Raw genomic sequence first — 140060 nt, 5'->3', positions numbered from 1 at the left:
CGAAAAGAGGTATTGAGTGTTAGGTCAATTTTTCGGGATGTTTTAGTTATTCTACATTTAGAATAAGACACATGGCAGAGTGATCCCTGTATAGGAAACGAAATAAGAAATATGGGAGTTTATAGAGACACAACACCTCGTACACTACTACAGCTCATCTTCAACGACCCTAGACTTGTATCACATTTTAACATGTCGACATGCTGCATGCCACTTCTAATTTTGTTGGTCAATAAATGGTACGTGATTCTATTGAATGATTAGCTTCTTATTGTAAAAAAAAGGCGCAAAAAATATTTAACACTATCCAAAAAAGATTAGTGGCAGGCTGCCATGCATATCATATGCTTAAAGCATTCTTGTCTTATACAAATTCAGTCACTTTCCTTAATCATTCACCAATCTAATTTCATCCTTAAGTGCTATTCTAACAACCCTATCTTATCTTAAATTTAAAGACATTTATATAATTTGAAAATTTAAAAAGACTTATCTTGATTTTATGGATATTTATATAATTTTAAAAAATTGAGAGAAAACAAATGAAATATTTTGGTCTTTACTATCTTTATTTATTTCCCATATTATCAAAAACTAAAAAATTAAAATAGAGAAAATAAAAGCAAAAAGTCTCCAAAGAACTTACATATAAAAATTTAGAAAACAGTACTTTGTTATACCATTTAAAGGTAAGCGTGTAACCTTGAATATTTACGATCCATCTTTTATATATATATATATATATATCAATTAAAATTCCAAATATAATTTAGGTGGTGATAAATTTTATTTCAAAATTTAAAAATTAGGAATATTTACAAGTTCATAATAAAATAAAAGGAAAATAAAGAGGCATGATAGAGAAGGGAAAAAAAATTATGGAAAATAATAATAATTATAAGTTTATTAAATAGACATAGGAAAAGATTTCTTAGAGTTTTAGTTTAAATAAATAATTGAAAAAAAGGGATTATGAATATAATTGATAATAAGAGTTTTATATAAATTGGCAATTGCCTACAATGAAAATAATATTACTTATAGAAAATTAGGAATTAGAGTATTAATAAATACATCAAAGAGAAAAATATTAATGCAAATAGTATTAAGAATGTCAAATAATAATTTTTGATAAATAGCCAATTGAAATAATTATTTTTGGAACTATGTTATTCTATGTTATGTTACATTAAGTTCTTTATGATCAAACCCTATTGAAATTTGAGTGACTTCTTTTAGGTAAGGGTTAATTAATAGTGCAATAAGTCATTTTATAAATCCTTATCTATTTTAATTTGTTTTTAAAGTATCAAAATATTTAAATCTCTAAAGTGGATCAAGTAATGTTTTTATGAAATGTGCTATGGTTTATTCCTTAGTTTGCGAAATAAGTTGGGAATATCATATGATTTATTGATAATTGTGCAAGTGGATTTTAGTTTTTAATTTATTATAATGACTTTGAAACTCAATAGGGGATAAATTATTAACTTTTGTTACCCTTGATAGTGATGCTAAGTAATCTTAACCAATAAGATGATATTAACCTTTAGTATACTATTGATTGAATGTTGGTGGGGAAACAAAATGAAGCTACTCATCTAGTACAAATCCCATTATTTGGTTGCAGTGTTATTATTGGCGAATTAGAGTAAAATATTTATTTAGAAAATTCTTTTGAACGTGAACTTATCCTAACAAGTGTATTATATTGTTTTATATTTTTTAAAGTGCCAAATTTTTTGAAAAAAGTAAACTTAAATATTAAATTAAATGAGTATATTTTTCTTATTGACTTATTTTTTCTTATCAAGTTATTGAGCTCACCCTTCTTTATTATTTTACTTTTCAATTACAAGTGACATCGATGAAGAGAGTTCCTAACATGAAGAGTGTTTTTATTACAAACAACTTTGAAATTGATTGTTTATGATTGTTAACTTAAGACTAATTTCGGTTATAACGTCTAATTTTTATTTTATTTTACTATTTGGGAGAATCATTGAATTTATTGTTGAGATATTTTAATTATTTTTGGATTTTCTAGTCAACCTAATTTATGTACTAAGTTATTGGATTTGACATGTGAAATGGCTGTGATGCTCATAGCCTTCGGATTCGAGGTATCAGAGCCATGTTCATCACTTCACGGCCTTCGAACTGGGAAGGCTTTCTCGAAGTCACACCCTCAAATCACTAGCATGAAAGCTAGCTTTTACCTTGTTAGGTAAACCGGCTCAGGAAACTGTAAACTGAGATCCAATCAATAAGCAAGAAGTTCAATTATTGAAGTTCTTATTCATTCGAGTGTTCTTCAACTACTTTATGTAAAAAATTTCATGAAAGGGCCGAGAGGATATACATATGATCAGGCATGGATGATGCTTGGTGATCCCATACAGTACTCTCACGTGATATACGGGGCAAGGATTAACGAGTATTCTTGTAGTAATAACGTTAAGATATGAACCCTAATGAAAAGGCTAACTAGAACACGAAAGTATTAAGCTATGTTATCCATTAGCATTGGCCATTAGTTGAAGCTAGGTTGCGGTCCTCTATAGATCTCCATTAATGATTCTTTTGTGTTAAATTTATAAATGTTTTCTCCATATTTTTGTGTCATATTGGTGGACCCTGGAAGATCCATCCTTACAACCAGCCATATCAGTAAGACAATTTTATTGGGTTTCTGGTGAATAAATATTAGCATAAATTGGAAGCTGGTGGCTGTCCATTTCTGCAGTGGTACACCATTGTTTTTTTAATCTTTTAGTATTTAATAAACAATTTAAGCTTTTGTAAATGGTTGAATAATACTATCAACATGTGATCACATGGGTTTAATATGTGATTTCAACCAGCTTATTCGCCTATAAGTAGTCCCCCATTCCTCAAACTTTCACCACCCACCCACCACCACCAATGGAGGCTCCTTCTTGGGTTGTTTTGGCCCTGGCATGGCTAGCTGCAGCGGCCCTTCTCTCAAAACTTTTCAGTTTCCGGCACCCCCACAAACAAAACCGTCCATCAGGCCCCAAACCATGGCCAATCATCGGCAACCTAAACCTCATTGGCCATCTCCCCCACCAGTCCCTCCACAAACTGTCCCAAAAATATGGACAAATAATGGAGCTTCGATTCGGGTCTTTCCCAGTTGTAGTGGCCTCATCTTCAGAAATGGCAAAGCAGTTCTTAAAGACAAATGATCACCTCTTTGCCTCTAGGCCTCAGACTGCTGCTGGCAAGTACACTACTTATAACTACTCCAACATCACCTGGGCTCCTTACGGTCCATACTGGCGCCAGGGACGTAAAATCTACCTCACAGAGCTGTTCAGCTCGAAAAGGCTCGCGTCTTATGAGTACATTCGGGTTGAAGAAAGGCAGGCTTTCATCTCCCGCCTCTACGCATTGTCAGGAAAGCCAGTCATGCTTAAAGAACATCTCTCTCGCGTTACTCTCAGCATTATAAGCAGAATTGTGCTGGGGGAGAAGTACTTCAGTGAGTCCCAATCCGGGAGTTCAATAGTGACATTGGAAGAGTTTCAGGAGATGTTGGATGAGTTGTTCTTGCTTAATGGTGTGTTGAATATTGGGGATTGGATACCGTGGATTGCGTTCTTGGACTTGCAGGGGTATGTGAAGAGGATGAAGGTTTTGCGTGATAAATTTGACCGGTTTCATGATCATGTGCTTGAGAAACACAGGGCCAGGAGAGAAGCAGGGGACTTTGTGGCTAAGGATATGGTGGATATGCTTCTGAGATTGGCTGATGATCCCGATCTTCAAGTTAAGCTCACTACTGATGGGGTCAAAGGGTTTACACAGGTTAGTGTTATACGAGTTATGAACATATCCTGCCATTGAAATTAGGCCTGTTCTATTGAAATCTCATGATAATTTTGCTTGTTTTGTTGTTTCATGGTCAGGACCTAATAGCTGGTGGTACAGATACCTCAGCTACTACCGTGGAATGGGCGATGTCTGAGATCTTGAGGCAGCCAAGCATAGCTAAGAAGGCAACTGAAGAGCTGGATAGAGTCATAGGGAGAGATAGATGGGTGGACGAGAAAGACATTCCCCAACTTCCTTACATAGATGCAATTGTGAAGGAGACAATGAGGCTACACCCTGTTGCTGTCCTGCTTGCCCCTCACCTGGCTCTTCATGACTGCAATGTAGCTGGCTATGATATTCGCAAAGGAACCCGAGTCCTAATAAACACATGGAGCATAGGGCGGGACCCCAATCTATGGGATGCACCTCAGGAATTTCGACCAGAGAGGTTCCTAGGGAAGGCAATTGATGTGAAGGGGCAAAACTTCGAGCTGCTGCCATTTGGTTCAGGGCGGAGGATGTGTCCTGGCTACAGCCTTGGCCTAAAGATGATTCGATCCAGCTTGGCTAACATGTTGCATGGATTCCACTGGAAATTGCCTGGGGATATGAAGGCAGAAGAGCTGAACATGGAGGAAGTTTTTGGACTGGCAACTCCAAGGAAGGTCCCACTTGTTGCTGTCATGGAGCCTAGACTCCCAAGTCATCTTTACTAGTCGTGCCTTAGACCTATGTTTTCTTAATATTATTCAGTTGTGTGCAATGGTTTTAGTCTGTTAATTCTATTTCTCCTGTTCTCTATCCATGAATGCATTAGTGGCTTGCTCAATTGATAACAAACCTTACAAAAATGAGGTTACTGATGTTAATAAAAGATACAACTAATGCCAAACTTTTCAATTGTGTTGACGGTGTATATGTCACTAATGATCTCATTTCTTAGGACTTCATTTTCATTTCTCATGTGGGGGAGGCAGCCATGAATCATTCAGTTGCTTCATTGTTAATCAAAGAAAAATGAGGCGAATTTGAAAGAATTGATTCAGATAATTGAAATGTTCTTCTCATAAGTATTCATACACTTTATGACTAAAATGTGACCCACTATGAAATACAAGACAACCCTCAGCAAATCTCTACTCATAATATGATCTACAGCTCTACCCACTTTTCTACCTTTTCCTGCTCCTGGGATGTAAGGAGAGTTTGGATTGTTTCTGAGGTTCTGGCGTAGAGTGGTCGGGGATTTTGGTGATATGATCCTATGCCTATGGCCTCAATGGGAACTTTCTTTTTTTGGGTTTCTTCTGTGCTTCTCCTTCTTCCTTTGTCTCCTCCTTAAGCAAGTCATTTTTGCTTGGGGCGGTGTACACAAAGAGCTCAACAGGAATATCATGTGGGTCCAAGTGACTTGAGTCCAAATTGAGTTTGGGTCATTTAGTCCAACCCACTTAGGTCCTAATTAATTAATTAGTTCTAATGGGCTCAAATAAATTAATTAACCTAATTCAGAGAGTCAATTTATAAGATTTAGTGTAATATTACATTTTTAGTAAAATACCTTTATTGTACACTTATGAATTATATACCCAAAATATCCTTAAAGCATGTGCCACCATGAAATAGGGCTTTAGTGAGAGCCACTTCTGAAGTTGACTCAACTACACTCAAAATCTAATTTTGGCTCCTATATTCAACAACTTTCAAAATGTTGGCTTTTCAAAATCCAATTCTAAAGTTAACTTAATATTCCATTTCATTAAAGAGGGTTAACTTCACTTTAGTATCCTATGAAATTATAACGAGACAAAGCTTGAATTTGTAACCTACTATTCATTGCATGCAGATTCCTCATGAAATAGTGTTCGTAATATAACAAAGTAATACTATCACTTATCAAGATTATCTCTCCAATATTTAAATTAGAGATCTCATTTATTATGTAATCAACTGATACACTCTAACTCTAAGGAGTATATGCCAAATTTCACTAAAGGAATTATTGCGGCCACATATTTCATGATCACATGTCATTTGAATTACCCAAGATGATATATTGTCTTAATTCGATGAGATATCATGGTGCATCTATTAAGAATACTTATTGTCACTAGCCTCCATCAATAGTGACTCAATCCTTAGAGATATATGACTACTTTAGCGTCTCATCTATTAGTCAAAACCTCCTATTGATTTCAATACAAACTCAATATTCCTTCAAGATTGAAAGTCCATGCAATATAGTAGCTTATTGAATCATGACAATTGATAACCTTATGTCATGATTCATAGTATGTTTAGTCTAGTGTACATTGCATACACTAATGTGCTTATTATGAGAAATTCGTTCTGACAATCAAGACACGTCATCCCTCCAATTAAGAGGTAGTACATTACAGTTTTTATTGGATTACCCAAACCCATGAATTAACTATAGATAACTTATCTATTTACAAGAAACCTATAATTTGTATCCTTTGTACAACTCTTAATGCACCAAAGTCATGTGCAATATAAGAGCTATAAGTTGAATGTTCAAATTAATATTAATACATGAAACGGATAGCAAAATGACAATTAAGTGTGACTTTAATACATCATGTCTTACTTTTAGGAGTTCAATCCCAACACAAACTATGGAGTGCGGGTGACCGTTATTACTCTCAAGCTTTCATTTTCCTATCAAAGGACTTCCGTAGCTATAAAAGTGTCACGATATACTTTCAATGCTCCACTTCCTGTTCATCCTACTTTTTTCAAGTTATGTCAATCCGTCTTCTAGTCACCATACATCACATGATTTTTCTTCTGAAATCATGGCAAATAATGGGTTTTTTCTATCCCAATTCCATAGACAACGCCAAGCGTTGTTACCACTCAACTATACAATTTAGAGAGAATCTTAACGACAATTTTTGTTTTTAGGGACAGTTTCTGAAGTGAAAGATACACCATTGTTTTTTAAGCTTTAAGCGTTTAGGTTATGGTTGAACAGTACTATCAAATATGATTCACATGAGAGTTGAGACTAATATGTGATTTCCACAAGCTTATTTGCTTATAAATAGTCTCCCATTCCTCAAACTTCCACCACCACCAATGGAGGCTCCTTCTTGGGTTGTTTTGGCCATGGTGTGGCTAGCTGCTGCAGTCCTTCTCTCAAAACTTTTCAGTTTCTGGCCACCCCACAAGCAAAACCTTCCACCAGGACCCAAACCAGGGCTGATCATCAGCAACCTAAACCTCATTGGCCATCTCCCCCACCGGTCCCTCCACAAAGTGTCCCAAAAATATGGACAAATAATGCAAGCTTCAATTCGGGTCTATCCCAATGGTAGTGGCCTTGTCTTCAGAAATGGCAAGGCAGTTCTTAAAGACAAATTATCACCTCTTTGCCTCTAGGCCTCAGACTGGTGCTGGCAAGTACACTGCTTATAACTATTCCAACATCATCTGGGCACCTTTCGGTCCATATTGGCGTCAGGAGAGTAAAATCTACCACACAGAGCTGTTCAACTGGAAAAAGCTCGAGTCTTATGTATATATTGGGGTCGAAGGAAGGTGGGCTTTCATCTCTCACCTCTATGCGTTGTCAGGAAAGCCAGTCATGCTTAAAGACCATCTCTCTCGCGTTACTCTCGGCGTTATAAGCAGAATTGTACTGCGGGAGAAGTATTCAATGAGTCTGAATCCGGGAGGTCAATAGTGACGGTGGAAGAGTTCCAAGAGATGCTGGATGGGTTGTTCTTGCTTAATGGTGTGTTGAATATTGGGGATTGGATACCGCGGATTGCATTCTTGGACTTGCAGGGGTATGTGAAGAGGATGAAGGCTTTGCGCCATAAATTTGATAGGTTTTATGATCATGTGCTTGAGAAACACAGGGCCAGTTGAGAAGCAGAGGACCTTGTGGCTAAGGATATGGTGGATATGCTTCTGAGATTGGTCGATGATCCTGATCTTGAGGTTAAGCTCGGTACTGATGGGGTCAAAGGGCTTACCCTGGTTAGTGTTATATGAGTTATGAACATATCCAGCCATTCAAATTAGGCCTATTCTATTGAAATCTCATGATAATTTTGCTTGTTTTGTTGTTTCATGGTCAGGACCTGATTGCTGGTGGTACAGATAGCTCAGCTACTACTATGGAATGGGCGATGTCTGAGATCTTGAGGTAGCCAAGCACAGCTAAGAAGGCAACTGAAGAGCTGGATAGAGTCACAGGGAGAGATAGATGGGGGGAAGAGAAAGACATCCCCCAACTTCCTTAACATAGATGCAATTGTGAAGGAGACAATGAGGCTACACCCTGTCACTAACTGTCCTGGTAGCACCTCACCTGGCTCTTCATGATTGCAATGTAGCTGGCTGTGATATTCGCAGAGGAACCCAAGTCCTTGTAAACGCATGGAGCATAGGACCCCAACATATGGGATGCACCGGAGGAATTTCGACCAGAGAGGTTCCTAGGGAAGGCAATTGATGTGAAGGGGCAAAACTTGAGCTGCTGCCATTTGGTTCAAGGCGGAGGATGTGTGCTGGATACAGGCTTGGCCTAAAGATGATTCGATCAAGCTTGGCTAACATGCTGCATGGATTCCACTGGAAATTGCCTTGGGATATGAAGACAGAAGAACTGAACATGGAGGAAGGTCCCGCTTGTTGCTGTCATGGAGCCTAGACTTCCAAGTCATCTTTAGTAGTCGTGCCTTAGACCTATGTTTTCTTAATCTTATTCAAGTTTGTGCAGTGGTTTTACTGAGGTTCTGGCGTAAAGCGGTTTCTGAATAAATGGTTTGGGATTTTGGTGACCTGATCTGAAGCCTATGGCCTTGATGGGAACTTTCTTTTTTCGGTTCCTTCTGTGCTTCTCCTCCTTCCTTCATCTCCTCCTTATGCAAGTCATTTTCACTTTGGACTGTGTACATAAAGGGCCCAATAGGAATATCTTGGTAGTCCTGGAGAGGCTCCAGGGTCTTAACCACAGTGCTCATTGTTGGTCTATGCTTTGGCATGTAGCTCATGCACTAGTAAGCCAATGCAGCAGCCTTTTGAGCCCCTGCTTCTGAGTATTGGCCTTCAACTCTTGGATCCATTATTCTGGTGAGCTTCCTGGAATCGTTCAGTTGAGGCCTAGCCCATTCTGCTAGGTTCTTCTCCCTGTTAGGCCTGGTCTTGTCCATTGATCTTCTCCCAGTTAGTAGCTTCAAGAGCACCACTCCAAAGCTGTAAACATCGCTCATTGCTGTCAAATGCCCTGCAAACAAGCAAACTTCTTATTTGTACTCCAAAGGAATATGCCCTTAACATTCAATCTAGATTGGATTAAACCTTACTGAATTTCCTGTGATAATGTACTCTGGAGCAGCTTACCCTTGTGTCCCCATGACTCGGGTTGAAACATGCGTGTCATCGCCTTCAGGGCCGTCTTTTGCTAAACCAAAATCTTATAATTTGGGAGTATAATCCTGAAAAAGGTATCGACAAAAGGTCAGCGATCATAAACAAAGCCAACAATAATGCTGAAGTGGATGAATTAGAACTCGCCACAGGTAACAGTATCATCCCCATTTTATAGTCAGCATGATACCCATTTTATAGCTAACATGGGAATTCGTGTTGTTAGGAATTAGAAGGAACACGAAAGAAAATCATCATTAACAAGATTCCTTCTATTATTAGCCTATCAATGAAACTAATACATGATATAAGATCATAGATTGTTAGCCACAGAAGGGTTTTCTAAATATGTTTTGATGATAACAAAATAAGATGAAGTGTACTAAGGTTTGAATTAAGAAAAGTTTCAAGTTTTATTGAAAATTTCAAAAGAAAGATAAAGATTGTCTAAAAAAAGATTTGAAGGACACGAAAAGATGAATCCTTAAAGATTATAAGGTTTAAGAAATTTTGTAAGATGAATCTCTTGCATGTATTTAGGATTAAACTGACTTTCAAACACTTTCAATCCATTCATTTAGATTTAGGTGACATTTGTTTTTTTAACTTTTTACTGAAAGCAAATTGCTTTCAGATTTCAAATTGTTTATTTCTTCACTTTTTGTTAACTTATTATTTATTTCTTAAATTTTTTTATTGAATAGAAAATAATAAAATATTTGATTTTTTCTGAAAGTTAAAAATAACATATTAGTTTTTATTCACTTTTTAATACTTAATAGAAATGAAATATTAAAAAACAAATAACTTTAGTGCAATTCAAATCCCGTATCAATATTAAGATCAATTTTAATGTCATTTATAATGTCCATATAATTTTAAAACATATTTATACAATAAAAAATGACATACTATTTATAATATGTTAGGAAGATAAAATTTCTCTCCATAGAAGTTGAGTTTCACAAAATCCTACCACAAGTAAATAAAAAAAGAAAAATGTTTGACATAAGTTGGGATTAGATTTTGAAATTATAAGTGATACAAGTGTAAAGTTTTCATTATGCATGTTTGTGCAATTTTCCTTAAATCTTGAAAGTTACAGATAACAAAATATGACCATAAGCCAACAATTCATGCACTAAAAAATATCTTCTATAGAGGGAATAGTTTTGAACCATAAAAAATATAGAGACAGGGCGGATATGGGTTGGGCTCAATTATTATTGAGATGGCACATGGGATGAAGCAGTTTTATTCTATGCAACTTGATTATTGAGATGGTGATGAGGATAAAAGAAGGTCCACCTTAATGTCAGGACAAAGAAGCACGTTGCTCTTGATTTTCTGAAAAGCTAAACATATTCCAAACAGTACTTCTTGCAAGCCTAAAGACACGAAAGTAGTGCATTAGAAGAGCTTGGCAAGAGTTGTTGGGTGCTGGGTCAATTTTTCGAATAGATCAAAAGAAACCTAAAGATTGTCTAAAAAAGATTTGAAGGACACCAAAGGATGAATCCTTAAAGATTTATAAGGTCTAAGAAATTTTGTAAGATGAATCTCTTGCGTGTATTTAAGATTAAATTGATTTTCATACACTTTTAATGCATTCATTTAGACTTAGTTGACGCTTGTTTTTTTAACTTTTTGTTGAAAGCAAATTGCTTTTAGATTTTAAATTATTTATTTCTTAAATTTTTTTATTGAATATAAAATAATAAAATATTTGATTTTTTTTTTAAAGTTAAAAATAACATATTAGTTTTTATTCACTTTTTAATACTTAATAGAAATGAAATATTAAAAAACAAATAACTTGAGTGCAATTGAAATCCCGTATCAATATTAAGATCAATTTTAATGTCATTTATAATGTCCATATAATTCTAAAACATATTTATACAATAAAAAATGGCATACTATTTATAATATGTTAGGAAGATAAAATTTTTCTCCATAGAAGTCGAGTTTCACAAAATCCTACCACAAGTCAATAAAAAAAGAAAAATGTTTGACATAAGTTGGGATTAGAGTTTGAAATTATAAGTGATGCAAGTGTAAAGTTTTCATTATGCATGTTTGTGCAATTTTCCTTAAATCTTGAAAGTTACGAATAACAAAATATGACCATAAGCCAACAATTCATGCACTAAAAAATATCTTCTATAGAGGGAATAGTCTTGAACCATGAAAAATATAGAGACAGGGCGGATATGGGTTAGGCTCAATTATTATTGAGATGGCACATGGGATGAAGCAGTTTTATTCTATGCAACTTGATTATTGAGATGGTGATGGAGATAAAAGAATGTCCACCTTAATGTCAGGACAAAGAAGCACGTTGCTCATGATTTTCTGAAAAGCTAAACATATTCCAAACAGTACTTCTTGCAAGCCTAAAGACCCCAAAGTAGTGCATTAGAAGAGCTTGGCAAGAGTTGTTGGGTGCTGGGTCAATTTTTCGAATAGATCAAAAGAAAGCTAAAGATTGTCAAAAAAAAGATTTGAAGGACACCAAAGGATGAATCCTTAAAGATTTATAAGGTTTAAGAAATTTTGTAAGATGAATCTCTTGCGTGTATTTAAGATTAAATTGATTTTCATACACTTTTAATGCATTCATTTAGACTTAGTTGACGCTTGTTTTTTTAACTTTTTGTTGAAAGCAAATTGCTTTTAGATTTTAAATTATTTATTTCTTAAATTTTTTTATTGAATATAAAATAATAACATATTTGATTTTTTCTGAAAGTTAAAAATAACAAATTAGTTTTTATTCACTTTTTAATACTTAATAGAAATGAAATATTAAAAAACAAATAACTTTAGTGCAATTGAAATCCCGTATCAATATTAAGATCAATTTTAATGTCATTTATAATGTCCATATAATTTTAAAACATATTTATACAATAAAAAATGGCATACTATTTATAATATGTTAGGAAGATAAAAATTTTCTCCATAGAAGTTGAGTTTCACAAAATCCTACCACAAGTCAATAAAAAAAGAAAAATGTTTGACATAAGTTGGGATTAGAGTTTGAAATTATAAGTGATGCAAGTGTAAAGTTTTCATTATGCATGTTTGTGCAATTTTCCTTAAATCTTGAAAGTTACGAATAACAAAATATGACCATAAGCCAACAATTCATGCACTAAAAAATATCTTCTATAGAGGGAATAGTCTTGAACCAGAAAAAATATAGAGATAGGGCGGACAGGGGCTGGGTTCAATTATTATTGAGATGACACATGGATGAAGCAGTTTTATTCTATGCAACTTGATTATTGAGATGGTGATGGGGATAAAAGAAGGTCCACCCTTAATGTCAGACAAAGAAGCACGTTGCCAATGATTTTCTTAAAAGCTAAACATATTCCAAACAATACTTCTTGCAAGCCCAAATACACCAAAGTAGTGCATCAGAAGAGCTTGGAAAGAGGTGTTGGGTGCTGGGTCAATTTTTCGAATAGATCAAAAGAAACCTAAAGATTGTCTAAAAAAAGATTTGAAGGACACCAAAGGATGAATCCTTAAAGATTTATAAGGTCTAAGAAATTTTGTAAGATGAATCTCTTGCGTGTATTTAAGATTAAATTGATTTTCATACACTTTTAATGCATTCATTTAGACTTACTTGACGCTTGTTTTTTTAACTTTTTGTTGAAAGCAAATTGCTTTTAGATTTTAAATTATTTATTTCTTAAATTTTTTTATTGAATATAAAATAATAAAATATTTGATTTTTTTTTTAAAGTTAAAAATAACATATTAGTTTTTATTCACTTTTTAATACTTAATAGAAATGAAATATTAAAAAACAAATAACTTTAGTGCAATTGAAATCCCGTATCAATATTAAGATCAATTTTAATGTCATTTATAATGTCCATATAATTCTAAAACATATTTATACAATAAAAAATGGCATACTATTTATAATATGTTAGGAAGATAAAATTTTTCTCCATAGAAGTTGAGTTTCACAAAATCCTACCACAAGTCAATAAAAAAAGAAAAATGTTTGACATAAGTTGGGATTAGAGTTTGAAATTATAAGTGATGCAAGTGTAAAGTTTTCATTATGCATGTTTGTGCAATTTTCCTTAAATCTTGAAAGTTACGAATAACAAAATATGACCATAAGCCAACAATTCATGCACTAAAAAATATCTTCTATAGAGGGAATAGTCTTGAACCAGAAAAAATATAGAGACAGGGCGGACATGGGCTGGGTTCAATTATTATTGAGATGGCACATGGGATGAAACAGTTTTATCCTATGAAACTTGATTATTGACATGGTGATGGGGATAAAAGAAGGTCCACCCTTAATGTCAGACAAAGAAGCACGTTGCCCAAGATTTTCTGAAAAGCTAAACATATTCCAAACAATACTTCTTGCAAGCCCAAATACACCAAAGTAGTGCATCAGAAGAGCTTGGAAAGAGGTGTTGGGTGCTGGGTCAATTTTTCGAATAGATCAAAAGAAAGCTAAAGAATGTCTAAAAAACGATTTGATGGACACCGAAGGATGAATCCTTAAAGATTTATAAGGTCTAAGAAATTTTGTAAGATGAATCTCTTTCGTGTATTTAAGATTCAATTGATTTTCATACATTTTTAATGCATTCATTTAGACTTAGTTGAGGCTTGTTTTTTTAACTTTTTGTTGAAAGCAAATTGCTTTTAGATTTTAAATTATTTATTTCTTAAATTTTTTTATTGAATATAAAATAATAAAATATTTGATTTTTTCTGAAAGTTAACAATAACAAATTAGTTTTTATTCACTTTTTAATACTTAATAGAAATGAAATATTAAAAAACAAACAACTTGAGTGCAATTGAAATCCCGTATCAATATTAAGATCAATTTTAATGTCATTTATAATGTCCATATCATTTTAAAACATACTTATACAATAAAAAATGGCATACTATTTATAATATGTTAGGAAGATAAAAATTTTCTCCATAGAAGTTGAGTTTCACAAAATCCTACCACAAGTCAATAAAAAAAGAAAAATGTCTAACATAAGTTGGGATTAGAGTTTGAAATTACAAGTGATGCAAGTGTAAAGTTTTCATTATGCATGTTTGTGCAATTTTCCTTAAATCTTGAAAGTTGCGAATAACAAAATATGACCATAAGCCAACAATTCATGCACTAAAAAATATCTTCTATAGAGGGAATAGTCTTGAACCAGAAAAAATATAGAGACAGGGCGGACATGGGCTGGGTTCAATTATTATTGAGATGGCACATGGGATGAAGCAGTTTTATTCTATGCAACTTGATTATTGAGATGGTGATGGGGATAAAAGAAGGTCCACCCTTAATGTCTGGACAAAGAAGCATGTTGCCCATGATTTTCTGAAAAGCTAAACATATTCCAAACAGTACTTCTTGCAAGCCCAAATACACCAAAGTAGTGCATCAGAAGAGCTTGGAAAGAGGTGTTGGGTGTTGGGTCAATTTTTCGAATAGATCAAAAGAAAGCTAAAGATTGTCTAAAAAGAGATTTGAAGGACACCAAAGGATGAATCCTTAAAGATTTATAAGGTTTAAGAAATTTTGTAAGATGAATCTCTTGCGTGTATTTAAGATTAAATTGATTTTCATACACTTTTAATGCATTCATTTAGACTTACTTGACGCTTGTTTTTTTAACTTTTTGTTGAAAGCAAATTGCTTTTAGATTTTAAATTATTTATTTCTTAAATTTTTTTATTGAATATAAAATAATAAAATATTTGATTTTTTCTGAAAGTTAAAAATAACAAATTAGTTTTTATTCACTTTTTAATACTTAATAGAAATGAAATATTAAAAAACAAATAACTTGAGTGCAATTGAAATCCCGTATCAATATTAAGATCAATTTTAATGTCATTTATAATGTCCATATAATTTTAAAACATATTTATACAATAAAAAATGGCATACTATTTATAATATGTTAGGAAGATAAAATTTTTCTCCATAGAAGTTGAGTTTCACAAAATCCTACCACAAGTCAATAAAAAAGAAAAATGTTTGACATAAGTTGGAATTAGAGTTTGAAATTATAAGTGATGCAAGTGTAAAGTTTTCATTATGCATGTTTGTGCAATTTTCCTTAAATCTTGAAAGTTACGAATAACAAAATATGACCATAAGCCAACAATTCATGCACTAAAAAATATCTTCTATAGAGGGAATAGTCTTGAACCAGAAAAAATATAGAGATAGGGCGGACATGGGCTGGGTTCAATTATTATTGAGATGGCACATGGGATGAAGCAGTTTTATTCTATGCAACTTGATTATTGAGATGGTGATGGGGATAAAAGAAGGTCCACCCTTAATGTCAGACAAAGAAGCACGTTGCCCATGATTTTCTGAAAAGCTAAACATATTCCAAACAATACTTCTTGCAAGCCCAAATACACCAAAGTAGTGCATCAGAAGAGCTTGGAAAGAGGTGTTGGGTGCTGGGTCAATTTTTCGAATAGATCAAAAGAAAGCTAAAGAATGTCTAAAAAAAGATTTGATGGACACCGAAGGATGAATCCTTAAAGATTTATAAGGTCTAAGAAATTTTGTAAGATGAATCTCTTGCGTGTATTTAAGATTCAATTGATTTTCATACATTTTTAATGCATTCATTTAGACTTAGTTGAGGCTTGTTTTTTTAACTTTTTGTTGAAAGCAAATTGCTTTTAGATTTTAAATTATTTATTTCTTAAATTTTTTTATTGAAAATAAAATAATAAAATATTTGATTTTTTCTGAAAGTTAAAAATAACAAATTAGTTTTTATTCACTTTTTAATACTTAATAGAAATGAAATATTAAAAAACAAACAACTTGAGTGCAATTGAAATCCCGTATCAATATTAAGATCAATTTTAATGTCATTTATAATGTCCATATAATACTAAAACATATTTATACAATAAAAAATGGCATACTATTTATAATATGTTAGGAAGATAAAATTTTTCTCCATAGAAGTTGAGTTTCACAAAATCCTACCACAAGTCAATAAAAAAAGAAAAATGTTTGACATAAGTTGGGATTAGAGTTTGAAATTATAAGTGATGCAAGTGTAAAGTTTTCATTATGCATGTTTGTGCAATTTTCCTTAAATCTTGAAAGTTACGAATAACAAAATATGACCATAAGCCAACAATTCATGCACTAAAAAATATCTTCTATAGAGGGAATAGTCTTGAACCAGAAAAAATATAGAGATAGGGCGGACAGGGGCTGGGTTCAATTATTATTGAGATGGCACATGGGATGAAGCAGTTTTATTCTATGCAACTTGATTATTGAGATGGTGATGGGGATAAAAGAAGGTCCACCCTTAATGTCAGACAAAGAAGCACGTTGCCCATGATTTTCTGAAAAGCTAAACATATTCCAAACAATACTTCTTGCAAGCCCAAATACACCAAAGTAGTGCATCAGAAAAGCTTGGAAAGAGGTGTTGGGTGCTGGGTCAATTTTTCGAATAGATCAAAAGAAAGCTAAAGATTGTCTAAAAAGATATTTGAAGGACACCAAAGGATGAATCCTTAATGATTTATAAGGTCTAACAAATTTTGTAAGATGAATCTCTTGCGTGTATTTAAGATTCAATTGATTTTCATACACTTTTAATGCATTCATTTAGACTTAGTTGACGCTTGTTTTTTAAAATTTTTGTTGAAAGCAAATTGCTTTTAGATTTTAAATTATTTATTTCTTAAATTTTTTTATTGAATATGAAATAATAAAATATTTGATTTTTTCTGAAAGTTAAAAATAACAAATTAGTTTTTATTCACTTTTTAATACTTAATAGAAATGAAATATTAAACAACAAATAACTTGAGTGCAATTGAAATCCCGTATCAATATTAAGATCAATTTTAATGTCATTTATAATGTCCATATAATACTAAAACATATTTATACAATAAAAAATGGCATACTATTTATAATATGTTAGGAAGATAAAATTTTTCTCCATAGAAGTTGAGTTTCACAAAATCTTACCACAAGTCAATAAAAAAAGAAAAATGTTTGACATAAGTTGGGATTAGAGTTTGATATTATAAGTGATGCAAGTGTAAAGTTTTCATTATGCATGTTTGTGCAATTTTCCTTAAATCTTGAAAGTTACGAATAACAAAATATGACCATAAGCCAACAATTCATGCACTAAAAAATATCTTCTATAGAGGGAATAGTCTTGAACCAGAAAAAATATAGAGACAGGGCGGACATGGGCTGGGTTCAATTATTATTGAGATGGCACATGGGATGAAACAGTTTTATCCTATGAAACTTGATTATTGAGATGGTGATGGGGATAAAAGAAGGTCCACCCTTAATGTCAGACAAAGAAGCACGTTGCCCATGATTTTCTGAAAAGCTAAACATATTCCAAACAATACTTCTTGCAAGCCCAAATACACCAAAGTAGTGCATCAGAAGAGCTTGGAAAGAGGTGTTGGGTGCTGGGTCAATTTTGCGAATAGATCAAAAGAAAGCTAAAGATTGTCTAAAAAGAGATTTGAAGGACACCAAAGGATGAATCCTTAAAGATTTATAAGGTCTAACAAATTTTGTAAGATGAATCTCTTGCGTGTATTTAAGATTAAATTGATTTTTATACACTTTTAATGCATTCATTTAGACTTAGTTGACGCTTGTTTTTTTAAATTTTTGTTGAAAGCAAATTGCTTTTAGATTTTAAATTATTTATTTCTTAAATTTTTTTATTGAATATAAAATAATAAAATATTTGATTTTTTCTGAAAGTTAAAAATAACAAATTAGTGTTTATTCACTTTTTAATACTTAATAGAAATGAAATATTAAAAAACAAATAACTTGAGTGCAATTGAAATCCCGTATCAATATTAAGATCAATTTTAATGTCATTTATAATGTCCATATAATTTTAAAACATATTTATACAATAAAAAATGGCATACTATTTATAATATGTTAGGAAGATAAAAATTTTCTCCATAGAAGTTGAGTTTCACAAAATCCTACCACAAGTCAATAAAAAAAGAAAAATGTTTGACATAAGTTGGGATTAGAGTTTGAAATTATAAGTGATGCAAGTGTAAAGTTTTCATTATGCATGTTTGTGCAATTTTCCTTAAATCTTGAAAGTTACGAATAACAAAATATGACCATAAGCCAACAATTCATGCACTAAAAAATATCTTCTATAGAGGGAATAGTCTTGAACCAGAAAAAATATAGAGACAGGGCGGACATGGGCTGGGTTCAATTATTATTGAGATGGCACATGGGAGGAAGCAGTTTTATTCTATGGAACTTGATTATTGAGATGGTGATGGAGATAAAAGAATGTCCACCCTTAATGTCTGGACAAAGAAGCGCGTTGCCCATGATTTTCCGAAAAGCTGAACATATTCCAAACAGTACTTCTTGCAAGCCCAAAGACACCAAAGTTGTGCATCAGAAGAGCTTGGAAAGAGGTGTTGGGTGCTGGGTCAATTTTTCGAATAGATCAAAAGAAAGCTAAAGATTGTCTAAAAAAAGATTTGAAGGACACCAAAGGATGAATCCTTAAAGATTTATAAGGTCTAAGAAATTTTGTAAGATGAATCTCTTGCGTGTATTTAAGATTACATTGATTTTCATACACTTTTAATGCATTCATTTATACTTAGTTGACGCTTGTTTTTTTAACTTTTTGTTGAAAGCAAATTGCTTTTAGATTTTAAATTATTTATTTCTTAAACTTTTTTATTGCAGAGAAAATAATAAAATATTTGATTTTTTTCTGAAAGTTAAAAATAGTATATTAGTTGTTATTTACTTTTTAATACTTAATAGAAATGAAATATTAAAAAACAAACAACTTGAGTGCAATTGAAATCCCGTATCAATATTAAGATCAGTTTTAATGTCATTTATAATGTCCATATAATTTTAAAACATATTTATACAATAAAAAATGGCATACTATTTATAATATGTTAGGAAGATAAAATTTTTCTCCATAGAAGTTGAGTTTCACAAAATCCTACCACAAGTCAATAAAAAAAGAAAATTGTTTGACATAAGGTTGGATTAGAGTTTGAAATTATAAGTGATGCAAGTGTAAAGTTTTCATTATGCATGTTTGTGCAATTTTCCTTAAATCTTGAAAGTTACGGATAACAAAATATGACCATAAGCCAACAATTCATGCACTAAAAAATATCTTCTATAGAGGGAATAATCTTGAACCATAAAAAATATAGAGACAGGGCCGACATGGGCTGGGTTCAATTATTATTGAGATGACACATGGGATGAAGCAGTTTTATTCTATGCAACTTGATTATTGAGATGGTGATGAGGATAAAAGAAGATCCACCATTAATGTGAGGACAAAGAAGCACGTTGCCCATGATTTTCTGAAAAGCTAAACATATTCCAAACAGTACATCTTGCAAGCCCAAAGACACCAAAGTAGTGCATCAGAAGAGCTTGGAAAGAGGTTTTAGGTGTTAGGTCAATTTTTCGAATAGATCAAAAGAAAGCTAAAGATTGTCTAAAAAAAGATTTGTAGGACACCAAAGGATGAATCCTTAAAGGTTTATAAGGTCTAAGAAATTTTGTAAGATGAATCTCTTGCGTGTATTTAAGATTAAATTGATTTTCATACACTTTTAATGCATTCATTTTTACTTAGTTGACGCTTGTTTTTTAACTTTTTGTTGAAAGCAAATTGCTTTTAGATTTTAAATTATTTATTTCTTAAATTTTTTTATTGAATAGAAAATAATAAAATATTTGATTTTTTCTGAAAGTTAAAAATAACATATTAGTTTTTATTTACTTTTTAATACTTAATAGAAATGAAATATTAAAAAACAAACAACTTGAGTGCAATTGAAATCCCGTATCAATATTAAGATCAATTTTAATGGCATTTATAATGTCCATATAATTTTAAAACATATTTATACAATAAAAAATGGCATACTATTTATAATATGTTAGGAAGATAAAAATTTTCTCCATAGAAGTTGAGTTTCACAAAATCCTACCACAAGTCAATAAAAAAAGAAAAATGTTTGACATAAGTTGGGATTAGAGTTTGAAATTATAAGTGATGCAAGTGTAAAGTTTTCATTATGCATGTTTGTGCAATTTTCCTTAAATCTTGAAAGTTACGAATAACAAAATATGACCATAAGCCAACAATTCATGCACTAAAACATATCTTCTATAGAGGGAATAGTCTTGAACCAGAAAAAATATAGACACAGGGCGGACATGGGCTGGGTTCAATTATTATTGAGATGGCACATGGGATGAAACAGTTTTATTCTATGCAACTTGATTATTGAGATGGTGATGGAGATAAAAGAAGGTCCACCCTTAATGTCAGGACAAAGAAGCGCGTTGCCCATGATTTTCCGAAAAGCTGAACATATTCCAAACAGTACTTCTTGCAAGCCCAAAGACACCAAAGTTGTGCATCAGAAGAGCTTGGAAAGAGGTGTTGGGTGCTGGGTCAATTTTTCGAATAGATCAAAAGAAAGCTAAAGATTGTCTAAAAAGAGATTTGAAGGACACCAAAGGATGAATCCTTAAAGATTTATAAGGTCTAAGAAATTTTGTAAGATGAATCTCTTGCGTGTATTTAAGATTAAATTGATTTTCATACACTTTTAATGCATTCATTTAGACTTAGTTGACGCTTGTTTTTTTAACTTTTTGTTGAAAGCAAATTGCTTTTAGATTTTAAATTATTTATTTCTTAAACTTTTTTATTGCATAGAAAATAATAAAATATTTGATTTTTCTGAAAGTTAAAAATAACATATTAGTTTTTATTTACTTTTTAATACTTAATAGAAATGAAATATTAAAAAACAAACAACTTGAGTGCAATTGAAATCTCGTATCAATATTAAGATCAATTTTAATGTCATTTATAATGTCCATATAATTTTAAAACATATTTATACAATAAAAAATGGCATACTATTTATAATATGTTAGGAAGATAAAATTTTGTCTCCATTGAAGTTGAGTTTCACAAAATCCTACCACAAGTCAATAAAAAAAGAAAAATGTTTGACATAAGTTGGGATTAGAGTTTGAAATTATAAGTGATGCAAGTGTAAAGTTTTCATTATGCATGTTTGTGCAATTTTCCTTAAATATTGAAAGTTACGGATAACAAAATATGACCATAAGCCAACAATTCATGCACTAAAAAATATCTTCTATAGAGGGAATAGTCTTGAACCATAAAAAATATAGAGACAAGGCGGACATGGGCTGGGTTCAATTATTATTGAGATTGCACATGAGATGAAGCAGTTTTATTTTATGCAACTTGATTATTGAGATGGTGATGAGGATAAAAGAAGGTCCACCCTTAATGTGAGGACAAAGAAGCACGTTGCCCATGATTTTCTGAAAAGCTAAACATATTCCAAACAGTACTTCTTGCAAGCCCAAAGACACCAAAGTAGTGCATCAGAAGAGCTTGGAAAGAGGTGTTGGGTGCTAGGTCAATTTTTTCCAATAGATTGAAGTAAAATGTTTGTTTATGAAAATTTTTTAAATACGAATCGATAATGTGAAAGGTATAATATTGTTTTATATTTAAATTGAAAGTGTCAATTTTTTGTTTTTTCCGATCTCTATGTATTACATAACTCCATCGGAAATTCCCTCTACCCCTATCATACTTCAATTTGGTAGTTTCCATCGTCCATCCAGGGGTGAGTTATAGGATTTGACGGTAGATTTAAAAAGCCATCTATAGACACTTTATACCTAATCATTCCTGATAACACTTGTATTCTCTGTATTACCTGGTATAAAGTTAATAGATGCTCATTCCTATATATATAATGATATCTCAAAAGATTTAATTTTTTATTATACTTAATTCTCTTTATTTTTCTTTATTGAGTTATCAAAATGACCTTATTTATTATTCCAAGAACAAGTGATATTGATGTAAAAGGATCGGGATAGAAATGATATTTTGATTAGAAGCAACTGTGGAATTGATTATTTAGGATTATTGACTTAAAGACTAATGTCATTTATAACTTCTACAATTTTTTATTTAAATGTTATTGTTGAGCTATTTTAATTAGTTTTGAATTTATTGGTCAAGATAATTCATGTATTAAGCTCAGACATGTGAAATGAGTCTGGTACCTTTAGCTTTTGCGTTGGAGACTTTCTATTGGGTGGGCTTGGCCGAAGTCCCACTCTCAAATCACTGCCACAAAAGTTGTTTCCTTGTTAGGAGATATGTCCAAGAAAATTGCAGACTGAGGCCCCATGAATGAGCAAGTAGCTCAATTATTGAAGCACTCAATTCATTTAGGTGTTGTGCAACTTCTGTTTATGCATCATCTTTATATAAAAAGTTTCATGGGAGGGCCAAGAGGAGATACATATGATCAGGCATGGATAAAAGCATGGTGTTCCCATGCACTTTCACATGATAAACAGGGCAAGGATTAATGAGCATTCTTGTAGTAATAACATCAAGAAATATCCCCCAATTGAAGGAGACTAAGGTAGTATTTAGTTTTTTAACTTAATACCCAATGTAATTTACTTTCAAATTTTTTATGATTTGTTTTTAGATTTTTTTTATTGAATAGAAAAAACAAAAATATTTAATAATAAAAAAATAATAAATAATAAATAATTTAATATTTAATAGTATTAAGTTAAATAAAATTCCATTTAAATTTAAGTAAAAAAGCCAAACACGAAAGTATTAAACTATAATATCCAATATTAGCCTTGGCCATTAGTTGAGAAGGTTGCAGTTCTCCTCCATGGATCCAATGACAGATTCTTCTGTGTTAAATTTATAAATGTTTTCTCTCTGCTTTTGTGTCATCTTGGTGGACATTGGAAGATCCAGCCATTTAAGTAAGACATTTTTATTGGGTTTTGGTGAGTGAATGATATCTTAAATTGGAAGGTGCTTGCCTTTTCTGAGTGATACACCTTTTTTATTTTTATTTTTAGCTTTTACCTTATGCTTATTTCCTCGAAACAAAGAAGGAAAGCAATTTTTTATTTTTTAAAAAATTATCTTCTCATATTAATTATTCTATATAAAATAGGAAAAAAATCAAATATAATTAAAAAAGTATATATTTTCAAATTATTTAATCTTATTAGAAAAAAAAAATTTAAATTAAAATAACGTATAAAAATAATTTATTAATATTAAACATATTTTTATTTTTTATTTCCTTCCATTTTTTTTCTTTACTTTCTTTTTCCCTTCCAATCAAACATGATGTTTTAAGTGTTTAATAAAATATTTAAACTCTTGTAAATGGTTGAATAGTACTACCAAAATGTGATTCACATGAGTTTTATATATGCTTTCCACCAGTTTATTTGCATATAGATAGTCCCCCGTTCCTCAAACTTTCACCACCATTAATGGAGGCTCCTTCTTGGGTTGTTTTGGCCCTAGCATGGCTAGCCTCAGTAGCCCTTCTCTCAAAAGTTTTCAGTTTCCGGCCACCCCACAAGCAAAACCTTCCACCTGGTCCCACACCATGGCCGATCATCGGCAACCTAAACCTCATTGGCCATCTCCCCCACCGGTCCCTCCACAAACTGTCCCAAAAATATGGACAAATAATGGAGCTTCGATTTGGGTCTTTCCCAGTTGTAGTGGCCTCATCTTCAGAAATGGCAAAGCAGTTCTTAAAGACAAACGATCACCTCTTTGCCTCCAGGCCTCACACTGCTGCCGGCAAGTACATTACTTATAACTACTCCAACATCACCTGGGCTCCTTACGGTCCATACTGGCGCCAAGGGCGTAAAATCTTCCTCACAGAGCTGTTCAGCTCGAAAAGGCTCGCGTCTTATGAGTACATTCGGGTTGAAGAAAGGCAGGCTTTCATCTCCCGCCTCTACGCATTGTCAGGAAAGCCAGTCATGCTTAAAGAACATCTCTCTCGCGTTACTCTCAGCGTTATAAGCAGAATTGTACTGGGGGAGAAGTACTTCAGTGAGTTCGAATCCGGGAGGTCGATGTTGACGGTGGAAGAGTGTCAGAAGATGCTGGGTGAGTTGTTCTTGCTTAATGGTGTGTTGAATATTGGGGATTGGATACCGTGGATTGCATTCTTGGACTTGCAGGGGTATGTAAAGAGGATGAAGGCTTTGCGCGATAAATTTGATAGGTTTTATGATCATGTGCTTGAGAAACACAGGGCCAGAAGAGAAGCAGAGGACTTTGTGGCTAAGGACATGGTGGATACGCTTCTGAGATTGGCTGATGATCCTGATGTTGAGGTTAAGCTCACTACTGATGGGATCAAAGGGCTTACACAGGTTAGTGTTATATGAGTTCATGAACATATCCAACCATTCAAATTAGGCCTGTTCTATTGAAACCTCATGATAATTTTGCTTGTTTTGTTGTTTCATGGTCAGGACCTAATAGCTGGTGGTACAGATACCTCAGCTACTACTCTGGAATGGGCGATGTCCGAGGTCTTGAGGCAGCCAAACATAGCTAAAAAGGCAACTGAAGAGCTGGATAGAGTTATAGGGAGAGATAGATGGGTGGAGGAGAAAGACATTCCCCAACTTCCTTACATAGATGCAATTGTGAAGGAGACAATGAGGCTACACCCTATTGTTGTCCTGCTGGCACCTCACCTGGCTCTTCAAGATTGCAATGTAGCTGGCTATGATATTCGCAGAGGAACCCGAGTCCTAGTAAACACATGGAGCATAGGGAGGGACCCCAACATATGGGATGCACCCGAGGAATTTCGACCAGAGAGGTTCCTAGGGAAGGCAATTGATGTGAAGGGACAAAGCTTTGAGCTGCTGCCATTTGGTTCAGGGCGGAGGATGTGCCCTGGATACAGCCTTGGCCTAAAGATGATTCAATCGAGCTTGGCTAACATGTTGCATGGATTCCACTGGAAATTGCCTTGGGATATGAAGACAGAAGAGCTGAACATGGAGGAAGTTTTTGGACTGACGACTCCAAGGAAGGTCCCGCTTGTTGCTGTCATGGAGCCTAGACTCCCAAACCATCTTTACTAGTCGTGCCTTAGACCTATGTTTTCGTAATATTATTCAGTTGTGTGAAATGGTTTTAGTCTGTTAATTCTATTTCTCCTGTTCTCTATCCATGAATGCATTAGTGGCTTGCTCAATTGATAACAAACCTTACAAAAATGAGGTTACGGATGTTAACAAAAGAAAGATACACCTAATGCCAAACTTTTCAATTGTGTCGATGGTGTATATGTCACTAATGATCTCATTTCTTAGGACTTCATTTTCTTTTCTCATGTGGGGGAGGCAGCCATGAATCAGTCAGTTGCTTCATTGTTAATCAAAGAAAATGAGGCGAATTTGAAAGAATTGATTCAGATAGCTAAAATGTTCTCCTCATAAGTATTCATACACTTTATGCCTAAAATGTGACCCACTATGAAATACAAGACAACCCTCAGCAAATCTCTATTCATAATATGATCTATAGTTCTACCCACTTTTCTACCCTTCCCTGCTTCTGGGATGTAGGGAGAGTTTGGATTGTTTATGAGGTTCTGGTGTAGAGTGGTTTTGAATAAGTGGTTGGGGATTTTGGTGATCTCATCCTATGCCTATGGCCTCGACGGGAACTTTCTTTTTTTGGGTTTCTTCTGTGCTTCTCCTTCTTCCTTTGTCTCCTCCTTATGCAAGTCATTTTTGCTTGGGACCGTGCACGCAAAGACCCCAACAAGAATGTCATGTGGGCCGAAGTGACTTGAGACTAAATTGAGTTTGGTCACTTGGTCCAACCCACTTAAGATCCTAATTAATTAATTAACTCTAATATGCTTAAATAAATTAATTAACCTAATTCAGAAAGTAAGTTTATAAGATTTAGTATAATATTACATTTTTACCATAATACATTTATTGTACACTTATGACTTATCTACCCACAATATCCTTAAAGCAAGTGTCACCATGAAACAGGAGCTCAAGTGAGGGCCACTTCTAAAGTTGACTCAACTACACTCAAAACTCAATTCTGGCTTCCTACACTCAACTACTTTCAAAATACTGGCTTTTCAAAATCCAATTCTGAAGTTAAACTCAACATTCTATTCCATTAAAAAGAGTTAACTACACTCTAGTATCCTATGAAATTACAATGATACAAAGCTTGAGTATATGACCTACTATCCATTACATGCAGACTCCTCATAAATTGATATTTGTAATATAACAAAGAATTTAGGTAAAGTCTCTAGAAAACTTTGAATGGAAGAGTTTAGGTGTTGATAAATTTTATTTAAAATCGAAAAATTAGGGATATGTATAAATGTTTAGACGATGTTTATATTTAATCAAAAATAATAAATAAAAGCCTTTAAAGAATTTTGGTACGAAAAGTTTAGGTGTTTATAGATTTTATTTCAAATAAAAAAAATTAGGAATATGTACAAATATTTAGACGAGATTCGTATTGAATTGAAAAGAGTACATAAAAGCGGCAATTAGCTAAATGGTTAATATGGCTTGTTGCGTGTTTGGGTGTTGAATGGTTGAAACGACAGACAAATAAAAGGAAAATAAAGAGGCATGGTGGAGAGGAGGAATAAATTTTGGGGATAATAATATAATTAAATATACACACAATTAGATTTTTGAGAGTTTTAGTTTAGGTAAATAATTGAAAAAGGTATATTATTAACATATTTGGTAATGGAGTTGTATACAAATTGGGAATTGCCTCCATATTAAAATAACATTACTTGTACAAAAATTTAGGATTCAAAGTATTAACAAGAATATTAGGGCCAATAATATTAATGCAAGAGTATTAAGAATGCTGAATAATAATTTTAGATAAATAGCGCATCAAAATTTTTTGAACTATGTTATGCTAGGTGTGAACTAAGTTCACCGTGGTCACGTGCTTTAAAAATTCGAGTGACTTTTATTATATAAGAGTTAATAGTGCAATAAGTCATTTTGTAATTTCTTATCAATTTGTAATTAAAGTATTAAAAAATTTAAATTTTCTAAAGTGGATCAATTAATAATATTCTTCTAAAATGTGATATGATTTGTTCTTTGGTTTTTGAAATAAATTAAAAATATCATATGATTTATTGATTATTATGTGAGTGGATTTTAGTTCTCAATTTATTATATATAATGACTTTGAAACTTTGGTTATTGGTGGCGGATAAATTGTTGATCTTCACTACCTTTGATGAGGGTAGTAATGTAGTATAACCCTAACCAGTAAGGATGTTATTAGCCTTGGTACACCATATATTAAAAATGTTCCCTCCATCATTAAAAGGAATAAATTGAGGCTAATTACCTTATGTAAGTCTCACTATTTGGATAGAGTGTTATTATAAATGAATCAAAGTAAAATATTTATTTATAAAATTATTTTGAATGCCAACCAATAATGCAAGTGTATTATATTATTTTATATTTAAATTGAAAGTGCCAATTTTTAAAAAAAAATATATATATATCTCTCAAAAGATTTAATGTTATATTATATTTTAGCCTCCTTGTTGAACTCTCCTAGAAAACTGTAGACTGAGATCGAATCAAACGAGCAAGAATTCAATTATTAAAATACTTATTCATATGGCTGTTCTGCAACTTCTTTATACAAAAATTTCTTGGAAGGGCAAACAAGATGTAGATATGATCAGGCATGGATGATGGTGTTCCCATACAGTACTCTCACGTGATAAACGGGGCAAGGATTAACTAGAACACGAAAGTATTAAACTATATATACAAGATCCGTTAGGGTTTTGGCCATTGGCTGAAGATTGCAGTCCTGTATAGATCTCCATTGATTCTTTTGTGATAAATTTACAAACGTTTTCTCCATGCTTTTGTGTCATTTTGGTGGACCCTGGAAGATCCATTATTAAAACCAGTCGTATCAGTAAAGAATGATAATATATTTTGGAAGGTGGTGGGTGTACGTCTATTTCTGAAGTGAAAAAGGCACCATTGTTTTTTAATCTTTAAGCGTTTAAGTTATGGTCGATTAATATTAACAAATACGATTTACATGAGAGTTGGGACTAATATGTGATTTCCACCATCTTATTTGCTTATAAATAGTCCCCCCTTCCTCAAACTTACACCACCACCATCACCACCAATGGAGGCTCCTTCTTGTGTAGTTTTGGCCCTGGTGTGGCTAGCTGCAGCAGCCCTTCTCTCAAAACTTTTCAGTTTCCGGCCAGCCCACAAGCAAAACCTTCCACCAGGCCCCAAACCATGGCGGATCATCGGCAACCTAAACCTCGTTGGCCATCTCCCCCACCTGTCCCTCCACAAACTGTCCCAAAAATATGGACAAATAATGCAGCTTCAATTCGGGTCCTTCCCAGTTGTAGTGGCCTCGTCTCCAGAAATGGCAAGGCAGTTCTTAAAGACAAATGATCACCTCTTTGCCTCTAGGCCTCAGACTGCTGCTGGCAAGTACACTGCTTATAACTACTCCAACATCACCTGGGCACCTTACGGTCCATGCTGGCGCCAGGGGCGTAAAATCTACCACACAGAGCTGTTCAGCTGGAAAAGGCTCGAGTCTTGTGAATATATTCGGGTCGAAGAAAGGCGGGCTTTCGTCTCCCGCCTCTATGCGTTGTCAGGAAAGCCAGTCATGCTTAAAGACCATCTCTCTCGCGTTACTCTCAGCGTTATAAGCAGAATTGTACTGGGGGAGAAGTACTTCAATGAGTCTGAATCCGGGAGGTCAATAGTGACGGTGGAAGAGTTCCAGGAGATGCTGGATGAGTTGTTCTTGCTTAATGGTGTGTTGAATATTGGGGATTGGATACCTTGGATTGCATTCTTGGACTTGCAAGGGTATGTGAAGAGGATGAAGGCCTTGCGTGATAAATTTGATAGGCTTTTTGATCATGTGATTGAGAAACACAGGGCCAGAAGAGAAGCAGAGGACTTTGTGGCTAAGGATATGCTGGATATGCTTCTGAGATTGGCTGATGATCCTGATCTTGAGGTTAAGCTCGGTACTGATGGGGTCAAAGGGCTTACCCTGGTTAGTGTTATATGAGTTATGAACATATCCAGCCATTCAAATTAGTATATTCTATTGAAATCTCATGATAATTTTGCTTGTTTTGTTGTTTCATGGTCAGGACCTGCTTGCTGGTGGTACAGATACCTCAGCTACTACTATGGAATGGGCAATGTCTGAGATCTTGAGGCAGCCAAGCATAGCTAAGAAGGCAACTGAAGAGCTGGATAGAGTCATAGGGAGAGACAGATGGGTGGAAGAGAAAGACATCCCCCAACTTCCTTACATAGATGCAATTGTGAAGGAGACAATGAGGCTACACCCTGTCGCTGTCCTGCTAGCACCTCACCTGGCTCTTCATGATTGCAATGTAGCTGGCTATGATATTCGCAGAGGAACCCAAGTCCTAGTAAACGCATGGAGCATAGGGAGGAACCCCAACATATGGGATGCACCGGAGGAATTTCGCCCAGAGAGGTTCCTAGGGAAGGCAATTGATGTGAACGGGCAAAACTTTGAGCTACTGCCATTTGGTTCAGGGCGGAGGATGTGTGCTGGATACAGGCTTGGCCTAAAGATGATTCAATCAAGCTTGTCTAACATGTTGCATGGATTCCACTGGAAATTGCCTGGGGATATGAAGACAGAAGAGCTGAACATGGAGGAAGTGTTTGGCCTTACAACTCCAAGGAAGGTCCCACTTGTTGCTGTCATGGAGCCTAGACTCCCAAGTCATCTGTATTAGTTGTGCCTTTCGACCTATGTTTTCTTGATAGTTTTCAGTTGTGTGGGATGTTTTTAAACTGTTAATTGTATTTCTCCTGTTCTATATCCATGAATGCAGTGGCTTCCTCCATTGATAACAGACCTTTGAAAAATGAGGTTACTGATGTTGTGAAAGGATACACATAATGCCAAACTTTCAATTATGACAATGGTGTATATGTCACTAATGATCTCATTTTATAGGACTTCATCTTCTTTTCTCATTTGGGGCAGGCAGCCATGAGTCAGTCAGATGCCTCATCGTTAATCAAAGAAAAATGAGGCGAATTTGAAAGAATTGATTCGAATTACCAACGTGTTCTTCTCATAAATATTCATACACTTCATGCCTAATATGTGACACTATGAAATCAAGATAAATCCTCAACAAATCTCTATTTACAGTATGATCTACAGTTCTACCAGTCAGTCTAACTTCCCCTGTTCCTGGGATGCAGGGGAGAGTTTGGACTGTTTCTGAGGTTCTGGCGTAGAGCGGTTTCTGAATAAATGGTTGGGGATTTTGGCGATCTGATCCTATGCCTATGGCCTTGATGGGAACTTTCTTTTTTGGGTTCCTTCTGTGCTTCTCCTCCTTCCTTGGTCTCCTCCTTAGGCAAGTCATTTTCGCTTGGGACAGTGTAAACAAAGGTCCCAACTGGAATTTCATTGTAGTCCTGGAGAGGCTCCAGGGTCTTAACCACAGTGCTCATTGTTGGCCTATGCTTTGGCCTGTGGCTCAGGCACTGGTAAGCCAATGCAGCAGCGCTCTGAGCCCCTGCTTCTGAGTATTGACCTTCAAGTCTTGGATCCATTATGCGGGCAAGCTTCCTGGAATCGTTCAGTTGTGGCCTAGCCCACTCTGCTAGGTTCTGCTCCCTGTTAGGCCGGGTCTTGTCCACTGATCTTCTCCCAGTTAGTAGCTCTAAGAGCACCACTCCAAAGCTGTAAACATCGCTCATTGCTGTCAAATGCCCTGAAAACAAGCAAACTTATTAGTACTCCAAAGTAATATGCCCTTTTACATTCAATCTAGATTGGATTAAACCTTACTGAATTACCTGTCATAATGTACTCTGGAGCAGCATACCCTTGTGTCCCCATTACTCGGGTTGAAACATGTGTGTCATCACCTTCAGGGCCGTCCTTGGCTAGACCAAAATCTGATAATTTGGGAGTATGATCCTGAAAATAGTATCACCATAAGGTCATTGATCACAAAGAAAGCCAACAACAATGCTGAAAGTACTCTCAAACAAGGGGGGAGCAGAAGCTTACAGAGTCCAACAAGATGTTTGAAGCCTTAAAATCTCGATATATAACAGGTTTCTCCGCTTCATGGAGGAAAGCTAAACCCTTTGCAGCCCCAAGTGCAATTTTCATTCTTGTGGACCATGGAAGAGAAACAGAGTACCCTGCAGCAGATGAGCGTTCACATTTATTCCTCCATTTGAGTGTTTGAAAAAGGAGAAAACGATTTCCCAACGGAAGAAATTAAGACAAAAAGCAAAGAATTCTTCTTCCCCAACCACGCATACCAAACCCCCCATTTGAGCAAGAAAAATTCAACAGCTAAGATTATTTCTACTGTTATACACTTTCATATGCAATGAGAACTAAATAAATATCAAAGACTATGACATTTTGGAAACCAGATATAGAATTTTCCAATCTAGAAAAACGAAAATGGTGGTGGAAAAATGGAGAGCATACTTCTGAAGAGCTGATTCTCCAAGCTTCCTCGCGGCATGTATTCGTATACCAGGAGCCTGTGCTCGTCCTCGCAACAATACCCGATCAGCTTGACAAGATGCGGGTGCCTCAGTTGCCCGAGAAAAATCACTTCTGTCTGCAATCAAAGGAAGGAAAAAACACCATTTCATCACCAACCCATTAAGGAAAATTCAGTACTGGAAAAGAAAAAGAACGAACTTGAACTCACCAGCCATTCTCGATGGCCCTGCAAGCCTTCCAAATCCAAAAGCTTGACAGCCACGGGCTGAGCCTTCAAACCAGGGCGGAGCTTGTCATCAATGAAGCCCTTGTGGACGGGGCCGAACCCGCCTTCTCCGATGAAGTTGTTGGAGGAGAAGTTCTGGCAGATCACCTTCAGCTCAGCCAGCGTGAACACATGAAGGTTTGACCCCATCAGAGAGGTGGACAGATCCTCAGACAGCGTCGACCCCGGATTACTCAAATCCGATATCGAAATCCTCTGAAACGAGGTCTGCTTCGCCGCCACTGCCGCCTTCCTCCGCTTGGACGCCATCTTTTCCGACCCGTAACATGCCGGGAAAACCGATCTCCACGTGATCTTCTTCACTGCCATCTCTCTCCTGTATATTTTCTATACCACCACCCAACCTCCTCTCGCCTTTTTCTCAATCAAAAACTATCTCAGGAACAAAGAAAATGGGCTGATGGAAATGGGAATGGGTTCAATGATCTAAATATGGAGAAGGGGTGGGGGAATATTCAAATCACCACCTGCTCTCTAGACTCTATACAAGGCGCACACTGAGAAGAGGTTTCCAACTCGTTTCTTTTATTTTTTGTATTTATTTATTTATTTTAATTTCTTCCTCCACGCAGCATGAAATCTTCAACATTTCTATTTACATGATGATAATGAAAGTGGTGCGTAGATTTTCTTTTTCTCTCTTTCCTTTTTTTGGTTTTTAAAATGACGTTATTGACCTTGAGAGTCTTTGACTTTTTGTTGGTAGACAAATAGAGACCTGGTTTTTGGGTGTGTTTGGAAACTTTCCAAAGGGCCTTTTATATTCAACACGCTTTGAAGGATTCGATTGGAGATGAACAAAAAGTCTTTATCGAATAATAATTATTAATTATTATTGTTGGCCTTTTATTTTCTTTATACCATAAGGGAACAAGTGTGTGTGTGTGCGCCCTTTATAAGTAGTAATAACCAAAAGTCAAGACAATGTATTTTGATTCATGACCCTTCAATTATGATGAGATAAAAATAAAAAAATAAAATTAAAATGTAGAATAATGAAACTTGAATACAATTTATAAAAATATTTGTAAGTTATAAAATAACGAGACTTTTTAACATAACATTTCACAATTCTTTAATGTATTTCGATATGATACATTGTTGACATGATATCAAAAATCATCTTTTCATTATTATATTAAAAAAATCATCGCCTAATAATCTAAAAACATGACATATCTTAACTTTCTTTGTATCCAATTCTTTGAAATTTTGAATTTACTTTTTATTTTTATTTTATAAAATAAGAAATTAGATTTGTTGGTCAAAAGCCAATGGGACAAATTAAAAATAAATTATTTTATATATATGGAAAAGCACTTTTTCATATTATATTAAATATTTTTATCAGTTTTATTTGTATAATAAGATATGAAAACCATTGTTATAATATAATATACCAAGAATATAATTAGATTATAGAAAAATAATAATACAAATAATATGATATGAATATGAGCGGGTGTGAGATTTCAGTATCTTGCCCCACCTTCTGAATTTTTCCTAGTACGATAATGCTTTAAAAAATGAAAAAGATATTTATTTTCAGACATATTTTGATGGTAATAAAAAATGAAAATAATAATAATAATCGGAGAAAAATAGAGAGGGATAAGAAATCCAGCTGTTGAGAGAGCTAAGGGCAATTCCGTCAACAAGGAATGGGTTGTACTGGCATGGTTCCGTATCTTCTAGAAAAACTTCTCCAATATAAAACCACACAATCCAGTAAAATTACACAACCACCCTCCAAGGTTCACTAGAATTCCGAAACTGATCACAGCCGTCCCTTCCACTGACTCCACCAATCAAGCACAATTTAGACGATCCCCGTTCTCCCATCTCCTTGACCTCAATATCACGGTGGGGTCCACAAAGTGGTAGGTGAAGCGTCACCCAAACACCTCGTCATTATTGCGTCCATGTCAGCAAAGAAACTTGGGTACCTGTCCCCAATCGAGGGGTATTTTCGTCAAAGTTGGAGTTGGTAGGGTGGGGCCCATGGCCCTCTTCGTCATTTCAATATGAAAATAGCGGCGACGGCATCCACATTGAAGTGTAATGTTAAGTCTTAATACGACCCGATCATTCACCATTACAGTCGTCTGTAATTCGTTATGAAATGATAGTTTATTTTTTTATTTAAATTAAATGCTTTTTTCACATGAATTTACTATTTCCATTTTTTACTTTATGATTAAAATAGTTAAAACTGTCTCCTTTCCTTTGCTTTAAATATTTAAAAATAAATAAATTACACCATGTGGGTTTAAAAGCTAAAGCATTTTTCTCAACTCAATAGGAGTTCTTTTATCAACTTGATAAATAATTTTCGACATGTGAAAAAAAATTATAGAAAACAACTTAAAGTTTAAAAAAAAAACGGTTTGACAAACTCCTATAGGAGTTTACAATCTTATTATAATTATTTTTTATAATTTTTTAAAACATTTTGAACATGTTTAAAAAATTATTAATAAAAGAAGCGGTTTCAAAACTCGTTATCAGTAAATCACGAGCAACATAAACTTCCGTGTTGACCCTAACACAAGTCAAATGCGGGTCACTCCTATTGAAGACAGCACGAGGTGTTGCATTAACATTTACACGAAAAAATTTGTCTTCAACAAAAGATCTTTTCAATTATAGAAATAATTTATATGTAAAATCTGTAAATTAAAAAAATTCCTGAGATGAGAAGATTTTTTTCATAGCACAATAATCGACATTTTATATTTAATTAAATTATTGTCATCTTAAGATTGTAATTTTAAATTTATTTTCATATTTAGTTTGAACTTAACTAAAAGTAAGCATTTTAAACGAGGCCATTACTGTATTTTTTGCATTATTAGCTCAAAAAAATGATGATACCACAAACATATTATATTGATTTTTTATGAAATCAATTTGAGTAACACCAAAATAATGATGACTGATTAAGGTTACCAAGACATGGTCAAGTCATAGAACATGATTGCTAATAGGGAAGAAGGATTAAATTACTAAAATTCACTTAATAGCATCCACTAATCCTTTAGTGGTGGGCTAAGCCTGGTGAACTCATGGTCTTAAGGCAGTCAAGAGAATCCAACCAATCAATACAAGGTAGCCAAGTTAGTGGTTAATTTTCAAAATAATCCAATCCTAACTCAAACCCCATCTTATAATGAAACCCAACTACTCACTATTTAATGATTAAGTCCATTTCCATTCACCCTCGGTTCAAATTGGGTTGGCCAACAATAATGTTTACCATTTCTATAACAACGCACTATGCACTTTGGCTCCAAGTCATTCTTGAGTTAGTTTTGAAATCTTTTCAAATGAGTTTTCTAACTTTTTAATTGAAAATGATTTTTTGATGGTTTATTTTGGAAGCATATTATTTTTCCAAACAAATTTAAAATGTTTTGAAGTTTTTTCTTTTTAGAGTGTTCTAAAAAACCAATTAAAATATAAAAAATGCTTCGAAAACGTTTACATTATCTATGAATACAGAGCATCTTCATGAATAATAAATTTAGAAAACTCTTTTTCTTATATATTTGGAGTTTTAAACAGAATTTCATATTTTATAACAAATGAGAAATGATTTTAAATTCGTCCAAAACATTTTTCAAAAATCGGATTTTCAAATGTCATCAAACATATCCCAATTATTTTCTTCACTTTTATAACATTTCTTACTAGACTTTCACAAGCAACAATGGCCGAACGTGTTAAAAATGATTAATTAATCGTAAATATAAAAGTTTTGCTAGGGTTTATCCATTGATTTTGTACCAATCACACATGGATTTGACAACTTAATCCTCATTCTCCAAAGGTCAAAACAATTAGGAGCAAATTTGAACAGATCACAACCAACCTCACCTTCCCTATGGAAATTTACCAAACATTCAAAGAATCAAAGTTTTTGAAAAAAAAAATCAAAAAAGGTTTTCTTAGCTTGGTTGACTCTACTTCTTGATCAACAAATGGGGATAACATGGAAGAAAAGTCTTGTGCAAGTGTGAAAGACAGCTCAATTCCATGTCAACGTTACCAGATACTTCTAATGTTAAACTTGGTGTCTTCAACTACTTGATTGGAAGATCTGCATGTGGTTCATATACTCAGTGGTATTTTTCAACTCTCTCAATAAGTCTCTTGGGCTGAAAAAATCTAAAAATGTAGGCATGGATGCAAGGAACATAGTATGTTGAATCAGCCCCTTAATTCGCTGTGTATGGGTCATTGGTCAATTTTCCTTTACGCGTACTAGCTCCTTCTATAGACGGGTCTTATCTACACGTACAAGTGTATTTCAAGTCATGCATGGGAGTCACGTGAGACCCACGTCATATCCAATACCCTTTTCATCAACTACACTATATGTGGAATATATACCATCATTTTGTATGTGTTTATTCAAATAATGTTTCCTTTGAGTAGTATATATGTAAAACCAAGAGCATCTTAGTAGTAGCTTACGGAAATTATAGAGATATCAATGGTTAGATTTTATGAAAATGAGGATGAAATTTTGGGAAAAAAAAAAGGATAAAATAAAAATTAATCAGAACTCATAAAAATGTTAAAAAAATTTTCAAGAAATGATAAAATAAATAATAATATGTATATTTAGGTTGTTTTATTAAAAAAAAAATAATAATAATAACAGTATATGCATGTATGATCAAAATCGTGAGATTAGATAATAATTTGCAGAATTTAAAAAATACATTTAATTCTTAATTTTAATGTATTTAAGGATATAAAAGAAATTATGATAATATATACATCTATATATTTCTTTTGTATTTAATTACAATATAAAAAATACAAAGAAAATTTTGTTACTATTCATGTTGAAGATTTGTGTCCCAACTTTTCATTTTAATTTTAAAAAGCGTTCGACCGGTTATCGAATTGGAAAAGTTACTAGTTCACGGTTCATTAGTTAAATTGACGGTCGAATCGGGGTCAAATTAGTGACGTCATAAATATATATTTTTTTATATATTATTAAAATTTAAAACTTTAATAAATAAAAATAACTTTTCTCTTCCTTTTTCAAATTTGTGGTCCCTATATCCCAATATTTTCCAGGTGAAATTTTAATCCATCATAAATATTAGGTTTTCTTATTAATGATAGTTTTAAAATTGAATTTTTAAGTTCTCATTGCAATTTTCTTAGAAGTTAATTTAAATTTGTCCTTAAAAATGAGAAGGAAAAAAAAAGTTCACATTACCTTTATATCATCTATTTTGGTCCACTAACCATAATGACTTTAAAATTGGTCTTATCAAATTCCCAAGGGGTGTGTGGAATATGACAATCACCGATATGTTACAACCTTTCAGAACTTCATGTGAATAAATAGTCCATTATCAACATCGCATTCATACATCCTCATGATCCATAGGTTCATAGATGTGTAAATTCTACATGTTTTCTTGCAATATGGTAAGTTCTCATAAAGATATTGTTTACTTTATATTTATCAATCTTAAATCCGTTTACACACTAGTCTTTTTTTAGTGTTGGAAACTTTCTCCCTCAAGTGATATAAATTTATATTGGAATACTATTCTACATAGACATTATTTGTTTAAGCTCATCAACCACTTTTTTCTCTAGGAAACATAGACTATCATATTCAACCTCCCATATAAAAATAACTTCTTCAAAACATGAAGTTAATAGGTAATGTTTTACATACATTCTCACTTGGGGATTGACTTTTAGTATCAATGTGATGATCCTTATTAATATTGTCGATTTTGAGTTCCTTTGTATCTAAATCAAATAATATCTATACAAAGTCTAGTAGATTTTATTTTTAACCAAAAATGTCATATGCCATGACAAGGATATTGCCTCTATATGGGATATTGAATGTGATATCAAGTGCCACTCTATAAGATATATAGAGCCATTTTAATGGAACACTTAGGTTTAGTGGGTCTAGGCCCATGGGAATGATATTAATTTGGGGTTTTGGATTGGATGACCTTGAGTTGGGTTGAGTTTTAAAAGCAACAAACTAGGCCCATGGGCTCCATAAGCCTGGTGTGACCATATGATTGGGCCCAATCAGATTGGAATCTTGGCCATCACACTCATTGGCCCCACACCAGATCCCAAAACCCTCATCTTTATTAAAATGTGACAAGGACCCATTTGACATTAATGTCATACATAGCCCCACACCATTGCAAATGAGGATTGAACATTGACACATATTAGAATAGAACACCACAAAAATCAAATGGCTTTAGGCCATTCAACCAAATCTAATTCTTCAAGGAAAACTACGTATGGGGTCATTACATTGCTTGGTCTCCATATAAAGAAAATGAAAAAAAAAAAAGTGATAACCAATCAAACGAATCCACTTGGACTCTCACTTTTTTATTTGAATTTTTTTATACTTTTATTTAATTATTTGAATTTACGGTTCAAATTTGAAGTTTGATCAATACCTAATCGATACATATTCAATACTTTTAATATTTTCTATGTACTTGATGTGAGAGTTTTTGTATGTTATCTATCCGGCCAATCTAGATTTTTCCTCCCTTAGAATTTGACATGATATTAACCAACCACACACCAAGTCCTACAACAATCCAAAATCATTTTGTTTTACATCAAGATATTAACCACACACTTTTGAAATACAAAATCATTTTGCTTTCTACCATGAAAAAAGGTTGGCCAATAATTATCAAGAAAGCGCAATACAAATAAATACCCTTTTGTCACCCCTTCCATCATATGGTTTGTCCTTTACCTAATAATAACAATAATGGAGGCAGAACTAGTATGACTGTCCTCTTCCAAATCACATAGGGACAGAATCATATAATAGTTAGGAACACATGGCTGTTGAAGAGCCCCACCCCTTTTTATCATCAAATGTGTCCACTCAATTTATGTATCATCATATCTTTTTCTTGTATTTCTAGAAATAATTATTCATTGGCTCAACTTTTGCAAGTCTTTTTCTTTTGGGGTTATGGGTCTAGTCTATCTTGTCATCGAGAGTATCTTATATTCATTATTATTCATTGAAAAAAAAAAAAAAAAAACCTTCCCAATAGAAACGGATCCAAATAAGACCCGAGACACCTAATTTCTACTTCTTATAAGGGAAATCGAACTCTTCTACCAATCGGGTTAAAACATACGTCAATTGTAGTTGGCAAATTTTACATATCCTTTAAAAGTTGCCCCTTAAACTAAAATTCTGGTTTTGTCACTGTTGCTCATAAAATAATAATAATAATAATAATAATTGTTAAGTTTTGTTTTACCCTATTTTTATTTTTTGCTTGGAGATTGAATGCAAATAAGAAAAATTGATAAGGATTTATTTGAAATTCTTATCAAATTTAACTCAAAAATTAAATGATTAGGAAATAAATTATTTATATGACAAGGAGAGTAAGGGATAACAATATTCTTAAAATGTATCTATCATATAAGTAAAATAGTCTAAAAAGAAAAAATAATGAAAGATTTTGATGACTTACTTTATTGATTTATTTATTAATATTTTTGTTTTATTTTTGTCACCTTTTAAGAAATTTGTTTATAATGACTTTTTTTTTTATTGAATAATTCCCACCAAAATCAAAAATCAAATAAGCAATTTCCCTTTTTTTTATTAATATCTTGGTATAATAAAAGGCTGTATTTTGTTTTTAACAAAAAAAAAAAAAGTTTTATTGCTTTTTTTTTCCTTCTAAAAAACAAGAGAGTGAGGTGTACCTGTACCGGCACCAACCGTTATAACAGTCCAGTGCCGTGGTCGTTACAAACTGAGAATTCCACGTCATCAGCTACGTAAGCAAGAAACAATGGCATAGGCCCACTAGCAGCCAATAAAAGAAAGGTAACGCTGTCGATTCGATAGTTCACGAACCAATCTCCTCCTTTAAAGCCCAATCCAATCCCCCGACGGCCCAAAAACTCCGGAAGTAAGAAAAATGGCTCGGCTCTCCGTCGTCGCCGCCGTCCTGATCCTGCTCTGCGCCGTCGCTGCCGGGGAGGCTGACCATCATTTCCGATCAAGCTTCGATGAAGAGAACCCAATTAGACTGGTATCGGACAGCATACGCGACTTGGAATCGTCCGTCCTCCGGCTGATCGGCGACACGCGTCACGCTCACTCCTTCGCGAGCTTCGCTCACAGGTTGGTTTTCTCTGTTCTCGGCGGCCGATCCTTGTGAATCAGACTTTTGTAGATAGGATCTCTCAGTTTTGGTTTTTTAGTTCAACTGACAAAGTGACCGGGGGTGCACTTTCAGGTATGGGAAGAGTTACAAGACGGTGGACGAGATTAAGCTGAGATTCGAGATTTTCTCGGAGAATTTGAAACTCATCAGATCCACTAACAGAAAGGGCTTGCCTTATACTCTAGCTGTTAATCGTAAGTTTCTTCCTTTTCTTTCTTTTTTCTTAAGCTGGATTCAGCCGTCCGATCGGACGGTTCCGCTGACCTCCGGGCGGTGGGTAGATGCGATTGTAGAGGATATTGTATATTGCTGACCTTTTAGAGCGGTTGGGTTATATCCAATCATAGCCTGACATGTTAGCAAAATTCCTAGGGAAATTCGCTTTCGATGGTTACTTTTGTAGATCAATTTGATGTTTGGTTGGTGGAATTTAATGTTTGCTTTGTGGGAAAAAGAAAAGTCGATGAAAAATTCTGACAGGTGTTGGTTGTTGTTTTGGTGTCCAAAACACGGTCTTTGGCTCTATTATCAATTGACTGTACTGTTTCCTGGAATTCAAAATAATGCAAAACATGAGATGCGAGTAGCATTTTCCATAGCAAAAAGTAGCTTTGTACGATTCCAAATGGACTGGTTGAATAAGTTCACTCAATCATGTGGATTTTGTTCAGAAGAATTTTTTACTTTTGAATCAAACAGAAAGTAGTGTAAGTAGGAAGATGAAATGAATACCCTGAGGTTGAGAGAGTAGCCCACCATCAATTTACTTTTCTGCAAAGAAGTAACCCAATTCTTCTGGTAATTGTTTGATACACAGAGTTCGCTGATTGGACCTGGGAAGAGTTCCGCAGACACAGGTTGGGAGCTGCTCAGAACTGCTCTGCCACCTTGAAGGGCAATCACAAGCTAACTGATGTTATCCTTCCTGAGACGGTAATAGTAGTGAGAAATTAATTAGTGTTTGGCATTTGATTTTTGAGTTTTAGCAAAAATTTCTGTTCGGATGCTCTAGTCCATGCAATCAAATGATTGATCAACATACTCTAGTTGGAGGTGAAAGACCATTTTAATATTACAATTTTCTGAAGTTACAAACCCTCAAGGGCAAGCATAATAGTACCTTGAATGTATAGAACATCTATCCCTATCTGTGATAGGTTTTAACTTCTGAATTTAATGAAGATTTGTGATTCAATTTTATGTTTGGGAATGGTGTTAAATGTAAAGGATAATTATCATATTTTTGAAAATTTTAATTAAATAAATAATTTTCCCATGTCGATTTTAGTATTCCTTATTCTTCAGAAGACAGATAAGTTATGTTGATATTCAAATACTCTTAAAAGTTGCATTTGACGTTTGAATCCTGTTTTTAGTATTTGAGAAGGTCTTCTAAACAGGGCTTATATCTTCTGTTTAGCTGATATAACTTAGGGAAATTTTTTATGTGAGTACAATCTCATAATAGTGTTTCTGTGTTGACATCTGCAGAAAGATTGGAGAGAAGATGGCATAGTCAGCCCGATCAAAGATCAAGGTCACTGTGGATCTTGCTGGACTTTCAGGTGAGCTTGAGTTAAGATTAGAATATGCAATTTACTGAGATAAGGCACTAAACCATTACTCTGATCATGATCTAAATCTTGAATGCTTGTCTACTGCAGCACCACTGGAGCTCTAGAGGCAGCTTACGCTCAGGCATTTGGGAAGGGGATCTCTCTGTCTGAGCAGCAGCTTGTGGACTGTGCCGGAGCTTTCAATAACTTTGGATGCCACGGGGGATTGCCATCCCAAGCTTTTGAGTACATCAAATACAATGGTGGCCTTGATACTGAGGAAGCATATCCTTACACTGGACTAGATGGCACCTGCAAATTTTCTTCAGAAAATATTGGTGTTCAAGTTCTCGACTCTGTGAATATTACCCTGGTAAGTTTCATGAACAATTTTCTTCTACTTCTCTTATTGCATGTACTTGATACAATAAAATAAGAGAAATACTCCTGTCTATGTAGAGCTAGCAGAACTGGATCCTGATTTTCCAACATATCCGAATTTCCCATTTTTTTTCAGGGTTGGATTTGCCACTATCACCTTAATAGATTCAATCTACCTGATCAAATTTAACCTGAAACCCAAACCATTGCTTACTCCCAATGCTTCCATCTTCTTTGTACTGTTCATTCCTAACTCAGTCTAATATAAAACAAGTAGTTTTGCTGATCAAATTTCATCAATTTCATTTTTTGCATTTGTTAACTAGATCATCTCAATTTCCCACTCCACCCCAATATTGGAATAGGGTGCAGTCTCATTTACATTTACACTAGAAACACAACAGCACTTAACTAATAGGCCCATTATGCAGGAGTTAAAAGTTTTCTTCAGATGCTCTACCCTTCTGTCTTCTAATTTAAAAGATGAATGCAGGGTGCTGAAGATGAGTTAAAGCATGCAGTTGCATTTGTTCGTCCAGTGAGTGTGGCATTTGAGGTGGTCCATGATTTCCGATTTTACAAGAAAGGAGTTTACACAAGTGGAACTTGTGGCAGCACTCCCATGGTGAGTTTTTCTCATTGGAAATATGATATTTTCTATACCCTATCGGGTGAACATCCCCAAAACATTGTGTTTATCAAATAGGAAAAGTTTGGTAGATTTTAATTGAGATTCATGAAGCATTCATTTCTAATGCAAGAACAATACTAAGAGCCTTATATAGATTTCTAGAAAGTAAGTAATTCAAAGTAGTTGTAGGTTTGAGCGGCATCTCATGGTCACCTCATTTTTTCGATCTGTTTGTTTTGTGTTGTATCAAAATGTATGCACATGAAGACATATTACCCAATCATGGGTACTTATACATGTTCTTTGACATCAGACCCTCTGTGCCCTATAGAGAGAGATGATGTGGTATCGTTCTTTCAGACATTAATGAATTTTATTTGGCAGGATGTGAACCATGCTGTTCTTGCAGTCGGGTATGGAGTTGAAGATGGTGTAGCATACTGGCTCATCAAGAACTCATGGGGAGAAAACTGGGGCGACAATGGCTACTTCAAAATGGAGTTGGGCAAGAATATGTGTGGTAAGTTTCCACGCGTAGACTAGACTGTTTAATGCTTTCAAATGATTGCTTCTTAGCATCCTTGAAGGTTAATTAAGCCATCCATAAAGTTAGAACCTGAAACTGAAACTGATGATTTCGTTGCAGGTGTGGCAACTTGCTCATCATATCCCGTTGTTGCTTAAGCTGGTGGGCTCTTTCGAGGTTGTAGATTTGAATTGTTATTGTTCATATCTGAGGTGAGGAGGGGAAGGGTCAGTACACTGATGAAGATGCAAGCTTTTATGTACAAAATAAAGCCAAAGCATTTGCCCTCTATAAATGGTGGCTATGATGTACTCAACAAACACCCTTGTAATTTTCTATCTATGGTGGTGTGTTAGTTATCAATACATTTCCTTTGGTATTTAGTTTTTACTCCATTCTCTCCTTCCCTTCGCACTAAAAACCTATGCTGTGCATTGTTGAAATTGGCTTATAAATGTCAATCTTTAATTATACGGTTAAAAAAATGTCATATGGCCCTAACAGTTACTCCCATCCACGGATGTCCTCAAAAGAACCTGGTACATTTGTTTCTTGTTATCACCTCAGTTAGCAGGACTTTATTACCACCATAAAGATCAAGTCGTGGCCTATGAAGCAACAGCTGTCTTATTTTGTCGGGACTGACTATAATACAAAGTGTACTTTTCAGTAGGATTTAGCACCCATTAGGTGATGGTGATGTTATTAAGCATATATTTTCAAGTTCATTATTTACACCCAACACCTTGATTCCAGTTGCCTAAATCTTACCATACACATTCAACTTAAATCTCTTGTTAAATAGATACTACTATCCTATCTTGGCATTTTGCTTACCATACACATTCAACTTAATCTTTTGTTCAATAGATACTACTATTGAAACACTAGTTTGGAGCTTCTGGGTCAAGCAAGCAAATTTAAACCTAAAACCTGTATCATAGCCTCCATAAGGAACCTTTATTTTCACCTGTATCATAGCCTACAAAAGGAACCTGTTTTTTCTTTTTATTTTCCCGCTTCTTTCCAAAATTACAAATGATTCTCAGCATTTATAGGAAAGAGGTATCAGCATGAATTACATGTTGAATGGGGTGAATGAAGCAAAGAAGCTGTATCGCTTTATTGATCCATGTATATGACTTCAATTTTGAAAATCCAAGTTACATGGAACATCGCCCTGTCTGCATAATGACCTCTAGCCATCATCTGAGTTTCTTTCCTACAATCAAACCAGAAAACAGCTTTCCCTTGAGTTTTTTCCATGGCCTCCAGACCTGTGAACTCGAGCATTTATGATGTTCCCATGACAAGATCAGATCAGATCAGACAAACATGCCTTCAATCTTGGATCATACCCTAAACCAGGGATGGTGGGCAAGGACTGAATACCGTTCAGGGGGGCTCCAATATCTGGAATGCATTAGCTCCAACCTGCAAATCCAAATGAAGGGAACAAAGCCATTAAAATGCAGAATTGAAAAGGAAACAGTACGATTCTAATTCAACCTTATAGGTAAGGGAGTTAAAAGTGGGATGTCATCTACAGATATGGTCATGTTCTTTGATGCTCCAACATGCACCCATCTAAGCCTGATCAGTACCTTCAGTCATAATTTTTTCTGCACAAGTTCAAATAATAAAATGGAGATGGGCCTTGGTTTCAGTTCAATATTTTAATACAAAATTAAGAAAGTTGAGGTAAATGCATAGATTTTCTTCAGTTTTGGCATGTTTTCATTTTCGTTTTCTTTCCCCTTTCCTTGCTTCCCAGACCCATCCAGGTTGATTTATTACATCCCTGAACCTGAACACGGTGAAACACATATCTGATGCTTCCCATGGGTGCGCTGCTTTTATACAGTGCTTGTCCTGAACATGATTTCTTGTTATAATTTATACAGAGTTAAATGTAACTTTTACATGCATTTTTCCAGCAGTATATTGTAGAGAGATTGACCCTCATTGCAAGTGGCAAGTGGCAAACTGGCAAGACCGGGAAAGTGATTTGTCAGTCCATCAACAGTGGACATAAACTGTTTTCGCAGAAACAAATCAATGAACCAAAATCACAAACGGAAACCTATAGATTTAGAGAGCAAACATTGCCAGTTTGTGAATTTTGGCAACTAGACAATCTGTATAAGTGGCAGTGAATCGGGTAATATGTCATCACAAAGCAAGCACTCATTCTAGATGCTTTTAAGATATATAATTGTTTTTTCATCTCCCCCATTACAATTTGAATGTAATCAGATCCTAATGTTGGTTCCAGAACAGTACTACGGAAAGAGCAAAATAACTTTCTCATGGTTGGTTTTATTACAAAAGATATAGAAAGAAAATCTAATATAATTAAAATAGTTAAAAAGTTATGCATTTTCAAATTATTTAATCCCAATATAGAAGAGATAAAATAAATTAGAGTTTGAAGTAGCATATAAAAATGATTTATTGACTTTAAATCTATTTTTTATTTCTCTTCATTTTTTATTTTCTTCTATTTTTCCTCTCTATTTTCTTTCCCTTGCATTTTCCCTCTAATTTTCCTGTAACCAAACATAGCCTTAAAGAAGGTGTATGTATTTTCAATATAATGTCCCAAAATACATACGCATCATAATAGAAATTGCCAACACGCGCAAGATGAGCACAGTGCATTCAACAATTGATTAGTTACAAATAAATGCCTAATTAAGAAATAGAATTACTTAAAAATTTCAGAAGAAATTAAAGGTTAATACTAGGAAACTTGCAGCAGAAAGAAACATGAATACAAGGTCAAGAAAATCAGCATTAATTTGGAAGAATGTTAAATTCAAAAGCTAGTGTAGATTTATGGACAAAGTACTTACCGGTTACTAACTGATTTCCACCATGGCTGAATATGTTTTATTTCATATTTGCACATGACGGAGAAGGACCTCTTGCACCAGGTCCATGACACTACGTGTCCTTCCTTAGCAGCCCATTTGTTAAACAGCCACTGGAATATCTGTGTTTGTCCTTAATGGAACATTCCTTTTCAAAGACTTCAAACCCAAGTTGAAATCCTCTGATGCTATTTGCATAATCCTATAGGCTTCATTAGGCATTCCAGCCTTCAAAAGACAAGATATTAAAGATGTCATTGTAATGGAATCCGGAGCACAACCAGTTCCCAACATCCGATTAAAAATGCTGATTGCTTCTGACAATCTCCCTTTCATGCAATGCCCAATAATTAGAATAGTAAATGTTATTTTATCAGGTTTACATCTCTTCTCCTCCATCTCTGCCAGAATCACATTCGCCTCATCTACATTCCCAGCCTTGCAAAACCCATCAATCACAGGGTTGTACATAAACGGTTGAGCAACAATATGCCTCCACTTCAAGTCCCTCAAGAAGCCACGAGCCTCATGCAATCTGTTCTCCTTGCACAAGGCATTGATAAGAATAGCGAAAGTATACTCATTTGGAGACAAATTTCTGGCATTCAGTTCATGCCAGAGCTTCAAACTCCGCTCCACTTTCCCTGTTCGACAATGACCATCAATCAGGGAAGTGAAAGTGATAATATCCGGAGGGCAACCAAGAAGAAGCATCTCCTCATACATATTCTCAGCTGAAACCATGTCTCCAACCTTGCCGAAACCATTGATAAGAATGTTAAAAGTAAATGCATTGGGCTTGATACCAGAGCTAATCATGTTATTAAAAAGAATAGAAGCTTTCTCCATCTTACCCAACTTGCAATAACCTGATATAATTGATGTATAGGTTACAACATCGGGTGACAAATCATTCTTCGATAACAATTCCTTCAATAAATCATGCCCTCTATCCACCTCATTAACCCTACAAAATCCATTTATAAGAGTATTATAGGTAATAACATCAGGAGAACAACCAAAACCTCCCATTTCATTGAATAACTCAAAAGCCTTATCAACCTTCCCAATTCTACACAAACCTCGAATTAAAATATTAAAACTGCAAGAATCAAAAGGACCATGTAAACCCATTTGCTCTCTAAAGAAGCAAACAGCCTCATCCACTTGATTCCCTCTAACTAACTGATTCAATAACTTATTATACACAACCAAACTGAACTCAACTCCATCAACCCATGTCCTGGCAATGTTGAACTTGCCCGCATCAGTTGCCGAGGACACCAAAAACCCTAAAACCGAAGCATCAGGTGAATGCCCATCAATGTTCATACAATCATAAACAGCTTTCGCAGATTCATGGAGACCCATTTCAGAAAGAGACCTCAATAGAAAACTATAAGTCCTGAAAGAATGACAGAGATTCAAATTCACCCTACTGAGCTGGAAAAACTTCAAGGCTAATTCTGGATTGTTCAGACCTCGAACAACCTCAAAAGCAATAGACGGGGTCAATGTCTTACTGAAATAATCCAAACAAGCATCAAGCGAGTGTGTACGGACGCATAGCGTGCATATAACCTTAACAATCCAATTCTCTGGGTTTTGAATTACCTCGGGCCGATTGCGAGAGATTCCAACGGCGTGCTCGTGGAACTGGGCTATGGCGATCTTGGAGGCCCGAACCCTCGAGGGACGAGTAATGAAGAGGAGGAGGGTCATCTGCAACGCCACGCCATCACAGGGCTGAGTCTGGTGGGCACAAAGAAGACATAAAGATATGTTATTTGCTCCGCGATTTTCAGATTGTTTCTTCATGGAAAGAGCAGTGGCGTGGACGAAGCTGATATAGAAAAACCCATATGCAGATTGTGCCGAGGAGCGATCGAGATGAAGGGTTTCGTGGCGAGGGTCAGCATCAGCATCTATGAATGCGCTAGGGTTTTCCCACCCTCTGCAAGGCTTCTTCGTTTGTTATACTTCTGGGCTCTGATTTTCTGGTTCTTGGGCTTCTGGCCCATTTAAATAATCACATTCAAATGGCCTCCTTCGGCACCTACAGGCCCGATTCCTCAATGTGGCCGGCCCAACTTGGTAGAATATAACAAAAAAAATAAAGAATTAATTGTTAAAAATCAACGAAAACTAACCCATTTTTACATAAATACCATTTTTCATTTCAAGTATTTAGATATAACTTTTATAAAATAAAATTATTTTTACAAGAAAAAAATAAGGATATTTTCGTTAAAAGGAGGATAAAAAAAAAAGATGCAAGGTTAAATTTTTTAATTTGGATTTTTAATCAAATAACTCAAAAATAAAAATTAACACTTTTAAACTTTTACCTTTTAAGTCTTAAAGCAAATTAAAGATTGAAAAATATATATACATTTAATTTTTTTATTAAAATATAATTGCCTTCAAAAAATTAAGTTAAAAAGCAAACAATTTAAATTGCTTTAAGATTTATGGTAGTAATTTTTTTTTTAAATATCTCAATTCTTTTAAACAATTTTAAAAAATCATACTTTTTTAATACAAGCCTTTAAGAGTTTTAATATTTTATATAAAAATTAGAATTAATTGTTAAAAGACATGAAACAATCTCTAAAATTTATAAATCTAACATCTCTCATGCTTTTATTTGAAAATTAGTTTATTTTTTACATAAATGTCTTTCACCATTTCAAATATTTATATATAGGTTTTAGAAAAAAAAATTATTTTTTAAAGAAAAAATGATGTCATTTTTGTCAAAAATATGGCAAAAATTGAAGGAGAGTTAGATTTCCAAATTCAGATTCAATAACCCTTTTAATCAAATAACCCTAACCATTGCTATTATTATTATTATTATTATTATTATTATTATTTTAAAAAACAACAGTTTTTTATTTTTAAAAATAGAAGATAATAATAGCCTTTACATAAAATATAATAACTCTAATTAAAAACTAAATTTAAAAATTTAAATATGAGGTAGTAAAAAAAATTAATATATTAATTTCTTAAACCGTTTTTAAAAATCATTTTTTATATATAAGTTTGAAAGAATTTTTATATTTTAGATAAGAGTTATTATAATTTTTTATTTTTAAAAGCATAAAAGAAAAGTGTGTCCAGAGGACACCTAGTGGTTGAGGTTAAATTTGCAAATTTTCAAACATTCTCCATAATTTTCAATCTTCTTTCATTTATTAGTCATTGAAAAAACAAAGTCATATTGAATGAATATGTTGCTAAGGAAGAAACCTTGTCTTTTATGAAAACAAACTTCAATTAAAGCATGTAGCTTATTTAATTTGTAGATTTTGCCTTACTGCAATATTTTATCCCACCATCTCTCTCCTTGATCAATCCCGGAAACTGCTAATCTTTATTAATGTAATAAATTAAGATGTAACATTACATAAACACTCTTAATTTTTTTTTTTTAGAATTTAGATAATCGGATTAAATACCGGATAAACAGGTTGCTTATTAGGATAGAAGAGTCCAAAATTTTGCTCCGTGGCAGCACCGGGCTTTAGATTCTCATTGAACATCGCAAAAATATATCCATCTATCTTAGCATCAGGCCTCTTTGGTGTCCCATTGGCGTTGAGATGTGCCAAGAAATTCCTGTTATAAGTCCCTGCAATCTCTGGGGTGGTAACGTTCCCTTTCCCAGCAGACGGCCAACCACTCTCAGTCACTACAACACCCACCGTACTCCCGCCCGCTTTCTCCATTGCCGAGTAAAAGGCATCCACCATCGCATCAAACAGGTTAGAATACCCCAGTGGCCCATCTTGAACCACCGTGCCATTGGCCCTAAACACTGCATAATCCAAGAGTACGTTTGCTGGGTCTCCTACATATCCATAGTAAGGATACACATTGATCATTAGGGGTGAGCCCTGCGCTGATAAAACCCCCAGAATGGCCCTCATCACACCATCAACCTCCTTTGAAAACTGCCCTGCTGAAGGGGGGAATGAGGTTCCCAATACGGTCAGTGGCACCGCAGTACTAACCTTGATACCACCTACATTTTTGCTACTTAGAATTGTTTGTATATTCTTCATTGCTCCAGCAATTGTGCTTCCATCCCCTCCTGGTATCACCTCATTGCCGACGGCAATATACAAGAAGTTAACATCATTCAGATATGGTGCCAGATTGGTGTCAAACCATTGCTGGGCAGCAGCTTGGCTTGATGCAATGTTGGGTATGTCTGTATTCGGAACGCCCAGTATGACTCCAATACCGGACCCTTTAAGAGCTTCAAGGGCTGAGGGATTAGGGTCAAATAGCCTCATGCTTTGAATCCCGTAATGTTTGTAGAGTGCCACCACCTCTTTTGGTGGTGGGAGGTTGTCTCCATGGAGGCCATAGCAAACACCTACATCTGCCGCTGCTCTACTGCAAATTATGCTGCACACAGCCAATGCAATCCATAAGGGAGCCATCTCTTTCAACTGTAATCAATACTTACAAAACCAATTTATCTGGATGAGAATGGATATCTATTTGGTGTTCAATACTTCAATCTTGTCTCCTAATAATTTTTTTCCATGAATATTAAAATATAATGGGAAAATATTGATTTATTTTACCATTTTGTCGACATTGTCCTTTGTGATATTGGAAATAGTTTTAAAGTGCATCCACTAGATTTGGAAACTATTGTGAAAAGGGAAAAAAAAAAGTATAAAAAATGTAAGGAAAAATATTAAAGAAAGTAAGAGAATATATATATTCCATTTTCCTTAGAAAAAATTGAGGAAAGTTTGAAAAAAAAAAGTATTTTCCAATATTTTAATTTTCTTTCCTTTTATTTTCTATTAAATAAATAAATAAAAGAAAGAGAAAATTAAAAAAAAAAAAAACTTTTTATCTTATTTTTTTTGCTTAAAATTTTCAGGAGCTAAAGGTATGATATTTTATTACAATGGATATTGAGAGACCTAATCACATGTGATATAAAAATTAATGGAACTTGATAAATATAGATTTTAAAAGGCTTGAGAGATAAGCATAAAAACACTAAGTATGACTACACTCTTGCAGGATTTTAGAGTCTAACTCAAGAAAACATTTGTCTAGTTCATCTAGAAAGAAATATTTGTGTTAATGAATAAGAGAATCCCACAATGGAAAGAACTTAGTATATATAACTCATGTAGGTATCATCGTCTTTTATTCAAAAGACTTTTATGACTTTAAAAATTATATACATGATTAAGAGAAGTTTACATATATATATATATATATATTATATGTATATGAGATGATTATAATATACTATATCAAGTAAGAAAAAAAATCATAGTACTATAAATATATGAGTTTTTATAGAGCAAATAATTTTATATATTATCATGTTTTTAAAAAATAAAAAATAGTAATAACTTCTATATTAATTTTCATATTTCTAAAAATGGATTAATTTTCATATTTAAAAATAATAATAATAATATATAAGCCTTTGCATCTTATGCATTAAAAGAAGAGCTTACCATGGAAGTCATGAAGACACAATTTAAATTGTTTTTTAAGAAGTTAAAAGCGATTTTGCTTAATTATGTCTACCTCTTTGAATTGAAGTTTTGCTTAAATATGTCTACTTTTTGGATTGATGTTTTTAAACAATAGAAGCTTCATTTTAGCTTATGGAAGAAGCTATTAACTATGACTTTAGCTCGAGGATAAAGCCAAAAACAAAAAAAATATTACTTTTTTAGAAGTCATATTTTACCATGGGCCGGACCGGCCCAAACTTACAGCCATTGGGACACGTCCACCGCAGTTAAATGAAGACCAAGGGGGGCCCAATGAGAGTGAACTCCATATACATAGATTCAAGTTTCAACACCTCCGGCGAATGAGCTCAACCCAAATCGCTCTGAATGTCAACGGAGCGGCACTCGTCGGCGACCTCCACGTCGCCGGAGGAGAACACCTTGTGAGTTTTCCTGCTCCATAAAATGTTTCTCTTCTCTCTCAATGCTTTCAATTCATTAACTTGTGTTGCAAGAAACAGATCTCTACTTGATTCGTGTTTTCAGTGTTTGTAATTGTGTTCGTCTGCTGAAGTTTCTGCTGAATTCCGAGAATCCACTTGTTCTGTTTGAAATTTTTGGTGATTCACACTCCTAATTAGCTTGCCGTTGAGTTTTGCATTTGCTAGATTGATTTCTGTGGGTTGAGTTTTGGAATTGTTCTAGTTTTTTGTGAATTTGTCTCATTTTCAACTCCGGATTTGCATTAGAAAGTTCCAAAGATTCCGAATTCAGGTTGATTTTAAATGTTAGAACTCATTTTCACTGGCTGTTCATAAGCGAAGCCTTAAATCCCAACTGGTTAGGGTTGGCTACATGAAAACCACCGTTTGTTATAGAATTTTTTTAGTGACACGTTCTATGTTTGATGACAATCATGTTCACTGTTCCTATTACTCTGTTCAACTGCTAAATTAGAATGATTCCATTACTTTTATTTTTATTGTTTTCTTTCGCATTTATGAAGGGGTTTTTATTTATTTATTTATTTATTTATTATTATTATTTTTATTTTTGCGTTTGATTTATTAATGTTGTGTTAAAAGAACTTTCACTAGTCTGTCCCGGGAAAAAAACTCAATCATATTTTTGTTGTTAGGCAATTTTTCCACTCGGCTTAGTTTAATATGATGTTTGAGCATAGAGCATTTTTTTTCTCTTAAGAAAGGTATTTTTCTCTGCCATGTCCATGTCACATTGGATTTTTGCTGGTATTTCTGATGGAAATTCATCTATGCTACTCTAGGTTTCTTGATGTACTGCATGAGGCTCCTTTATTTGGTCATCGAAAGCCTACGAGCATCATCGGGAGTGTTTTCTACTGTTTTTTATTGGCAAGTATAACTTACCTGTTGTCATATGTTGCCTGATTGGGTAAAATATGATATTTTCAGTTTGTTGGAGGGCAAGGTTCTTCCCATACTTGGATAAAATGTCAATTGCCTGATTGTTGTTCCATTGTAGGCAGGTTATGCTATTTTGGCTGTGGCAGCTCCATGGATGTTTCATCCGATAAAGAGTTTGGGCCCCTCATTGCTTTGCAGTTGTGATGTTGCTTTTTTGATGATCACAGGTTTTTCACTGAAGCTTTGCCTTTTTAAGCCTACTTATTTCTACATGTGCTTGTTTTCTTTCCACTGGTTTTATGGTTTGTGTTTGAATTAACTTCTCCATGTGATATGTTTGTTCTGTGGTTTTTCTAACAACACATTATATATTTAAACATAGGTCTAGTGACCTGTATTAGTTTCATCCTAATTTCTTATAATTTTCATTTTCGTGTGACTAAAGTCTACTCGTTGAGCATTGTTAACTTCTCTTTGTGAAAACTATGTTGCTAAAGTGTGAGTATCGAGGACCGGATCTGTACTAGTAGATGGACCATCTTACACTTAACATATAAGCTATCACTTCTCTCTTTCCATAAATTTTTTTGAGCCTCTCCAATCTATTAGCAACCCAACAGTGATAGCGAATCAGTGTTAAAAGGAAGTGATAAGGTTACCCATGCTGCCCCTAGTAAGGGTATTACTCTTCTGCAGAGAGATGTTTCTGTGTTTTATCACTGACGACATGCCAAATACTTTATTATGGTTACTATCCAAATAAGGAACTATTCCAAACACATTTTTAGAATTACAGCAAGCACCATGTATTGTTGGGAAGAGATTAATTAAAATCTCCTGCAATTGAATCAATATTCCTCATGTTCTTTCACTGAAGATAGCCCCCTTAATCAGAAATAACTAAAGATCTAATGGAAGCCTTTCAAGTCACAAAAAGAAAATTCTTGAACTTCAAAAGATATTTATCAAATGGTTCCAGGAGTCCTATGTTCCTGTTCTTGTTTTGTTTTTTGTTTTTTGTTTTTGTGTGTGTGTGTGTTTAATTCCAACTGCCATTGAAGCAAACCTCCTGAGACATTAGGCTGCTTTTTTACCCTACACCACTTAAATATCACAAGTCTCAAACTCTGGACCTTTGGTTCCAGTGTTCCACTGAGCTACATCCCAGGGGGCATCTTGTGTTCAGTTTTATTGCCACTGTTGTGTAATTCTATGGCATTTGTTGACTTATGTAAAATTAATAATATTGTTCCATTGGTAGACAGAATCATGAAGCATTTGTGTGCAATGCAATTTAGTTAATGTATCTGAATTATGAGAATGCGTTTTCTTAGCTTGTGTAATCTTCCGATGATTTTTTTCTTGTTGTTGGGTGATTGACTGCCATATACTCTTGCTCAAGACTTCAAAGGCCATCTCAACCATTGGTTCTCATGTTCCTTGTTTCTTAGCTTTTTGAATGGGTATTCTTCTGCTTAGGAAGATGAGTTTTAATGTCATACTCATTATGTTTTCAGGTGCCTTTCAACAGTATCTAGTCTACCAAGTCCAAAAGATCCGCTTGCAGGTAACATTTATTCACTTCAGAGTTAACTGTCCATTTTCCTTTTTATTTTTATTTTTATTTTTTATAATTGTGCGTTAGAAGAACATATGCATGTAGATCTCATTTTGTAACATATGGAAACTTTGGAGGCTTAGAGATGTGAAATTTGTATTATTCATGAAATTGCATACATTTCTATGTTATTTACCATATACCAGACCTTTCTTTTTTTATTTAGGCTCCATTTGGATGATGAAAGTACTAGGAAATAATCTCGAATCTCCTATTTGGTTTATCATAAAAAATACAAAGGAAAATGAAATATAATGAGAATTGTTCAAAAACTAAGACATTTTTAAATTTTTTATCCTCTATATAAAGGAGATAACAATGGAGGAGCATGATAGGAAAAGAATTAATTGAGTTTAAATTTATCCTTCCCTTTTTCCTCTTTATTTTCTTTCCCTTTTAATTTTCGTTATTCTTTCCATGATGCAAATGAGCCTTTAGTTGTTTTTTTTGGTGGCATAGAAATTGATTGGTGGTGGTCTATGCACCTATTTTAAGATACTTGAAATCAGTCTTTAACATTGTTGTGAGGATTTTATACTTTAAGCTTACTTTATCATATTGTTGTACAGTTATCTACCCATGGCAATAAACTGAAAAACACCAGAGCATAAATTATATGAGGGCAACATCAATAGAAAACAAAGAATTATAATGCATTAAACCTTTTGGGAAGTTTTGCCTATATAGTAACCGCTGTACTTAACCTGTGTCATGATAATTCTAGAAAACTTGTCACCGCTTTTTTAACCAAAAGCATGGGTTCGATTTGCAAAAACAGAGGGGCCCACCCAAATGCACACACAAAACCACTATTCTGCAAAATCACACTTGTGATAGTTGGAGTGATAAACTTATCTCTTATCAGATGAATTTGGTTAGTGTGATCCATCAATGCTTCTTCTGTACTTGTTGCTTGATCTCAAATCATATGGTTCCATGATTGATGATTTATCTAGTTGGGAAACCATGAAACCTACGTTGATTTTGTAGGGTTACTATATGTTCAGCCAGAAGTTGAAGCATATTGTTCGCCTACCTTTTGCTACTACTGCATATGGTATGTGCATACATATCCTCCTGGTGCTTTTTTTACCAAAGTCTTTTTTATGTCTGTTAGCTTTACCTTTGTTCTCATGTCTGTATGTATCTCCCAATAGAAATTCATTTTAGTTGTTTATTTGCCTTCTTGTCTTTGAGAGTAATATTCATCATTATAACTTTTTAAGTACTTTGGTAACAGGAACTGCTGCAATGCTACTTGTCATGGTGTGGAAACCACACATCAGTATTCTTTCCATCTCTACCATACTGAGGTACATATTCCACATACTTTTGTTGCTGAGCACCTTAATTCTTTGGCTAGATTGTACCTCCTCCACCAGTTCACAACTCTTTGTTGCCTTGTTTGCATTCTGGTTAACTGGTCTTGAAACTCTTTGACATTAGGCTTATTTGGTCTGATATTATAAGTAAAAGCACAGAGAAAGAAATATATTAGAAAAAGGGCACCTTAAGGCTGACCCAAAAGCATACAAGAGATGCCATAAGGCACAAACAAAAGAAGAGGGGATACAAAAATCACCAGCCCTCATCTAGAGCCCAACCAATAAAAAAAACTGAATAAAGGAAGAGGACCTTCATTTACAACCGACTTAATCCAAAGCCAAAGATTACATACAAAAGAATTTTTCAACTTATGAATCGAGAGCTCCTCATTCTCAAAAGCAATCCTATTTCTTTCCTTCCAAATCGCCCATAAAAGACACAAAGGGGCAGTCTTTCACACCTTTCTACGCTTCTTGCCCATATTAAACCCCCGCCAACCAAGAAGGGCATCTCTAACCGAAAGAGGAAGAATCCAATTTACTCCAAAAATAGCAAGTAATAACTCCCATAAAACTTTTGCCTTAGTGCAATGAATAAGGATATGATCAATAGACTTTTCTTCCACACAACAAAGAAAGCATCTGTTAGCTAAGATCCACCCCCTCTTTTTAAGTTGATCCAAAGTTAACACCTTACCCCAAGGGGCTTCCCAAGCAAAAAAAACCCACTTTGGTAGGGACACAATGACTCCAAATAATGCTACTAGGAAATTGAACAACACTTCTGGAAATTAGAGCACCATAAAGAGATTTAACTGAGAAAATCTCATCCTTAGTCTCTTTCCACAGCATTTTATCTTCCAAAAGAGGGTTAAGCCTCCTTCCACGGATTGTCAAAAGTAACCTTTCCACCTCTTCCACCTCCCAGTCATTGAAGGACCTAGAGAACCTAAGACTCCAAACCCCTTCCTCTCCCGAAGAGTCCCACAACTCCATTAACCAAGCCTCTTTGTAAGCTGCAAATGCATACAAAGAAGGAAAAGAATTACAAAGAGCAAAGTTCCTACACCAATTATCTTTCCAAAATTTCACCTTTCTACCATTCCCCATAGAAAAAACAACTTTATTTTGCAGAAAAGACCCTTCCTTCCTTATTTCCTTCCATAAACGAACTCCAAAACCCTCCCTAGCTTCTCTAGTATACCAACCTCATTCTTCCACCCCATACTTCCTACTAATGACATTCCTCCGAAGAGTCTCCCTTTCACTCGCAAAGCGCCAGTTCCACTTACATAACAGGGCCTTGTTGAGAGTAGAAAGACGTCTAACTCCCAAACCAACCTTCCTTTTGTCCAAACATATTGTATCTCACTTTACTAGATGAGGTTTCCTCTCCAAAGCACCCCCTCCCCACAAAAAAATCCCTTTGAATCTTTTCCAATCTTAAACTAACCACTCTTGGGATCCGCAATAGGGACATCAAATAGATAGGCATACTAGACAATGTGTTTCGGATTAAGGTGATCCTCCCTCCTTTAGAGATAAATTGTCTTTTCCACATGGCAAGCCTTCTCCGAAATCTCTCTTCCACCCCATCCCAAACAACAACAGACTTATGATGCGCACCCAAAGAAAGTCCCAAGTAAGAAGATGGCAACCTTCCCACTTTACAACTAGCCTCAAGAGCCAAAACTTCCAAATTCTCAACTCTCCCCACCGGCAAAATTTCACTCTTATCCAAATTGATTATCAAACCTGAAATGACTTCAAACCACATCAACAACCAGCTTAAGTAAACCATCTGATCTTGGGAAGCATCACAAAAGACTAAAGTGTCATCAGCAAACAACAAGTGAGAGACCAAAACCCCATCACCACTTCTTCCCTTTATCTTGCAGCCTGAAAGATAAACCCCCCCCCCCCTCACTGCTCTAAAGATGAGCCTACTAAGAGCCCCCATCCCTATCACAAATAAGTAGGGAGAAAGTGGATCCCCCTAACGTAGCCCCCTTGAACTGTTGAAGAATCCCGCCGGGGTGCCATTGATCAAAACAGAAAACGTTGCTGTGGAAATGCACCAAGAAATCCAACCAATCCACTTCTCTCCAAAACCCATTCTTTGCATCACAAACAACAAAAAATTCCAGTTCAAGTGATCATATGTCTTCTCTATATCCAACTTGCACAATACCCCACTCTCATTCCGTTTCAACAAAGAGTCTATTGCCTCATTGGCAATTAAGGCAGCATCAAGAATTTGTCTTCCTTCAACGAAAGCATTTTGAGCTGAAGACACCACATTTCCCACTACCTTCTTAAGTCTATTGGCTAACACTTTTGCCAACAGTTTATACAAGCCTCCCACCAAACTAATCGGTCTGAAATCTCTAAGGTCCTCTACGCTTGGATTTTTTGGGATTAGAACTAGGAAAGTGGAATTCAAACTCCTTACAAATCTGCCATGCTCATGGAACTCTTTCAAAAAGCCCATCATCTCTTCTTTCACAAAGTCCCAGCTGAATTGCCAGAAACTTAGAGAGAATCCATTTGGACCAGGAGCCTTATCCCCATTCAAATCAAAGAGAGCTGAAAAAACCTCTTCCTCTATAAATACCTCCTCCAATCTAGCTATTTCCTCAACGTCAATTCTATCAAAATTCAAACCTTCCAAAGTTGGATGCCAATCACCCGAATCTATCAACAGATCCTTGAAAGCGCTGACCACACCCCCCTTAATATCCTGCTCTTCTGTTAACCAAATTCCATTTATTTTGATCTTAGACAAACAATTTCTCCTTCTATGGGAATTGGTCATCCTGTGAAAAAAGCCCGTGTTTCTGTCACCCTCCCTCAACCACACTTCTCTTGTTTTTTGTCTCTGTTGAGAGAGAGAGAAAGAAGAAAGACTTTAATTCTCATTCATGTAATATCTACTTACAATTGAGAAATATATATATATACAAGGCTAGGAGTCCTAACTACCATACATGTGACCTATATTAACAAGGAAAGATTATACACTATAAATACATTATATTCAACACTCCCCCTCAAGCTGGAGCATATACGTCATATGCACCAAGTTTGTTACAAATATATTTAATCCTAGGACCTCTGAGAGATTTAGTGAAGATGTCAGCTAGTTGATCATTTGAATTAACAAAACTTGTAACAGCACATCCTGATGCGATCTTCTCTCTAATGAAATGATAGTCAACTTCAATATGTTTGATCCTTTCATGAAAGACTGGATTGGATGCAATATGTAATGCGGCCTGGTTATCACAGATGAGTTTCATCTGTTCATCCTTTCCAAATCTCAACTCTCGAAGAAGATGTCTCAACCATATGAGTTCATATGTTGCCAAAGCCATAGCTCGATACTCGGCTTCAGCGCTAGATCTGGCTACTACATCTTGTTTCTTACTCTTCCAAGATATTAGATTACCTCCAATAAAAACACAGTACCCTGAAGTGGAACGTCTATCTGTGGGTGAGCCAGCCCAATCTGCATCTGTGTAACCAACAACCTGAGTATGACCTCTGTTCTCGTACAACACACCTTAGCCTGGTGTACTTTTGATATATCGAAGAATGCGGATTACGGCATCCCAATGGCTATCATATGGTGACTGTAGGAATTGACTAACAACACTCACAGGAAAAGAAATGTCTGGATGAGTAATGGTGAGATAGTTCAATTTACCTACGAGCCGTCGATATCTCCCGGGGTCTCCTAAAGGCTCCCCCTGTCCTGGTACAAGTTTGACATTCGGATCCATAGGTGTGTCTACCGGTTTACAGTCTAACATACCGGTTTCTTCCAGAATGTCTAAAGCATACTTCCTTTGGGAAAGGACCATAGCAGAACTGGATTGAGCTATCTCAATTCCCAAGAAATACTTGAGTTTCCCCAAGTCTTTGGTCTGAAAGTGGGTAAAAAGATGTTGCTTTAGTTTCTGAATACCATCCTGATCACTGCTTGTAATGACGATGTCGTCCACATAAACAACCATATAAATACACTGCCCCAAAGAGTTATGATGATAGAAAACTGAATGGTCTGTTGTACTGCGAAGCATGCCAAACTCTTGAACAACAGAACTAAAACGGCCAAACCATGCTCGAGGAGATTGTTTCAAGCCATATAGAGAACGGCGTAACCTGCATACTAAACCAGACTCCCCCTAAGCAACAAAACCAGGAGGTTGCTCCATATAAACTTCCTCGGCAAGATCACCATGAAGGAAGACATTTTTAATATCCAACTGATAAAGAGGCCAAGAACACATAGCAGCCATGGAGAGAAGCAGACAGACAGAAACAATCTTGGCAACAGGAGAGAATGTGTCACCATAATCAGAACCATAAACCTGAGTATAGCCTTTAGCAACTAAGCGGGCCTTAAGGTGATCAACCTGACCATCAGGACCAACCTTAACTGCGTAGACCCAACGACAGCCAACGGTAGATTTACCAGAGGGTAAAACAACAAGATCCCAAGTGCCATTAGAGTGCAGAGCAGCCATTTCATCCACCATTGCCTGTCGCCAGCCTAGATGGGAAAGAGCTTCATGGGTGCTCTTTGGAAGAGAAACAAAGGATATAGCAGAAACAAAAGCAGAATAGGGTGAAGATAATCGGTGATAACTCAAAAAATTGTAAATAGGATGAGGATTACGAGTAGAGTGAGTACCTTTCCGAACAGCAATGGGTAAGTCATTAGGAGAAGGCAGAGCCGGGGCAGGTGAAGCCGAAGGGATAGGAATCAACAGTCTCTAAGAAATCTCCTCCATAAGAGCCCATTTCTTATAATCCCCCTTCGCTACCTTTCTGGCTTCCAGCTCCTCCATAGATAAAGAACACAATTTTTCCTGAGCATCCCAGAGAGCCACTTTGTCCAAGGCCAATCTCTTGTTCACCTCCACTTTCACAAAACATATATCACTATCTACTGGTGGGATTCCATAACATATATTTGGTATTGAGTGCATTAGTGTCATTCTATGCTGCTTTCCCAAATATATGCAATAATTACTTATAGAAATTATAATCATTCATTGAGATGGTCTTGCAAGCACTTGAACAAGCTTTTATCCAACAATTTCGCTCAACCTCTAAGATATGACATGGATTACCTCTCAACTCTTGTGAGATTATAATACTAGGTGAGTTCAAAAGAAAGAGAAGTATGCTCTTTTCTTGTGTTGGCAATCTTTGTATTAATGTTTATGCCCAGCTTTCTGTCAAATGATTCAACCTGGGAGTAGTATTGACGGTGCTTTGACATTGTTTCTCCTTTTTCCAGCCTATATTCCTCCAAAATTGAATTTTGCCTAAATATATTCCATTCTAATTTGTTCATCTAATATAATATGTGGTTCCCTTCTTCTAGATATATTCCATTCATAAAATAAAGTTAAGTTTAAAAGATAAAATCAGTTCCATTATTTTTCCAGAGTTTTGAATTATGACCTCTCAAATTTAAGATGAAGGATAATAACATTTCATTCTACTAAGAGTACATCAGTGATGATAAGGTAAAGTTTAATGAATCAACATAGTCTGGAATTCCGTACAAATTATCGGTTGATGCATAATACCATACCAATCTAGTCTTGTGTCAAAACTTGTAGAAAATGGTATTCTATTAAGAAATAAATTGACCCAAATAGTAAATTTTGATTGTTTCATTTTGATACAAATCATTGTTAACTCACAATCAAAACATAAATTATTCCTGTGTATGCACCTCCATCTGTTCCATGGTTAAATTTTGAATGTCACTTTGCCAGAATATGCATAACTGATGGTTTCCTTGCTTATCTGTCAAATCTGCAGGATTATTATGTTGGTTGAAGCAGTATGTGCAGCATCTTTTATGAGTGTTTATATTGGTAAGTTTAGGTACATACCTTGGAGATCATTAGATGGACTGGTGTGATGTCTGAGTTGGGGAATTATTACACTTTACATAAGGCATTAAACTGAATATTGCTGGAATTGGATTGTAAAGATCTATTTTGGATCTCACATTCAGTTGAAAGTATGCTTTTAATCCCATTGTCGTAATTCACCATTGATTCATGGATGAACAATGGTGTTGCCGTGTTGTGACCCTCTAGTTGCATGTGATTAGAGATCTTTTCTTTTTCTGATATATTTATTTGAATCTACACCCACAACAGCCCTTTTTTTCATGGTTGTTGATTGTATGACACTTCCAGTGACCATAGATTTGTCCAGGTTGCCTCAATAATTAGTTTTCTCATTTCAATTTTCTAATGGAGGTCATTAGTCAATAGGGTAGCTAAGCCTCCATATTGGAACATCATTCCTCCATGATAATCCGAGCTGTGCTATGGTGGATGAATTTCGTGATTGGGGTAAAAAACTCTTTGGAGATTTTTCCAGTTTGTTGCAGTACAAAATGTGACAGGCAGGATCCATTTTGAATACAATTAGGTTATGATGCAGCTAAATAATGCCTGTTCACAAGAAATATGCTGCATAAGATGCCTCAAACAATATCGAAAAATCTTGCTTCTGTGATACTAATAAGGCCAGTCTTGAGAATATTGGTGTATTACTCAAAACTAAAGCCCTAATATACTGAACATGAGCTCTAAATTTCATGTATATGGGATAGAATATAGGCTTATTGTTACTTTTTTTTGTGTCAAATCATTTGTATCTGCATCTTGGTGTTTGCAGGTTATGTGTACCAGTACAATTCCTTGAATTCTCAGCCTGATGTTTTGAAGTCATTATATTCTCCACTTCAACCATCTAGTTCTTTGGAAGGTTTGAGGTAATCATACATCCATCAATTCCTTTTTCATGCAGTCTATGTTTCAAGTTTTCTGTGGAAGGGAAATGGTTTCATGTTGCTGAAGATCACCTGTCACTCTGTGCTTCTATCAGTAACTGAGAAGAATGATTATAATGTTGAAAATCATAGTTCATTTTGTTCTGTTATAGTGTCCATTTGTGCAGGTGGCTAGTATTGAACCCATTATCTTTAAAGGCCCCACTTTTGTATTCCATCATTAGATGTTTTTTTTGTTCTTCATTATTTTTTTTAGGCAAATAAAGTGTTGTATTAATCAAGTGCAAGTGCTTAGCAAAAAATGGGGCACAACCCATGTATACAGGAAGTACAGAAAAAGCTCCTCATTGAGAAGAGATCAAACAGAAAAAACAATAAAACAACCTTAACTGATAATAATTACTGTATACAGGGGGTGCAATCCACCTCATTAGATGTTTTATTTAATCACTTTCTCTAAAAATCAGGCGTTTTTGCTTTACTGAAAATGAAAATTCTTTGCATGCATTAAGAATGCAGGAAAACTCTTCTTTCTCCTTTACATGATAGTACCATTGATTGCTGCAGGTGCAGTTTTCCATGTCTGAATGGACACAACTGCAATAGCAAAAGTCATGGTAGCAATATAAATATCCACTTGAGCCTTTGAGGAGAGCTCAAGTGGCAAGGGGTTGGGATAGGATTGTGGGACTTACAAAAGAATGAATAAATATCCACTTGAACTTTAGCTATGAGTTAGTTATCAATTTAAATTAGTGCAATATGTGATGATATATTGAGGGTTTTTTGGTGCAACAGGTATTACGAGGGTGGTCGGCTCTCTGACCAGCAAATGGCTTTGTTGCAATACCAGCGGGAAAATCTTCATTTTTTGAGTGAGGAGGTATATGATGATCAAAACATGATCAGTGGTGATTGTATAGCAATTGCATTTGATATAGCCTGTAGTTGCTTCTGGTTCTGGCTGATGCATGGAGTAGTTGCACAAAAACTGTAGCAAATGTGCTGCTCCAACTTTGTATTAAAGTAGTCCATGTAGATAAAAATTGAATGATAATATCCTTCGTAAATAATTTCAGAACCTCATCTATTCACTGCAGATTCTCCGGTTGCAAGAATGCTTAAGTAAATATGAACGGTCAAATGATGGGAGCACACCTCAGGTGATAACCAAACTGACTTTACATATATCCATTTTTAGACCTTAAGTTTTAAAACATAATGAAATCCAGTTGCATTCTGAGTAAATCCCTCAACGATTGCTCTGACATTCTGCTTGGGGAGATGTGGAAATATGTCACCAGTTCGATAAGATTTTCCCTTCAAATGTGACCAAAAAAGTACTTTTTTCCTTGGGCATTCAGAATCTTTTATTTCTAGATGAGAAGTGCTAGGGAATGTAAGCACCACAAGCACATATGTTTTTCTGTCTTGCAAGTTCCAAACTGGTGCAGTCTCTGTAGCACCATAGCCTGAAGACTAAAATTATACACCCTGTGTCTGAATTACAACTTATTTCACATATTGTTCGATCTTGTAACATAATTAGCCTTAAGTTGGTGTGGTTCTCTCTTATTAGAGAAGTTAATTAGTTATATGTGGAATAGTCAGAATAAAGGCTGCTACTGGCTCTTTTGGCAGGTTGATCTTGCCCATCTTTTAGCAGCTCGTGATCAGGAATTGCGAACAGTTTCTGCTGAGGTAAACTTGATTAAGATTGCACCATTTAGCTCATGAACCTGCTTCATGTTGACAATAAAATGCTGTTCGATTTATTCTCTTACATAATTTATTATATTTCTTTTGATTTAAATGTGTGCAATGGTCTATGGTGTTCTGAGGGAAAATTGTTCTGTGATAAAACTCCATGATCAAATAACATCGACATAAAGACCATGAGATTCAAGAACAAAGAAACCGCAAGTTGATAAATCTTTTTCTTTTTAGTGAAATGATCAAGGTATAAGATGACTAGGGTTTGTTCCGACTGCTTAATGATTGTTTTCGGACATCAAAAGATGTAATTGTATTTCTGGCTAAGCTTGATAATTACAGGTACCCAAACCTATTTCCTTTAATACAGCTTTATAAGTGTCAAGTATGTTAATAGTTGCCATCTAATGGTTAAAGCTGGTCTGAGAAAAATGATTGAATCCTATCAAGGATAGCTAGAAATCAGCATGCTGTCTTTAGGCATTAAAGTTTTAGAAGAAACTACTATTATAGCATTATACATTGTCTAATTCATATCCTTAAGTGTTGTGGTAAATTCTGAAAAATGTTTTCCATGTCGCAGATGAATCAAATACAGTCTGAGCTCAGTCTTGCTCGATCCTTGATTGCCGAGAGGGACTCTGAGATCCAGCAAGTCCGCACCACCAACAATCAGGTACCCGTATAAATTCTTAAGATCTCGACCTGTGGCACATAATCAAAGCAGCTAAAATTTGACCTCGATAAAGAAGACACCAAAGGGCTAAAAAAAAGCCTAAAAAAGGATAATGCAATTTGATTTATCTATGGCTAAACTGAAGAGGTTTTAATCCATGGGTCATGTCTACACTGATCCAAAAGTACTTAGATATACGATTCTCATCCTTGTTTGCGTGAGACCTCTTGGATAAATTTACTGTTCTTAATCTTTTTTGTACCTTTTTTTTGGTGATGATACTTGATAGTATATTGAAGAGAATGAAAGGCTGAGAGCTATACTAGGAGAATGGAGCAACCGAGCAGCCAAGGTACTAACCAACTCCAATTCTAGTTTTTTAATTGGTCACTCTTGGATTCATTTTTGCTTGTTATAAACTCATACAACCTTCATAAATGGATGGATAAAAGCTTGAGCGAGCATTGGAGGTTGAGCGGATGTCAAATCTTGAATTACAAAAGAAGATAACAACCCTGAGAAATCAACAAAATCTCTCAGGCGAACCTAGCTAGCAGCATGAAGCCTCCTGTCACAGCTTCCTAAACAAATGTATTCACTGATTCCACTGACCCCTCCGTATTGTACCTTGTCCTATTTCCTTTTCTTTTCTTGCTTGAGATGACTTAGAGGAAAAAAAGGCCACTGCCATGGGTGTAGACGGCAGTTCAATGTACATATCAGTTTATGAAGTAGCTTTCATTGTGATGAGTTTTTTTTATTAGGGTTGATCAGTGTGGCCGTCTCTATTCTTCTATTTGAACCAAGGTCTATGGAAATGAGATACAAATGGCTCAAGGTAAAGAAAAACATTTCATTTTGGCTCGTATACTTCTCTAGTGTAAGAATCCTTGCAGTCATTTGACAAAGTAAATCTCCATTCAGAATAACAAATAAGAGGCAAGCCCTGTGATGGAAAGTTTCTGGTTTGCTATAAGATCACCTACAACATGCACTTTCCTTGGAGCCTCCGGTTATAATTTGGTGACATATGCTGTTTCATTTAAAAAGAGGCAACCAAACACATGATTGAAGAAGTCCTGAGCTCTGAGTGGCTCTCCACCACGAAATATAGCTTCTGTGTCATACTTGCAGGCTCTAGTGCAATCAGGACAGTAGGTTACCTACACTCGCAAACAACACGATTATTTTCGAACGGCATCAGCAGAAAGGACTTTACAAAGAAGCATAGGAGGGCGGAAATATTGGTTTAGTTACATACCTCCAATAACTTCGGCTGGAAAGAGCAATCAAGCATGACATCTAAGCCATACATGGCCCTGGACATAGGACTATGCATCTCTGGATGAACGACTGCAGCTGACTCAAAGACGGACCGGATCATAGTTTTTATTCTTTCATGGATATCCAACCATTTAACTGGCATCAAAGACAGGAGTCTATGTTAGGAATTAACTTAAAAGCATCCCAAGGTACTAGAAAATTATGAACACCCCATTTTCTATGAAGGCCTTTATACCTTGATGTTCCTGTTCAAACTGCCTCACAAATTCCGGTGTGTGCATGTGATTCAATCTTCCACGGTAGTTCTGAAATCCATAGAAGTGATTAAGGGTAAATACTGAATTCAAATCAAAACATGGAAACCATGATTCCTAGTGAAAATAAATGGGAAGCTTTAATCAGGTTTTCTTTTAACTAGAGTTTCTCTCAACTTCTCCATCAAACAGGAGGGATCAAATACACTTGCTTGGTTCTGAACCTGGGTCCATCCTGAAAATGAATATATGGTCATCTGCTAAAACAAGGTGCTCAGGAGTTACCATAACAGTAAAATGAGTCTCATACTCGAACAGACTCTGTTTGTCCAAGGTATATGCATTGTTTGCCAATCGAACCTGAAAAGGTAATATTGCAGCTTATTTGAATATGAATATTACCGAGACTAGTACAGGAATGGTTCTCAGAATTTACGGTACAGGCAAGAAGTGCATACCCAGAAAACGTCAGCAAGGAATATTTCCAAAGGTTTCATACTGCCGACCAGTACTATGTAACGGAGATCAAACTTCCTGCCTTGGAACAAAGCAGGGTGCTCAATATACTTCTGGCATATTTTTGGACCAGTCTCCATAAGTCGGATAATAGCAGATAAATCACTAGTAACAGTTGTATCAATAGTCCGTGCCATGTTCCATGGCTTTAAGATCCACAGATTGTCAAGCCCATCTCTCTTGCGTACATAATAGTCACCAATGAGTTGAGGTAGGTGTGTTTCAAGATTATATGTAGGCTGAAACCATTCAGGAGATCCATGTGCCTGTTGTAGAAAGAAATTCAAAACATGCGTTTTGATTATTGATATTTCAAAAATCCATATGGTGCCTATATTAAGTAGTAGAATAATGAACTCTTGGAAACAAACTTCATAGAGGATTTTTTTTTTTTTTTGGGTGGGGGGTGTTAGAGATCTTAACCTTCTGAACAGTCTCTGCCAAATGATGCTTCATGACAAGACAAGCCTCAAACGGAAATTGATTTATGTACTGCTGATCAGTTATTCCAGCAGCTTTTCTGGTGTCCTCGTCTATTTGCATGCTTGTCCATATAATGTCTGCATCTTTTGGGTCAGTTGCTGCAAAAAAATAAAATAAATTGTGAATCACAGCACAAACTTAGAAGAGCAAAGATGAAGGGCAAGGAACGAAATCAGCAACCTACAAACAATTAAAATTAACTAGGATTAGATAACTTTTTCTCAACAGATACGAGCAAAAAAAAATCTACCTTTCAACTAATTTGAGCCCAACAACCTATAGATGAAAATCCAGACAACTAGAAGGAAGCTTGAAAATAAAGAGGGGTTAGCTTACCAGAGGAGAGAGCACTCTATAGACTAAGTGAAATATTTGAAAGTGGAATGAATATTCAAATCAGAAAATAGCGAATTGCTACAACATGCGCACACTAAACATTAAACACAACTAGGAGAGAAAATAATCATATTAAAAGGAGACCAAAAAATTATTAAAAAAAAGGAGGTATACATTGAACTGTTAACACATACTGATTAAAAATTCAGGACGTGTCAATAATTCTTCTACTTGAGGTATATCTGTGTAAACGTGTAAAGCATGTCCACCACTAGAAATTGAACATCTGTCCATAGAGGGCTTAATGGAAGGAGAAAAGCAACACTTTGACTGCAATTTCTGGCAGTGTTTCTCATACTCCTGAAGAGTTAAGCGCAAATTAGTTCCCATCTTAGCAGCAGATAACTTCAGTTTAGAAGTTAGTAATAAGCACTGGTTCAATTTAGTGATAGAAGATGACACAAACTCACATGAATGAAATAATTTTGTGGTGTATGGAACCAAGCTGTAAGTCTGGCAGAACGTTGTTTGTCCTCTCCAATACCATATAGAAAATCACGAGTGCACTCATCACCTTTTTGAACATTCTGGGTTGGCCATAAAATAGAGAAACTGGAAAAAATGTATTCAAGTTAACAACTTTGCAAGTACTCTGTTGTTGGAAAGAAATTTTGCAAAAACACAAAATGCAAGGGACATCTCCACATGCCTTTATACCCTGAGCAACAGGATTATATAGGCATTAGAATTAATCATACATATGAATTCAGGCTCAGAAGCACATGTTACAAGTTTCAGTACGTGATACAATATGAATTATATTCTCATATGCGGTCCCTCTAGAGAAAACAAGAAATACAAGGCGTAAACCGGTTCAAAGCAAGAAAGCATAAAAAAGGTCAAAAGAGAACCTCACCTCACTGCTGATGCCAGTTTTCCCTCTGGCATGTAGAGAAAAGGAGATACCCTGAAACTTGGTTCATCACTATGACGCAAAGCTGAACCAAGTTCGTCCATCACATAGCTATAATGTAGTCCAAAACAAAAACACTCATCATGTAGATGTATAACTGACTAGCAAAATTAATATTCATGTAATGCATTTATTTATTTCAGACTGGTCACTTCTTACTTATAGAAAAAAAAAATATTTTTAATAAAAGACAACATCAAAAGATCACAATTCAAAGATCCAACAAAATCAATTCATAAATTTCTATATTATACAACTTAAGGAGGATGCTCCATAACAGTTTCACACTCTTTTAAGTAGGCTAATTGACCATCTGCATTTTGAACACTTGTGAAATCCTAACACAAACTGATTTGTGGATATAAACTGAAGTTAATATTTTCCATTTTCCTTTATTATTTTGGGAAACAAACCTTTATAAGAAGAAAAAAATGGAGAATGTAAATGGAGGAAATCTCCTATAAAACAAGGAAAAAAAAAACATGCCAAAGTAGAAACAAGAAAATATATAAGTCTTCTAAATTGAAGAACCAAAATTACTTTCACATAAATTTAAAAGCTTATATTGTTTATAGAAAACTAACTGGGACAAAGAAGTAAGAATCAAATAAATTAGGCCATATATACATACCATACAGAGGTTTCATCAATCTTTTCCTCATCTGCAAGTCTATATGTCATCAAATATAACCACATTGCACTAAGGACACGGTCAGAAAGAGGTTCCTCAGGACTCCATTCAGGAAGACGTGGTTGAAGCATTGAATCAATCACATGCTTTCCAGTCTCTAAAATTTTGGATGCATTGACACCATTCAGTTGAGAAAGGCTAGGAAGAGATTCAAGAATTTCTACAGCACTTTCTCCAAGTGGGCCAGGAATATCCACCTGTGAATCATTTAAAAATCTAAAGACATGAAATTCCTTTTTGGTTCCCTTATTTTTTTCTTACATGCTTATTACTGCTAAAAAGAGAGGTAGTGTCAGAAATGAACTTTTTTAATATATTTCTTTCTTGCCTATCAAGAGGGAGAGAGAGTGTGCGTGTGTTAGAAATGATACCTCTAACGCATTTAGGCAAGCAAATCCTTTTAGGATCTGCAGCAAATCACTAACTGAATTCTGTTCCAATGGATTTCCTCGAAGGTTCAAATATGAAAGAGTTGGCATTTCAACAGGTGAAAATGCCTGGGCAGAAGTGTAACAAAAGAGAATCAGCATTGAGATAGCTACAAGAATTACCAACGAAAACAACCAATACTACCAACTAGAAATTTTTGGTGCAAAAATGCTATATGGCAATAGGCCAGTTGCAGGAAAAAAAAATTGGGTCCAAATAATTCTTTGTAAGAAATAAAACAGGTCAGATAAAAATAGATAATTCACAAAAGGAACATTCCAACCTTACTGATTAGATTGTGAATACATCTATTTGAAAGGTCAAGAGAAGTCACACTCTGCAATGGATGGTCATTCTGATGAATATATCCTGGATTTTCCTTTCCATATACATCTGCACAAAATCCCAATGCCCATTCACCAAAATTATGAGTGAAACATGAATTGTAGATTTCCAAACTTGGGGATCCTTGAAGAATTCTTTCTGCCATGTGACCATCACTGAAAATTGAATAACTCAATTCACTCTTATTGTTGAGCCACCAACAGTAATTTCAAAAGTAAAATAACAAGGATTTTCAACATATCGACAAACATACCAGTTTTGCAGGAGTGAATTGTCATTCAGCCAGAGAGCTCTTAGGTGTTTGAATTTGGTAACTTCTTGTATAACTATTTCAACATTTTCCAGCTTGTTTCCACACAGACTAAGCGCAAGTAAATTCTAATGCAACAAGAAAGAGCATCATATCAACAGAGTTTCAAAAAATAAGTAATATACTCACAAATAGCTAACAAAATACGATACTGGACCAAATAGAGATGTTGTATACCAAGCCCAGCATGATGAGTAGGCACAATACTGCCTCATCTCCAACCTTTTATTTTAAAAAACTTCTTGGTGACAAGAATGCTGCATCTCCTATTGATGTGACAATGTCTCAACTAAACCATGGAGTGCTATAATTCTATATCTTGAAATATTGGGACTCACTCGGTTACGCACAAGAATGGTCAAGTACTTAAGACTAAAGAGCACATTTGGTTATCCCACAAAAATCAAACCGCTCAGTTGCATTTTCATAGCATTTGAAGGCACAAATCCATCACCCAACATGAGTCTACTAAAAAATCTTGAGAAATCCTATTATTTCAATCTTTCACTATTATTAATGTTGATGGCTTCTGTTTCGGGGTTTCCTGTTATGGCCCCTAAAATGAAGGATTTGTGCAGACAATTCATAGATCTCTTTTAGGGTTCCAGAGATGCTCTGGGACAACGGGAGAAGTTGTACACCTACATCAATTTATACAGAATGCAAATGCAGATGCCCTATTGCTTCAGTCCTTCTACATGCCTAAGCAACCATAATAAGTTACTCTGAAACCAAATTCATACCAATGGGAGTGAAAGATAGAGTTCTTGAGTGTCAATTTCTCATGGTGTCTTTAGAACCTAAAACTAACATACAACACGGACAAATGCCATTCAATAAAACAAGGGTTACACACCGGAAATTTGCTGGATAAATCAAGAGACAACAGCATATCATCATCTATGCCAAGCTCATCTAGCTCCAACCACCTAACTATGCCATCTCCTTTCTCTTCTGCTTCACTAATTTCTCTCCCCAGCATTCTCATAACATCCAATTTTGTATCCTTCTCATCTGAGCCTCCATTTACAGCATCTGTCTCTTCAGAATTGGAATCCATATCAATATCTACACTCATCAATAAAGCCATCCTCTCAGCCAAACCCGGAACCTCCTGCAGCTGCAATCACTCAAAGTGGCCAAAAGCTCAATCATTTTGGTTTCGAAGAGCTCAATTGATTAAATTAAAGGCACAAAGACTAAAATTCAGTATCTTCTCAGAAACCCAATTGAGCTTTAACACGAACCCTCCATTTGGCTACCGAGAAGATGTAGAAAAAGAAAAAGGGTATCAAATCTTTACATCATAATTACTTAGAACTGAACCAGCAGAACTATTTAACTCAGTTAAAGTTTTTCTCCTAAAGGGCTTAGCTTTTAACTTCTTTCCTGCTTTTTCTCAGCATCCAAACGGACTAAACACCAAAACCCTAGAAATGGGAAATGGCCGTGGTTTTATCAGAATTGGAACCTGTTTGGGAGCATCGGAGAGCCGAAAAGTCCAGGCGTGGTCAATGAGGAACACGTGAGACTCCTTCTCCATGGAGTCGGAGGTGAGCACAAGCCGCCTCTGCCGTCCGTTCTCGCATGGCTGCACCTGGAAGAAATCGCCGCTGTCGAATGTTTCCGAGTAGAGCTTCTGGAAGAGTTGGCGGTGCAGAGACGGTGGCAATCCTGAAGCTTGGAGGAGCAGAGCATGGACTTTTACGAAATCTTCGAAGTTTTCGATTCTATCGGCGGCCATTGTGGGCGGAGCTGAGACCGAAACAACGGCGTTGCGGCGGTGGTTCTGTAATTGGAGTTTTCGGCAGTGGAGGTTATGCCTGCGGCGTGCGGATATTATAGACGCATCCAATGGTATACTATCATTGCCCAAAATAACTAGTAGATATTATATGCGTCAGGTTTTCTAGACCGTAAAGGTTTAAAATCGGCCTATCATTCATGTTACAAATTCATACGTTGTTGATGGGATACGAGTCAATAACAAGTCCGGATTTATATATTAGAAGCAACCTTTAATCAAAATACGTGGGTTCGACAACAACAGTTTGAATGAACCAAAGCCCATCTAGGCCCCTATCCAACAACATTGAGTCATCATTTTGGATCGAGCTCCTCGTTCAGCCAAGGCAAGCTAGAGTCCTATCAAGATGCTTATCGAAATAAGCTTATAATCACTTCCTTTGACCAAATCATCTAGAAGGTTACGGCCACCCAACTCGATCATTAGCCTTAGTAGTCACATGGACAACGTACCTTTTGCCCATGCCTCAAAGACGGCCTTGGTCTAATATGATAGATAATAACCCTAATTGCCCTCCAAGTAGAAAGTAATTTGCCTCCTTAACCATAGTTGTTGGCAAGTTATGATTATAACAATCCAATTACAATAAATCAGCCCAATTCAAGCGCTAACTACTTATTTGCAATTCTAACCACCTAATTGTAGGCTTAGATGTCAAACCATGAATCTAACACTGTAGTCATAAATAGAGTATATAATCATGGTCATGTACAACCTATAAAAAAGATAATTAGATTAAGTCAAAAGAAAACGAACATACTCATTATCATCTCTATTCTCTCTTTCTTTTTATTCCTATACTCTCTACTCTCTACTTTGTGTCACTATCTGACGGGGATATATTAAAATTTTGAGCACATAATGTGTGTTCATCCCAACAACCCCTTCCCCAATATGAGGCTCCCATGGTTTGAACTCACGACTTTATCTCTAATACCAATTATTGGATTGAGTTTTGACTGTCTCATATAAAAATTAATTAATATCCAATGAAGGTAGATTAAACCTTTTATGATATTTAATAATTATCATTTAAGTGACACATTTACTAAGTTTAAAAGCAACATCATTGAACCCTAATAAGAAAAAAGTTTCAAGTTATTATGCTTCTGAAATACAACTGGGATTTGTTGCTTAGTAATATTACTACTGCTTTGAAATCTTACCTGCATCGATAAAACATTAAGCTACTTTAGGGTGTCATGGCTTTAAAACAATGATGTTATTGTTTTAGAATAATGTTGTATTCTAACCTTCAAATGAACATTAAAGCACCTAAGATGTGCACTATTGATGTTGATGATATCACTAATGTTGCTATTCTAACATTTACTAGAACATTGAAGCACCATGTATTTACCCCATGGATCAACCAATGATATCACCAAGGTTGTTAAGGTAACACCTTATTGATAACATGCTGGACATTTGATCATTGTTGTGGATAACCAACCTCCCAATTTGTAAAATACTAGAAGAAAAGCTAGTCATTCCCTTTATTAGGCTATGGAAGTATTTGAACATTAAAGTGGTACCATGTTGGATAATAGAACAGTATCCTTTTTTTTATTGGTTCTTTCACTAGGAGTTCACATGAGTTTGGATTCCTAACAAATTCTTATTAATTAGTAGCATTGATATTGTGACATAACATACTAATAATGGTGTGGAATAAGGAATTAGCGGTATGAGTAATAATATTAGAGGAATAACTCAACCATTATCCATTTCCTAATGATTCTAAAATATCATAATATATTGATCGGAAACCTTGCTTTATTTTAAGGAAAGCACATAACTAGTGATAGTAAATTTGTCTCCTTATAATTTCAGGAGGATTTGATACTATATTAGAGTGACTCATCATTTGAAGGAAGACAATAGGAATGAATAATTTGGTATCCTCTTATTGATGACTTGTGTCCTACGTCTAAAGGATAAGGAAGCTTGTCATCTTTGGGAGCGAAAAGAATATACAATTGCAAAGTTGATTAGGTTTCTTGTATGTATTATATGTGTGGCATGGAACATTTCTCCTTATTTGTAGTATGTTATATTTCATTATGTTATTGATTTTAATTGTGAGATCATTCCTTAATATCGATCGTGATCTTAGTGCTCTCATCTTGGTTGTTGCTCACTTCCTGAATCATTCAAGTTCTCTTTAATTGAAAATCTTCTTCCTTTTGAACCTAGATTTTGTTGGAAGTGATAATCACTTAATACCATTTTTATGGATTTATCATTAATTTCAAATTCAAACCTTCATCACTAGGACAGTTTTCAAGCTTAACTTTCTTAATTTCTTGAACTTAATTACCCATTAAGTCTTATGTTCCAATTAATTCTCATGTTGTAGTTGAGCGACTTTTATATTCTTTTTTCTCTTTTTCTTTCATTTTGTTATTATCACAACCCATTTGAATTGTGCCATGTGGGTGGCACATTTAATGCCCAAACCCTTGGTAATAACTTAATCCAATGAATTAGATACTACTTGTACTATTCTCACTTCTACAAATCAAAATTTTATCTTGAATTATGATTTTTAATATTAATGATAATATAGATAGAATAGATTCTCAAACAAATAAGGCAATGATGCCAATATGGGACCAAGAAAATTTAGTGCATTAAACTTATTGCCTTACAACAATATAATAGCTCTAAAGAAAATTTTTAGTGCTTCAAGTGTCTCTTCAAAATATAAATCAACTAAATCAAATCCACTAGCATAATTATGAGCACCACTATTATTTTTGAGTTTTTTTTCATAGCAAAATTGTCAAAAAGCTTCAAGATATAAATAAAGTTACATATCATGGTAGGAATATTGTCAAGAATTGTTTTGAAGAAAAATATTTATTAACTTTTTTTTTAAATGCCTTATGATTATTGAAGAAGATAAAATTCTTCTGGAATAACTAAAATTTTATTTTGTCTCTTGTTGCATATAGAGAGAAATTTCCTACAAAGAGGAGGACATTTATGATGAATTTTGAGTGGTTTCAAAAACTATCCAATGCATCCCCCAATTGCTTTATGGTGAGGGTTTTATACAAGTTATTGTTCTATTGTTGCTGCAAGCACGGTAAGTTTTTTGTACACTTTGTTGACTTTTGGGCATATAAAAATAAGAGTAATTAAGTTATACTTCTTAGGTGGAGATCGATTGGTCAAATCAAGGTTGGCAGTTGTATCTTTTTATGATTCTTATTTTTTACTCAAATGAATTTATGTACTCTCAAGTTTTTAGGTAAACTATTCTCACAATTCTATTTCGTGTAGCTCCCATTAGTAATTTTTTATGAAGAAATTACAACTTATGATAAGTAAAAGAAGCTATAATTAAGCATCTAATGGGTGATAGAATGGAGGGGTTTTTCCGAGCATTGAATGTTGGTTGGTCTTGTGGGTGGCCCATTTGATGGTGATCTCCACTTCTGTATTGAAGTGGATTTTTCACCATTTTAGGTATTTGTTGGAATGAAGATAAACATGGTGCCATGTGTAAGTGGTGTTGGGGAAGGATGAAACATGGATATTTTTGTAAATTTTTATTTTTATTATGATTAGAAAAAAATTGTGAAAATCAATTTTTTAATTCTAAATTTCCAATTTATGGAGGTTCATTATAATAAATCAAATTTACATTTTAAAAGTAAGGATGTTGGAATTTTTTTTAAGTAGTTTTATTAATTTCATTGGTTATCAATAGAAAAGCAGAGCAATCCAATAAAAGATTTAGTGGGAAGAGATATTTTCAGACAGTGATATTTGATTTGTGAGCGTGTCAAGGGACAGGGATTATCCCAAACGGCGTCGTTTCGTATACAGACACGCCGCCCGATGACTCATCCACAGGAGACAACTATCTAGACTCGTGGGACCCACCCAGAAACAACATCGGAATTTGAAGTTTGGAGCTACGTAGACACGTCACCCGCTTATCATGCGGCGCGAATATTAATGCACACGTGTCATGTCACAGTCACTCCGTTACACGTGGCACGATCTTTGCCTTCGCCCTCGACAAACCCTGAAACACGTAACGCCTCAATGGGGTTGTACCGGAAGTCCACTCCAGTTGGTCCCCTAACTGTCAGACTCCTTTTTCCTTCTTCCACTCCTATCCAGCCCTTCCTGCAATCAACTCCTCGAACTTATATTGGACACAGCAAAACATGATCCACAGTCACTATAGACAAACGACACTAAGTGGAAGACCATGATCGAATCATACCGAGCCGTCCAAATTGCATACCGAAGAACGACACCAGAAATCTATCTCAACCGTTGATTTTATTGCAAACCGCGGTGTAGCGGATAATTACTCTTTTTTTAATTTAAGGATAAGGATAGATAATATTCTTTATTTCCCATTTCCATTTTTTTTAAAATATAAATTTTATTTTATAAAAGCGTGCCAATGCCAAGATGAGGATAAGGTCCTTCCTCGTCTCTTTTGATTCTCTTTCTCTCTCTAAAGCTCTTACTTTCTCTCTCTGCAAATTCTCCATAGCTCCACAAGTGCCAGCCACGTGCGGGCTTCTTCTTCTTCGAATCACCTATTAATTCCACTGCATCGATGCTACTGTTGATTTCGTGCTGAATTTGAGCTTTTTAAATTTTTTTTTTTATAATTTGAGTATTTTGGACGATGTCGATTGCGTTTGAGAGCGGTGGAGGTAGTGGGATCGAACGGTCAGGGTTTGTCCACGGGATGTCGTGTATTTCGATCTTCGATTCGCCGGAGGCCGGAGTCTTTTCCAGTGATCGGAGGTTTCCGTCGGGCGTGGAGGAGAGGGAGGAGGGGTTGGATTCGTGTAGCTCGTCGTCGATCGGGAGGAATAGTGACGCTTCCGGAGGGTCGTCGGAAGGAGAGGATTCCGGCGAGACGGAGGTGCAGAGCTCGTATAAAGGGCCGTTGGAGACTATGGATGCCTTGGAGGATGTTTTAGTGGTCAAGTAGGTTCATTTCTGCTTCTTGATTCTTGTTTCTATTCCTTCTTTGGAATGTTTGGTTGCCGAGGAAAAAAAGTAGATGGAAAGAAAAAAAAATACTTTTTTTTTTTTTGCTTTATATTGTTTTCGTTTGGCAAAAATGAAACGCTAGCTCAATCAGGTGCCGTCCCAAAATATGAAAGATTTTATGTTTGCCAAATTTGGTAACTTCTCATAGATTTTCTCAGCAAACAAACAGAGCTTTGAAGTACAATAATCTTGGATACTTCTGGATACTTCTTTCAGATTTTTTTTTTCCCTGGCCATACAATTAAATTAGAAATTTTGGGTTTGGTTCCATCTTTGCTATGATGGCTGTTTGATTGCACAGGGAAAAATTGTCATTTCTTATTTGAGTGGTGAAAATCCAAATATCTTAATTTCCAATCAACTTGAAAAAGGGAAAAGTAAAGAAACAAGAAAAAGAAAATGCCCTAATTTGCTCTTATTCGTGAATTTAGATTTGTTTCTAGGAACAGTTGGAATTTGAGAGAATCATGTGAATTCTCGTCCTCATTTTTGTAAAATGAATTACTCTAGTTTGAAGATGTTGAAGAGAATGATAAACTAAACTACCTGTCACTTAAAACCCTAATGCCTTCCTCATATGCCTTCCTCATAGTGGTTGATTGGTCATTGAATTTTAGGTTCCCTTGCTGAATTTCAGCTGGGTACGAAGGCCATTTTGTGAGATCAACTTGACTTCTTGGCGCATACAGAGCAAGACCCTTCTTTTTTAATATAGGGAAGAATGTCAAGGATGAGTTATTTGTGATTAATTTGTTGAGAATGTCCAACTTTGAAATTGGTCCATGGTGGGTTGATGGGATAGAGGCTCATTGTCTAGTTGGTTGTTCATTGAATGAGCTGATTAAATGTGTTGGATGATTCTCCCAAAAATGTTACACAATGGTGTAGTAGGCATCCAATGTTTAGGAACTTGGAAGCTTTCAACATTTAGAATAATAGTGTTATTTTACAGATCCTTTTTTCTCCACTTGTACTGTTTCAGTTGCTGTTTGAAGCCACTTTTATGATTCTTATTGCAACAAACATGACCTTTGAGATCAAATTTCCCGAGTATAAAATGATTCTATGCGTTATCCAAAAGTTTGAAATGTGAAATTGATCTGCATTTCAAAAGGGATATTGGATAATTGGCTTCAAAATGTTACACAATGGATGGAGGAGGCATTTAATGGGTAGGAGCTAGGAAGCTTTCAACATTTGGGCCCTGTTTGGGAAGCCAAAAGCATTTTTTTTAATCTCAATAACAGTTTCCATGTTTGTTTGACTAATTTTGTTTAAAGAGCTTATTCTTTAAAAAAGAGCTTAATATTGAAATCAGGAAAATGTTGTTTCTTGCAGAAGCTTTATTTTGACTTATATAACAAGTTTTTTCATGTTTAATAAAAAATTTATAATACCAATATTGTCCTTTAAAAGTTGTGGCACCATCTTTAGTTTCAATTTTCAGCTAAAGCAAAAAATAGGAAGCTATCCTAAATGAGGCCTTGGAATAATTCAAGTCTATAAATTTGCTGTACTGGTGCTTCATAGATCCTTTTTTCTACTTGTATCGCTTTGAGTTGCTGTTTGAAGCCACTTTTATGGTTCTTGTTGCACCAAACATGATCTCCAAGATCAAATTTTGGAGTTTATATTAGACATTTTGGAATTTGGATATATTAGTTCATTCTCCTTTTTTACTGTCTTCTTTTTTCTTTTTTTCTTTTGCTTTTTTCGCTTGCTTCTCCTTGAATAGTGTTTGCATCTGGGTCATTTCAGGAAAAGCATATCTAAGTTCTACAATGGAAAATCAAAATCCTTCACAAGTCTAGCTGATGTATCAGCGTCTTCCTCTGTTAAGGACCTTGCTAAGCCTGAAAATGCCTATGCCAAGAAACGCAAGAACTTGCTTGCTTACAGTAACTTCTGGGACAAGAACCGGAATTGCCCGTGGAGAAGTAATGCTGGTGGGATATCAAAGAGACCCCTCATCTCTTCCCGAAGTACATTGGCCCTTGCAGTGACCATGAGCAGTTCCGAGAGTGGTAATTACTGTGAGGATTCCAACTGCAGCTCCAACCTGAGCTCCTCACATTCCCCTTCTCTTCCACCTCTGCACCCACAAGCCAAGAAGTCATCTAACAATGCACCATCATCATCGCCACCTTCTCAACAGAAATTCCCTCCTTGGCGGTCGTTCTCCCTTTCTGATCTACAGGGCATGGATGCTGCAACTCCTGGCATCACTGAGCTTGCAGGTAATAACAACAGAGAGAGGGACAATGAACTACAACATTGACAAAAGGTTTAGCTCTGACTATGTTTTTCAGACTATGACTGTGAAGTTTGAAGAATGTTTCATGGTGTTGTGGTTGTGGTTGTGGTTGTGGTTTGATGATTCTGTGAGACTTTGCCCATTCCCCATTCCCCATTCCCCATTCCCCATTCCACTTGTAGCATTAGGTTACCCTGTTAGGGCATCTTGATTGATAATCATAATATAATGGCAGCAATACGGTTTCTTCTTTCTTGTTTGCTTTGGCTGTTAAGGCACTTTTATTCATTGTATCATATATATATATATATAACTTAGAACTTCTGATACTGGTTTTGATTCTTTAGCTTTTATTCCCACCCTCATGTTACTAATTGCACTAATGATCATTTATTTCGTGTCTAAAGAGTTATTAAGGTCTTTTATTTCAAAGTGTGAGGGAGGGGGGTAGATAAATTTAGGTTATGTCTTATTCATAGTTTTAAAAGGCTCAAGGCGCAAAGTAGTCCTAGAGCCTAAGACGCAAGGTGCGGGCTTTAGTGAAGTGAGGCGCACCCTAATTTACATATATATTTTTATATAATATAATCAAATTTAACAATAATTTATTTATCCTATTTTTCTTCTATTTTTCTCCTATTTTTCTCTATTTTTCCTCATCTTCTTCGTCTTCTTCACTTCTCCACTGTACGGCTGAGGCTAGGGCAAGATTTGGGAATGGTATCGGGTTCAAAAATACCTGAAAAGGGGGCTAGAAGGAAAAACAGGGTCAAAACGGTGTCATTTTGACCTATTTTTTTTAAAGAATGGGGATTAAACGACGTCGTTTTGGTCCTAAAAAATAAAAATAAAAATAAAAATTAGGGCTTCTCTACCCTCAGTCCTCTGCAACCCGATGCGGTGATGCCAAAAAAGAAGAGAAGGAGAAGAAGAAGAATAATAATAAGGTAGGGGATTAAGGCATACCTAGCGATTGTGTTGCGCCTTGCCAAAGGCGAGCGCCTTGTGCGTCGAAGGATGGCGTTGCATTGCTCAGAGCCTAGGCGTGCTTTTCACAACTATGATTTGATTGATTAGATATACTATGAAATAGAATAAAAGAGGGAATACTATACCCTTCTTTTTTATGTTTGGTGATTTATTATATTACATATTTAACTTATAAATATATTTAATCAAATAATATTATAAGAAAAATGCAATAAGTTTTTTATTTATTTATAAAAATTGAGTTTTATTTTATTTTTTATGTTTATTTATTTAATTAATTATTTTTTTTTCTTCTCGATGATAAATATGAAAACTTTTTGCATAAGGATACTTTATAAGAAGTATGTATCCTTATGTTTTCTTATATAAATATGCATTTTGTTGTACCATTTCTTTTGATTTTTTTTTTTTTTTTTTTTATGTAATATTCTCACTTATTGTCTATCAAACAATTTTAGTATTTTTACATATTTTGATGACATCAAAGGATCACAAAATTTTAAGTTCTGTTTGGTGATTTTTTTTTTAATTTGTTTTTAAAAATTGATTTGTATTCTTGAATTTAACAATAGTTTTTAAAAACCATAATAAAATATGTTCATGTTTTTCTCGTCTTTAAAAACGGGGGAAAGCAACTGGTTTGTTTTCAAAAAATTATTTGAATTTTTACTATTTCATTTTGTTTTTAAAGAATAACGATGAAGTTATTTCTGTTGTCAAAGAGGCTCTTATCCTTCCTTGGATAAAATTATTATTATTATTTACTTTTTCATATCATTTTTGTTAAATTTCATATTCCTCTTTTAAAATTTGTTTTTGGTATTTATTTTTTTAAATTTGTTATAAGAAAATAAATTGTTTCTATTTCTTATAATATTAATGACTTATTTGAAAATTATAAATCGAAAATTGTTTTTAACTTAAAATACACAATTTGACAAAATTTTTATTAAAGAATTTTTTTTTTTTGAGAATTTTCTCTATAGGTAAAAATAATTAAAAATATAAAAAAAATATGTTGAAAATGTTTTATTATACATCAATGTCATAGAGAATAAATAGAAAAAATTATTTTTCACATTTGGTTTTCTAGATAAAATTTTGTTTCTAAAATAATTGAAAAATATACTTAAAAAAATTGTTTTCAATTTTCTTTTTAAATTATTTTGCAAAATCTTTGCCAAACATGTTCTAAGTTTTTGCTATTTTCAAAAAAGAAAAAAAATCCATTGATATTAATATATATATTGCCCGCCAACTTAAATAGCTAAATTTCAAATTTTTTTTTACAATAATATTCCAATATATATGCATTTGTAATTTTTTCAATTGCCAAAAATTCAATACCCAAAAGAGGAAAAGCCATAACTGTGTGCCTATGAAGTTACCATACACATTCAAAGCCATTAATTACAATGAAAAAAAAAATGAAAAAGACCATTAATTATACCTTGTCCTCCGTGATTTCTCCTGATTTGGATTGACTGTAGATTCTTAAATATTAACAAAATACAGATAAGAAATACGATCATGGCACCAGGCCATTCTGACTGGTTTTTTGCTTTGCCTATAAATGAAGTTTTTTTTTTTTCCTCTGAGAAATTGAGAATTGTGAGAAATGGTGGCTTTGCAAACAGGGCTTCACTTTGGGAAGACAGAAGACTCACCCTCAGGTTTATTCATTTCCTCTCTATTTATTTTGAGAAAAAAAAATGTTTATATTTTGATTGAAAGTCTATCAAAATGAAGAAGATTTTGTGCTATCTTTGGATCCCAAAAAATGCTAAGGAATAAAATGAGGAAGATTTGTGTTATGTTTGGATCCCGAACAGTAGAAAGGAAAGAAAAAAAAAGTTCAAGAAAATAATTTTCTTTTATGTGACTTAACTGTGAAAAATATATATAAAAATTTGAATATAATTAAAAACTTATATATTTTAAAATTATTTAATCTTTATATAATAGAGGAAAATAAGTAAAATGCTTTAATGGTTGTGAATCTATTTTTCATTTTCTTTTCACTTTCCTTTTTTATTTTCTTTTTCTTACATTTTTTTTTTCAAATTTTATGGAACCAAATATGGACTTAAGGAAATAAATGATAAAACCCAATTTTATTTTTGTATGATAAAATAGTTTTTTATGTGGGTGGTTTTTTTTTTTTTTTTTTGTTATATCCCATAAAAGGGTTCTTTGAGATTTTAAATAATTTGTAAAAGCCTTTGTTAGTATTTTAAAATCTGTTATAATATCTCTATGTTTTGAGCGAAATATTAATTAGGGATACATATGTTGATTCATCTTTTAATGTAAATGTCATTCTTGTCTTTTTTTTTTTTTTTTTTTTTTTTTTTTTTTACTTTATACCAAATTATTTCAAAAAATGCTTTCATATATTTACCCATAAATTGGATATTATTTTAAACTAGTAAGATTCTCATAATGGTCGCAATTATCAAAATTTAAGAGACCGATTAATGTCTCTAGCATTCATTAGAAGATTAATAAAAGCCACAAATGATTTGAATTCATGATAAATATTTAATTATTTATTTTTTTAATCTCTAATGAATAATCAATATCGATTATTATACAACATGGAAGTCAATTTTTCTTGATGAATGTTACTTTGGATGTATAGATTCATTTTTCTTCTATGGGTTTTACGTTATATTAGTAATTAATACGTGTAAAACATATTATTAATTCGGTTTTTTATTTTTATTTTAAATATTTGATTAATTAATTGAACTTTGGATTTGCTTCTTCATAGATTCAATGACTCGGAATTATATTCGTCAGGACTTTGATTGATCCCACTGCTTGGTAGTATAAATTTTGGCATACACGAATATCAAACATATACACGTACATATACGATGGCCCAATCACCATTCTATGTTACCCAAGAAGAATTCAACATATTCCATTCGATTGACCGCCAGCTCTACACTCTTCTCGTCGTCAACCTATGGCGTGATCCAGTGGAATCCATGCAGATCATAGCCTTCTGGCTCTGGTTAGAGAGGTCTGGCTTCAACAATGCCGTCACCAAGATGCTCTCCTTGCCCTACATTCTGGTAAACGAGCTTGCGGACGAGGCTCTCACATGCCTCAACTGCATCAGCAATCACTACCCTTCTTCCTCCCCGGACTCCCATGACATCCCTCTCATCCAGAGCTTGATGGAGAAGGAGATCGACCTCCAATTCTTCCATCATAACCGGGTTCCAGCAGCCCAAGGGATAGCCAAGATCGTGAAGGAGGTGTGCCTGAGAGGACTGAAGGACATCATGGACAGCGCCATTGAAAGGAACAAGACCCAGAACGTGTTGGAGAGCCAGATGGTGGTGCCGCCCATGGTCCACACCGGCCTGAACAAAATGGGGTTGGGCGGGATGGTGGATATGGGGTATGGAGAGAGCGAGGTGGGGCAACCATGGAACAGGGAAATCGAGGTTCCGCCGGACGATAGGACGATGTTTGTGACGTTCTCGAAAGGGTATCCAGTATACGAATGGGAAGTGAGGGAGTTCTTTGGGAGAAGCTATGGGGATTGCATAGAGAGCCTGTATATGCAGGAAGTGGAGGCGAATGAGCAGTCACTGTTTGCGAGGATTGTGTTTCACTCAGCTTCCACCATTGAAATGATACTGAATGGGATGGGGAAGGCCAAGTTTACCATCAATGCAAAGCATGTTTGGGCGAGAAAATTCGTGCCGAAACGGGCGAAACCCTTGTCTGCAACTTCGCCTGCGTCGTCTTCTTCGCCTGGTGAGATGCCTGCTTCGCCTCATTTGCCTTTGAGTCTCTCATGAGATATGTTGTGGGTTGGTTTGGTTTCAGATGGTGATGGGTAACATCGTGACCATACATAGCTGAATAAGGTTTAATTTTGTTGGAATATATGTCCAACTTAGAGACAACCAAAAAAAAAACGATTTGTATTATTATTTCTTTTTTAGAAAAGGATATATCTTTCCACACATCCATCTAAAAAAACCAGAAAACATAAAACCTCTAAAATTAATTCAAATTTTTATTACTAATAAATCAAATATAGTAGCTACAATAGTTATATATATATATATAATATGAATTTTATTAATTTTGGGTTTTTTTTTCTCACATATGTGTATGATGACACGCTTTTCTCTTATTTTTTCTATCAAATGCTAATATTTTTTTAAAAAAAAAGAAAAACCGATAGTTTCCTGCTTTTATTGGACCTATCATAAAGTTAAATATGTTATTTAGTCAATTCGTCGTATTTTGCTAAAGTTAGAATCTGTTCAACCTTATAAAAGTAAAGGTCCATTCATTTGTTTATGTCAATTTACACCCCCTATAGTTCGATTGATAAAAAAGGAAATAAAATACCCTTTCTTATATATGGAAGATTAAGTCAGAGTTAACATTGAATTTAGTATTTTTCATATTTTAATTTGAAGAATAACTCATTTTTAATATTAATGTTTTTACTTAGATTTTTTTTTTTAAAAAGTTATTTTTATAATAAAAGAATGAAAACATTTTTATCAAAATGAGCCCACAAAAAATGAACGTTAAAATTTGAATTTTCAAACAACCTTTTAATTCAAATAACCCAACAATAAAAAACCTACTTTGAAGACTCTGTACAAGAAAGCTCCTCGAAATAATTCCAATTTTGAAGTAATTTTGGGGCATAAGCAGACAAATGGATCTCAGCCAAACATATAGATACAGCCCACAAAGGATTGGTGGGCCCTCGACAAAAACCCAATGGAGCTTCGATGACAACGATGTTGGGCCTCAGCTCTGGTCCGTTTCATATACACATTCGCCTTCATCTCTTCAAACAGCCCCACTCTCTCCACTGCGGAAGAGCAGAGCAGATTCAAACTATTCATTCTACGTAATCAATCATAGTGTAAAGGTAATCTCTTGTTTTTCTGAGCTTTTTGAAGAGGTTTTGGGGTGGAAAAAGCACTATTTTGTTTCATCCGGAAAATATAATCTGAAACCCTAGAAAATACCCGTCTTTGAGGAGAGAAACGGCCAAGTTTTGGTGTGTTTTTAGTGGTGGGGTGTTGATGACAGGGCTTAGTTTCGGAAACCCAGAAAGGGAAAAGCCTGGTTTGATGGAATTTTGGTGTTTTTTTCAGTTTTGTTCGATTGAATTGCTTGGAAATGGATGCGGGTTCGAATGGGGAGGAGCCCGTGTCGTGGGATGAACTCTACAACATAAATTTGATGCCTTCGGAGTTGTTTTTGAAGTTTAGAAAAGAGGTTCAAGGGGTGCGGGTTGGACTCAACTTGGAGGTATATTTTCAATGCTTGTAAATTCTTGAAGTTGAACTGTTCTCTAAGTCCGGTTTAATTGTTTTGGATTTCCTAATTCATAATAATTTTTTTTTTCATTATTAGATGTTGGTTTTCCAAATATTGAAAATAAAATCATGTTCGTGATAAATTTAGTATAAATATTAATACGATAAACCAATTATCTCTGGTTATTGTAGGAATTGGTGAGAGAGAGCCAGAATGGGTGAATGGATGGCATTGCTTACTATTGTTTGTATGGAAGTCTATTTCATGTAAAACTTACTTCAAATGTGTAATGGCGATATTTGTAGGCCTGTATATTTATGATCGGCTTAAAGGACTAATGGAGTGTGTGGCATTTCAGTAATTGAGGAAAAGACGTATGACTAAAATATTAGAACATGGCTCTTCTAGGTGAAGTTGATTGTTGCTCAGTGTGAATGATGCGGGCTTTGTTTTTCTGGTGTATGTATGACTATGCCTGAGGGAAATCGATAGGAAAATGAGGTTAAGACAGAATCACTTACTTGTTGCAACTTGCAACCTTAGGTTTGGATCAAGTGCCTGAAATTATTCTGCAACAGAGGATTAATTAAAGCTTTGTCATTCATATCAACAAAAATCAACCACTATTTATAGAAATATTGAATATCAAATCCTTAACCAGCCCTCTACGTCACTGCAAGTCCATCCTTTTATTTGTGTTTAACTGCTCCTAGTGCTCCCATTTTTCTATGTACTCATCAACATCCCCTCCTTGTTGGAAATGATGGAACTTCATAAAAAGCCTGCAATGATAATTCATGTAAAAGAACTATAAATTAATAACTAAGCTAATCAGCCTCTTAAGTTTTTTTTGAATTGCAAACTCCCATCTATTGTTCACAAAAATCAATCCTTGATCTTTTGATGGCATCACATACTGAGTATTCTCATTACTTCTATTCTGATTTTAATTTTGGTAATACAGAATGTGGCTGTTTGTTAGTTTTTTGTTTCTAGTCATGTTGTATATTATCTCCAGTTTTTTGTAATCCAATTTGCTCATTGTCCTGTTTCAGTTCTATAATGCTCCAGTGAATGAGTACCAGGCAAAGCTGGTGTTGAAGCCTCTATCCCCAGATCGGAGGTGGAAGTTCATATACGAGCCTGTACATCATGATGTGCATATTCTTTCCAAAAAGATCCCCATAACCAAATTTCTGAATCTCCAGGTTTGAAGCTTCTTACCTGTTCCATTTCTTTTTTGGTGGGGATGCATATGTGAAGAAACATAATCATGGAAAACTGTATTGGTTCATGCAACCAGATACGTGAAAATTTTTGTTGTAGTCAAAGTTCTTGGAAATTTCCAGGTTGGCGTAGGTCATAGTTTTCAGTTGCACACCACTGGTTGGAAATGGAAGCTTACTACATGTTTGGGTGGAAATGGCATATCTAGGATTCGTAATAAGACATCACTTGGCTTGTTCCCTGGCCTGGATTTTCGATTTGGGTGGACGGCTGATTATGTTCTTCCAGAAATTACAGGGCAAGTTTCTTGATCTTCTTTATATTAATTATTGAGGAGTTCTCTAGAGCTATAAGCTTAAATTTATATTTTTTTTCTGATATAACAAGCTTCCATATATCAATCATCATTTATTCTTTCATGTTTTCAAGTTTCAATGACATGCTCTTTGTTTCCCATAAAAGAAAAAGGATGATGTGCTCTCTCTTCCTTAACATTGTTTCATCAACTAACTTATCTACATTACTTTGGGGGTTGGCTCATGGTTGAAACCTTGAATTGAACAGAGCTGTCGGCACTGGTGAACCATTGTTCAACATGAATTCAGGACGGTTGCAAGCATCATTAGATAGAGTTGAGGCCATTTTAACCCATACATCATCATAAATAATAATTGTCAAAAGAACCAGGTATGCAAAGAACCAGGTATGCCTATTTGTTAACTCCTTTGAGAAGTATTTTGAGATGGCCATTAGATGATATCTTAGTGGGGTTCTCTTAACAATTAAGCCAATAGGACATGAGTTCATTTTGAAACCACAAGAAAATCAAATTTCCATCTTGATTTTTCTGAATATTTGAAGTGAAATCTTGTATTATTTTTTCCTGTAAAAGCATGAATGGTTCTTTTTATTCTAGAAAGAGTTTTGCAGTATGAGAATACAGAGATCTCAAATAACCCTATTTCTATTTGCTACTGTCATTTTCTTGATGAGTTCATGTTACAATATTAAACTGTGCTGATTGAGTTCCTTAAATACTGAAATCGTCATCTCATCTCCTTGTGGCCCATACTTCAGATATCAATACTTCTTATCATTTATTTCCTCTAATAGAATAAAAATGGATCATTTTTTGTTCTGTTAAGTCTTTATTTTAACATCATATTGTCCTTAAACCATGTGATTCAGATGATCAGGTAGGAACTCAAAAACAAAGCAACTGCTATTGGAAATACTCCATGCGCACAAAAAGGGTTGCTATCATAATCACTGCTGGAGTTGCAATACTTTACTACGCCCTATGGTCCCTCGACATGGAATTGTATTGCCATTGATGGGGATGTGCACAAGCAGAAGAGTCATCAAATCAAACATTGTCTTGCTATGTGTTGAGCATTTCCCACTATGAAACAGATCCATGTATTTAATTAGCTTTACGTTTGAGTTTGTTTTGTCCTTGTTCATTTCTGCATCTCTTTCTTTTCCTGTTTCTTTCCTTTTCCTTTTTCCCTTTCCTGGGAAACCCAACTTTCACAAAATTGTTGCCAGCATTGCAGAAATTAGTACTCTTCTGGTTAGAAGAACAAACTATATTTCATTCAATTAGGGCATTTTACATCCATATCTTTTTCATAAATCCTAATCACATCAGCCGAAAATTTACAATGCCAAAACCTACTAGAATTGAAAATAAACCTCTTTCTAAGTTGTTGGGTCAAGTTCCATGCAATGTATGCCAAATGTGACACAGTTTTGTTTCTTAGTATTTTCAAATTTGAAAAGCAAAAACATTCTTCTGTTACTTTTTAAAAGCTAAGAGAGGGAATTATACAAAACATGTTTCTGACTTAAAAGGAGAGCCCACACAACCTAGCCGTTGTAGCCTCCAACGGCCAAATCTCCACCCATTTAAATTCAAAACACTCCATATCCTTCAGGGCAGTTCAACATCAATTTCAGAAGTTCCCAATCCAAATGGGTTCCTCTAAGTTCAGAACCCCTTGTTCTTTCCTGAATCTTCTTCTCTCTTGTTTGAATTTTATTCTCTTTATCCTCTCTTCAGCCTCTCTTGCACCCACCATCCTCCTCCGAATGCCCCCAACTTCACTGGGCTGGGCGTTTCTCATGATCTCATGCATCTCACTCTTCTCCTCCTTTGTTGGTTTTTACTCTCAGCTCACACACTTCTGCTTCATAACCCATGTTTCACTTCTGCTCTCCTCTTCCATGGGCCAACTGCTGGGCATTTTGGCCTTGTTTACCAGAGAGAATTCGAGCCTCTCCATGCTGAAATCGCCTCGGGACATGAAGGAGGCTAAGCTTTTAGTGAGGTTGGAATGTGGGATTTTAATGGCAATGTTTGTAATGCAAGTGGGGGTGTTGACATTGACTTGTATTATCCACAGCTGTTGGGTAAGAGAGTATGAGGGGTTGGAGGCCGAGAGAGAGGCAGCGGCGAGGAAGAGGAGTAGGAGGATTGCGCGTGTGCAGGAGGAGTCCATGGCAAATGCAGCAAAAATTGCAGAGGTAAAAGCCAAGGAGTTTGATGAGAAGATGAAAAACAAGTATGGGCAGTGGGTGAAAACTGATTTTGAAGGCTGAGGCTATAGCGACTTAGATTTGTTTGAGAGTGTGTTCTTCTTTTCTTTCTTTTTCATTGTTTATTGCTGTTTGAACTTCTTGGGGTCACTATGGGGGTGGCCATTGGCTGTGCAATGTAGAGAAACATAGTGTTTTTGGAGAGCAGAGTAATCTTCCTTCCTTAATCTGTTCTATGTTAAATAAGATTTAACAATTCTCTGTTTCTTCTTATCCGGTATTGGGTTTATGGATTTTGATCTCATTGTTCATTGAGAAAGGCTCACTGATATTGTTTCACTTCATTTCACTTGTGGGTTTGTTCAATCACCAATTGAAGCAGCAATAAAAGGCAATTAACATAGTCTTTCAAATGGCCTCAAACATATTCTCTGTATAATTCTTTCAGCAAATCATATACTTAATAAACAGGGGACTTTGCGGACTATATTTTTATCCAAAAATCCTTTCTAGAACTTCAACCACAATATCCTCCAAATGTTTGTTCCCAAAAGAAACAAAATTTCAGATAAAAACCACGTTGGATGGCATCAAGTCATGGTGGGTCCTCCATGATTATGCACATGTGCCCACCACAATATGTAATCATTGAAGCAAGAGGGAAATATGCTCCATGATTGCATTTTTTTAGACACTAATGTTAATTTTCTACATCTTTATGAGGTGGGAAAGAAGGCTGTTGGCTGGCAGCTTTGAACCCACATATTCCTCTGACAAATTCTATACATATGAACTGTGATACTTTTGCTTATCCATTTAGGCTTCTATCCATGTGGGATATGATAAAATAGTACATGATATATCATATTTCATTGCATAAAAAATGTATTTTTTAATATATGATTTTTAATGGGATAATATATCTGATATTTAATCGGATTTGTTGTATCATATGTTTATATTTAATTTGTGAAATAAAAAAAATAGTATAATATATATTTAAAATAAAAATTATATTTAAAATAGTATAATATATATTTAAAAATAGTATAAAAAATAGTATATATTATTTTTCATTATTTAAAATAAAAATTACATTCATTTTAATATTTTCTATTTAAAAATGAAAATTCTCTTACTTTTAATAATTTATGATTAAAATATTTAAACTTTATAAATAAAAACTTTTTATATTATGTTAATATTATTTTATATTTTTTCCTTTTTAACCATAAATTTAATTTTACAAAATAAGTAAATTTATAATACATAAATTAATAAATTTATAATATATGAAATGTACATGTTCTACATATTAACATAGAATTAACATATCTTATGTAAAAAAGGATATAAAGAATATAATGGATATATCCTACCACTTAACCAAATATAGAATAAGATAAATGAATTATCTTATATCATTATCGTTCAAATATGGAATAAGATATAATATATATATATATATATATATATATATATATATATATATATATATATTTTTTCTTTTTTTATGTCATAGAGTATCCAAATATAACCAAACCAACCAAATATAGCCTGAGAACATTAAATTACTGCAGCTGCAAGTTTCTCTTTCAACCATATGTTCTAGCATTGAATTTAATCTTCACCCTCAGCTCTTACCTTCACCAGTCAAACCACTCTTCTACATGGAACAAGCCAAAACTGCTTATGGCAGTTAACAGAATGTGAAAAGCCAGTAGCTTAAGCCTTGAAGATTGGATGTTGAGGGAGTGGGGACCTTGGGAGTGATTAAGATCTTTGAGGTGATTGCAAATCATCAAACTTCAATCTTTAAACCACTCCTTTCCTTTTTCTTCATCCATTATTATTATTATTATTATTTTTTTTTTTTTTTTTTTTTTGAGGTGTGTGAGTGTTGGTGGTGTTGGTCTCAAGAAGACCATGGACCACCAGGTTCCTCTCCCTCATGAGCGTCTTCATATACTTGTCCTTGTCCTCTCTCAATGGCCAGCCATTTGACTTGCAGGCAGGTAAGCCTGGTGTCATTTCCTTCGTATTTTCTCAATTTTCTTGGTTTAACCGCCTCCCTCATTGTTAGCAGAAATCAAACTCCATACCTACACTTCCCCCAGTGAGATAAGAAAGCTTCAAGAACTGTGTTTTTCTGTCAAGATTACTCTGGAGAAAGCAAGCTTTGATGTTGACCATTGCACTTCACAGACCGTGTTTGTCAATACTTTCACAAAATGGGACAAGGGATTATCGTCATCTTCACAGGGTTTCTGCCTCCTGGACAATGTATATTTCCTTTCTTTAGCTTCAATAGAATTTTGAGTTTGTTCTTGCAGAATTTTCATTTTCTGATGCAGAGGAACAAATTGTGAGTTCTAGAAAATAATTTTCAATGGTTTCATTTCCCTAATATTTGTTATTCACAGAAACATGTTTCTGTTCCATTCATTTTGAATTCATGAGATCCTTGAAACTTTCCTTGAATCAACAGGGCAATGGATTCTAACTCCTCAACAAGGAAGAAGGAAGAATTCTCAATAGAGATTCAGGCACCATCTGTTCCTCAGTTTAGAACAGAAAGGCCATCCAATCTCCAATTTGACCAGCTGCAGCCGTCAGATGAAGAATTCAATGAAGGGAACAGGGCTGAGTTTGGACCATTCATGGCACGAGCGGCAGTGCTGGATGAAGAATACTGGGTAGGCTATGGATTACTCCAAACCATGAAATGCTAAAAGGGTATTCTATTTGTGTTCATGAATAAATTATAGTGGTGACTGTGTTGTGATTCTGTGGTAGACAGCAGCATGGCTGCGAGCAGAAAGTCACTGGGAGGGTAGACCAAATGAAAGGTTCGTCCTACATATTGACAAAACTAAATTTTCAATCTAAAAGATGGAATCTGAGGTCCCAATGGATGATTTACCATCTAAAGATATGCATAAATGGCATATATGCAGCCTAAATGGCATATATGCGGCCATCTAGACCTGCCATTTTATGCCAGAAATAAGCTCAGAGTCTAAAGAAGGCCACTTGAAGGAATTGTTTCAAACTTTCAGTGTCTACTCTTAACAAAAAAGTTTAGATTTCTGGGAAAATCAACACCAGAAGACCCTGCCAGAGGTGGGATTCAGTCCCACTATGGATGTGGGCAACCTACAATGGGCTGCGCAAGTGCCTTCATACATACAAGTGCAAAAAAATGGACATTACTGATCCCAACTCTGCTTGGTGTCACAGATATGCTGAAAACTACAAAAGGAAATTTGCAGAGCAGGTTGTCATCTTTCTTTCAATATAAATGTATGGATTGCATATAATGCACATAATTTTTAATGTTTCCTCTAACTGTGTAGGAGTTCAATGCATTAAAAAGACGATGCAGAGGACAAAATGACCAGAAATACACCTGCATTGTGGCAGTATGTTGTTTTCAGAAAATATTATAAATCTGCTATTATTTATATAGTATACGCATTTAAATCCAATATTGTGAAGACAAAATAGAATTATGTTAATTGCTTCAGAATTATCAGGTAAAGAAGGAAGAGAGGGGTGTAAAACAAACAGTACTGAAAAGTGTAGTAGGAACCCTCGATTTGAGCATCCGATATTTGTTGAATGGAGAGACCTTTCCAGGGGTACAATGCTTCATGTTTGATCCATCTAAATTCCAAGTGTTAATCTACCTCTTACTGAGTACAACCCAATGCTTCCGTTAACTGGAACTGGTATAATTTCATCTCACAGGAACAGGTTAAGGCTCCTCTTTTCTGCAGCATCAACAGAACTAGATCAAGCAAATATGGTTATGTTGCAAACTTATGTGTTGCCAAATCAGTGCGCCGCCAGGGCATTGCAAGCAATATGTTGCATTTTGCTGTTGAATCAGCCAAATCAATTGGTAAGATAAAACATGAATTCACCCTTCAGATATTTGAACTAGCGTATAAAATGAAATGAAATGGGATTGCCACCATTATAAATTCTATCTTCATGCTCTAGGTGTAGAACAGGTATTTGTGCATGTGCATAGAAATAATGGACCTGCACAAGAACTGTACCAAAAAATGGGCTTTGAGGTAATACCTGTTGTGTTCACTGAATTCATGCTTCTGGTCTCAGTTCTGTTCATCTCTTTTTATTCATGATGCACTGACACAACTTCTGTATTCTCCATCAGATGGTGGAAGTGGCAAGCTCTCAACTGTTACAGGAGCAAACCTACTTGCTTTCCTTCAGGACATAGAACTTATTCAACACAATTTTTTTCAATTGTTTGTATGGAAAGGGAAATCATTGTTCATACAGACCATTCAATACTTGATGTTTACAGTGCACCCAAGATTGGGACGGTGCAGGCCTAGCAAAGCAAAAGAGGAAAAAAAACACTATGTTTCATTTGTACAAAGAAACAAGACTCAGGAAGTTTTTAGTCCTAATGAAGAGGATGATCCAACTTAGAATATTACTTCTGAGCTTCAAAGAGAACGACAATGATGAATGAAGGCTGTGTCAGGAGAGAAACTGGATGCTAAAAACACAAATCTGGCTGGAATGTAAGAAAGCTTCACCTGTTACTACTTGACAGGCCTCATTAGCTCTAATTTCCGATTATCTCAATCATAATTATAAAGAATTCCTTGTAGGATTTATACTTCCAAAAAAAAAATGACTGGAATTTTGACGTATCTTTCTTTTGCACAAGATTATCTATTCAAAATTTCCATGAACGGTATATACTTTACAGCCTATAGGCCTCAGATAGAAGACAATTTTCTGCTGCTTAAACTAGTTCCATGATAAACCTCCATTTAGTTACTATGAAATACAGCTTACCCAACATGAAATCTGTATTGAAGAAGAATTTACCAGGAAATAAGGAACAGAAAAGACAAGAAAAAGGAATAATATGTGTCCATTGTACATACAGGTAAAAAAAATGTACCTCAAAGCATACAAGACAATGACTCAAATATCTAATCCGTTTGTGACAAAGAGGTGAAAGATGACATGAGAAACATAAGAATCCGAGCAAGTAAAGGAGACATGATACGATGTAACAGTTTGGAGAATAATGATCAGATCTGTCATAAAAAACTTGAAACATTGAAAGAACATAGAGAACTGTATTTCTGAAGGGATTTCACTTAAATTTTACAAGACCAATAGAAGACACATTTCTATGATGTTTCAGAAGATTTTACGTAGAAAAATATGCGAGAGTTATCAATAACAGAAAAATGTAAAACGTTGGGTGGTCTCCCTCCTGCAAAAAGAGATTCTGTTACCCAACTCTTAAGAGTTAAGGCACACCAGTGAGACAGTTGAAAGACTGATACTTGAACTAGGCACACAAAAATTTAAGTGACCAGGAGAGACCTTTTACTCCCTGGAGCAAAAATAGAGGATTCTTAGCATTGGCACTCTAGAGCATGTCTTTTGTTCAAGATTTTACTCAACGTTTGTTATGCATCTTTTGAGCAGGGATTCATGATGTGATACAGATTTATAGGAGCACCCTCAAGTTAAGACAAGGATTAACTTTGAAAGATCTGAATTCGTTCCTGTGAGGGTAGCCAGGAACTGTTACATGAATTTGGTTCTTGATAACTTAATATATCTTTGAGTCCTAACCTTCTCCTTTTTATGTAAAAACATTTGATGTGCTACAATAAATGTACAGAAATAAATGAATTGGTTGAATCTTCAACTTTTCAACAAAATGAAGGAAACATTTCCTATCACCATTCTGATGGGATTTATAGAGGCTGTACCCAGAATTGTATGACCTGATTGCTTTGCACACTCCTGAAAACCAAAATCCTTCATCTGATTATGCATTCCTTTCAAGTTTTTGGAATCAATTCTTCACATAAGTATAATCTAGTTGATTGAGCCTCTCAAAGAGGATTGAGACCTTGAACCTGATAGAAATGTATGGAACCTCCGATTTACCTCAACCAAACTATGACCAGGTATCTTTTTCAACTCCCTTTCCTCCATTAGTTTCCGCAATCTAGCTGCATCTTCCCACCTACCAGCTTCAGCATAAATATTTGACATAAGGACATAGAAAGTAACAGTTTGAGGATCCAATAGGAACAACTTCTCTGCCACCAGCTCAGCAAGCTCAAGATTGCTATGAATTCTGCAAGAACCAAGCAGAGCTCCCCAAACACTCACATCTGGTTCAACTGGCATCTTCTCAATAAACTCATAAGCCTCCATCAAAGAACCTGCTCGACCAAGAAGATCAACCATACAGGCACAGTGTTCTACACCAGGCATGATTGAGTAATCTCTCATCATGCTCTCAAAATGCTTCCTTCCTTCTTCTACAAGTCCTGAATGTCTACAAGCAGTAAAAACAGCAGCAAAGGTGAAGCTGTTTGGTTTAACTCCCTCGTCCTTCATTCGTGAGAAGAGCTTGAGGGCATCCTCCCCATGCCCATGAGACGCACAAGCTCCTATCATTGAAGTCCAAGATACAACGCTTCTACAAGGTAACCTCTCAAAAACTTCCCTGGCCAAATCTATATTTCCACATTTTGCATACATGTCGATGAGTGCATTTGTGATTGAGACATTGATTTCAAGGCCTTTTCTTTTGACAAGCTCATGTATCCACCTTCCAGTATTTAAGGCTCCCAAACTAGCACATGCCGAAATAACACTAACCATCGTAATGTAGTCAAAGTCTACCTTTTCAGCTTGCATCCTTCGAAAGAGCTTGACCGCATTAGCACCAGCATTATTCTGTTCATAAGCAGCAATCATGGCATTCCAAGACACCAGATTCTGAACCACCATCCCATCAAACAAGGATCTGGCTGTCTCAACATTCCCACACTTACCATACAATGCAATCAAAGCGTTCGTCAGTGAGACATCTGGATCCACGCCCAATTTAATGCCATACCCATGAATCAACTTTCCTAAATTCAAAAACTCTAAACCAGCACAAGCAGGAAGGACGCTCACAAGTGTAACCGCATTCGGCTGAGTCCCTGACCCCACCATCTCCCTAAAAACACCCAACCCCTCTTTAAAATACCGGTTTTGCACATAACCCGCAATCACCGCTGTCCAAGAAACAATGTTCCTTACAACCATTTCACCAAAAACCAGCTCCATCCCCAAAGTCTCTCCACTCTGAGAATACATAGCAACCAAAGAGCTCTGCACAAACACATCCAAATCAAACCCATGCTTGACTATGTTACAATGAACCTCCTTCCCTTCCCTCAAAGCCGACAAAACCGCACAAGACCGAACCACAAAAGGGAAAGTATAGTTATCGGGAAACAACCCAGCACCATGCATGTTACTGTAAAGAGCCAAAGCTTCTTCGCATGGACCCGCATCCGCATAACCCCGAATCAGGGTGTTCCAAAGGAAAACATCCCTTTTAGGCATTTGATCAAACATCTTCCGAGCATAGTCCATTGTCGGAGCCAAGCAGCATGCCGTGGTGATAAGCTTTGTTGAAAGGAGGAGGTTTTGACCGCACCCATTTGTCACAACCAAAGCATGGATTCGACTAAGGTCTGGTAGAGAAGAACAACAATTCAAAAGGTAGTTGAAGGAGCGGGAGTGGTAGTTGGTACGGAAATCAAACAAAACTCTCTTAATTGGCGCGAACCCTTTCAAGAGCGTAGAGAGAGACTTAGGCGACATGTACTTGACATCCTTCTACACAAACCAAACTGTCTTAACTTTTTCTCTTTAGACTCTGATTGGAGTGAAGGAATCTGGCCGGGGGGGAAAATCTTGATTTGCAATCCTATAATCTAGTGATTGGAATAAATGGAATTCAGAAATGGAAAATATTTCAAAGAATTTGACAAAATAAGGAAAAGATTTGCAAGAATTTGATAAAATAATTTTAAAATTTTCAATTCCTTGTACAAGAATCGAGTTTCAAGAGGTCATAACTTTTTCCTTAGCGATATTGCTATTTGCTCTCTTATCGTCTTATCTGCAAATTTGTATGTAGTATTTAAACTTTATAAAATATTTAAAAATTTATTTTTATTAATTATTTTAAGGGTTAACTTCATTCACCATGGTTTTGGTTAAATACAATTTACTCATAAGATTTTTAATAAAATTTCTAATTTATGAGGTCAAAATTTGAGGGCCATCAATAAAATTAATTCTTATTTTATAATTCATCTAAATAAATAAAATAAATTTATAATCGGTACAAGTGATTTAATTTTAAAAAGTTCAATATTAAGGTTATATTTGATTTTTAGAAAATACTAAAGAAAAAAATTTTTAAATAATTTTCTAATATTTGGTTGTCCAAAAATAATAATTATAATTAAAATTAGTTAAAAAATTATATATTTTAAAATTATTTAATTTTTATTATGTTGATAGTTCAAAATAAATAAAGCAGGTATTAAGAAATAAATAAAAATAATTTATTGAGTTTTATTTTTTATATATATATTTTTCTTCATTTTTTCTTTATTTTTACTTTTTTTTTTAATATTCTTTTCCGCGCATATTCCCTCAAATTTTCTGAAAACGAAACATAATCTAAGTATCCAAATTGATAATTAATAATTGTAACTCATGAAGGCTTCATATTAGCTAAAGAGTAGAACAAACACCACAATGGCCATAACGCCATTAATGATTATAACAATTATAATATTCCTTTTACAAATCTAAACTAGAAAAGGATCTTTTTTTTTTTTTTTTTTTTTTTTTTTTTTTTGTTGGAAAGTCTAAAACTAGGAAGAAGAAATTTGTTGAATTATCTTAACAAAGATATGGTTAATATCAGCCAAGAGTCTTAGTTTTAAGTCAGAGTGATATGTTTGGAAGCTATTTTTAAAAACATTTTTTTTTGTTTTTAAGAATAAAAAAAATAAGAAAACATACTTAACAACAAAAAAAACATTTTTCATTTCTTAAAAACATAAAATATCATATTTTCTGAAAATATATTTTAATTACTTAAACATAGAAAACAAGTAAAATCCAAACAGACTATTATCTCACAAAACATCATTATATTTTTAGAACTATTTTTGAAAACATTTTCCAATCAGAACTAGTCTCTAGAAGCCCTACTAAAAGGTTTGGGGGGGTATGGGCTGCCTCTTCACATGGCTGCAGGGTATGGAAAAAGGGACATGGTTCTGTATTTGTTAACAGTAACCAGTTGGGAAGTCAACATATTGACTCAAATGTTACAGACATCCATACCACTCACAGAGCTGCCTTTCCTACAAAATTCTACCATTCGCACTTCATTGTTATACTGCAAACAGTATTGCTTCCGTACTTCCTTTCTTTCCCATACCCCCTTTAACAATAACAAAGGAGGATGGCTTGACCAGACAGGTATGCTTTAATGTTTTAGACCAATCGCAACACCATACAAAAACTGAAATCACACTGAAGCAGAAGAAACTACAGTGGAAATGATTGAGGATCAGTCAGCTTGAGATGTTTCAATATCGGAGTCAGCTTCAATCCGATGATTTCCACCTGAGGATTTGAGTGACCATCCAGAAACATATTTGTAATCTGCAAAAAATGCAAACATCTTATTAATTATGGGTTAATTTTTTTCACCTTCTCTTAAGGTTTCTGGTAGATACATCTAGTCTCCATAGATTTGAAATTTCATCAAATACTTCCCTATCTTTTTCATTTCTTATTTTTATTCACCTCCCCTTTCACTCAAAATAAGTAAGGAGTATGATGAAATTTTAAACCTATGGAGAGTAGTTATGTTTAGCCAAAACCTGAGGGGAGGTGAATGAAAATTAACCCTATTAATGATATATGTTATCAAGAAAAGGTAGAAATATTGATCAGGGACCTCAACAATTTGCATTACTAGGAGTTGTGTGTGAAGAGAACCTAACAAGGTTAAGTACCTGTGTGCATCCAAAAAGTTTAAGCACCCTCAATGATAAGCAGCTATCCACAATAAATCCCAGGTCCCCATCTGTCAAATTTCGACACCAAGATAGGTCCAAACGTATCAACTCTCTTGAGCGTCTGGCAAGTGATATGGCTGTATTGTGGCCAATCTGTAGAAAGAAAACATGCCACATGAAAAAAGTACGAAGAAGATCATTGAGGGACAAATAGGCCTGGCTACAACAGAAACCCTTCAACATAAGGCCTAGAACTCAGATGGCACCCATGTTACAGGTTATGTTCACTGCTAAAGATTTAGCCCCCCAAAGAAGAAGGAACTCAAGCTAGCATGACATTGAGTACATCGTATTGGGCAGCAGCATCACATAATTGCGGCTATTGCTCAAATCCTTTTGTGCAAATTCAGACAGAAAATGATACAGACAAATATTGAACTCCTTGGACAAGAATGGAGCACCCTAATTCGCGCGCGCACACACACACACACACAGAGGAGAGAGAGAAGAGAGCTGAAACTGAATATAGTTTAGCTAGTAAGGTACCTTGCTAACATTATTGAGAGAAAGCTCTTTTAAAGACCCCCCCGAGATCTCTAGAAATGCAGCAATAGCTTCATCACTGGCAAAACAAAAATTATTGAACAGTAAATCCATTGCCAATACTGGTGCAGTGAGCATCAATATTCCAGTATAGGTTGGACATGTTTCAACAAAGAAAGGTTAAAAAAAAAAAGCGAAACTTTAAATACTTGACAGATGGTATCATAAAGATGCTTGCCACATGTATGATTGAGGTTGCCACTGAAAAAATATTGCCCTCAACAATAACCAAAACCCACATAAAGAGTAGCATGTGTCATCAGTACCCCTACCAATAGGCAAAGCCTCCATGCTATAAGTTATTTTCCAACAAGCCTTGTGACTCATCCAAATAGTGGAAACCATTTTTCAGTAGTTTCCAGGAAATATTCTCATTTCACAAAGCATTAGAAAAATATATAGTGTTTCCTTGGCAGAGGTTACTTTCTGGTAAGCAACAAAATCCCAAGAATCACAAATTCAACCAAGTAACCACCAGATGATCTACATTTCAGCAATTTAGCAAAAAAGTGTTTCAGATAGCCAAGCCAATGAAAAATCTAGCACATATAACCAATGCAAAACCAGCAATAAATTGATTAACCCAGACCAATTTTTTTTTTTTGATAGGTAATTTTCATTTTTCCCTTTTTTCATTTTTTGTCCCCACTGAAACTTGAACATGGAACCTCCCACAAACCCAGCCCAACCCTTCACCACTTGAGCAAGGCCTCAAGGGCATCAATAACCCAAACCATGGATTCACCAAACCTACATGTGATCAAAACAAAACAAAACGATAACTTGTATATTATTCATCAATTCAATGCCAAGAAGCCATATCTATGAACAAACAAAGAGGAGAATTAGGTGCTATAAAAGGAAGGAAGCTCTCATAATATGTCAGCAACAAATATTGCATGGTTAACACGTGGTAAAAACCTGAATGAATTGCAGCGGAGTTTTAGTGTTTGCATTGCTTGACAACCACTTGCAAGATATCCAAATGCAGAATCCGTCAACTTGCACAAGTTACCCAAGTCAAGAGCACGTAATTCAGGACATGTCTCAGCAATAGCTTTCAAAGAAAAATCAGTCAATCTCCTGCACCAAATTAAAGCAGCAGCAGCAGGGCATGAGCAGTTATCTGGAACTCAATTACATCCAAAAGGAATAATACATGTTAAGGAACTTACGAACAATCAGTTAAAACAAGCTCCTTCATAGTGGGGCCATGTACACTAATGAATTCCCAGATAAAATCATCACAAACAGTTTGAATGCCTGCCACTGACAACACTTCCAAATATTCTAGTTTCTCCAGAGCCGATAGAATATGCATAGCATCTATGCCTTGGCAATCATCAATATATAATTCTCTCAGAACAGATCCCAATGTCTCAGCTAAAGTTTTAATAGAAGCGGAAGTTAGAAGAGAGCACTGGCTGAGATTTATAGATCTTAACATGGGGGCAGAAGAAACAAGTGCTCTTAGCCCTGCATCTGAAAGACGGCATGCACCTTTTAGGGATACAGTTGTTAATGCAGGAAGGCCATTTGACAACATATCAAAGGTAGCCCTTAAAACATAATCTGTCATACACCGCCCACATTGGTCAAGTTGTAGCACCTACAAAACAAAATATATTCAGATTATCCAGAATGTTATGACTTACTAAGAGATAATAAGAAGCTACAAGTCTATATACCATAATGGCCTTGGATGAGAAGATAATTCTTATTATATCAGGAAGACATGCTTACAGAACTAAGTTGTCACATTGCAAATCAGCCAATTTCCATTTTCCAAGAAAGAATATCTACACATACAAGACAAACTACCAAGAATTAAGGCCATTAAGGTGTCAAGGATGAGTTAGGGAAGCTTCCCATAATGCATTGCAAAAAAGTTAAATTAAGATAAGTTGACTTGTAGTCTTGTTGGAAGCCATCAAAGAATTAGCAGAAAAAAAGAGTGCTCCCATGCAGGAGCTTGGGGGCAAAAAATCCCTTCAAAGAGGGATGGCTCCCAAATAACCCTCCATGCACTACGCTTTTGGCCATATTGACAACCTGGCAGAGGCAGCTCTGCCACATCGGCCTCCTTTTCCTTTTTTCTTCTGCGCTTTTTTATTTTTTGTGAACCAAAAAAAGTGCAATTCGGAGGTGTGTTCCTATTTCACTAAAAACAGAGCTCCCAGCTGTGTTTTATATCATTAATTCTGTTTTCTAACTGAAATGGTGAAAATGCAGCTGGGAGCAATGTGCTGAGTGGAACCTTAAAAAGGCAGCTCTTAGTTGTGTCTTTGATGCCTTCTTATTTTATTTTTTTATTAAAATACAACTGCAAGCTGTATTTTCAGTGCAATAAAAATGCAGCCTACACGAAGGGGTAAGATAAAAAATAAAAAAGAAAAACACACAGATGACCTTTTTATTCAGCAATCCCCATTGGAGATATTTAGCTCCTAAGCTCCTACTGACCTAATGGGGAAAAAAATTCTCAACAAACAATAGATATATTGAATGCAGAAAAATAAATACTAAAGTTCACAGAAAGGTGACTCAGTCATTTGTCTACGTTACAACTTTTACAGCATCAAACCAGCATGACACTAAAACCAATAACAAATAAGAACTTGAGTCCATTAAATGACACATTCCAGTGAGGCTTGGTGTGGCAATGAGTCAAAATGTGATTCTTTTTTCCTTTCATATCTAGGTGTTAAAATAAGATGGAGTTACTACCCTGTTTGAATTCCTGTTCAACAGAAAATAGTAACAACATTATATCAGACTTCATCTCATAAGTATCAGATATGTGCAAAATTTAATCTTCATCAATCATATAGACAAGAAAACATACTGTCAAGCTGTTGGTGTCACAACGCTTAAAGATTCTTGCAAACTCTTCCTCTGTTAGCCATGAACAATCCCTCACACACACCTCAAAAGGTGATCCACTGACAAGGAGCTCAAGGATATGACTGTTCATTCTCCGAGAATCACAGAGCAACTGACTTAGTTTGTGCCTCAGTGCATCTGGGATACTTTCAAGAGAGGTGATTGCATCACCATTCTGGGCAAGAACTTCAAGGCACATTTCTTGCAGTGAGGGGGCCAATGGTTTTGGGCGCTCACCGCTCTTAACCTTTCTAGGACTCCATATCACATGTGCAGGTCTGTTTCTGTCTGAACTGGAATTCTGCTGTGTGTTCTGCTTCTTTTCTCTGTCCTTAATAATCTTCATAGCAGTTGAAAAGGGACCAGGCCAATCTTCATTTTCCTTCTCCCCTCCTTCCGATGGCCTTTGAATTTCAGCCTCACGAGAGGGATGGTTCTCCATCTCCTGTTCAGGCGCAAAATGAGCAAATCGAGATGCATTTCGTCTGGCTATATCTCGGAACCGGGTCCTTGCTCTTGATGCAATCCCTGTCACGCTAGTCTGTATAACCTCATTCTGAACCTGTAATCTTACATTGCCCTCCAACTGAATAGACTCTGAAACTGCAGTGTCAACCGAATTCTTAACTTCAGATTCCAAATTAAAATCCACAGGATTAACTGCATTCGGTGCTAAATCACCATTAATCAATATACCCTTCCCTTTTTCTTCTCTGCTGTATCTCTGTCCACCCTCAACAGCATCATTTTCATCAGCACTCATATTGTCAATAACATTCTTAAATTCCAAGTTCAAATCCAATTTCACTGCATCAATCCTGTTCTGTGGCTCATCATCCTCCACCAATTTTCCCTTCCCCTTTTCTTCTCCAGTGAATCTCCTCCTTCCCCTAACACTTCCATTCTCATTAGCACTTGGGTCTTTCTGTAATTCTTCCACAGCAGCCTCTCCATTTCCATGACCCTGAACCTTTACACCTTTATCTTCTCCTCCACGTTCTTGCTCAACAACATACTTACCACCATCACTCTCAATGCGATCGACTCCACACATTATTTCCTTGACAATTTTCTTCCCAGACCGCAAACCCAGAAACCCTTTATCCTCATCATCCAAGGGACTGGCCTCAAAGCTTAATTTTCTCTTTCCTTTGGACTGTTTCACAGTCACCATATCTTCACTCCTCCGAGTCCTCTCCACAAAACTCCCCAAATCAGAACCCAAACTTACACTTGGCTCTTTCCTTTCTTCTTCTTTACTCCCCAACTCTGTAATTTCCGATCCATCCAATCCACCCAAACCCCTCTCTGCCATCTCGACTCTTTCCTTCACTTCCAAAACCTCATCCTCCTCCCCAACAGAATCAGAACCCAGAACCCGACCTTTCGCATTCCCCGAACCAGATTCACACCTCCCCTCAACCGAGCACACCTGATTCACTCCGGAATTCTGGCGCCCTCCGGACGCCGCGACTTCGCCGGAACCCTCACTGCGACTCAATCTCGAAGCGATTCGACGACTCCGCCTGAGATTGGACGCAGAACCCGAAAGTGAACCGGAATCGGGCATATGGGCACCCATATATGGCTCTTGGACAGAACAATGAGAATTGCGAGAAGGCGAAGAATTGGGAGTTGAGGTCTCATTGGGCTTGGAGGAAGTGGAATTATCCATGAAGCGTTTCTTTAGGGTTTCAACTGGGACTATTTCTCGAGACCTCAAAATCGTCATCCACGGACCCTATTATGAGAATCGGCGATTAAAATACAATGGTTCCGAAGGGGGTTCGTTTCGTTACTGAGAAATGCTTCCCTTGGAAGCCGACTTCTGCGGCGATTGAGTTTTTCCCGCCAATGTCCGTTAACGCCTAAGCTGCGGTTTAAGTCGGCGACGTTTCTGAGAGTCTTTTTTCTTGTTTTGTTTTCTATATCACTGTATCCAAACACCCCTCCATTGTTTTTTATGGTTTTTTTTAATAATGATTATGAGAATAAATTTTATTATTTAAGCTTTTAATTATTAAAATTTCCCAAAAATAAAGTAATTAAATTTTTTCAAAACGAAATCTACGGAATAAGTTGTTTTTTATTTCTCCAAAAATAAAAAATATTCTTATATAAAAAAAAACATAGACTTATCTTCTATCTTTAAAAATTATTTCTAAAGTTTTAAAATTTTATAGTTGTAAAATCCTTTTAATATCTTAATTTTTTATAGCATAATTGTCTCTTCTATTTTAAATGATGGTGTACTTCTACCAAAAATAACAATAATAATTTGTTATGATAATTGACATATTATTTTAATTTAATGGTGATTAATTAAGTTTATTTGTTTTTATTTATTATTATTATTATTATTATTATTGTAAAATGGTGGTTGGATGTGAAAAAAAAAATGGTTCTATCTATCTATCATTATTATTATTATTATTTATACAAACATCTTGAGGTCAATTCATAAGGTGATAGCTAGAATCTATTTTGACCAAATTGACAAATTTCTAAAAGTTACCCATTGAAAAATGGGCCTAGTTTTCAAATAATCAATTGGGCCTGAGTGATGTGATTCAAATTCTTTAGGATCCAATCTAAGCCCAACCCAAATAGTGCCATGGGCACTGGACCACTGGTCACATTGAGCCAAGGTGATGTACCCTAATCCTAAGGGCAGTCTAAGAATAAAAGTACAAGGGCAATAATACACATACCCCACTTACATTATCTCACCACCACACTATATTTGATGGTTGGTCATGGCTGATGCCTATACAGTATATAGGTGGGCAGACAGTTGCATTTATGTCCGTCCAAGTTGATTTAGGCTCAGACAATAACTCAGCACATTATGTGGATGGTTAGGGTTGTGTCCCACACTGTCAGACTTTTGTGGGTTTTTGAGTTTCTAGTCCGTTAAATCTTTTGAAGGCTAGACACCTACCCAAAACGCCTACAAAATGCCCAGTTTGTAGCCTCAAATCTTGTTGATATGGTTGCGGGTTATTGAATAGAAAAGCTACCGACACTGTGGATTATAATTTTATACCATAAATATATAATTTATATATTATTAAATTTTTTAAAAATTAAAACATATTTCATCATTTTATTAAATTATTAATATTTTTAATTTTATTAAATATATAACTTTTAATTATTAAGATAAATTATAAATATTTATATTCTTAGAAGCATAGCTTAGAGGTTCACTTTTGATTTTGTATACCAAAGAGCTAAGTCAATAATTGTGATTTCGACAGTCCAATCAATCCAATCGAGGATCGATCCGAAACAATACACTTTTCATGTATGAATGGAGAAGTAGATTTTTAAAACAGAAAAATTAAAGACGTGTTTGCTTCCCAAAACTTTGACTGAAGAAAAGGCCAGAAAGGTCACGAGCCAGCACACATGACCCAACAGCCACCGCCTGTGGGAATTGACAGGCTGGGAAGCTTTGGCATACACCAATGACACAGAAGAGGCTATCAATAATCATGCATTTATGCCTTTATAAAAGTAGAAGCTTCCTTGGTGCTTACCTCAACTTGTCTACTACAAAGCAGCTTTCATTTTTTGTATTCTACTCTCCGCCCATCTCCACCGGACCACCACATCGTACCCATCTCAATAATTATTGACAATCCTTAAATAAATCACTTAATCAACTATTCATGTTGTTCGACAGGGTCGCAACATTTTTTGAATTAGGGTATGAAAATTTTGAGCTATTTTAGAATGATTCTTGGAGGGTTAGAGTTACTTTCTACTTGAAAATGTTTTCTTATAAAAATCGAGTTGTTGTTTGAAAACACTCCTCTGTTTTTTAAGGATAAAAAACATTTTTTAAAAAAATTTAAAAACAAATTTTTAAGAATTTAAGAAGTCTTTTTTCCAATCCCATATTTAATAATAATTAAAAGTACGAAAAATATATTTAAAATTTTTGTATTGCACATGAGTGCATGGTGCTTCACAAAGAATAAAAAGAAGCAGTTTTGTATACAAATTGTATTGCTCAATAACGGATGGGCTATTTTTAATAATAATTGTTAATAATTATGAATTTGTTTGATAATTGTTTTCGATAATAATTTTATGTTATTTAGAACAAAAAATAAAAATAAAAACGCATTCAATAATCAAAGACTGTTTTTTGTTTTTTGTTTTTAAAAACATAAAACATAATATTTTTACATAACATCTTATAGTTTTTCATTTATTTTTTATTGATTGTTTTAAAAAGTGATTACATAGACATATAAAATAATTAAAAATAAAACATTAAACATAAAATTTATTTCTAAAAATATATATAAAAATATTTAAAATATATTGAAAATATTTCAAGTTTTTAAATAGATTTATATTCTATAAAACGTCATAGAACATTTTTTAATGTTTTAAAAAATAATTATCACACTTGTCTTATATTTTCAAATAGATCCTAAAAATTACCTTAGAAAAATTTTGAATTAATATTTAGTAATTACAAATTCTAGAAATTATTATTTTTTATCATATGATATATTAAAAAAAAAAAACATTATCCAAAATAAGTTTTTGGATCATACAAAACATTTTCGATAAAATTGCTATGAACAAAAACCATAGATTAATAGTGCTTTTGAAAAAATTACTCTTCAAGGAAATCCTAAATCCAAATAATACATCTTATTTTAATATGACAAATATTAAATTGTAACTTTAATATTTATTTTGTAAACTCTAAGAATATTCCGACAACCACCAATTGCGCATAAAAATATCGTATAAAGTGAATCGCATGCACAATGGGTCGGTGCTCATAATTATTTTTCTGTTTTTTAATTTAAAAATAAAATAAAAAAATTCTCGGTTACCCACGGTGTCTTCGCCGCGTAGGATCTAGTCAAAAATGGGAAGTTACTGTACTGCCTCTTCTTCCTTAGAAATTATTTTAAATCCACAAGGAATTTCTTAGCACGTGGGAATTTTTATCGGATGTTAAAAAGTGGGAAAATGGGGAAAATAGAGGGGTAGTTTTGGTATTTGAAAAAGTCAATGTTGGTGGCGGCGTTCATTCAACTATGGGTGTCACCCCTTTTGTGAAATCAATTTCATATTTAATAATATTCAATAAAAGTGATTAAAAAAATGCAAAAAATAATAACAAGCAGTCTTAGGTTTTTTTTTTTTTTTTTAATATTGTAAAATTATATTTTTATTATAAAGAAGATTAATTAATTTTTTTTTTTGGGTTTTCTTATTTGTGAAAAAATATTTTGGTTTATTAGGTTTTTGGCATAAATGAAATGAAACCAAATTCCTGATTTTGTTTTTGTGTAGGTGTGTTTGAAATATTCCTGATAGCATTTTCCTTAACCAAACAGGGACAGATCCTTGGGGGTTGAAGACGGTTGTGCCCTCAGCGTTAAAGAAAAACTGGGATTTTCTTTTCGTGAGGGAAAAAGGCCAGAGATAAGGAGAAGGCAAATCATACAAAGAGGGAGAGGGAGAGAAGAGGTTGGCTGGTCGGCTGGTTGGGCAATGGCAATCTCATTGAATCGCCACATTCCCCCATAAAAATCTGGGATCACAATCGGATCTCATCGCAGTACTCTCTCCTTTTCATGGGTTTTCACCACAACGCTTCTGATGGAGTCTCTCAGCGAGTCAATAGCCCACGCTTCTCAGGTCCAATGACTCGCCGAACTCATTCGTTTAAACGCGGCAACAGCAGCGGGAACGCTCACAACAACGGTAGCAGCAAGGGGGGTGGTGGGTTCGATCCCCACTACGAGATTGATGTGCATCTCAACTCACCCAGATCGGAAATATGTGGTAGCCCTGTTTCCGGTGATGGGTTTGATGTAGTTTTGGAAAGGAAGCAGACCCATCATGTGAACCAGAGAGTTCATGGGGGCGTTCTGAAGAATCAGCCCAAGAAGCATGTTGGATCTGCTGTTCTTGATTTGGGGTTGAGGGAGAGGAAGAAGTTGGGGCATTGGATGTTCTTTGTGTTTTGTGGGGTGTGCTTGTTTTTGGGTGTTCTGAAGATTTGTGCCACTGGGTGGTTTGGATCTGCCATTGATAGGATTGGGTCTCATCAGGTTGGTTACATGTTCTTCTCTATACTTACTTCATTGTTTTATCATCACTTTTTCTATATCCAAATCAAAATGTGTTGTACTGGCAGGACAACTTGTGAGAGAAAAAGGTGATTTCTGACTTGAATGTTTATTTTGGATTCCGAATGCTGAATTTATATACGTATCCATGTGGAAATTTCAGTTTAGGAGTTAAGCTTCTTTGGGCTGTTCTTTTGTATCTTTTTTGAGTAACCAGAGAAGGCCTTTATCAAGGTTATCTTAATCCACTAGAGGGATTCTTTTTCCATTCAGAAAGAAGAGAAAAGCGTGCCATTTTGTGGGTACTTTTGAAAATGATAGGTTGTTTGGCTTTCTGTTTTTGTGGGAAGCAAATTGGAACTTTGTATTGAAAATGGAGGATGGTTGTTTAGAATTCTATGTACTTTAATAAAGAATTGAGTCTCTGTTGCAATTGGGGCAAGATGAGGGAAAGTGGCCTAATGTATTTTGGTCATGTGTGACAATGACGTATACCTATCATTTTGCCTGTATGGAATGATGATTCTGTTAGAGTTGAGGACATGTAGAAAGGTCAAAAAAGCATAGATAGTGGTGGTGAGGAACAAATGATGACCAAGGATCCAATGGAGAATATTATTCCAATAGAGGAAGAGGATTCAGGAAGCCAACCTCAAGTTCTAGGGACCAAGGCTTGTTGAATTGATCTCAATAGTTGCTCCGCAGTGGGAAACATGGGCAGCATGGGCTCCTAGGGTCTTTGGCAGTATTCATATGGTGATGTGCTGGAATATGAGTGTGAATTTGCTTTACACTATAAGCTTTTAGAAGTTGGAAATTGCATTTAGTGTTCCTCTTCAGCTAATAAGCTTAAAGATGGTTCAAGTGTGGACTTGATCAAATAAATAGAGATTAAAAAAAAAAATCTGTCCTAAAAGTCTAGAAATAGGCAGTTATTTGCTCAATGTTGGATCTGTTTTCAGTGGACTAGGAAAGTTTAGTTACTTGTGGTTTGGGAAAGTGAATATCTCCTGCTGGAGATGAGCAACTGGCATGTTTGAGACCATGTACAAATATATATATATATTGAAATTTGGGTGAATGTTTTATGGTTAACATCTAACCTTATGATGCATATTGATCTATAACTTAAGGTGCTCTTTGCAGTTGTTGTCCATCTGCAGTTCTTGACAATTGAATCTTTTATCTGTGTGCATGTGTTTACTTATGTGTTATTCTTCTCACCTTTATCTTCTGTCTTACTAAACTATTCTGCATTTCTAATTAGGATTTTTCTGACCCCCTCAACACTCATCTAAATGAAATGGATAAAAGCTCTCATGATTACGTATATAGGGAGGGAGGAAGTGATGTTGAAAGAACTCTGATGATGGTAGCATCAGGTGTGGTGAATAGGCAGAAAAGCATGGCTGAAGTAAGTATCGGATTCATATTGCAAAAACACATTGACTAATTTTGGGTCTCATAATGATATGTTTTTAATGCTTCACTCATGAAATTTACTTCTTCAGAATTCAGATATCTGGTCCAAACCCAACAGTGAGAATTTCACCCAATGCGTCAACCAGCCAAGAATTCACAAAAGTAAGAAACCCATTCAACCAAACAATCTCTCTCTCTCTCTCTCTAACTGTAGACCAACCCTTTTCTTTTGCTTCTGTTGACAGAGCTGGATGCGAAGACAAATGGTTACATTCTCATTAATGCTAATGGTGGATTGAATCAGATGAGATTTGGGGTCTGTCTATTGTGTGTTTTTATAATTTTACTTGGATATTGTTTAAGTATTAATACCAACTATAGTCTGATTAATGAATAATTTTAGAGTGCAGATATGTGATATGGTTGCCATTGCAAAGGTCATGAAGGCAACACTGGTTCTTCCTTCACTTGATCACACATCCTATTGGGCTGATGACAGGTTTTTTTCTGCACTCTTGGAATTGGCTTACCAATATTGTCTAAGAAAATTACTTCTTTTGTTCCCAGACATGAGACAACAATAGGCCATTATGATGAGTGGTAGATCTGATGTTTAGTTGAGAATTATATAATTTATGGTAGAGATAGACTCTCAGAGGATTCACTTGGTGAAGGAAAAATATACAACCGACAAGCTTTCCAAAAGCATAAGCTGACTTTCCAGGAAACCAAATTCACTAATCTGCTTCCAAATTTATTTTATTTTTTAAATCATAAATACCATGTTGGATCTCCAATCACATTTTCCTTGGGACAAAATTTTAGTTCTTTTAAATGTGATGTACTGGATAACATCCCTACTGATGCTGGTAACAGCACCATTCCCCAGAGGAATCCTTTTGGACTTTGTATACCATACTCATTCCTTCAACAGAAGATGCCTTCCCTTTCGCAATGATTTAGTCCGAATGAATTGATTCCTTTTTGCCTTTTTTTTATTATTTTTTTTCCAGTGACTTTAAGGATCTGTTTGATTGGCAACACTTCATAAAGGCACTGAAAGATGATGTCCACATAGTTGAGACATTACCACCTGATTATGCTGGAATTGAACCTTTCACAAAGACACCAATATCATGGTCTAAGGTAATGACCAACTCATCAATCTTTCAAAATCTGATGATATTTTGATTCTCCTTTGTGTACAGTTATTTTTATGGATATGAGCAACTTAACCAATTTGTAAAGGGCTGAATCTAAATTCGCATCCGCGAAGATTCCACTCATTCAGCAGTTTATTTTTAATTAGGATGTTTGATTTATTGAAACTTTGGATACACATTCATGTACATTCTATGTGTATGAGTGGCTGCATTTCATTGTAATTCCAACACTGTATGCTATATCTCTCATCTCATTGTTATTTTTTCTAAGATTCAAAGCCATTGATTGATTTCTATTCTTTTGCTCAGGTCAGTTACTACAAAACAGAGATCCTCCCACTCTTGAAGCAGTACAAGGTTATATATTTTACTCATACTGATTCCAGACTTGCCAACAATGGTATTCCAAGTTCCATACAGAAACTGAGATGTCGTGTAAATTACAAAGCCTTGAAATATTCATCCCTAATAGAAGAACTTGGAAACACCTTGGTTTCAAGAATGCGAGAGGGTGGAAACCCTTATATTGCTCTGCATTTGAGGCAAGTGACATACGTCTCACACAACTTTACTCATGTAGTTTTATCGATTTGATCCTTTTATCTTAGCTAAAAATTGTTGATTCAAGAGTTCTTTTAATTAAAGTTAGTGATTAATTCATGACAGGCTGATAAACATGATTGCCTTATATTTTCTGTAGATAACATTTTAAATCGATGTCTGCTCATTGAAAAACCAATGGTGGTTGATGTGGACTCACTTGCAGCCCTGATGACTTTCAAAAAAACCAATATTGATATTGCGAAAGTTTAATTAAACATGAAATAGCTTTTTGCATAAGTTAAAATAGAGTTTCTACAAGAAGTAATATTTTCCTAGCTTCCTTGCTAAGTTTTTTCTAAACCCATACTCTTTTAATAAATTAGCCAAATAGATGTAAAAACTTTTATTGAGTGTAAAAAGAGGCTTTTTTTTACTCCTCAAAACCAATCCAGGCAAGGCCTTTCATAATCCATTTCCCCAGCTAAATGGAGTATTTATATTTGAAATTAATGTGCTATATTTGATGTCATCCTCTCAGTGTGCTGTTTCAGATATATGAAAAAGGGATATTGTGGATCATTTTTCCCACCATGAGCTTTAGAATTTTAAAGACTACCCAATTTTTAACTTCCATGGTTTCTGAAGAAATGGTGCTCTTTCAAAATTGGTGCTTAGCTCCATTACCTATGATTGTTGCTCTTTATTCATAACGTATTCAATATAATCCAATCTCTAGGCCTATCAATTGTACAAGCCCTTCACTATAGAATGTGTAAATATGTACTGACCTCATTATTTTTACTCTCTCAATAGGTATGAGAAGGATATGCTTTCATTCACAGGCTGCAGTCATAATTTGACAGCAGAAGAAGATGAGGAACTACGTACAATGCGATATGAGGTCAGTCATTGGAAAGAGAAAGAGATCAATGGTACCGAGAGAAGGTTGCTTGGTGGCTGTCCCTTGACCCCCAGGGAGACTTCCCTTTTGCTCAAAGGGCTGGGTTTCCCATCTAGCACCAGGATTTATTTGGTAGCTGGTGAAGCCTATGGTAAAGGAAGTATGCAATATCTAATGAATGACTTCCCCAACATCTTCTCCCATTCAACACTTTCCACTGAAGAAGAGTTGAGCCCTTTCAAGGATCATCAGAACAGACTGGCTGGATTGGACTATGTTGTTGCCCTTCAAAGCGACGTGTTTGTCTATACCTATGATGGAAATATGGCAAAGGCTGTTCAAGGTCACAGGCGATTTGAGAACTTCAAGAAGACTATTAGCCCTGAAAAGTACTAATATCTTAACCCATCTCTTCTAAACTACATTAAACATGCCCAGTTCAATGGTTATGGCTTTTTCACTCTATCCATTTGCAGTGCATGATCATTCTTATTTTGTTAATGCAGGATGAATTTTGTAAAACTTGTTGATGACCTTGATGAAGGAAAAATCACTTGGAAGAAATTCAGTTCCAAAGTGAAGAAGCTTCACAAAGACCGAGCTGGAGCACCATACCTACGAGAGCCTGGAGAGTTTCCAAAGCTGGAGGAAAGTTTCTATGCGAACCCACTTCCAGGATGTATATGCGAAACAACACCGCAAAAGTAGAGACCAACCCTAGAAAGTTTTGTGCTACTTCATCCCAATGTGAGGGTTTAGCTGCATGGATGGTAGTTCCTAGGGTTTGTTGCCATCTCTCAGGGCACATTCTTGTTGAGTGGCAATCTTGAGGTGCAGTGAGGCAGGAGAACATCAGGTTGTTGGTTTCAAAGTCCCCAAGAGGAGTGAAACTGATACAATGGGGTTGCCAAAAATGCAGCTTAACTTAAGGGTTGATGGAAGATAGATGGGGTTTGATCTGCTATATAGAAAGGATACAACAGAAGTTAAAGAAACATACCACTGAGTTTCTTCACTATGAAAAACAGGAAAAAGATACTGAGTTTTCTCCCTACTTAACTACACTGTAAAGAGCCAGCAATGTAGAATATGATGGAGAAGGTTCATGTATTGCAATTTTAGGCAGAGTTGAGCAACTAGCTGATTTGAATTTCTTCTGATAATATAGAGGAGTATGATTCCAAAGAATAACAAGCTGCTTGAAATTGCTTTAATCATGAATAGATGTCATCGGGACATGGTTAATCTGTTTCCATTTTCTAGAAAGTTGAATTTGAAAAAGACAAAATGTGAAATTAATTCCACAAATGTGGTATTTTCAAAACATTTGAGAATAGTAAAATAAAAAATATCTTTTATGAAGTTGAAAATAACTAAGTGAAGAACATTTAGTATGATATCCCACGGGGGAAAAAGTTTGTGGATGTGGATGTATATGTGTTCAAGTTTTTCTTATATGTGTTCAAGTTTTTCTTTATCTATATAGATGCGCTTTAAAGTCGTAAGGAGTCGTGAGGGCTCTTGAGGTCCTGAGGTTTTAAGTAGATAATAACCAAGCTTTAAGTAGATAATAACCACATAGTTGAAAGTCAGTTATTACAAATGGTATCAATATTTCATATATGGTGGGTAATAACTACATGGTTGAGAATCCATTATTATAAATGGGATGTGAAAGTTTGTTTGGCCATGCAATTTTATAGGACATGATGAGTGTGGGGAGTGGGGTGATTGTAATATTCATTATCATATCTATATGGGAAGTAATTGTGATATTCCACATCGAATAAGGGAAAAAGTTTTTGGAGTTATAGATATGTGAACTTCTCTTTAGATTTTAAAATAGTGATACTTCTCTATGTAAATTTTAAAATAGTGAGGATCTTTGAGGGCAAAGTGAATAATATTTTCATATTTGGGAACGAATCGCGACATCTAGTATTTTAAAAGACTATTAAGGTTTATCTCAAAGGAAATTACCTCGGTAATCAAAACTTAAGCATCACCTTGTTAAGGCTTATAACCTTAAATCTACTGTTTGAGTTTTGGGTCATTCAAGTCTCATATATTTAAACAAATTTAATAGGTTTTGTACTTTTATGGGGTTTTGATGTAGATTTTATAAGTTTTGTCTTGCGTTTAAAAGCAAAATTAATCTTTATAAAATAAGAGATGATAGCTCAAAATAAACCTTAAAATGAAGGGGGAAAGGGGATTTGAGAAAAAGAAATACACTTATTTTTTTTATTTTAAAACATAAAAAATAATGATAACTTATATACAAAAAGTAAAACCACTTATACAAAAAAAATATAAACTTACTTTATGTTCCTAAAAAATACTTTCAAAAGTTTTAAAATTTGAGACAGTAAACTTTTAAAAATTCTTGCTTTTCATGTACATATTACTATCATTTTTTGTTTCTAAAAAACAAAAACAAAAATTAGAAATTTATCTTTACATATAGTAAGTTTTCTTTGTGGTTAAATTGGTGAATAATCTCTATTTTATTAATATAAATAAAAGAAAAATACCATTATGAATGAAAAAGAAAATTGAGTGGAAATTAATAATAGAACAATTAAATATGATTATACGATTAATTGGATACTATATTGATTCATTGAAGGATGTTACTAAGGATTTGAATACTATGTTGAAAATTATTTAATGAAACAATTAGAGAAAGTAAATTAAAAATCATTTACAATAATAAATAAATAATTTTATTATTATAAATTTTGTGATTTTTTTTCTAGTAGCATTTTCCTGATATTTTTGTAATTTTTCTTTTCGTTTATTTATTTATTTGTTTTGTTGAAATTAAGGATTATGTCTCCTTGTATTCGAATAAAACTCCTCAAAAGTCGAAACAACCTTCAATCTTAGAGTTAGAGCATTGACAACATCAAATCACAATTAAAGGAGTCTTTATTTTTACAACTATTTTCAAAAAATAAATAAAAAATATTTCCAAATCAATCACATCCTAAATGCTTCAATACTTTTCTATCCAACTGTTTAAAAGGAACTTCGGATTTTCTTCTCTTACAGTCCTTACTCTCCCTTGTTTGGTTATCAAAAGAATATGTTAAAAAATTGATCGCCCAGAAACAAAACAGTTTTCAAATATAAGTCATATTTTCATAGGATTTCTTAAAATTAATTCTCAATTATTTTTTAGAATAAGATTTTGTAAATGAACCATATATTTATATATAATATAAAAGTTTCTAATTTATTTTCTATTTTTTTCAATTATTCCTCAAAAAATTAATAAAAATATTAGAAAAAAAACACTTTAAATTTATTCTAAAAAATTATGAGTCAGTTCGACCATATTGTCTTATACTTGTTTTAAAAAATTATTTTAAAGTAAGGATGTTTGATAAGTTGTTTTAAAATTTTAAAATAAAATACTTATTTAGATAAGTTTTTTGAAAAAATAATTTTTTCATTTTGAACTTTTAAAAAAAATTTATATAAAATTAATTACATTTAATTCAAGTTTTATTAAAAATGAAAATAGTTTTATAATTATAAATAAATTAAAATTTAAGTAGTTTTTAGCAAAATATGAATAATAATATTGTAATAAAATTCATAAAAATACTTATAATTCATAGAAAGATTGCATTTGAATATTTTTGTTTAATAAAAAAAATGATATGTTTAATTTTATTTATATTTTATGGTTTGTTAAAATTTCTGAGTTTTCTTTTTCTTTTTAAAAATTAAAGAAAATAACTTCTACTTTGGTTTTAATTTCAAGTTAAAAAACATGTTTTACTTTCAAGGATAAAAAAAAGTCAAAAATACTTTATCCTTCTTTCAAAACATAACACTTTGTACCTAAATTTGTTGAAAGAACACCATATTATTGAATTGACACCTTTGAAATAAAAATTTTCAAACAATTTTTAAATATGACAATAAGTAGGTTATCAAATAGGAATGTGAATAGTAGTTATGGAAATATGGAGTAGTGTGGCAGCAAAGAATCATGAGACCAAATTAATATTGGGGGACAAATTCGTCTTTGTTTATGACAGTAAAGCAATAGAGGTTCAAATAACAAAAAAATTGTATGAACAAACAGATGCTCACAAAAATGCGTCCAAAACATACAATTGGCATGGCACTATAGCTGTAGAATAGGCTCGATGAGGTCATAGAGAGGTGCAAGCTCCCCCTTGTCAATCAGGCGAAATTCCTGCAATTACATCGCACCCAATTACACACAAAGCAATGCCTTGCTTGCAAATAAAGGGAGAAGAACAAAAAATGATGGAAGAAAGTGCAAATTCATATCAAGATTTACTAACAAGGGTATGCAAAGGTCACAACCAAAACGACTTGTTTATGGATTGGTCGGAAGGGATTGAAGAATGGGTTACAGATATATTTCAAAGCCGGCAGTAGTTAAGATTTTGTCTGATAAGAGGAAAAAAACGATGTCTCTTATGTAAGAACTTGAAGAGTAAATGGATATTAGGAACCCACCCAAGTAAACAGAACGAAATGCTTAAAGCAGGTATTGAGATGAGCTTCTTCCTTTAAACTGACAATCTTCTGAAAATGCGAGTGATATATGTGGGCATATACGCGAAACAAGCGCTTGAAAATTGTCTTAACAACATCCTGGAAATTATTTGGAAATGGTGCCCCTGCAACACAAAATAATCATTTAAAAAGCCTATATGCTTTGATTCAAACCTGTTTCAGAAAGGAATTTTACGTACCCAATTTTTGAGGAAATATTGATTCATCGTCTAGCTGAGTTTCAATCCAGTCCATCAGATATTCGACATACTTTGGAGCAGACACCTCAATGGGTTTCTTAATTGTGACTCCATCAGCCCATCTATACTCGTATCTGAGGTTGAGTAATTTAATTCAACTCAGGACTTGCAACATGAACACATCAAAAGTAATCACAAATAATTTTAGGTTTTCAAGAATAATTTTTTTACTTATTCTTAGAAGGGCAGAAAAATAAGCATCCAAGCTCATAGAAGCGAAGGAACAGATGATCCAACAAGAAATGGAATGGACCAATAAGAATTTTGTTTTTGAAAAGGAAAACAAAATAAAAGTTGAAGAAAAAGATATTAAAGATACTAGTCTGAAAATGACAGAAAATTTCTTATTCAAAGCTCAATTTTCTGCTTCCTAAAAATTCACTTGACTAACCAACTTCTCTAAAAGATGATTTCCATTTCAAGATAGAAACTACTTCATTCCTTGGCACTGTTTTTATGATCTGTAATCCACATAGATCCAAACATCTGTTTTTCCACCCAGTGAATTCAGTTTGATCTTCACCAACAGACACCTGCATATGTTATAAGTTAGTACTCCTCACATTAGAATATCCTTGTTCTACATGTTCCTGCCCGTTTAGTTCTATTTATTGATTCTTTCAGGCTCTACTGAACAAGGACAGCACACACCTAGTAAAAATATTTCGCATAAAGGTCAAATATAAAGACCAAGCATAAGGATTAAGAAAGGTTAAATATAATCCAAATGAGAATTAGTATAAAGATTAAGAAAGATACTTTGGCCCTGCTGACATTGTCGGGCAGATGGATGCTGTACAGAATTCAGTAAGTGTACCATACAGAATGTTTACTTGGTTGAAGAAGTCCACCGCTGCAGCAAGAGAACAAAAGCAAAACAAGTAAGAGGCACTGTTGCAAGAATCCATTTCGTATTGGATATTCAAATTTCTGGCAAGGATTTCAACATTCAACAAACTCGCCTTCCCCTCCCCACCTCCTCATCTCTCATAGACACGTATTTATAGAATTCGTCAATAGGATTCTCAACCAAACTGTAGGAAGCAAAACATTATTGCATCCTTCAGGTTCGTAGGTGATATTGTACTAAACTTTTCATAATCCTGGTCTTAAGATTTGATGTAAGGCAGTGCCAAGCTAGCATGATAGATGACAGGAATGCAAGTCATTCTCCATGGACAATAATAAGCAGGTAAACTTTAGAGCCTGCTATGTGTCATTCATGTCTCAGCACAACATCCTCTATAAGTGATTTCATTTCAAGATCATGGGGAACAAAAAGTTCAATGAAATTTATGAGGCCAAAGACTCTAAATAGTGTCAAATTATCCAAAGTAAATATAAGAAGCTGGAAGAAAATAATATTCTCAATTATAGTGCCATCATGAATCTTATGCTTTTCAAAAAACTGCATCAAACAAGAAACTAGTACAGGCTTATATTAGCCGATAGGCATGGTCATCAGCAAACTGAAAAAGAAAAGAAATAAATTTACAGTTGGCAAACAAGAAACAAACCATAATGGACTGAATTACAATGATAATACCCAATATGGGTTTAATAGATTATAGTAGTTAGCAAAATATTAAAAGAAGAATGAAGATATCAAATCAATTCATAACAAATCTCACCAATCCACAAGGCAATAAATATAAAATATTCAGATATCAAATACACCTAAATATCAATCAACACCAATGATATGGTGTATGCTAGCACACCACATCATAGTGCAACTATCCTAAATTTCCTCACAATTTGATACTCCCTCTCATATGTTATCGCCATGAATTTGCAACTGAACAAGATTTAAAATTCTTACTGTTTACAGCCAGCCACTCATTAGGATCTTCTCCTGGGGGAAGCCGTACTGCTTCCCTCAAGTTTCCACTACCCAAGGTGGCATCAATGTGTTTTTGAAGTTGTGCACCCTGCATTTGGATTAAAAATATTAGAGTATCAACCAAAAAAGGGGACATTAACAAAATAAAAATTATAAATAAACCATACAACCACAAAGGACACCCACCTTGCTCCCTGAAGGAGCACTCTTTTTGGGCCGAAATGTTTTCTGGTTTCTGCATGAGTCAAAGCTCAATTAAAATTAGTAATTTCAAAAACAATGAGAAACAAGTTCTTTAGATTAAAATCATGAGGTGGTGTTATACATTATCTATAATATATTTTATAAAATCAACAGTAAGCTGTGGCTATTTTAGACCTATGAAGACAATGATACCCAACCATCAACTTCGTAAGATTTATTCTACAATCACATAAAAGGGGAAATGCCACCTTTTGATCTAATTGTTAAAGAGAATCACTAATGTCACACAAACAGACAGTATAATAAAGAGAAATATTTTATTATCTATATTCATGCTAAAAGGATAAACTAATAAATTGACATCAGCAATTAGACCTGAAGATTCTAGCAAAACTTTAGCTTCACAATCAGGCAGAATAGATGGAAAAAGGTGAAGCTCATACAGAATCCTCTTGAAGAACATGTGTTCTATGCATAGCACACCAATATGAATGAGGAAACCAGAAGCTAAAAACTACAATTAGACCTCCATGAGCCACAAGAAAAACCTCAAATTTTTGGGAATTAATAAATAAATAAATCTTCCCCACAGAGAAGAAGAAAACAATTATCAGAAAAAGTCAAGCAAAGAGAGGAAAGAAAAAGTCATTCCATGCCAATATGCACAAAAGTTTCTAAAGCACATACACACCCCGCAAAGCAGGGCCCAAAAATGAAGAAAATCTGTTTCTTCCATAAACACACAAAATCAATATTTAACTTGCAAAATATCCTAATCCTCCTATTAAAAACCAATACCAAATCTCTCAATTTAACCCTATGTTTCCACAAAACAACATATTCTTTCCTCCTTCCTTAATCAATCATTGTCATCACCAACAAAAAAATTGCTTCTATTTCACAACATATTCCTCCAGAATCCAAAAAAACACCTCTCGAATCTCACACACATAACACAATGAGCAAAAAAACATTAAAAAAACACGCAAATGATCATGAAGATTGAGAGAAAAATATGAATCGCACAGCATAACAACAACAAGAATCATAAATTCTGACGCGAAATTGACAAAAAAAAATATAAAAGAGACACGTAGAACAATAATAAAAAAAATCATAAAATAAAAAAAAACACACGACAATTACAAGAACAAAAATATATTCTCTCGCCAAAAAATAAAAAATAAAATAAAATAAAATGATTAAAAAAACAGTGAAAAAAAAAAACGAAAATCACCAGATCAAAAAACTGGAAGAAAAATGGATATTGAAGCGAAATTGAGAGAAGATTAGAAGATAATCAGCGATAAGGGAGGAGAATACCTGCTGCCGAGGCCGAAGAGACTCATGATCTGGAAAACCTAGCTTGGTGTTGTTGGCGAAGAGGAGGAGAGCGAAAGGAAAATGAGAGGGGAGGGAGTATTTATAGAGGGAAGGAGGAGAGAGAAGGGAAAATGACAGAGTGGCAAAATGGTGTATGTGTTGGAGGAGAGAGAGAGAATGCCAAAGTCGTCGTCGTCTTCTTCCGCCAGCCAAGCTGGCTTTGTTCCCTCTCTCCCCCTGATTCTTTCTTTCCCTCTTTTTCTTTATTTGGATTATTTGTTCATTTATTATTGCCTTTCCCTCCCGTGTATCTCGCTCGCTCCCACGCTTTGGTGTTCCCGATACGTGGCTATCGTAAAGACACACTGATCAAAATCAATTTCCATTAAATCTTAAAATCTCCACCATTCAAATAACATGAAAAAATCTTGATCGTTCAATGAAAGTATAAATATACGGGATGGTGATAGAATTAAATTAGACCAGATAAAAAACAATACGACCACATAAGATACAAAGTAATACGATCTGAATTATATCATAACAATTTTTTTTGTTCGTTATATATATATAATGGATTCTTTGAAAGATGGGCTGCGACACGAGCCCAAAATGGATCGAGGGAAGTTCCGGTTGGGGGCAAACAGAATTTTGAACTTTGCCGCCATCTGAAACCACGGATAACAGAAATCAAATGTCTCTCCCTCTCTTTCCATCGCGCTCTCTCTCTCTCTCTCTCTCTCTAATCTCCATTGATGTTGAAGCCAAGCATTTTCAAACCCTTGAAACCAGACTTCCACAGCATCTCCTTCACTGCAATCTTCCACAAATGCAAATCCATGAAACAGTTCAAAGAAGCTCACACCCAACTCATCATCAATGGCTTAACGCACCCACCGCCCTCTCTCCGGCCCATCATCTCCTTCTCAGCTCTCGACCCCTCCGGCGACATCGACTACGCCCTCCTCCTCCTTCTCCGAACCTCCGCACCTCCCACCGTTTTCCTCTTCAACACTACAATTCGTGGCTTCTCACGCGCCCGCAGGCCTGGATCTTTGTTGAGCTCGGTGCTCTTGTTTGTTCGGATGGGTGTGCTCAGTCTTGCTCCTAATAACTTCACTTTTACCTTTTTGTTCCAGGGTTGCTCGAATTGTGTAGCTTTGGACTTGGGTCGGCAGTTTCATGGTATGGTGATTAAGAACTCCTTTGAAATGGATGTGTTTGTTCGCAATTCGATTATTCGGTTTTACTCAGTCTGTGGGAGGCTGGATGATGCGAGGTGGGTGTTTGATGAAAGTTCTGAACTAGATGTTGTTTCGTGGAATTCGATGATAGATGGGTGTATTAGAAATGGGAATATTTTGGAGGCTCTTAGCTTGTTTAGCAAAATGACTGAGAGAAATGATATTTCTTGGAATAGTCTGCTTGGTGGGTTGGTGAAGTTTAGTTGTATGGATGATGCGTATCGGTTTTTTGTGGAAATGCCGCAGAGGAATATGGTATCTTGGGTAGTGATGATTTCTGGGTATGCTCAAAATGGGCAGCCAAAGGAAGCTTTGGCATTGTTTAGGGAGATGCAAATGTTGGATCAGGAGCCAAACTCTGCGACTCTGGTGAGTGTTCTTTCTGCATGCTCTCAGTTAGGGGCTTTGGATCATGGGCGTTGGGTTCACTGTTACATTGGAAAGAAATGTGTAAGGGTTGATTCTATACTTTCTGCTGCCTTGATTGACATGTATGCAAAATGTGGCAGTATTGATCTGGCAATGCAGGCCTTTAGTACATCTAGGAAAAGGGATGTTTCTGCTTATACAGCAGCAATTTCTGGTTTGGCAATGAATGGATGCAGTGAGGAAGCGCTTCAGCTTTTTGAGCAAATGAAAGGTGAGGGCATCTCACCGGATGGTGTCTCTTACATTGCAGTTTTGTGTGCTTGTAGTCATGCTGGCTGGGTTGAGAAGGGTTTTCACTACTTTGCTTCAATGTCAGATGTTCATGGAATTAGACCAGAGTTAGATCACTATGCTTGCATGGTGGATCTTCTAGGCCGGGCAGGTTTGTTGGAGGAGGCAGAAAAGTTTGTTGCTTCAATGCCAATTAAACCAGATAATGTCATTTGGGGAGCCCTCCTTGGCGCATGCAGGGTTTATGGCAATGCTGAAATGGGTCAAAGAGTTGGAAGTCTACTGGTGGAATCTGATCAAAACCATGATGGCCGCTATATTCTACTTTCAAATATCTATGCGGAGTCCATGAAAGGTGAAGATGCTGAACAGATCAGGAAAACTATGAGAAGAAGAAAAGTAAATCGGGTTCCAGGGTGTAGCTTGATTGAAGTAGCTGGTTTTGTTCATGAATTTTTTTCAGGGGACAGATCCCATGAGAAAACAGAAGAGATCTACTTGATGTGGGAAGAAATTGTCAAAGAGATTAAAAAATTTGGATATAGGGAAGAGACAAGAGCAGTTGTGTTTGATGTGGAAGAGGAAGAGAAGGAGGCTGTAATTGGACACCATAGTGAAAAACTGGCTGTAGCATTTGGATTTCTTTACACAAAGTCTGGATCAACTTTGCGGATTGTAAAGAATATTCGGATATGTAGTGACTGCCACTATGCTATTAAGCTTGTTTCAAAGGTTTTTAAAAGGAAGATTGCCATCAGAGATCGGAAATGTTTTCATCACTTTGAAGAAGGCTTGTGTTCTTGCAAGGACTACTGGTAACCAATCTATGGATTTCTGAAATTCCTTTTAAAGAAAGTAATAGGTTCAGCATCAGGTTTTGGAGAGGAAAATGATCTTTAAAGAGGTAATTGGGAAATAGAGATGAGTTACAAGAGGGACACTTTGCTCATTCAACCAACAAAGCCTTAATTCAATTACTCGAGGCTTTCTACATGATCCCTTTCCATTTAATCTATCCAGAGTTATATTGGATTCTTAATCATAGGTCATCACATTGTCTCCTGCAGCTTGGATTGTGCTCTCTGGGCTTCCTTTTTGTGTTGTAAGGCCTTGAGCCTGAACTAGCCATTTTATGCTCCCAAATGAGTGGGCTTAAGAGGTTGTATGGGATTGGCAGGGGCAGGGGTCTCATGCAGGGAAAGACTTATTGTCTCCTTTTTTTTTTTTTTATCTTGCCATCAATTGCTTATGAAGAAGACTACAATTGGCTACTACTGATGAGTGATTATAGGATTCAGTGTTGTCCAAAATGCATAAAAACTTGTCCAGCTTGTTTATGCTTTGCAGATGATCTTCTGCTGTTTTCCATGAAAGAAGGTCTGCAGCAATGCCCAAAGAGTTCCTTGATGCTTTCCATTTTAACATCAGGACTCTGTGCCAATGGAAGGAAAAGCTCAGTCTTCTTTTGTGGACAATGAAGAATAAGGAGGAACCTATTCTTAGTGTTCGGGTTTCTCAAAAGTTTACTCCTTTCCTGATGAGATTCTTAGAAATCTCTTTTATGTCTACAAGGCTCTTAGAAACGGATTTTCAACATTCTAATGAACAGAAGATGATGCTGAATATATAATTTTCTATTCTTATTGCAAAAGATAATAAGGTCTTCCCTACTTGACATATGTACCAACTTTAGGCAAGGTCTGCAATGGTCTCAGATGCAGTTGATCATTGTATTGGAAGGTTCACTTTTTTTAGCTGCTATTATGTATGAATTGGGGATAGAGGAACTACCCCTGAACAAGTTATCATCCAGAGAATTGTTAAGGATGTGGTGTAAAAGTTTTCCCAGAAGATCAGATAGTGAGGAAATGGCATATCAATGGTAAATTTTGTATGAAAGTAGACCTCTTCTTTCAGTGTATGAATACTTGATGATGATGGTTCTCTAATAGGGGGCAAGAGTGGTTCTCAGGGTGTTTCCGCAACCTCGAGAGAAACATCAGTCTATTCTTCTGCTCTGGCAGTGATCCTGTATCTGTCACCTATCATGAGCTAGAGGCTGGTAGGGTGGTTGCCATGTGCTGAGGACAAGAAATCCAAGTAAGGTTGTTGTCTCTACAGTTTCTAGTGGCAGCAAGGCTATTTTTGACAATCCTTCTGAATCTCCTTGGGGTGGTGGGGAAGCAACTTGTAAGAGCATTATGCCATTTTTGGTGTTGGTTAGAGCTTTTCAGCTTTATTCTTTGGCAATTTTATAATACAAATGTGGTAGCAAGTTTCTTTTCTGGTCATTGCACTGGAAAAGCCCAGTTCAAAAAGCTTGCCAAGTTGCATTTTCTTCAACTAGGACTAGATAGGTCGGTGGCATCATAAATGCTTATAACACTGGTCTTGATTTGGGTTTTTATTTGGATGGATTTCCACCAGTGTGGCAGGCTTCAAGTCATCGGATCCATATGTCATTTTTATTTTGAAGAGGGCTTTTGAGGCAAGGTTCTTATCTTGCCGGCTAGGCACTAGCTCTCCAGCTCTATTTTCCAAAAAAGACATGATGAAGAAATTTGGGTTTCCAAGCCCTTACCTTAGCACGCAAGCAGCATATTAACATTTTTCTCCAATCTACTACACCTTTGCTCTGCCATCCTAAACTTGAGTAAATTTCATCCTTTTGTCTTCTTTTTTCTATGTAATTATGGTTAAGCAATCAAAGACAATATATTGCTTCGTTATTGGTTTGTTCAAGTAAATGATGCTGATAAACAATGATTAATACTACATTCTGATTCTGTGTTGAGACTTGCTACCCTTCTCTTTATTTGCAATATTCTGTTTGCTTGTTTGTTAGTTTTCTTTTAGTATTGTCATGACCTGGTCATTGTTTATATGCAACTTTTTACATTCACCATAGGCTAACTTGTCTGAGAAGTTTGTAGCTTTGCCATTCAGTCCTCGATATGCACACCCTACAAAGATAATTCATGTCTCACTAAATGGTAGTTCTATTTGGTCCCTACCGTTTCAGAGACAATTTGGCAAATCAGATGATATCCTTAGGCAACTTGACAGTGATTATGTTAATGAAATTAGAATCTTGATTATCGTTATTGCATTAATGTTAATGTGGTGAAGGTGATGGTAGCATATCTCAAAGAAACAACAGACAATGAAATTTGGACCGTATACACCAAGGAAAAGATAAGGGTATCATGTTCCATGGTTCTAATTTGATGGGACTCAGAAAAGAGAATTGCATTTGTCTTTGAAAAAATGCTGTTTTTTACGAGCTGGAATGCATGCAACAATCATTAGGTTCACATACTTGACATAGAAACCAGTACAGAAAGGAAACACTAAACTGACTCAAAGAATCCTATGAGTAGAGACCAGCTCAACCACAGGAAAGATACTAGGAAGGAGAAACAACAGATGAGTAATGATGGAAGAAATGAGGCAGCGCCGGTCTCCAGTGACCTTAATTAGTACCACCAAGAACAGCCTTAAGCTTCTTCACCACAGCTGCGTCAAGGAAAGTGGTCTGCACCACCAGTTCAGTTGGCAAATCGTTTGCAAACAGAGCGTAATCAAGGATCTGGAGACCAGGCTGTGGGCTGCTGAAGCTAACAAAGGCGGTGGATGGTATCCCACCCCCATTCACTTGAAAATGCAGTAGTCCTTGAGGAAAAATCATAATGTCACCCTTCTTAAGAGTTTTGAAGTAGACAGCATTGGCTGAGGAAATGAACCCAGCACAGATTGACCCCTGCGTAACAAGCAGGACTTCTGAGCCTCCAGGGTGTGTGTGCATTGGCACAACCCCTCCTACAGCCAGGTCCAGGCGTGCTATGGACAAGCCAAGACCGTTCAAGCCAGGAAACTGAGGAGCAAAAGCCGGAGTCACAGCAGCTTTGATAAGATTTGAGGTGTTCCCTGCCATGCCTAGGCCGGAGAAAACAAAATCATCAACAGTAACCTTTGCAGGCTTCTTGCAAGAGTAGCCTGCAGGCCCCTCTGGGGCTGCAAGGTCCCCGACGCAGAAGTCCTGCACTGCAGCATGAGATGATAAGATAAGGGAAAAGATGCAGAGAATTGGGAGAAACATCTTCACCAAATATACAGAAGAATGTTTTGCCTTAGCCCTTCTTTGCCATCCTGATCAGGCTTGGCACCCTTATATATAGAATCAGGAATGCGGAATATTTTTTTCAGCATCTTCAATTGATTGCTAGAGATATACGGGCAAAAAAGTTCACATGCAGTGTACCCTAAAATGAAAGCTTGAAAAATGACAGATTCTGAGCTGTGATGCATGTGATTCTGCAATCTTTTCTTTCAGAAAAACCAAGAAACCTCTTTTTTGGCTCATGAGTGACGGCAAGGAGTGAAAACATCTTTGGCCTTTCCAATTTCCATCACGTCAAGCCAGTGAGGCAGTAAGAAAACTTCAATATTTCAACACACAGTCAATCCGTAAGCTTGAAATTTTCATCAAACCCCTCATTTACGATCTTTCACCACCACCCAAATCACATCTTCTGATATCTGATCTGGTCTTATCCCAACAATACAAACAAGATAGGGAGATGTGAGAAGGTGGTCCATTAGTATAACAAAACATTTTTCTACAGCTAGAAGGCACTCCTGCAAGTCGTCCCACGACTCCCACCCCTTCAAACGGTAGCCATTGCCCAATGTGTGGTTCCTAGACATTGCCCATCTTGAAGGGCTTTTGTTGATTGCCAGAGGATAAGGGCATCTTGTGGATACCCCACTGCAAGATTCTCATAGAATTGTCCGAATTGTTCAATCATCTCACTTGCTTCTGCATTTCAAATTTCAACTTATCCTTCCCGAGTATTGGCCTAGCTTATTCAAATTACTCTTTTAGGCTTTAGTACCGGGGAATAGGAATGGAAAAAGAGAGGAATCAATCATGATACGAATGAGAGTGAGATTTGGGTTCCACGATGATGAATTCTTTTTAGCAAAAAGCGAGTTTTTACTTGTAATGTCATTTATACTCGTTCACAACTAGACTTTTCCACGTAAATATTTTCCTTCTTTTAGATATGTTTATTATTATTATCATCTAAGATTTTTTTTTTCCAAAAACAAACACCTCGTAAGGAACTCTGCATCAATAGCTATTCCATGGTAACTCAAACTCATTTCCCTTTTAAAAATAACAATATATTACCTTTTATTTGTATTTTTATCTCTTGAATTGAACGTGAAGATAAAAATAAAGAAAATGTCTTACATAACCAGAATATTTGAAATTAACCTCAACTTGCCCTAATGAAAAAAAATTCTGAAGAAACCACGAGAAAAACCATAAATCTTATTCTTAATAAAACTCAAACTCATCTACAATTTATCATAGTCACTACTTCTAATGATCACGCTCTTCAAATTACCTTATATTTGTTATATTAGATGCTTGTTTACGAAGAAAAAAATAATTCTCAACTTTTTTTGCAGTGTAATTATTTGTTGGAGAAAAAAAATCATAAATAATAATAATAATAAAAGAAGATATCTAAAAGGAAGAAAAACATTTATATGGACGAATCTAATTTTTAATTATTATTGATGACATAATTAGTGAAAAGGGTATTTCAGTGAATAATTATATAATTTATTAAAAAATACATATATTTCAAATTATTTTTAAACAACGATAATACTAATTTTAAAAAATTAGAATTTGAGTGAGATAAAATAAAACCCAAACACATTAATTAATGAGAATGAAAATTCCAGCGTTCCAAAAACGACTTTAGAGTAGAGCTCTCATTATCGGAACTCTGAGACCTCCATCCATCCATTTATCTATGATCACAAATTTATGATCGTCTACCCACTTGCTTCCATCTCTGCATGAGCTGGAAGGAAAGTATTCAAATCCCGACAACTTGAGCTTTTAGGAAAGATGATTGTTCAATTGGCTGTGCCTATTAAGAATAGGTGTTTGCGGTGTTAGGGTTTATGGAGCAACTACACGCCTCATGTATCAAGACTTGATGGTTGTGGTGTTAGGGTTTAAGGAGCAACTTTACACCCCATGTATCAAAAGTTGGCGTTTGTGGTGTTAGGGTTTACGTATCAACCACACACTCTACAGTGAGTAGAGAATTAACAGGATTGTGAGTATAACCTTTAGCAGCTGAGGCTAAAGCTCCTAGAAACCATAGGTGAAAAATAACAACACCTTTAGTTAGCTATTTATCATGGGGCAAATGAGGATGTTTGTGTAATACAATGATGTTATGTTTGGTTATCGGAAAATTTGAGGGAAATATAGAGAAAATAAAAAATTAATAAATTACCTTTACATGTTTTTTCAAAATCATTTCATTTATTTTTAATTCACTTTAAATATTAAATAATTTGAAAAAGTTATGTTTCTAATTAATATTAATTATATTTGATTTTTATTTGTATTTTTTTATGATATAATTAAATATGAGAATTTTTTTTTTTTCCATAACTAATATAATCTTAAGGAATTATTTAATGAAATAACTAAATATAATGTTAAGAAATTATTTGGACGAAACGATCCTAAAGTTGTAAAAGTAACTCCTTTTATGTTTGAAATTTGAAAAATACAAACCCATTTTTTACATATCTATCTTTCAATATTTGATTATTTTCATAAAGATTCAAAAAATAATCTTATTTTTTTAAGAAAACCCAGGAGTATTATGTTTAAAATTGATCATGTTTTAGGTTGGAATATATAAAGAGTTAGATTTATAACTTTGGGATTATTTCATTCATTTTAATTAAATAGCCTATTTTATTTTAATAAACTAATTATATATTTCGAAAAAAAGCCTTTATCTTTTAAAAAAATTGTTAGCCCAAGGGTTTCCTATCAGGTTTTGATCATAACAATTATGGTTAAGTGACTAATTGGTTTGAATGGTAAAGAATCTCAGGTATAAATTCAGAAATTCATCAATGGACCAAATGGATACAAGATCGAGACTTTTGGAAGACTTTTAATCATAGGAAATAAATGTAAGATGAATGCATGGGTACACTTAAGGTTTACATATCTTTTTATACATCTTTGGAAAACTCAGTTTGTTCTTTAAAGTTGCAATTTTATTAAAACCTGAGTTTTATCAAATGTACCTTAGGCAAAACGTTTCAAAATTGACATATTAATTTATCTGAAGACTTTGCCTAAGTGTTAGAAAAGAAAAGAAGTGAAAAATATAGGTTTTCAAGGCTAAAAGGTTGAACCAGTCGAGACTCTGGCCAATCGACTCAACCGGTTAGGGAACCGGTCAACCGGTTACCCTTGTCCAGTCGAGGTCCGGTTAAGGAATGTCAAAAAACACTCTCTCTCTTCCAGTAACCTTCCTTTCCCAATTGAGGTTCCTTGCTTCCCGATTGACCTTCGGTCGATGTCCGATCGAGGTCCGGTCGAAGCAACGGTAAGCTGCCAAAACATTAAATGCTCCAACAGTTAATGAACCGATCGATCCCTAGCTCGACCGATTGAGACTGTTTTTTGCTGTTCTTGGCTCCCGAGCTTCGAAACCTATAAATTGAGAGCTCCATTTCATTTATGACATAGAAAACACTTGAATACAATTGTCTATCTATTTGCTTTTGCCTTAAAAGCTCTCATTTCCTTCTTAGTGCATTAATCCTCACTTGCATATCTTTTAGTGCACCCTTGTGAGTCATCCTAGCTTTGTTTTGTATTTGAGCTATTATTGAGCTAAGTTGAGGGATTCATTCTTGTAAAAACTGAGTGTTAAAGCCTTTAAGAGGTTTGAATCTTGAAGAGATTGTGTAAGAGCCCATTGGAGTCGGAATCCAAGTGTAAGAAGAAGATTGGAAGCTTGGTTGAAACTTCGAGTTATGAAACCCTCACTTGGTTAGGAGATTGAGGAGAATGGACATAGGTAAGGAAGTGTCGAACCACTATAAAATTCGAATTTGAATTCTCTAACTCTCTCTTTATTTTTTATTATATTGTACTTGAATTTGTTGTGTAGAAAAAGTTTTTTAAAAACCCAATTCACCCCCTAGGGTGTTTTTCTTATTTAAGCATAGCCTTTATTTTCTCAAACATGAAATACAATTTTTTTAGACAAAAATGCCCTCCAAATTTTTTAATCACTACCATACATCCACATTCTTTTTGAGAAAAAGTGTAGGGTTAAAATGTCAAATTAAGGTTCTATTTAGAATTTTTAATAAATGGAGGTTATTTTTTTAAAGTGGGGAATCATCTTTCCTTTTTGAATTTTTTATTTTTATTTTTTGGCATAAGCTATCTGATCATAGGTAAAATTTGTTAAGAGGCAAGGCATGTTAAGCATTTCATTAAACATTTTAATTAATTTTATTAAATAAAATAAAATCCACAAAAATAAATATCTATATTTATTAAAGAATATTATTTTCAATTAGCTATCACTCAATATCCATTTTAATAAAATATTATCATAAAGTAATTGTCTATAAAACTTTAATTCAAACTTGGGCTCCATGAAAAGTTTCAAGGAAAAAAATATAAAAAAAATAATAAAAAGAAAGAAAAATATATATTTTATTTGTTTATTCATGAAAATTTTGAAAATTACAATTATTTCCAAGCGTTCCTCAACTTTTTCTAAGGAAAATGGGAAAAAATATTTTTAACAAATTTTCTCTTGTTTTCTTTTCTATTATTTTCCTTTTTTTTTTTTTTTTTTTTTTTTTTTTCCTTTCTTCGGTGATTTCTAAATTCTTTAATATTTTTTATTCTTTTCATTTTATAAAATTCTTCAAATTCTACTTTTATCTCTTATACTCTTTAAGCATGTTTAACAACTTATATATATATATATAGATAAATGGTAAGTGAGCAAGCTATCTCTTTTCTAAATTGGGTTAAGAACTTTTTGAGATGAATATAAAAAATAAAAATAACCTATATTATTCTGATATTGATTAATTAGTTGTCGATTAGAGTGACTTGTGAAACAGGCAACAGTGAGTTGAAGAGATGGCTACTCCCTTATGGATTGCATTGGTTGTGCGCAGCATAATTGGCAGTTGAGCAGCAGCAGATATAGGTGTTTTCTATCGCCTCAAGGGAGACAACCTCCCATCAGCAACAGAGCTGGTGGCACTCTACAAACAGTATGACTGTATGGGATTCAAAGAATGAGGCTCTTTGGGCTTGATCCCTCGGCATTTGAAGCTCTTAAAGGGTCTGGCATTACAATCACACTGGGTATTGTGAATGGAGACATACCCAACAATGCATCAAGCTCTGGGCCTAAGAGGGTTTCACAGCTTTAAAACACATTCTGGGGGTTTTATCAGCATAGGGCTCACCCCTCATGATCAATGCGTATCCTTACTTTGCATATGCATCAGACCCAGAAAACATAGACTTGGACCATGCAATGTTTAGAGTGAATAGCACAGTGATAAAATATCGCAGCAAGGTAAAATCTATAGACCAAATAAGTTACATGCTTTGATTGAAGCTTGTTTTTAATAAAATACAAGGTTTCTTCTTTAGCAACACATTCATTCGATTCAACTTCTGGGCTACAAATACATTATTTCGACTTCACTCACACGTGGTATGCTTAGCAGCATCCTCCTCAGAGGCGTGACAGTGGCTCATGGCTCTCACTGCCTTTGTTCAGAAAAGGGTAGTCTGTGTATCCTTTGACAGGATCTTGGGTATAGAAATAAGCCCTGATATACCTATTCAAAGGGGCATTAACCTTGAGTCTTAATACTAAATCCGGGTTTGAGATAAAAAGGCGACCATAGGATACCAAATCAGCATCCCCTAGAGCTACGGCTTCCAGTCCCAATTCTCGGGTGAACCCCCCACTGCAAATGAAGGTTCCCTGATAAGCTCTTCTCCAAGTCCTCATTAATTGAGCTTCCTCTTCTTCACTGCCATGTCTACCTGACTCTGTCTGGCCATAAGCTGTGTATCGGGGCTGTGTCACATGGAGATAAGTGAGCTTTGAGCCCCAGTCTAGCTGCAACTTGTTAAGCCTCTCAATCACTGCTAAGCCTAGGTTGAGGGGGTTTGAGTCTGTGGCTTCAAGGTGATCAATTGCTGGTGAAACTCTGACACCAACTCGATCTGGACCGATAGCTGCAGCTACTGCCTGAACCACCTGCACTAAGAATTTGCACCGGTTTGAAATGGATCCGCCATATTCATCTGTTCTATCATTGATCCCGTCCTTCAAGAATTGGTCAATGAGGTAGCCATGGGCACCGTGGATCTCAATTCCATCAAAACCTGTACACACGGATTATTACATGCTTCTTAATGGAAGATGGTAGCATGCCTATGAAGATTGTTCCAATTGAATGACTTAAGTAGGATATCATAAACCAAATTCAATCAGTCAAGGCTTAAAAGGCTAACAGGCTGCTCCTGGCCCAGTTCTAAATTTCAGTTCCAGCAACAACATTAGTTCTTGACCGGAAAATGTTTCCAGAATGCTAACCAAACAATGGCTACATTTTGTAAAGATTTTAACATTACATCATATTATTGGATGCACCAATGTTAAGTGTAGGTTAAATTGGTCAAAGAAGTGATCTAACTACAATGACCTACTCCCTGGAGGAGTATGTATTGTTTGGCAAGAAAGCAAAAAGGGTTCTTTCTTCCAAAGAGGGGCTATTGATAAGAATCTAGTCCATGGGTCGTGCACCAGAATGACAGTGGTACATGGCATCATGACTTTGAAAAATACATAACCTTTTAGACTGTTGCATAGACACAAAAAGTTGACATATTCAAAGTCACTCAATTTGTTTCCACGTTAACAAAAGAGTAAAGAATTTTCATCATGGAAAGGCATCATGGTGGCATGCCTCTGATGAAACTAATTAATAAAATAGTACAAGTTTTTTCTGACCTTAAGGCATCTCTATCTTTTGTATAAATTCTATAATGCGGTGTTGACAAATAAATATGAACTTTTTCAGAAAGGCTCTTTTGGGACATGTACATGGGAAATGAACAGAGCTCTAAAGGTCATTGAAGCATCAAAATTATTACCTAGAGCAGCATCTTAGCAACAACAGTTCATAAATCAATTAAATTGTTTTATTCCCAACAAAGCAATTTCCTCACAGGAAGTCATCTTGGGACTATTTTAATCATTGTGGTCTATTTCACCCTGCTCCGTTTGGAATGGAATGACCATCTGCCCCAAGAAAGTAAGCACTTGCTGAATTATTCAGCTATCAGACCAATTTAGATTCCTCAGATGTCTACACTACTGGGTTTAAATTACAGCCCTTTTCGTCGGCAGTTCAAAGCCTGACCAGCTACCCCCACCACCAATCCACAGCAGGGGGATGCTAGCTGAGTCACTGGGCATTCTTTATCCACTATGGCCATGCCCAAAATTAATCGGAATCAAGATTTCGTCCACAAAAATGCTCCTCCTCTACAAAAAGTAGCAAATGAAGAGCATATTCAGTTTGAAAACATTGAAGAAATACCAAGATCTTTCCTTGACCTTTAAAGAGATATAGCACTTCTCTTTTGTGTGCAGTACCTAGCAAGAATTTTATTTGTAATCGACCTAGTGATAGTCAAACTCATCATGATATATTCCACATCCAACTCACTTCCAGCATCCAATGGTCAGTACCATAAAATGTAGCCTTTTTAGGCAAACCTACACACAACCAAGTAATGAAAAGGCAGTCCATGCCTAGAGCCAAAAAATCAAGTGGGTTTCCTTGAATAAAAAGGAAGTAAACACCGCATACTCTACTAATGGCTACTAGATAACCACGAGGATTAACCTGATAAACTATTGTACAAAGAAACTTTATGATAATATAATAGTCATTAGATCTTATACAACAAGAATCTATCAAAAAACTGAAAAAGTAACCTTTAGGTGGTGGTTTAAATTAAACTAACCTGCTGCAATCGCATTCAAGGCTGCCTGGCGATAGTGCTCCACCACCTCTGGTATTTCAGAGGTTTTCAACGCTCGAGGAGCTGGGTACTTTGCATGGCTCCCATCTGGCATGAGGATTCTCCACCTCCCTGCTATGGGCTTGCTGGTTGATGATATGGGTGCACCAGTCCCACCAGGTTGATACACTAATTTTTATTCATTCCCCCAAAAACTGCTAGTGTTAGTACTAATGGAAGCAGCAAATGACAATAACATAGGGGGATGTGTTCAATTCAGGTGCATACAATGATCAAAACCGAAAATTTCACCATGCAAAATGAGGGGAGTTTACCTTGATGGGATGCTCGGCCAACATGCCATAGTTGACAGAAAATAATGGCCCCTTTAGCATGAACAGCCTCCACAACCTTCTTCCACGCCTCCACTTGTTCTCCAGTGTAAATACCCGGAACATGTGGAAACCTGCTTCCACTTTCACATATCAGTAAAAAAATGCTATGGTATTCACTCCCAATTTCTCTGAATTATTTCTCCAAGAAGTAACCCAATTATACTGAGAAGTAAGTTGGTTGGGATAATTTTTTTATAATTCCTAAATCACAAAATTAAAATTATAAATTTTTCATTAAATATAACGTAAACTAAAACTTCTATTAAGCTTTAAAAAAATTGGCCTCTTAAAAATCAATCAAACAGAGCATTAAGAGATAACCCAATCATATTGAGAAGATAACATGAATCAAACACTTCAAAGGATTCAATATCATGCCCCTTGTACATGATCTACTATCTAAGAACTTCTCAACCTGACCCTTTTACATAATTTACATATCATGCCCACCAAAAAAAAAGTCTACGCCAAGGCATTTCCCATTAGTAAATTTTAAGAAATTATATTTATATAATGTTTCATGTAGACTCTGGAAATTAATATATGAAATATGATCATGCCTAGTGCAAATCCTAAAACGCATAAACAATATTTTATTACAAAAGCTTTATATTAATAATTTTTTTTTTTTTTTTTTTTAATGGAGGTGAAACTTCTTTAGAAATGAAAAAATTAAATTAAATTATGTAAATTTTTATGAAATTAAAAGCATTTTTTCACTATTTGGATCAGTGTCGAAACTCCAAAATATCCAATTCCACCGGCCCAAGTAGGAAATAATTAGGCAGCGGAGACTTCAATGGGCCCAGAGAGCACTACATAAAGGAATTTGATCCCACCCACCCGAAAGCCCCCTAATCAATAATGGAGGCTCTCACTCAATTCCGAGAAAGACCCTGGAAAGGACCGCAAAATTGCGAAATTACGAAATTACCCAGCGGCTGTGGGGGAGATCAGAGTGCCTTCAGTGATTAGGAATCCGCCGTTGGTGGACCTCTGAGAGTAGTATTCCGCCAGCGCCGGCTGCGGAATTCCATTCATTGCCCTGCACCTCGTCATCGGCGCCAGCGCCACCCTGCCATGACACCACCGTAAATTCAATTCAATCAATTTCAATATACAAATTCAACACAGCTTCAAATTCCGAGGACTGCGGCACAATTTAAAAACCAAAAAGGTCTAGATCCGTGGCGGCGGAGCGGAAAAGGAAGAGGGAGAGGATCTGACCTATGAGAGAGTTGGAATCTGCCCATCTTGTAGGGAGAAAAGAGAGTGGTGGTCCCTTCGGCCGACGATTCCGCCATTGTCGTCTACGAGTCCGGTGAAGATGATCGGAGTGATGAGCAGTGGAGATGATAGAGAAAGGAGAGAGATGATCTATATATGGGAACCGGAGACGGTGAGATATGATTGGACGGTGGAGGAAGAATCGGGAGCGGCCGGGAGTGTGGGAACTGGTCGGCCAAGATGTGATTATTTCACGTGGATTTCGTTTTGCACTTTGTGTTGTCTGTCATTGGAGACCGGACACTGGCCACCTTCGATGATGACCGTTGAAATTGATGACTTCTTCTTTTTTTTTTTTCCCCTAAAATAATCGTGTCCCACGTGAAACGATTTTTACCCGATCCCCGCCGCCCAATTAGACCGCCTTGTTACGGGTTTCATTGTCGGGTTGGCCCGACAATAAATAAGATAGATTTGGGCAGGTTTAAATTATAGCCATTTACCTTGTCAAGAAAAAGTTATGAAATTTTAGTTTAATAAAAATTTTGGAATAAAATTAAAGTTTGTATAGGATGTTTAGTAAATCAATTTAATGATTTAATTTAGTTATTAAGCCTGAATCAACTTAAGTCTTTTTTGAATTGATTTCTAAAAGGTCAAAAACTTTTTAACTAAACTTAATAAAAGTTACTATACTTATTTGGACAAATTTTAACTTTATAATACCAATATTACTTTTTAAAAATGATGATGTCAGTTTCAGTCTCAACTTTCATGTGAAGCCAAAAGAATAAAATTATCCCAAAACGAGATTTTATCAACTTAATAACTTAAGTATAATTTAAACTAAATTCATAAGTCATTAAGCATTTACCTTTAAGTTTGGCCCAATGCCCTCTTCCCCTATTCCTTTATAGAGTTAAAAATAACAATTTTTTACTCTATTAAATATACATATTATTTATATCTACTATCAATATTGCAGGGCAGCACATCAAATGTATACTAAAGAAAAAGGGAAGGGGGATTTTAAAAATGACTTCCTATTCTTAAGGAGAGTAGTAGGTTTTGGTTAACTAATGGTCGGGTTCAAACTCATAGAGAAGTTAATATTTATTTGATTCCATTGTCAAAAGTAACAAATCTAAGTTTATTTGTACACAAATAATACTTATTCTGTTTGTTTTGTTATGCTATTGAACAATATTAAAGTGACGGGACATTCATTAAGTATTGTAACAAACTCCAAATTTGAGAAATTGGTGTATGTGATCAAATCTGCACATTTAAATAAAAGTATACAAATGAGATGGTGATGCAAAGAAATTGAACTAAGATATTAAAAAAAATAAAAAATAGGAACAATCAAATATGAATTAAATACAAACAAATGAGATCATTTTTACTATGTAACTAACATTGATTGGCCACCACTTTTCTATATTAAAGGAGTCAAACATTAGGTCCACACACATGGACTCAAATTTAGGTAATATCAATACTTTTAAGTTTGCATGTCCCAGGTACTATTAGCATCTTGAGCACAAGATGCTAAAAGTACTAGTCTATCAAAAGTTTTCCCATCGTAATAATGTCTAAGCATTGGTTATCGTCTATGAATCGCGTTACAATTTGAGCAAAGCAAATTACTTGACGCAACCAAGCATATCGCTCCCACTAATTCAATGGGGCCCACCTCCTCAAAGCTGACATGATAAACCTATAGCCATTGACGTGCCTCATTAGTAAGGGACAATCTCAATTGTTTGTCAATACTAACTACTAAATACTAAGACACATTAATACAAACAACACTTGGAAATCACAAGTAACTAAACAAAGATATTTACACTTTATTTCAATAAACCAACCGGGTGTTGATCAATTTGATTATGAGCAATTAATTGTAAATAGGTTAAAAACAATTGTATAGGGGAAGAAAGAAATCTTGATGGTCTCCCTTACAATCAAAACATATATCTCATATTCAACCTCACACTTCATGATTGGAGCTATGGTTGAATCTTACGTTAGAGTCAATAATTTATTGTTAATTTCTTTCAATCACTTGGAATTAACTTGATCATCAGAGCAGCGTGCTTGGGAACTCATTTTAACATAATAAAGAGATTTGACTTATTCGATCATTAACTTGAGAGTGTTATTAAATTCGTCCATCGATCCACGTTAGAAATTTTGTACACCAACTCATATGATATGTAAAAATCAATATCCGGTACAAGAAATTACCATTGCTTTTAAATTCAACTAGAAATAATATAAGAATAAATTGACTTTTCAACTTATTTTAACAACTAATTCTAGAATCCTAACAAAGCGATTATAATATTAGAGCATGAACGGAGTAAAAGTCTCCCCACCAGCGTCAATGTACATGAAGGAAAAAACACCGTTAGTTGAATGATGACATCAACAAACTTTTGACTTTTCTTAACATTTGACTTGTGGGTTAAAACTTACCAAACTTCCATATTTATTCCTATCCCAAGGTGGCCTTAGTTTCCAAGGAAATAAATGCCTTTAGAAATTGTACAAGCAATAGACACTTCTTCACAAATTCACACACTTAAAAGGCAAGACAATTAAAAATAAAATTGCCCCTATTTTAATTGAATTCCTAGGAATTCAAGACATTTTAAAGTACTATTCTTATAATTTCTTCATATATTTTGTAAGAAATAAATGATAATTGAATTGAATTTTTATTTTTTTTTAGTCTCAACATTAAATTCATAATTTTCAAAAAA

The 140060-nt window shown here is 35.1% G+C and overlaps 21 protein-coding genes and 1 pseudogene across 25 annotated transcripts; 13 read left to right on the top strand and 9 right to left on the bottom strand.

The window, feature by feature from the left end:
* The first annotated feature begins 2925 nt into the window (after window positions 1-2925).
* On the top strand, window positions 2926-4709 carry LOC117924888 (trimethyltridecatetraene synthase-like). The gene is made up of 2 exons (XM_034843617.1): window positions 2926-3831; window positions 3933-4709. The coding sequence occupies exons 1-2, from the start codon at window positions 2926-2928 to the stop codon at window positions 4554-4556; spliced, it is 1530 nt and encodes a 509-aa protein (XP_034699508.1). The 3' UTR covers window positions 4557-4709.
* A 2230-nt stretch (window positions 4710-6939) lies between these two features.
* Window positions 6940-9345, top strand: LOC117924889 (annotated as a pseudogene).
* Window positions 9346-23672: 14327 nt separating this feature from the next.
* On the top strand, window positions 23673-25522 carry LOC117924686 (trimethyltridecatetraene synthase-like). The gene is made up of 2 exons (XM_034843390.1): window positions 23673-24601; window positions 24704-25522. Exons 1-2 carry the CDS (start codon window positions 23696-23698, stop codon window positions 25325-25327), a joined length of 1530 nt encoding a protein of 509 aa, XP_034699281.1. The 5' UTR covers window positions 23673-23695; the 3' UTR covers window positions 25328-25522.
* Window positions 25523-28427: 2905 nt separating this feature from the next.
* Window positions 28428-30244, top strand: LOC117924468 (trimethyltridecatetraene synthase-like). The gene is made up of 2 exons (XM_034843081.1): window positions 28428-29333; window positions 29434-30244. The coding sequence occupies exons 1-2, from the start codon at window positions 28428-28430 to the stop codon at window positions 30055-30057; spliced, it is 1530 nt and encodes a 509-aa protein (XP_034698972.1). The 3' UTR covers window positions 30058-30244.
* Window positions 30245-30356: 112 nt separating this feature from the next.
* Window positions 30357-32563, bottom strand: LOC117924469 (serine/threonine-protein kinase RIPK). Its single transcript, XM_034843082.1, has 5 exons — window positions 32020-32563; window positions 31791-31926; window positions 31356-31492; window positions 31139-31262; window positions 30357-31053 (listed from the first exon to the last, which is right to left on the bottom strand). The coding sequence occupies exons 1-5, from the start codon at window positions 32404-32406 to the stop codon at window positions 30509-30511; spliced, it is 1329 nt and encodes a 442-aa protein (XP_034698973.1). The 5' UTR covers window positions 32407-32563; the 3' UTR covers window positions 30357-30508.
* A 7459-nt stretch (window positions 32564-40022) lies between these two features.
* On the top strand, window positions 40023-43812 carry LOC117925012 (thiol protease aleurain-like). The gene is made up of 8 exons (XM_034843801.1): window positions 40023-40285; window positions 40401-40522; window positions 41146-41261; window positions 41820-41893; window positions 41993-42257; window positions 42759-42890; window positions 43281-43416; window positions 43543-43812. The coding sequence occupies exons 1-8, from the start codon at window positions 40080-40082 to the stop codon at window positions 43578-43580; spliced, it is 1089 nt and encodes a 362-aa protein (XP_034699692.1). The 5' UTR covers window positions 40023-40079; the 3' UTR covers window positions 43581-43812.
* Window positions 43813-44402: 590 nt separating this feature from the next.
* LOC117925011 (pentatricopeptide repeat-containing protein At2g06000) lies at window positions 44403-48236 on the bottom strand. The gene is made up of 2 exons (XM_034843800.1): window positions 46278-48236; window positions 44403-44856 (listed from the first exon to the last, which is right to left on the bottom strand). The coding sequence occupies exon 1, from the start codon at window positions 48111-48113 to the stop codon at window positions 46398-46400; it is 1716 nt and encodes a 571-aa protein (XP_034699691.1). The 5' UTR covers window positions 48114-48236; the 3' UTR covers window positions 44403-44856; window positions 46278-46397.
* A 1502-nt stretch (window positions 48237-49738) lies between these two features.
* Window positions 49739-50749, bottom strand: LOC117924843 (glucan endo-1,3-beta-glucosidase-like). The gene has a single exon (XM_034843547.1). The coding sequence runs from the start codon at window positions 50747-50749 to the stop codon at window positions 49739-49741; it is 1011 nt and encodes a 336-aa protein (XP_034699438.1).
* Window positions 50750-52140: 1391 nt separating this feature from the next.
* Window positions 52141-66111, top strand: LOC117925036 (protein FIP1). Of its 2 annotated transcripts, XM_034843842.1 has the most exons (14): window positions 52141-52245; window positions 53088-53175; window positions 53306-53414; window positions 54705-54754; window positions 55796-55862; window positions 56046-56118; window positions 61972-62027; window positions 62845-62941; window positions 63758-63842; window positions 64060-64122; window positions 64601-64660; window positions 65256-65348; window positions 65638-65700; window positions 65801-66111. In XM_034843842.1, the coding sequence occupies exons 1-14, from the start codon at window positions 52190-52192 to the stop codon at window positions 65900-65902; spliced, it is 1062 nt and encodes a 353-aa protein (XP_034699733.1). In that variant the 5' UTR covers window positions 52141-52189; the 3' UTR covers window positions 65903-66111. The 2 variants fall into 2 exon arrangements, with proteins under 2 accessions (XP_034699733.1, XP_034699734.1); XM_034843843.1 differs by lacking the exon at window positions 52141-52245 and having other exon boundaries at window positions 53092-53175; window positions 53310-53414.
* A 76-nt stretch (window positions 66112-66187) lies between these two features.
* On the bottom strand, window positions 66188-72851 carry LOC117925035 (tubulin--tyrosine ligase-like protein 12). Its single transcript, XM_034843841.1, has 15 exons — window positions 72441-72851; window positions 71826-72089; window positions 70913-71037; window positions 70598-70814; window positions 70257-70382; window positions 69826-70082; window positions 69138-69245; window positions 68692-68833; window positions 68416-68581; window positions 67826-67983; window positions 67345-67668; window positions 67172-67246; window positions 66868-66937; window positions 66610-66767; window positions 66188-66511 (listed from the first exon to the last, which is right to left on the bottom strand). Exons 1-15 carry the CDS (start codon window positions 72711-72713, stop codon window positions 66362-66364), a joined length of 2613 nt encoding a protein of 870 aa, XP_034699732.1. The 5' UTR covers window positions 72714-72851; the 3' UTR covers window positions 66188-66361.
* Window positions 72852-77222: 4371 nt separating this feature from the next.
* Window positions 77223-80393, top strand: LOC117925524. The gene is made up of 2 exons (XM_034844547.1): window positions 77223-77744; window positions 79569-80393. Exons 1-2 carry the CDS (start codon window positions 77437-77439, stop codon window positions 80086-80088), a joined length of 828 nt encoding a protein of 275 aa, XP_034700438.1. The 5' UTR covers window positions 77223-77436; the 3' UTR covers window positions 80089-80393.
* A 3513-nt stretch (window positions 80394-83906) lies between these two features.
* On the top strand, window positions 83907-84922 carry LOC117924504. The gene has a single exon (XM_034843128.1). The coding sequence runs from the start codon at window positions 83934-83936 to the stop codon at window positions 84870-84872; it is 939 nt and encodes a 312-aa protein (XP_034699019.1). The 5' UTR covers window positions 83907-83933; the 3' UTR covers window positions 84873-84922.
* A 940-nt stretch (window positions 84923-85862) lies between these two features.
* Window positions 85863-89045, top strand: LOC117925613. Of its 3 annotated transcripts, none has more exons than XM_034844679.1 (6): window positions 85863-85972; window positions 86202-86358; window positions 87423-87575; window positions 87717-87892; window positions 88159-88281; window positions 88783-89045. In XM_034844679.1, exons 2-5 carry the CDS (start codon window positions 86227-86229, stop codon window positions 88256-88258), a joined length of 561 nt encoding a protein of 186 aa, XP_034700570.1. In that variant the 5' UTR covers window positions 85863-85972; window positions 86202-86226; the 3' UTR covers window positions 88259-88281; window positions 88783-89045. The 3 variants fall into 3 exon arrangements, with proteins under 3 accessions (XP_034700570.1, XP_034700569.1, XP_034700568.1); XM_034844678.1 differs by having other exon boundaries at window positions 88159-88297; XM_034844677.1 differs by having other exon boundaries at window positions 88159-89045.
* Window positions 89046-89282: 237 nt separating this feature from the next.
* Window positions 89283-90405, top strand: LOC117925612. The gene has a single exon (XM_034844676.1). The coding sequence runs from the start codon at window positions 89569-89571 to the stop codon at window positions 90193-90195; it is 627 nt and encodes a 208-aa protein (XP_034700567.1). The 5' UTR covers window positions 89283-89568; the 3' UTR covers window positions 90196-90405.
* Window positions 90406-92037: 1632 nt separating this feature from the next.
* Window positions 92038-94823, top strand: LOC117925591. Its single transcript, XM_034844648.1, has 10 exons — window positions 92038-92147; window positions 92219-92415; window positions 92621-92828; window positions 92929-92981; window positions 93373-93409; window positions 93489-93554; window positions 93669-93773; window positions 93883-94036; window positions 94138-94214; window positions 94316-94823. Exons 2-10 carry the CDS (start codon window positions 92315-92317, stop codon window positions 94379-94381), a joined length of 867 nt encoding a protein of 288 aa, XP_034700539.1. The 5' UTR covers window positions 92038-92147; window positions 92219-92314; the 3' UTR covers window positions 94382-94823.
* Window positions 94824-95752: 929 nt separating this feature from the next.
* LOC117925590 (pentatricopeptide repeat-containing protein At1g11290, chloroplastic-like) lies at window positions 95753-98052 on the bottom strand. Its single transcript, XM_034844647.1, has one exon. The coding sequence runs from the start codon at window positions 97810-97812 to the stop codon at window positions 96019-96021; it is 1794 nt and encodes a 597-aa protein (XP_034700538.1). The 5' UTR covers window positions 97813-98052; the 3' UTR covers window positions 95753-96018.
* Window positions 98053-99269: 1217 nt separating this feature from the next.
* Window positions 99270-105404, bottom strand: LOC117925486. The gene is made up of 6 exons (XM_034844503.1): window positions 103489-105404; window positions 101819-102252; window positions 101565-101726; window positions 100587-100662; window positions 100038-100193; window positions 99270-99681 (listed from the first exon to the last, which is right to left on the bottom strand). Exons 1-6 carry the CDS (start codon window positions 105256-105258, stop codon window positions 99565-99567), a joined length of 2715 nt encoding a protein of 904 aa, XP_034700394.1. The 5' UTR covers window positions 105259-105404; the 3' UTR covers window positions 99270-99564.
* Window positions 105405-108920: 3516 nt separating this feature from the next.
* On the top strand, window positions 108921-114964 carry LOC117924655 (O-fucosyltransferase 35). Of its 2 annotated transcripts, none has more exons than XM_034843353.1 (9): window positions 108921-109618; window positions 110904-111049; window positions 111153-111220; window positions 111304-111374; window positions 111469-111557; window positions 112072-112204; window positions 112531-112763; window positions 113578-114054; window positions 114172-114964. In XM_034843353.1, exons 1-9 carry the CDS (start codon window positions 109139-109141, stop codon window positions 114371-114373), a joined length of 1899 nt encoding a protein of 632 aa, XP_034699244.1. In that variant the 5' UTR covers window positions 108921-109138; the 3' UTR covers window positions 114374-114964. The 2 variants fall into 2 exon arrangements, with proteins under 2 accessions (XP_034699244.1, XP_034699243.1); XM_034843352.1 differs by having other exon boundaries at window positions 108922-109618; window positions 110904-111050; window positions 111148-111220.
* Window positions 114965-117653: 2689 nt separating this feature from the next.
* LOC117924656 (MOB kinase activator-like 1A) lies at window positions 117654-122055 on the bottom strand. Its single transcript, XM_034843354.1, has 7 exons — window positions 121838-122055; window positions 120497-120545; window positions 120290-120398; window positions 119227-119320; window positions 118408-118541; window positions 118169-118332; window positions 117654-117878 (listed from the first exon to the last, which is right to left on the bottom strand). Exons 1-7 carry the CDS (start codon window positions 121861-121863, stop codon window positions 117807-117809), a joined length of 648 nt encoding a protein of 215 aa, XP_034699245.1. The 5' UTR covers window positions 121864-122055; the 3' UTR covers window positions 117654-117806.
* A 537-nt stretch (window positions 122056-122592) lies between these two features.
* On the top strand, window positions 122593-124560 carry LOC117924842 (pentatricopeptide repeat-containing protein At5g66520-like). Its single transcript, XM_034843546.1, has one exon. The coding sequence runs from the start codon at window positions 122593-122595 to the stop codon at window positions 124558-124560; it is 1968 nt and encodes a 655-aa protein (XP_034699437.1).
* A 2395-nt stretch (window positions 124561-126955) lies between these two features.
* LOC117925602 (auxin-binding protein ABP19a) lies at window positions 126956-127917 on the bottom strand. Its single transcript, XM_034844664.1, has one exon. The coding sequence runs from the start codon at window positions 127838-127840 to the stop codon at window positions 127214-127216; it is 627 nt and encodes a 208-aa protein (XP_034700555.1). The 5' UTR covers window positions 127841-127917; the 3' UTR covers window positions 126956-127213.
* A 5265-nt stretch (window positions 127918-133182) lies between these two features.
* Window positions 133183-137593, bottom strand: LOC117925280 (12-oxophytodienoate reductase 3). The gene is made up of 5 exons (XM_034844250.1): window positions 137293-137593; window positions 137000-137140; window positions 136006-136136; window positions 135674-135859; window positions 133183-134023 (listed from the first exon to the last, which is right to left on the bottom strand). The coding sequence occupies exons 1-5, from the start codon at window positions 137367-137369 to the stop codon at window positions 133362-133364; spliced, it is 1197 nt and encodes a 398-aa protein (XP_034700141.1). The 5' UTR covers window positions 137370-137593; the 3' UTR covers window positions 133183-133361.
* Window positions 137594-140060: the final 2467 nt, after the last annotated feature.

This window comes from Vitis riparia, chromosome 11 (assembly GCF_004353265.1).
Source record: "Vitis riparia cultivar Riparia Gloire de Montpellier isolate 1030 chromosome 11, EGFV_Vit.rip_1.0, whole genome shotgun sequence".
Lineage (NCBI taxonomy): Eukaryota > Viridiplantae > Streptophyta > Magnoliopsida > Vitales > Vitaceae > Vitis > Vitis riparia.
This window is presented reverse-complemented; position numbering and strand designations above follow the sequence as displayed.

Coding starts and splice junctions, on each gene's coding strand:
- LOC117924888 (XM_034843617.1), top strand. CDS start 2,926: ATGGAGGCTCCTTCTTGGGTTGTTTTGGCCCTGGCATGGCTAGCTGCA. Junction 3,832..3,932: donor GGGTCAAAGGGTTTACACAG/GTTAGTGTTATA, acceptor TTTCATGGTCAG/GACCTAATAGCTGGTGGTAC.
- LOC117924686 (XM_034843390.1), top strand. CDS start 23,696: ATGGAGGCTCCTTCTTGGGTTGTTTTGGCCCTAGCATGGCTAGCCTCA. Junction 24,602..24,703: donor GGATCAAAGGGCTTACACAG/GTTAGTGTTATA, acceptor TTTCATGGTCAG/GACCTAATAGCTGGTGGTAC.
- LOC117924468 (XM_034843081.1), top strand. CDS start 28,428: ATGGAGGCTCCTTCTTGTGTAGTTTTGGCCCTGGTGTGGCTAGCTGCA. Junction 29,334..29,433: donor GGGTCAAAGGGCTTACCCTG/GTTAGTGTTATA, acceptor TTTCATGGTCAG/GACCTGCTTGCTGGTGGTAC.
- LOC117924469 (XM_034843082.1), bottom strand. CDS start 32,406: ATGGCAGTGAAGAAGATCACGTGGAGATCGGTTTTCCCGGCATGTTAC. Junction 31,927..32,019: donor AGGGCCATCGAGAATGGCTG/GTGAGTTCAAGT, acceptor CTTTGATTGCAG/ACAGAAGTGATTTTTCTCGG. Junction 31,054..31,138: donor TCCAGAGTACATTATGACAG/GTAATTCAGTAA, acceptor GCTTGTTTTCAG/GGCATTTGACAGCAATGAGC.
- LOC117925012 (XM_034843801.1), top strand. CDS start 40,080: ATGGCTCGGCTCTCCGTCGTCGCCGCCGTCCTGATCCTGCTCTGCGCC. Junction 41,262..41,819: donor ATGTTATCCTTCCTGAGACG/GTAATAGTAGTG, acceptor TGACATCTGCAG/AAAGATTGGAGAGAAGATGG. Junction 41,894..41,992: donor GGATCTTGCTGGACTTTCAG/GTGAGCTTGAGT, acceptor TGTCTACTGCAG/CACCACTGGAGCTCTAGAGG.
- LOC117925011 (XM_034843800.1), bottom strand. CDS start 48,113: ATGAAGAAACAATCTGAAAATCGCGGAGCAAATAACATATCTTTATGT.
- LOC117924843 (XM_034843547.1), bottom strand. CDS start 50,749: ATGGCTCCCTTATGGATTGCATTGGCTGTGTGCAGCATAATTTGCAGT.
- LOC117925036 (XM_034843842.1), top strand. CDS start 52,190: ATGTCAACGGAGCGGCACTCGTCGGCGACCTCCACGTCGCCGGAGGAG. Junction 53,415..54,704: donor TGCTTTTTTGATGATCACAG/GTTTTTCACTGA, acceptor TTATGTTTTCAG/GTGCCTTTCAACAGTATCTA. Junction 56,119..61,971: donor TCCATCTCTACCATACTGAG/GTACATATTCCA, acceptor TCAAATCTGCAG/GATTATTATGTTGGTTGAAG.
- LOC117925035 (XM_034843841.1), bottom strand. CDS start 72,713: ATGGCCGCCGATAGAATCGAAAACTTCGAAGATTTCGTAAAAGTCCAT. Junction 69,246..69,825: donor ATTGATGAAACCTCTGTATG/GTATGTATATAT, acceptor ACTACATTATAG/CTATGTGATGGACGAACTTG. Junction 66,938..67,171: donor AGACTCATTTTACTGTTATG/GTAACTCCTGAG, acceptor TATGGATTTCAG/AACTACCGTGGAAGATTGAA.
- LOC117925524 (XM_034844547.1), top strand. CDS start 77,437: ATGTCGATTGCGTTTGAGAGCGGTGGAGGTAGTGGGATCGAACGGTCA. Junction 77,745..79,568: donor GAGGATGTTTTAGTGGTCAA/GTAGGTTCATTT, acceptor GGGTCATTTCAG/GAAAAGCATATCTAAGTTCT.
- LOC117924504 (XM_034843128.1), top strand. CDS start 83,934: ATGGCCCAATCACCATTCTATGTTACCCAAGAAGAATTCAACATATTC.
- LOC117925613 (XM_034844679.1), top strand. CDS start 86,227: ATGGATGCGGGTTCGAATGGGGAGGAGCCCGTGTCGTGGGATGAACTC. Junction 87,576..87,716: donor CCAAATTTCTGAATCTCCAG/GTTTGAAGCTTC, acceptor GGAAATTTCCAG/GTTGGCGTAGGTCATAGTTT. Junction 87,893..88,158: donor GTTCTTCCAGAAATTACAGG/GCAAGTTTCTTG, acceptor TGAATTGAACAG/AGCTGTCGGCACTGGTGAAC.
- LOC117925612 (XM_034844676.1), top strand. CDS start 89,569: ATGGGTTCCTCTAAGTTCAGAACCCCTTGTTCTTTCCTGAATCTTCTT.
- LOC117925591 (XM_034844648.1), top strand. CDS start 92,315: ATGTTGACCATTGCACTTCACAGACCGTGTTTGTCAATACTTTCACAA. Junction 92,416..92,620: donor GTTTCTGCCTCCTGGACAAT/GTATATTTCCTT, acceptor TTGAATCAACAG/GGCAATGGATTCTAACTCCT. Junction 94,215..94,315: donor ACCAAAAAATGGGCTTTGAG/GTAATACCTGTT, acceptor ATTCTCCATCAG/ATGGTGGAAGTGGCAAGCTC.
- LOC117925590 (XM_034844647.1), bottom strand. CDS start 97,812: ATGTCGCCTAAGTCTCTCTCTACGCTCTTGAAAGGGTTCGCGCCAATT.
- LOC117925486 (XM_034844503.1), bottom strand. CDS start 105,258: ATGACGATTTTGAGGTCTCGAGAAATAGTCCCAGTTGAAACCCTAAAG. Junction 100,663..101,564: donor CTCCGCTGCAATTCATTCAG/GTTTTTACCACG, acceptor TTGTTTTGCCAG/TGATGAAGCTATTGCTGCAT. Junction 100,194..100,586: donor CTCTCAATAATGTTAGCAAG/GTACCTTACTAG, acceptor TTCTTTCTACAG/ATTGGCCACAATACAGCCAT.
- LOC117924655 (XM_034843352.1), top strand. CDS start 109,139: ATGGGTTTTCACCACAACGCTTCTGATGGAGTCTCTCAGCGAGTCAAT. Junction 109,619..110,903: donor ATAGGATTGGGTCTCATCAG/GTTGGTTACATG, acceptor ATTTCTAATTAG/GATTTTTCTGACCCCCTCAA. Junction 111,221..111,303: donor CCAGCCAAGAATTCACAAAA/GTAAGAAACCCA, acceptor TTCTGTTGACAG/AGCTGGATGCGAAGACAAAT.
- LOC117924656 (XM_034843354.1), bottom strand. CDS start 121,863: ATGAGTCTCTTCGGCCTCGGCAGCAG. Junction 120,399..120,496: donor GTGCTCCTTCAGGGAGCAAG/GTGGGTGTCCTT, acceptor ATCCAAATGCAG/GGTGCACAACTTCAAAAACA. Junction 117,879..118,168: donor ATTTCGTTCTGTTTACTTGG/GTGGGTTCCTAA, acceptor ATGTAATTGCAG/GAATTTCGCCTGATTGACAA.
- LOC117924842 (XM_034843546.1), top strand. CDS start 122,593: ATGTTGAAGCCAAGCATTTTCAAACCCTTGAAACCAGACTTCCACAGC.
- LOC117925602 (XM_034844664.1), bottom strand. CDS start 127,840: ATGTTTCTCCCAATTCTCTGCATCTTTTCCCTTATCTTATCATCTCAT.
- LOC117925280 (XM_034844250.1), bottom strand. CDS start 137,369: ATGGCGGAATCGTCGGCCGAAGGGACCACCACTCTCTTTTCTCCCTAC. Junction 137,141..137,292: donor AGATTCCAACTCTCTCATAG/GTCAGATCCTCT, acceptor GTGTCATGGCAG/GGTGGCGCTGGCGCCGATGA. Junction 136,137..136,999: donor ATCTCCCCCACAGCCGCTGG/GTAATTTCGTAA, acceptor AAGTGGAAGCAG/GTTTCCACATGTTCCGGGTA.